General features: G+C 39.3%; 5 protein-coding genes, 1 long non-coding RNA gene and 1 other non-coding gene across 12 annotated transcripts; 4 read left to right on the top strand and 3 right to left on the bottom strand.

Moving 5' to 3' along the window:
- Window positions 1-15,076: 15,076 nt before the first annotated feature.
- On the top strand, window positions 15,077-17,469 carry ciao2b (cytosolic iron-sulfur assembly component 2B). The gene is made up of 5 exons (XM_018693812.2): window positions 15,077-15,324; window positions 15,859-15,938; window positions 16,284-16,409; window positions 16,576-16,621; window positions 16,857-17,469. Exons 1-5 carry the CDS (start codon window positions 15,198-15,200, stop codon window positions 16,955-16,957), a joined length of 480 nt encoding a protein of 159 aa, XP_018549328.1. The 5' UTR covers window positions 15,077-15,197; the 3' UTR covers window positions 16,958-17,469.
- A 2,778-nt stretch (window positions 17,470-20,247) lies between these two features.
- Window positions 20,248-39,614, top strand: wipf1b (WAS/WASL interacting protein family, member 1b). 4 transcript variants are annotated; one of them, XM_018693807.2, is made up of 10 exons: window positions 20,249-20,421; window positions 27,159-27,266; window positions 34,285-34,387; window positions 34,594-34,723; window positions 34,887-35,057; window positions 35,166-35,889; window positions 36,504-36,604; window positions 36,763-36,987; window positions 37,465-37,578; window positions 38,028-39,614. In XM_018693807.2, exons 3-10 carry the CDS (start codon window positions 34,328-34,330, stop codon window positions 38,078-38,080), a joined length of 1,578 nt encoding a protein of 525 aa, XP_018549323.1. In that variant the 5' UTR covers window positions 20,249-20,421; window positions 27,159-27,266; window positions 34,285-34,327; the 3' UTR covers window positions 38,081-39,614. The 4 variants fall into 4 exon arrangements, with proteins under 4 accessions (XP_018549326.1, XP_018549323.1, XP_018549324.1 ...); XM_018693808.2 differs by lacking the exon at window positions 20,249-20,421 and adding an exon at window positions 27,039-27,057; XM_018693810.2 differs by lacking the exon at window positions 27,159-27,266 and having other exon boundaries at window positions 20,248-20,421.
- A 1,316-nt stretch (window positions 39,615-40,930) lies between these two features.
- Window positions 40,931-41,012, top strand: trnas-cga (transfer RNA serine (anticodon CGA)). The gene has a single exon. It is a non-coding gene; the product is annotated as a tRNA-Ser (tRNA).
- A 261-nt stretch (window positions 41,013-41,273) lies between these two features.
- On the top strand, window positions 41,274-51,173 carry gpr155b (G protein-coupled receptor 155b). Of its 2 annotated transcripts, none has more exons than XM_018693806.2 (20): window positions 41,274-41,461; window positions 42,004-42,188; window positions 42,469-42,616; window positions 42,840-42,969; window positions 43,081-43,259; window positions 43,487-43,639; window positions 43,738-43,805; window positions 43,970-44,141; window positions 44,287-44,442; window positions 44,564-44,647; window positions 45,066-45,190; window positions 45,309-45,392; window positions 45,566-45,653; window positions 45,887-46,112; window positions 46,344-46,421; window positions 46,536-46,690; window positions 46,857-46,952; window positions 47,041-47,105; window positions 47,271-47,408; window positions 48,216-48,416. In XM_018693806.2, exons 2-20 carry the CDS (start codon window positions 42,031-42,033, stop codon window positions 48,262-48,264), a joined length of 2,352 nt encoding a protein of 783 aa, XP_018549322.1. In that variant the 5' UTR covers window positions 41,274-41,461; window positions 42,004-42,030; the 3' UTR covers window positions 48,265-48,416. The 2 variants fall into 2 exon arrangements, with proteins under 2 accessions (XP_018549322.1, XP_018549321.1); XM_018693805.2 differs by having other exon boundaries at window positions 41,280-41,461; window positions 48,274-51,173.
- A 393-nt stretch (window positions 51,174-51,566) lies between these two features.
- Window positions 51,567-59,436, bottom strand: LOC108895174 (transmembrane protein 41A-B). 2 transcript variants are annotated; one of them, XM_018693811.2, is made up of 7 exons: window positions 59,313-59,428; window positions 59,140-59,230; window positions 58,847-59,024; window positions 54,779-54,929; window positions 54,254-54,415; window positions 53,872-54,010; window positions 51,567-53,782 (listed from the first exon to the last, which is right to left on the bottom strand). In XM_018693811.2, exons 2-7 carry the CDS (start codon window positions 59,168-59,170, stop codon window positions 53,547-53,549), a joined length of 897 nt encoding a protein of 298 aa, XP_018549327.1. In that variant the 5' UTR covers window positions 59,171-59,230; window positions 59,313-59,428; the 3' UTR covers window positions 51,567-53,546. The 2 variants fall into 2 exon arrangements, with proteins under 2 accessions (XP_018549327.1, XP_050932862.1); XM_051076905.1 differs by having other exon boundaries at window positions 59,140-59,436.
- A 747-nt stretch (window positions 59,437-60,183) lies between these two features.
- LOC108895158 (uncharacterized) lies at window positions 60,184-61,283 on the bottom strand. Its single transcript, XR_001962914.2, has 4 exons — window positions 61,145-61,283; window positions 60,950-61,037; window positions 60,737-60,823; window positions 60,184-60,285 (listed from the first exon to the last, which is right to left on the bottom strand). It is a non-coding gene; the product is annotated as an uncharacterized LOC108895158 (long non-coding RNA).
- Window positions 61,284-64,815: 3,532 nt separating this feature from the next.
- Window positions 64,816-102,806, bottom strand: bean1 (brain expressed, associated with NEDD4, 1). The gene is made up of 5 exons (XM_018693793.2): window positions 102,256-102,806; window positions 95,843-95,962; window positions 74,645-74,848; window positions 73,802-73,943; window positions 64,816-66,499 (listed from the first exon to the last, which is right to left on the bottom strand). The coding sequence occupies exons 2-5, from the start codon at window positions 95,865-95,867 to the stop codon at window positions 66,109-66,111; spliced, it is 762 nt and encodes a 253-aa protein (XP_018549309.1). The 5' UTR covers window positions 95,868-95,962; window positions 102,256-102,806; the 3' UTR covers window positions 64,816-66,108.
- Between the last annotated feature and the right edge of the window lie 6,819 nt (window positions 102,807-109,625).

A 109,625-nucleotide genomic window follows, 5' to 3' on the forward strand; every position in this document is an offset into this window, starting at 1 on the left:
AAACACAGCAGCAGATCTATTTTCATGTTCAGCTGAAAGGTACGTTTTCTCAAACATGTCACACACATGTATTCACAACATTGGGTCACATCCTCATAATAGGACAGATACTGACAGGGAGGAGACTCTGCTGAGGATATTTTCAGAGGAGGTTGTAGAGGAAAATAACACAGGCAGTAAGCCATTTTGCAGTTTGTTGTATTCAAAATTTGTGATAAAAGAAGAAAGACACAAAACCAGCATAACTGGCTGATATGTAGTCAAGAGTATGGAAGCTTTGTGTTGATCTTTTCCTTTTACGCTTGAAAGCGAGTCTTCAGAGCCTTTACCTTCAGGGAGGGAATGAAAGCTTCAAAGATAAAAAATCATGCAAAAGCTTTAAAACATTTCCAGAACAAGAGCTAACATGAGCTAACACAGATGCTTTGAAAGCATCTGGGATAGCAGGGAAAAAAAGGGTGCAGCTGCAAAAACCTATAAAAGAGCTATGCTTTATTGGGCCTGCAAATAATGGCAGCTCAAACAGAGATGACAATCCCGACATTGTCATCTCTGTGGTCTACTGGATTTGCTTTAGGGATGGATGCAGTATCAGAAAAAGAGTCTGCCAACACCACTCACACAACAAAAATGCAGGCTCACTGCCTCTTCACAGGTGGTTCAGATGAGATCATTGACATATTCACTGACCACATGTTACACACTGCTATTACAGACACAACATTTCCCCACAGTCTGTCACGTGACTGCTGTGACATTTCCAAGCAAATGTCATTTTAGTGTGAAATGCCCACTCAGAGAAAGGGGAGAAGGAAATCTACAGGTCATTTATGGAATTTAAGCTGAGATAGCTGAGATGGGAGCAAATACATCCTCAGGCAATGGGACTGATATTGTAGAGTGCAAATGTCAGGGGTATTACTGTGGAGTAAGGGTGACTGAGAGTCAAAAAGGGCTGGATCAGAGCAAAATCCAACAGTAATTTACTGTTTTCCTCCTATACCTTAAATTGTGGCTGGATTATGAATGCATACTCTGTTTCTGAATAATGAGACTAACATTTTTAAGCCCTTTTTCACTGCAGTTGTCAAGAATCTGACCTGATCAGCCTTTTACTGCTATTTTGTTCCCCATATTCCAGGATCACAAGAGATACAGTGGGCTGCTGAAGAGAGAATCATCATCTTCTAGTTCCTCACCACTTGATTAATGCTGTGGTCGCAAACTCAGATCACAGAAAGTACAACTTTTCTGTCTCAGTTTTCTCAGAGATTACTGCAATATTGCAAGTTGTGCACAAGTTTGCGATGAGTTTCTGTCTCAGGAACCTGGGAGGATGCATGTCTGACTCATTAGATGTGGATTGCTGCTATAAGCTTGGTGTACCACTCTGCTTCCTTCAGCACTCCTGTCTGGTCTTCAAAATGTCTGTCTGTAACAGAGTGAGACAATTGGCTATGTAAAATGCATGCTTGCAGACTGGCTGAGTATAACAATTTGTTAATACTTAACACCCAGGTCTTTGTCTGTGTATTCCAGTAAACCTTAGTTGCTGCTACCTGAGATATACAACACATTACAGTACTTTCTGTGTGCGACACATTTTCTAGGAAAATCTTAAAGAGCACTGTAAATGTGTTTGAGAAAAGGCCAAGATTATTACTAACTAACATTCTCATTATCTTCTGTGCACTGTGGGATTCCCTCCTGCTGAAGAGCCTGAAAGTAAAGTGAGGCACTGCTGAAGAGTGGGGTACATGTACAGCACACTTTCCCTGTAAACACAGGTGAAATAAATAAAACAAAATGGCCAGCCCCTTTGTTCTAATAGAGTCTGTAAATAGGACAAAAGAGTCCATAAATACAGAATGGCCCTCTGTGAGGCAGAACAGCTTCCCATGGGTTTTGTTCAGCTGGTGCTGTGCTTGTCTTCTTCCCAGTCCTGTTTCAGCCTGGTTTGAACTGTTCCCCATTACAGGCTGGAGAGAGGCTGCTCAGCTCTTAAAGTCTGCAGTCACTCAGGCCTATCTTAATAGAGATCTCCCTCTTAGACTGAACAGTCTATTGAATCTCATCACTTTGGCAGTGAATGCAGCCTGAAAACAAGGGATGGCTAAGAGTTAATACCTGTACTGTGAGGGGGGGACGTCATGTGGCGTTGGAAAGACGTGCAAATAAAGATTCAGTTTTACAGAATGAATTCAAGATCCATAGATTTCAAGTTGCATTTAAAGCAAGGTTTTCTGTTAAACACATCCAGTCACTTAAGAAATTCAGTAGTTTTGATCATTCAAATTTGCCTGAAAATATAAAACTTTAAAGTAAAAAAATAAATAAATAATTCAAACATGAGAATCAAAATTAAATCCCAAACATATCTTGGATTATCAGTGTTATTGATTGGAACACATACTGTATATCCTCAAGTGTGATTTGAAAGTAAATTAATGTAAATTAATGGCAGAGGTGTCCACCAACAAGGTTGTTTTATGTTACTGATTTGAAATTTGCTACACCAAAGGCTGAGTAATGAAATGACTTTTGGAACAGTTAATTAGATTAACTTGATTGAACAAGGAGGACTGAGTGAGGCTAATCACTATAATCATTGGTGTGTAAGAGAGAGGAGATGTCAATTGAAGACCTTAGTCAAATTATTTTACATTTCATTATTGATAATTCACATTAACATTTAACAATGCAAATTAAAAAAAAAAAAAAGTCAATGTCATTCTGGGTTAGTCTAGCCTCATTATTCAACCTCTCAAAGAGAGAGTTTTCTGAGTGTACTTCTATTTTGTGAGAACCAATAGACCAAAACCCAGTACATAGTGTGTGTCTTCACAAAATCAATCAGCTCTGTGAGCTTGTCTCCAAAATGTCAATGTCATGAAAATAAAAATAAAAATTTCATATCTAACCGTAACACCTTTTTAAGGACTATCAAGTTCTGAAGAGTGCCCAGTATCTAAAGTTGAACTCTTATTTATCCTTTGTTCGATTCCTTGGTCAGATATTTATTTGATCAATGTGAGTTAGCAAAGTTTAGACTATAGTTTCTTTTGGTAAGGTTCTTTATTTAACACTGACACACTCAACAAATTTTGTTTAATAAAAGCATTAAAACATGTTTATTCTCTACTGGAGAAACTCATCTGGGACTGACATCAAAAACCACTAACAGCATGTTTGCCACTTTCACTCTGATATACTTTTATTGATCTGGTGAAGATCAAAACTGTTCACTATAATGAAGTCTGTCCCTAATGTCTGATTCTTAGGTAATAAGGTGTATGATGTATACGTTTTTTTCCTCTTCACATACCTGAGTCATTAATATATACAGAAGTGTAAGGTACTGCACATGACTTGCAGTTTTTAACGGCAAAGGTTTTCAGCACAAACCAAGATCACCATTCATGGAATATTAATGTGACACTTTATTGATCACAAATTCCAGCTGAGTTGTCCTCATTTGAAATGCCAACAGGCTCTAAATTAACTGGAAATCCAAAAAGCATTGTGTATGACTAAAATATGTGAATAGATCTATAAAGACAAGCTCTTTCCCATTATTTTCCTACCAGCTACTGTCCTTTCAAATTTTTCATCATTTGTTTTGCTTTTACTCTGAGAAATGTCTGATATTTTGTTTTGGAGCCCAAATCCTCAGTTACCATTAGAGAAAGAGGAAAGTAATGGATCAGGCGAAGGTGATTTTCCTCTAAAACCCCATGTGCTGCCCTGTTCCTTCTCTCCTCTGCCTCTCCTTTACCAGGCATCAGGGCTCTAAACCCTGAAACCCCTCATAGATCACAGTGCGACATCAGTGCTATCCTTAAAAACGGCTTCCTCTTAACAGCATCTCATTTTAAAGTAAAACAGGTCAGCGCTCAGCTGGAAGTTTCTGTTGTCCTGGAAAACTGTGGATAGATAGATAGATAGATAGATAGATAGATAGAAAGAAAGAACAGTCTTGATTAAAACGCCCATCACTGCAGACTTAATTCAGCGGTCAGTTGGTTTCTCCAGTAGAGCCAAATATGAATTAGACTGAGAGCAGCAGACAGGCTAAACTGACAGAACATAATTACAGTAAAAGGTCAACAGAGACCCAATCTGCTCTAATGACAGGATGGGAAATGTTGGCCGAGCCCAGGAGTGTTAGACACTGGCAGAGACAGAGACACAGCTGCTGGTCATTACCAACCTGTTTAAACCAGAGCGTTTACACTTCAAAACCTGTTTGTTGTTTCACAGAAGAGCAGCTGAACTTGCATTAATATAACGATGATATACTGTTACACTGGATATAGGCTAATCATTTTTGGTGCTATGTGATCATAAATATTTCCTGCACTACTGTGTTTCCTTACATCCCTGTTGATGAATTCTGAGCTTCTGTAGGTGGTGCTGTTTTCCTCAGCAATTTCCCTGTTCCATACTACTTTCTTATACTATACAGTGCTAACACAGTAGTGTTGTATATTTGAATAGATTACATTTTTGTCCATTAATCTACATTCAGTAGGCTGTAATGACAAAATGGAAACATGTTTTCAGAATTTTTTTTATTAAAGATCATAGACTGAAATCTCTTATCAGTTTCATTATTCAGACCCTTTACTGTGGCACTGTAAATTGTGGTCTGGTGCATTATCTTTGTTTTAATACTCCCTGAGATGTGTCAAGAACCGGAATTAAACCCATTTGTGGCAAACCAAACCAAACAGCTAAAACAACACTGGAGTGGCTTTGTTCTCTGATGGTCCTTGAGCAGCTCAGCCAAAGCCCAGACTTAAACCCCATTGAACAATGTGGAGAGCACAGGAGATGGCAGTTAACAGATGCTTCCCATCCTATCTGATGGAGCTTGAGGGGATCGGCCAGGAAGAATGAGATAAACTGCCCAAATCCAGGTGTGCACAGACTGGTAGAGATTTATCCAAGAAGACTCAAAGGCGTAATTGCTGTCAAAGGGTCCTCTGCAACGCAATGAATTATTATCAGTTTTCATCATGCAATTACTATACATGTATTTTGTATTATGTGTACCAATTTCACATGTTCACAATATTGTATTGTCTCACTGTCTTATTATTGTTTTTTTTGTTTTTTTTTTTTAAGTTGCCTTACTGCAAATTTCCACTTAACTGTATTGTGGAACCACAGTGGATATCAACAGCAAACTCAAATAGGAAATTGATTTACTGTTCATATTATCCTTAAGTATACTTAATTTAGCACTTTTCCAAGATAAATGTATTATATTTTCAAAACCTGTTTAGAGTAAGTACTGTAACACAGTCTCTATTTGGTTAACCACAGTGGATATTACAGCTAACTATCCTGTTCTTGTGTTTATCCTTAGCACCCTACTTTTACTGCTGCTACAGGAAATATAAAATGCATTAGCTCTTTTTTTTTTTCTGTAAAGCCACACCTTGGGCATGAGAGACAGTACTTATATAGGTGAGAGCAGGTGGAACTGAGACCAGTGATAACTATTAGGTGATAACTACTCACAGCTGAGAATGTGCCATAAAAAAGCTTTAACATTAAGAGAAGATGAGACCAAGATATAATAGCTTCAGGCTGTGAAGATAGGTAGAATAAAACATACATGACCTGACACCATGAGATCCACCTGTATATATGTACAAATATGCTATATACACAATATACATCAAAACACACACATACCATGTAGCATCAATGTTTTATTTGCCAAGGATGTTGTTTTCTCTTGTTGAAATCCACCTCAGCTAGAAGCTTCAAAACAACAAAGTGATGCTGTGTCTTGGTGTAAGACTGCCCATAATAAATTCATTTGAACAAAGCTTGAGTGCCCTTGTATTTCTTGACATAAGAGGACAAACAAGGTAGTTTAGCAGATTATTGGTTGAGTAACCTAAAACAAGTACAGCATTTTTTTTCAAAAAGCTCTGCTCATAATTGAGATAAACAATAAACCACTAAAAAGTATGATGTTTTGGAGTCAAGTAAAGATTCATTTAAAGTACATGATCACTTTAAAATGTCTCACATTTACAGTGAAGTGGTCCTGATAAATAGATCTTTTGAAGTGTTCTCTGTCAATGAATTTCTTTTCCTTGTCCAGTATTACTTACAAGAGAAGCTCTTTCCAACAGTCCTTACCAGCACCTCTAAAGGTTACTAATTAGCAGACTGCATTATATCTCATCAAAAACAAAGCCTTAAAAATAACAACTGTTCAGTTGTATGTTGGACCTTTTATTGACCAAACACACTAGCTTCCTTTTCTTTCTTTCTTTTTAAACATATTTGAGCCAACCTAGTTGTTTCCAGTCTTTATGCTAAGCGGAACATTAGCATTAAGCTTCCGCTGTTTACTTACCTGTTTAAAAAAATGTTCAACATCAAACTTCATTCCTTTACTCACCAAGAGCTGTCTCCAGCAGTGAAAAGCAATGGGAATGTTAACTCTTGTTTGGCTCCTATTTCTACTATTTATTTTCTTCTACTGAAGTTAGCATGCTAACCAGCAAGATCCAGCCCATCAGGTCCATCCCGTCTTGTAATACCATTTTGCAATAGTGAGTTACTGCAGCATCCAGTCTGCCCTCAGTCCAACATGAGAGGATGTATATGTAGCACTGCTCAGGGTGTATTCTAACCTCTCGACTTGTAAAAGCAGCAATGGGTGAAGCTCTTTGTAAGAGACCAATGTGGCAATAGCAAAACATACATAGAGCACCTTTGAGGCTGGGCTACTAAAACTACTTGTTTAAGGCGAAGGACAAAAAAAAAAAAAAAAAAAAAAAATCAGTGCTGACTGTTGGGAAATATTAAATGTGGTCTCTGATGTCAACATCAAAAAATCGACTTCAGCTGCCTCCCTGTTGTAGTTTTGCAACACTACAACAACATCTGGCCAACACTGCTTTTGTTTTATTGTATGCACATCCACAAGAGGTCAGTAATTGTTTTTCTGTTGTTTTTCTCATGAAGATAGTCTCAGAATTTAGGCACTGTCAAAGTACACCATGATTAAGTTGGACCTTGGGTGGCTCTGGAGACAGTGTAATAACAAGCTGTGATCTGCAGTATTGATGGAGCAATAGGAGGGAGGAGGAGTGGTTTGAGTCATCGATAATGAAAAGATCACTGATCACCCCAGCTGGGGTGGTTTATAACATAATTCAGCCTGAAATCTGAAAACTCTTCTTTTTTTTAAATGATGGTCCTTCAAGCAAATACAGGATGAGGTCACTATTAAACTGATGGGTCATGGGTGAGTCATATGGGATGAGGAAAATGAAAAGTGAATTTAAACACATCAAGGTTTGATTCTGGTCCTGACTCACTCGGTGAGTTTGCGTGTTTATTTCTGTTTGTGCGTGAGGTTGAATCAATGTGAAACCATTTCTACCTCTACACGCCCATGTGTCACTGTCTGCACCTACTCTACCACAATCTTAAGATCCTTTAATACTGAGCTCTGCCTGTGAAAACCCTCTCTCTGCCTGTGTGTTTCTCCCTCATCTCTCCACAAACAGCAGGTACATTCATCATAGTCTTTCTTACATAAATTTGATTGAAATAGAAAAAAACAACCAGAACCCTCATATCAAGCTGTCCTGAGGTTCACTGGCTGGCTGCTGAGTAGGCCACTCTGTCTGTCTGGTTGCCTGTCAGAATGTTTTTATAATCTATCTCTGCTATGTCTCTGCTTTTAGAAAATCATTAGAATTCTAGAAACTGTTTTCCCAGTCAGAACATGGTTTTATTTTTATTTTTTTCATAAAACCTTTTACCCTTTTTACAAATAAAAGCATGAAAGAAATGATATCTGGGGTTGCTATAATCATATAAAAATTCTACACACAGTGGCTTTTAATCTCAAATGCTTGCTGGAGTTTGAACTGAGGTCCTCACAATGTAATGTCTGTCTTAGAACCAGGCAGTTTGTTTTTACTTACTTCCCTCACACTGGTGGATCTGACAGGAGGTGACTGTTCAAAGGTTCTACAGTTATGCCTTTTAAAAGATAATTCCTCAGAGCCATGGCTGTTTTAAGGGGTCTTTTTAAGGGGGTTTACAGTATAAAACTGGCCAAAATGCCCAACTGAGATAAATCAAAAGACCAGCCAAAGCAAAGGGCTCTGAAATGTTACTGCACAAAGAATACAAGACATCAAAAAGTGTCCATTTTGAAATCTTCCAAAAGCAGATATTTTCTGTTTTGTGAATCCCACACACAAGAGCAGCTGAGATGTTTAGTGGTCAATCTGAGAAAACACAGGGGAAGAGAGCAACTGGGTAAAAGTCAAAGCATCGATCTATCTCACCAACATCTGAAATATTTCCACTAAAAAATAAAACCAACTCAGCCTCTGTTCTTGCCAGCATGAATCTGGGCATTAACTGACACAGCTATATCTGAAAATGCATGACCTCCAAGGGCTCAGCCCACACCAAACTTCAAAACTGTGATCAAACTAAGCTTTGCAGATCGTGTAGGGAATTTAATGAGCTAGGATCTGGACTACGTTGGGCAGACCACAGAGGATAGTCTCCTCTCTCTGGATCTTTATTCTTATTCCAAGCATTTCATGTGCAGGATATTGTTAAGATAGTTTTTTTTTCCAACCTCTATACATTTCTCTTGGATCAAATCACAGTTTAAACAGTTTATATTTTCCATTTAAAGAAAAATACAATTCTGGGCTATCAAAACCAGAATCCCCAAAAATTTAAAGCCTGGATTGGAAAAGAGGATGTAAACTTTGTAATGATAAGGACCATATATTGTGAAACTGCAAATTTTCCTTATTCAGGTATTTCCATTTGATGCTACTTCATACTTCTAATTCAGCACAGAGAAATGTTGTACTGTTGTACCTTACATTATTCCACTAAATTCCTCTGACATCTATAGTTCCTCTGAAGAGTACATTTTTATATACAACACATATAATCAGCGAATAAAATGTGGTACTTACATAGAACTGCAGCTAATAAATATTTTCATTAGAAGTTACAGATCAATTAAGTGATTATTTAGTCTGTGAAATAAAAGCTTAAAATATCATTGTCATTCCATTTGTGATTTAGAGTGACTTACAACAGACAAAGGCAGCAAATCATCATGTTTGAGAAGGGTTCATTCAGCAAAATGAGAACCGTTGTAACATGGTCTTACAGTAAATTAGAGTGATAAATGTGACACTACAAAAACTCTAAAATCTGAAAAAGAGAAACATAAATACCTAAACATGAATGTAGATGAATATATGCTCAGTACATTTATATATATAATGGCAGGCAACATGATAGTGTTAGAGTTCATTCACAACCTCCCTCACAACTCTCTCCTCTCTCCTGATGGACAACACATGATGCTGTCATCAGGATAAATGAGTGTGTTTCTCTCTGTGTGTGTGTGTGTGTGCATATGTGCATGTGTGATTGATGCATAATGTTGCCAGTGCTGGAGAGCAGAGATCTGTGGCAACAAACTATTACATGTTGCTATCAGGGAGCTGTCATGCTGCTCACCCCTTTGTGAAGGCTCATTTCCCCTCAGTGTCACCCAGAAGCCAACGAACAGCCAGAAAACACTGCTCTGCAGATAGGAACTCATATGTAGAGGTAGCCTGGGGCCAGAGTCATTAGATAAACTGAGAGTGTAGCAGTTGAGGAGGGAGACCACCAGTCAGCTGAAAGAACTGTATTTGAGCACCATGAGTTGGTAAATGTCAAGCTCAATGCCACCTCTGGTGTCTGTGGAGATAAACGACACTAAAATATCCACAAGCAGACTGTAACGGCCTGTAACAGGAATGATAGCTTTATAAAGCTGCTTGTCATTAACATCCAGGAGGTTTCAGATTATAAATTCAAATATAATCTGCTGATAGTTCCAGGTGTATCCAAAAAAAAAAAGCTGTAAAAAAGTTCAATGTTTCCAAGGTGAAGATGTCTCCGTTATACAGAGCTGTGACAGAAAGCACGCTCACCATCTCAGCACCAGCATGAGATGTCAGCAGACTATATACCCTCAGAGAATGGCAGAAATTCTAAATGACTGAGAACTCCCATTGAACATGTAATTAAACAGGAAATGTAAGTTAACAGTGTTGTGTTTCCCTGGCTACACATCCGGTTGGCTTTGGGTTTCCAGGACATTTAATGATATTCTTAATTATATTTCTGGACACTGCAGAGCTGAACTAAATGTATAAATCTCACTCTGTCTTTGCAACCCTTCTGTTTATATCCTCTGCAGCTGACAACAAATACATCAAATTATAAAATATAATCACTGGCTGGATAATCTTCAGAGGCAACTGTGTTTTTTTGAACGGATAAAACGCTGCACATAGAAGCAGTAGATTTACTAGTAGGTGGTTGGGGTAGATTGCTGGTACAGAGACTGGGTTGCTCATCATAGTCCTGTCTTGGTTAAATGTAAATAAACATGTTGAGTCTGAGGTCACTGTCAACGTTTTCTGTATTTAACTATACATTTAGCCATGAAAAAGTTGGCTAATGCTGCAGTCACTTCAAGTGGATACTGTAGGCCTGATACATGACTGAATATTATGCTGGAAAACAAATACAGTCTCTGAACATTTGACTGATGCATTCAGTGAACTGTGTATTTGCCAAGTATGTCAATTAACAACATATCCTCATTATGTTAACAAAAAACAGTAACCCAGCAGAAATTATGTTTCCTGCAAAACATATTTGCTATTGCAGTTTAGATGTAAACAAAAAAACAAACAAAAAAATTTAGGAGACAGGGTTGGTGTTTCTGAACATGAGTTTAGTATTTCTGTGTATTTCTGAACTGAAGCTGATTTTCTCAGTGTCTGAACTGAATGAAGTGGATCTCATTCAGCTGTCTTGACATTCAGCTCTGCCAGGAGCAGAGTGACTGATGACAACCTCAACCGTCATGTGAGATAACAAATGTCTAAACAAGCAACCTGTTTAATTTCCCTCTGTTTTCACCTCTGTTACTCTGTGTCTCCTTCCAGACTCTGCTGTTCCTCTCCTGAAGAAAAATGATATTACTAATTAACACTCACCCAGGGAGGAAACTCCATCCCACTGCAGAGTCCAGTCAAACCCACACTGGAAAGCTGAGCTCACATCACCAAAAGCACTACATGAAAAACAGTTATGTAAATGGTGTTTTGTCTCTGAGCAATATAAATGCTGAATGAAGTTAAGTGAGGCAATCAAACTGCTGGAGTTACAGTAACAAATAGGCAGCAAATTCATTCCTCTGAAACACTTTTAGGCAATTAATGATCATAGATAATCCTTTATCTGATTATTTATTTGAGAAAATCTGACTGAGCTGTGCACATTAATGAAACAATGAACAAACTCCTCAAATGGAAAATGTGAAGGTTTCTGATATGCTGCAATTATGCAAAACACAGTTTTTCAACTGCAACAATACCTTGCCTTTATTGACTGAGTACTAAATTGTCATTTCGCAGCGAATATTTTCATACATTCCTCATCATGGGAAAATGTGACCTGACATTTCACTGTGTATTTTTCAGTATTTATTTTTGGTAACTTTGCCTCACAGGCAAAAGGGGGTCCAATCCAGTGCTAGCAAGGTGCACCTAATAATGTGGCTGTTGAGTGTATACAGACAATGATGTATATTCTAAACTTCACTGTGACTGTACAGCTGGTATTCCTTGTAGTTTGTATTTCTCTTCCCTCAGTTTAACTTTGACCTCACGATTATATATTAAATTCAGTAGATCATAAATGATTGAGAGCATCTCACCATCTGAGAAGCTCTCTATGGATCCACAAACCCCCTAACAAAATATAGTATGTATAATACATTCTATGTACGTCTCCACTAGCCAAAAGATATATAGTATAAAACGCTGGGGTCCCTGTGGGCTTAATTATACACCCTCTAACAAATCTTAAACAATCTAAACCTGTCAGATTGAAATATCTGACTTTATGAATAATTGGTTGGCTGTCAGCCTGCAGGAGTGTCACTTCAGAACACTGAAAAACAGTAAAGTTGCTGTCATGCTAAAAATCAAGTCATTCGTTTCAGTACTGTGGACTTAGAGCTATATATACAGACACGTGCAGCAGTGTGTTTATGTGCCCATTTTTTTTGCCTTTGGCTTGTTTCTCTTGAGCTTCTGTTTAAATTTAGAAGAAGCTTGACAACTCTTCTCTTGAATGACCAACAAGGATTCAGAGGACATACTGTATTTCACACTGAGTAAATACAATCAGACCTGAGAGCTTACCAGAGGTCACCATGGATGAACAGAGGAGAATTTGGGACAGTCAGAAAAGCCTTTTGCTGATCAGAGTTACAATAAGAGGAAGCAAACGATCTGCTGGAGCCAGGCATCTTTTGGACATTCCTACATCAAGCAGAAGTGCTTGGGCTCTGGGGTGACTTTTTAGGCTTTGCATGCATTTGATGTATTTCCTCAAAGGTATTAATGGTGTACTAGTTTTACATACAAAAAGTGATGAATGTAGTTGTGTGAAGATTGAAAAAAGAGCTTGAGAGCAAATTTCAAACCCTGCTTACTTTCTCACCACCAAACACCTGGCCTGTTGTCTCATGAAACCAGTCCACTTCTCTGATACGCTGTTTCAGAAAGCTACACGTATTGTTGCATTGGAAAGATGTGGGAGGGAGGTTCAGATGCTGTTCAGCAATTCAAAAGGTTGTGTTTGAATGTTGACCCTATGAGGAAAAAATTAAAACTGTCTTGATTCTATAGACCAGTCTGATTTTTGTGAATAAATCCAAATGATGGAGATTCAAATTGTCACAGTTAAAATATTCTGATGATGTTTCTCTGTTTTGCTGCCCTTTTGCATGCTATTTATATTACCAGTTGTGTACTGGTTGTCAACAGCTTTGTGGTCTCATCATATGCACATCAAACTGCTCTGGCCCCATCAGCAGCAATGTTAGTTTAAGATTAAGATCTGGTTCAATATAAATATGAGACCCAGTGTGTACTGAAACACCAAGAATAAACTAGAATTAATCATCTAATACACGCAGTGCAAGACAAGCTGCAGTGACACATGCAGTCAGCCCCACTGATTTATTCATATTGCTAAGAAGGTTTAAATACGGAGGCAGAAGTAATACCACTCTGACTGTTAACTAGCCACAAACATTGTTCATTGGTCACAAATATTTTCTCTAAGCAGGACATAGAATTGTTTTTTTCCACACAGCATGAAATTTCATACCACGAAATGCTATCAGGACTATCGGCAGTCTTCAGCAAACTCCTGTTTGTCATTCTGGTTGTGCGCAGCATTAATGTGAGGTATTTAACTCCTGCGTTTGTGTCCCATTTCTGAGTTGTAGGCACATCCTGCGTCACACTGATGAGTTTTCATCTCAAAATACTCACGCTTTTAGGATCAGGTTTAACTTCTGTAGTACCACATAATGTGATTCATAGATTTTTTTTTTAAGTAATGAAGCTCCTGAAGAAATAAATTTGAAAGATATGTGTGATGTGAACCACACACCATTCCTACTCAAAACAATTTGATTTGGGTTAACAAAAGAGAATGTAATCCTATTTTACAGAAGCTGTTTTCAGTTTGCCACCTTAAAGGTGGCAATCTTGAGACTGTTGGTCCACATTTTCACAATTAGGGAAAATATTTTTTTGCCCTTTTCCTCTGCTGCTACCCTTCTGCGTGACATATATATTACAAAGTGTCATGTAGGTGTCAGCAGTCAAATGCAGCCTCATTATATGCTCATTTTTTCAAAAGGTGAACATATCATGTTAAAATGAAGCTTTTCATATCGACCGGTCTCCTGCATTTCCACTGACTTCAGCAGCTCATTAAGATTCTGTCTTGATGACATCAGCATCTCAGATGTGGCCACAGGCGCTGTTGGTGACGATCTCATCACTACACAAGTGAGGAATGTATAAGAATGTAATATTGTTCCATATTTCCATATTTTTTAAATGTGACACTTGGCTTTTCTGTCCATATTTTCAGCTGAATTGGTATCTGTTACAGTAAAATATCAGCTCCTTTGCTCCTAAATTTAACCAAGATAATTATTATAATAATTATGTGGGAACTAGATGTGTTGGGTGGCTTTGAATATGGACAGAAAATTCCAGTATCATGATTCAGTTTTTTAGAAAGATGGATCAATTAATTGTCTGTTGGGAAATATACTGAGAATCAAAAGCAAGTGGAGTAACCGAGAGGTACTGTATATCTAATCCCCCTTTGTTCAGTTACCCTAATTTCATCATGATGCTCTTTCCTTCGATTCATTACCCACAGATGGAGAGCAGAGTCCATATCACTTTAGGTAATAGGTACAATGGCAATGTGTTCAAAAGAATTAGTTGTAAGTTATGTCTGATTGAATTTGTTGCACAGAATTAAACAAAATATTCTATTTCTTTCAAATCACACTGAACATGTTAATCACAAACTGATATGATGTTGAGGCAGCTAAATCAATCACAGCATGACCCTTATCTGTTATTTAGACACATGAATTTATACCAGAACTTGTGTCCTCTGGAGGTTAATTTTGCCCTTTGCCAGTGTAGACTAGGTCAACTTCTAAAGGTGTTGGTGTTTAGGACAAAAATGGCCAGTGCCTGCCATCTGGTGGACAGACAGAGAGTCACAGCCAGCCAGTAAATTTTTAGAGATTTTATATAAAAAGTTATTATAAGAAATTACATTTTTGAAACTTAAGCACATGAGGAAAATGCCAAGGCAAGCCAAGATTAAAAAGGGAATAACAAAAAAAAAAACTGTGTTTTAAAGACAGAGCACACACACACTTAAATAAATATACCTTCAATATTTAAATGTACTTAGCTACTTTCCCCCCCTAGAGTCAAGCTCCTGTTTGAAAAAGTAGATGAGCAAGTCACTCTTTTTTTACACAGTGATTTACCTTGTTAGGAGCAGTTTTATTAAAATTTTCTTCCGCCTCCTGTATATATGCATGACAAGCTTTGGGTGTAATGTCCCTTTAAGACTCTTTTCGCTCTCTCGCTAGTCTTTTCTGGACCCTGTCGCTTTCCGTTATTCTAGGAAGTGCTGGTACAGTGTTTAGCATAGCACTACTGGTTCAAATTAAGATATTTACTGTTTAACGTGGACTAAAATAAGGTCTAAAAATGTCTGGGGGAACCCGTTTGGAGAACGCAAACCCTGTGATTTTCCAGCGGTCGGGGGAGAGGCTGTTGACAGCGTCAGAGGAGGATGAAGACGTTCATGACCCCATCGACGACAGAGAAATATTCGATATCCTGTTGATAACTTTAACTTGCTCTTCTCTGGTTTAATCTGGTTTTTCGCCTAACACATGTGTTTGAAAATGTTAAACTACATTTAAGTAATAGGCTATTCTCGACACAAGCCTCATGTTTTTGTCTTTCACGTTGCTGGCTGTTGCATCATGTCTGAGGTAACGTTACGTTTTGTTTGTTTTGTTAAGTTTTGGAAAAATGTGTTAGACTGCAGATTGTGTAACTGACATGCAAGAATACCAGGTTGATTAAATTAACTTATACTGAGAGTAAATATCAGGTAATATATATTGAAGTCATATTTTTCAGGGTATTTTGTTACATTTCAAGCTTTGTACCTGGGGGATGTTTGGGTTGTTTTATTAGCTGTTAATTTAAGGCTGTCCATTTACATAACTTGGGTTTTTTAAAGCATTATATTGTTATTAGAATCTCCCATACTACATAATAATGAAAACATACTGACTGCATTGTAGCAGGACTTGTGTTGTTTTTATTATCTTGTCTTGAATTCTTTAACTTAAGTTACATCTGATCAGATCCATTAACGACCCAGAGCATCCTCTGTCTCTGGAGGAACTCAATGTGGTGGAGCAAGTCAGAGTCAAGGTATGTTCCTGTAATGGTGTGTTTTGTTTACTAAATCAAACTAGGTCAAAAAAGGTTTGAACTTGGCAAACATTTATCCTTTCACTCTACCAGTCTGTCCCTCAGGAACCTGTCTTTACAGAGTTTTAAAAAGATATTAGATAGGTGAACTAATGTGCATAAACCAGCCTTTGTCAGCAAAGTAGGCATTATTTACATGACTATTTGTTGTCTTTGAAGAATACTTGGGTCCTGACAATATTATCTCACTGCAAAAAAATACTTGATCCTGAACAAGTTAAGGGAATTTTACAAGTACATTGCATTCAATATAATATAATATATATCTTTTTGTCTTCTTCACAGGTTAATGATGCAGAGAGCACTGTGGGCGTTGAGTTCACACCCACCATCCCCCACTGCAGCATGGCAACACTCATCGGTCTGTCAATCAAAGTCAAGCTGCTTCGCTCCCTGCCAGACAGGTTCAAAGTATGTTTGTGTGTGTTGGCTGTAGAGATGCATGTTTAGCTTAACCTCCTTTGATTTGATCCTTAATTTATATGAACAAAATGTTACACATGTGGCATTTTTGTGTAGAACTGTTTTGTTTCTCTGTTCTGGTCTAAATGCAGTGTGTTTTTCTGTTTCCACTCAGATTGATGTCCACATCACTCCTGGCACTCATGCCTCAGAGGAAGCAGGTAAAAAAAATCAGGACATTAGATAATATTTTCCATTCTCTGTAATATTTACTGCAGATATCTCCTGTTTGATTCCCTTTTTTCCTGATTATATCCTGGTCACAAAGAGCTACATTGTTATGATAGAAATAGTGTTCTAGTGATAATAATTGGCAAATGTGAGGAATTTTTGAAATGTTTTGTTTATGTGTTATGTGATTTCTTTCTTGTGTGGTTTTTGTTGTTGTATGTGCAGTGAACAAACAGCTGGCAGACAAAGAGAGAGTGGCTGCAGCTCTGGAGAACTCCTCGCTGCTAGAGGTGGTCAACCAGTGTCTGTCCACCAGGAACATCTGAGAAGCCAGTCAGCTTTGTTTTTCTGTATTTTTCTCTCAGCCTCTGATTTTTGCAGCAGAACTCCCTGAACTCTCTGCCCTCTGAACAGTCAGGCATGCTTGGCTCTTTCTTTGACAACTGAGATGCATCTGCCGAGCTGTCTTGTCTGTCCACCTGTCACCAATCTTGGCATAAATAGCTGCAACTAGTGCACACTGATGCAGCAAAACAAAGTTAGGATCGTACAGATCCAGTGTTTCCTGGATACAAGCGCAGGGAAACCCTTTCTCGGCTGTGTCTACCGAAAGAGAATAATATATAATGGTCTGAACAAAGCAGAGAAGCTATTCCATTTGTGATTTTACGGGTTCCAATGTGGAAAAGTCGGAGAAATTCAAATTCTTCATACAGGTTAATGCCTGTGTTGTATTATGCCATCTGCTCAGAGTCTGCAGAAACAATTGTTATTTGTACATAATATTATTTCTTTTGAAATTTTATTAAAAGTTTACACAGTAGTAATGAAAAAATCATGAAGATACTTGTGGAGTTTTTTCTCACTCTCGGGTATGTTTTGTACAAGAAACAAAAAAATATCATCAAATGCTAAGTCATCTTGAGTGTACCTTGTCAAGACAATATATGTATGACAATACACTTGTCTGCTGGAGATGCATATAAATTGGAAATCTGAAATGCAGACAGTCTAAAACAAAATCTTTGATTCATCTTTGCACAGGCCCAGAGCTGTTTTGAGGGAAACTGGGTTTAGGGGGAATTTAATTGAGTCATAGATCACAAAATTATTCATAAAAGTCATAATTTGAATTGTAATATTTTACCAGGTAGTGATTTTAGGCACATACTTTCCCTGCATAAGTGCACACTTGTATAGTCTAATACAATACAAGCACTATAATGAAGCTTTTTTTTTTTTTTTTTTTTTTTTTTTTACGCTATCAATTGATTCAACTGTATGGTGATTTTTTTTGGGCTCACTTTTCAGTCACAAATGTCAAGTAGCATACTTTTATATTGTACTGTTAAGGCTGTCTGTTTACTCTTCTCAATATGTGTATACATGACTGAAGTTAACAACAGGTTCAAAAGATTCTACCTATTTGTAGTTAAATGTTGTCTCAAAAATCAGACTTCCCCATCCAGTTAATGTTGTTGTTTAACACCTGTTCTGAAGATTATAACCATTTAGAAAATAAGCAGAATTGACTGCCATGATCCATCCTCATAGTAAAACTGTTTGTTATGTTTGCATCTGACCACCAGAAGGTGCCCTTGTCCTATCTCTGCAAATTCAACTGTCTCCAGCTGAGGAGAGTGATAATGTGAAGTTTCTCCATCAGATCAGAGGAGGCAATCTGGCAGAAGGAACCACAGCACAGAGTTGTCCAACATGTTTGTCCACCCACTCCCGCCTCACTGAACTGACTAAACAGCTATGCTTTTCTTTGAGTCTTATTCAACCGGACAAGCTTGTCAAGATCTTATCCATATAAGGAAACTAGACTGCCACAAATGGCAGGTTGTGTCAAAGTGATGTAAGCTATACAGATACAAGGAGAGAGCATAAATAACAGCATTCTTTATCTCAACTTTTTTCATAATGTTTACTCAGATGGTTGACTTAGAGAGGCCTAATTGTAGAATTGCAGAACACTACACAAATAGCAGAGACTATCTTGATAAATATGAAAGCTTTGGAAAGAGGTATCTGCCAAATTAATGTCATTCAAAAAACTCTCAAAGCCTGAGAAGTTCACAATGAACACACTATTGTACAACCTATACCAAAATAATACAAGCATAACAATGTGATTATGCAATCCCACTGTTTGCAGTCTTGACACTGATATGTTAAGTGGTGCCACTTTTGTCAAAAAGCACCAGTTTAGTTATTCTGTGGAACTGACATCAGATACATTAAGATGATCCTATTTTCAGTTCTGTGATAAAATCTGATTAAATATAGAAAAGAGTAAAAACACTTCAGTAAATCTTTTCCTAATATTGACAACACCATAGGACATCAACATACAGTAGAGTAACACCATAGACACACCACATCACTAAACCTCCACATTAGTATCATAGACACACACACATATTTGTTGGGTGGGAAATAATTGTTGTGCCTCAGGCTAGACTAATACTGATTTTTTTTTCCTCCTCTTGTTCCACATCTGGAAACATTGCATCACTACTAAAACCCCGGAAAAGAGCCCCAGCCAGCACAGCTGCATTAGCTGAAGCCAGAGTCATTCATACACAGAGTTAAGTCAACCAAAACTGTCATCAGAGGAAGAAGAGGGACAAGAAGCCAGTTTATGAGAGCAAGAGAGTGTCACTTATAGAAATGTTTCATCGCTCAGCGAAAAGCAATGATCTACTGTTTATAATAGTAGTTTCTTTAACTACCTGGAGTGGGAGGTGGCCATAATTCAGGGCCAGACAGGGCAAGTGAGGCTCTCTACATAATGTGATGATAAATGGAAAATTTATCATAAATCTGCACCCCTGAAGTACAGTATGAGCTATGACAAGTCCCTCCTCCATCTTCTGGGCCTGGTCCTGAAGAGTGACCCTCACTCAAAATCATGATTTTAAGATTGTCGTAGTTTTAAGTCGTATTGTGATCAGTTGTCATACAGTTGTATTTTATCAAATTCTTTTCTGTGTAAAATAATTATCACAACAGAAACTTTGGAAGGTACTGTTATTTCATAACAGCAGAGCTGTAAGGCTGCAGCCAACAATCATTTCCATTATTAATACGGATAATATTATTTTCCTCACTAGGTAATCTAACTTAATTTAACTAACTTTAATTTGATAATGACTTAAATGTATAATCAATCATAAAAAAAAAATGCCATCATTTTTCTGTCAACTAATTGGTTTATCATCCAATCATTTCAGCTCTAGAGTGCTGGTTGTTATCTTTGTTCCTGAGCAAATAATGAAATGCATGTAATGTGGAAGTCAATAGGGCATACACAGAGGTAAGGCTTGCTGCTGGACACAGTGTTAGATAAAGCAGATTGCTGTAAACAATAAACCTATATAGTGAATAAGTGACTAGTCTGCAAGCTTTGGTAGGTGTGGCCAACTTTATAAAACAGTGTAATAAAGGGCTTCATTCGATTAACACCATACTTTCTAACCACCTTGACTAAATTGTCCTTTCCACTGAGCTTTATGTTATTTCTCATTTAGCGTCACTTAGAGTATCCTCCCCCTCTTCCTGAAGATAGTGTTTCTCACATCAAGTTCTGTAGGAGAGATTTACTCAACCCACACTGTGTGAGGCTCTGGGTGAGGCCAGTTCAGCTAGCCTGCCTGCTCTGCCTGCCAGTCCTCTCCTCTGCAGACTCGAGGATTGGTTGCACAGCGATCCTCCACACCAACTGCAGTATCCTGACGGTCGATGGAAGATTATTAACTGTGCACAGCACCTTATATCTACAGAGGTAGGTTGAGCAAACATTATCTTAAGTTTGGTTTAAGTTTTGTGTGTTGTATGCGGGTGTGGAAAATAGCTGAAGTGAAGCGGAAACCATGAGACCCGAGTCCGGTTTACAAGCAAAAAGAAGTTGTCAGCTTCCAGAAAGCAGCTGGGACCGATTCCCGCATTGATGGCGAATGAACTGAGGCGAATTGTTTATCACACCGTCCAAAGAAGTATTTAGTCGGTTACAAACGTCTTGAAAAGTGGTACAGGGCTCTGGCAGGGGCTTTGGCGACTGGCCAAGGTTTGTGCTTTCTTCCTCCCACAAATGATGGTCTATGTGTGTGTTGTATTAACTATTTTTCTTCTAAAACTCCCAGTGTTCTCACAGACTGGTCTGCTGTGAGGATGTAGCTGGTCACATACAGTCAGGCTGAACATAAGGCATGTGTTTTGAGTTGTGTAATTGTCAAGAGGAGCTACAGAGTGAGGAGAGGCAGAGTTGAGGGAATCGGACTGCAGTGTTTTCACATATTTGGGTTTTATTTTCAAAGAGCTTTGAAGGGAGTAGGGAACAAACACACACACATGTGCAGGAAAGGAGAAAATTCCCTTCAGCTGGACATATCATCCACACCATTAGCTGGTCTGAAGTCAGAACGCTAAGGAAGAGGAATTTGCACGCGTGTGTGTGTGTTTGTTCACAACCTGTTTGACAGAATGCCATTTGGCAGTAAGCAGTCATTCTGCATGCACTTACACTTCACACACACACACACACACCACACACACACACCACACACACACTAAGGCTGAGCTAGCTTCTGTAAACATTTAGTTTATAAAGAACTGCTTCCTTTGAATGGAGGAATTCAGAATAAACACATGTCAATATGACACTAATCTGACGGGCAACAGAATTATGTAACCGCTTTCCTCCTCTCCTCTGCTCTGAGGTCTGTCCAGTCACCCTCTTATCCATACTGTAGCTGGCCTTTCTTAGCTCTGGTTAGACTGTTAAGTTGAAGGTAAAATGAATTGATTGACTTTATTTGTATTGGATGTTGAAATCATCCAACATGCTAATCTAGGGCATAAAAAAATCTTGCTATTATTTTTCTGTCAACTAATTGATTTATCATCCAATCATTTCAGCTCTATAGTGCTGCTTGGTTTCTTCACGCCTGAGCAGATAATGAAATTGTCATGTAATGTGGCAGTCAATAGGGGCCAATTCATAGACAATTTGCACCATGTGGTAAACACAAATATCACAGTATAAATATTGAGTGCCTACAATTATTTTTAATACATGCTTGCATTTCATTGATATACATTACATTTGATATTGATTTATTGTCTAATTTGATCTTATAACTTATTTGATTTTAACTTTATTGTATGGATTTATACACCCAGCATGGGGGACTCCTTTAAGCATCTAGTTATTTTCAGTGATTTTCCCCCCCCAAATAAACACAGTACTAAGATTTGCTCTAGTAATTTACATAGTTCAGGAAATTAATGTACACAAGTGAATTCTCTCTGTTTCTGCAATCATACATGCATGAGGTTTATGACTGATGAGGGTGTGACTGTACTGCTGCACTGACTTTTGTGTGAACTGTCACTGTTGGTTGTCAGTGTGTTTCAAGACCAGACCCACATACATGCAAATCTGGTTCCTCCGAAAAAAAGGGAAAAAAATTTGTTCTTCAAATAAAAAGATGTACCCATTTAGAATAAACAAAGAATGAACCCACTGACATAAATCTCACAGAGCTTTGTACAAACAGCATCCACAGTAAGATGCTATTTTTATTTGCTGCTCAGTGCTGGCACCTAAAAACTGTCTTGGAGTCAGTCATGTATTCTTAAATGGGGAAATGGACAGCACTTACATGATGCCTTTTACCTGAGAGCAGTTAAGAGCACTTTACAATGCCTCTCATTCACACACACACACACACACACACACACACACACACACACACTGATGGCTGCTGTGTGAGGTTCTTTTGGGGTTCAGTGTCTTGCTTAAAGGCCACCCCTGCCTGTACATGGCCTCTTCATTTTTTATCCACAAGAAGTCAGAAGTGGTACATTATTTTCTGTATGTCTTGGTGAACGTTTTGAAGCTTAATGTAAGTTGATCTTAAAGGTAAAGAAGGGCATGTTTCGGCCTTGAATTGACTGGTGACTCAGGATCATAAACAAACACGGTGGTTGTCATTTGTTCTGCCCACATCAGTTCCCCAAAGTTGTATTTTTGTGGTCCAAACTAACAAAGATGGCAGCTATTTAAACTTTTACCTCAGACCACAGAGCAGTCCCTTTTGTAACATATTGGTGACACCAGTGCTGCCATGTTGATTTTTCTCTGCAGACTCTGGGTTTTATGACATACATTGTGAATTGACTTCATCTAGCTCTTTATGTTAGATGCAGAAATAAGGAACCTATAGATTTACTTGCAATGTGTGTGTGCTTCTTCATATTTTGGACTGAACTCCTCCTCTGCTGGCCGTCACCCAGGAGGAGCAGAAGCTGTTCAGTAACTCTTGGATCCCATCAGTTTATATTACGGTTTCTTCAAAGCTAAGAATGTGTTGAGGTTTTGGTCATAGTGCAGCAGAGAGGAGCCTTGTTTATGCGCTCGTGTTGCCTCGGGTTGTATTCTCATTCATGTGCTTTGTCACAGAACTAGTTTTAGCTCATTGTAACTCTTGAGTTCTTGGCATTCCTAAGGAGCGCAGTGGGATGAACCCAGCGTTGGTTAGGAAGTGAGGGGCTGGGTGAAACTCAGCCGTGACTCCCAGCTCCCCCATTTTTACAAATTTAACCAGAGTTGTCTTTTGAAATGAAGCCAGAAGTTCTAATGGACCTCTCATCATTTCCTACTCTGTCTTCAGAGATGAACACATCTGATGTGAAAAGAATTGCGGCATTGTTTAGCAGTGTAACTCATGTTTTGCGGTGATGTTTTGAGGATAGCATGAGCATTTGTTTAGCATGTGTGGGTAGTAGTAGAAACATAATGCAATACTATGCTCTCTTTGTCCTCAACTCTGTTTCCTGTGTAAAGCATGTGATCCTGGCAGCTCTCTGTCCATCCAGCACTGAAACCCATGACCATATGCCTCATGTGTTGACACTGCTACAGGTCAAAGTCATCAACATCCACAGTCAGAATTTAAACACATATTATCAATGTGGTCAGGAAATGCCAGAATGGTAATGATGATACAATTAGTATCAGATTAAAAAAAGAAAAGATGTAAAAGAAAAATGATGGCGGCTGTTGCTCAATTTTGCTCACTCCACCACCACCACATTGTCATAAACCATATAATATATCATTAGTCAGCACACTGGCTCAGTGTCCAGTGTTGTCCTACAATCCAAGTTGTGTGTGTGTGTGTATTAGCTCTGTGATGGCGACCTGTCGAGGGGGCGCTTGGCACTTGAATTAAACTCTGTCTGTTGCATATTTCAGAGTCTGTTTTCACACAGCTGAAGCATTTGAATGACATCCTGTGGCATCTCTGCTTGGCCTACAGTACATGAGTCATAAGTGGTGTGATATGCAATCACAAAGCATCTAAAGTGACTGAGCAGCCTGCAGGCGAGCTGTACTAATGTTCATGTGACTGTGAGATACAGGGTGGGTGGGTGGGGGGTGTCAGTTCTCCTCTCCTTTCTGCTCTCTTCATTCTCCTGTCTTAGTTGTTGAATTTAATGACTGTGTTTTCCTTTTGGGTATAAGCTACTGCGTTTACAGGTTATGTGGTGAGATGAGAAAACACCAAGAAACACTTGAACCTGAAGACGTTACTTTGCAGAGTCTGGTGAGAACACAGGGCCTGTGCAGAGCTAGTACTGATGTCAATGCGTGACAAAAGAGGAAATATTGAAAATATTGAGACACAGCCCAGCGTCTGTTGCCACACCAAGCTGCTTTGATATGGCTGAAACTGGGAAAAAAAAATAAGAGGCCTGAGATTCAGTGATAATATAATGGTTCTGAGGAATGCACAGGGTGTGTGTAACAAACACAAAACAATGCTGAAATACCAGACATGGTGTTAGATTAGAGAATCGATATCACTACGATATCTGCTCATAACTGAAGCTACGGCCAGCGGCCGGTTAGCTTAGGTTAGCACAAAGGCTGGAAACAGCGAACCAGGTCAAAAAATGCCTATCTGCATGTCTAAAGCTTATTGTTTAACATGTTCTGTATTGTTTGCTTTTTGTTAAACAGTATTAAAACAACAATTTGCTGTTTTATTGTGGGATAGGAGAGAGGTATCAGTTTTCTTATCTAAGTATCCTCCAGAAAGTAAATAAGCGTCTTTCCCAAAATGATGAATTATTCATTGATATTTAGCTAAGTATCACTTACAAGTGTTGTATAAATTGGTATTTGGATATACTGTATTTGCAGCCTGAATTGCTGATACTGCAGACGCTAAACACTGCAACATGATGTAATGTGTTAGGGGGAAAATGAGATGAGAGTGCTTACTAAAAAAAGAAAAGTGCACATCAGCAAAAAGGAAAAACGTCACAGACAAGTGAATAATTGCACCGCATGTCTGCTTCATCAAAACCTGAACATTATGATCGTAATGTAAAGTGTCTCTGTTACTTTGTCAAACCAACAATATTAAAGAGCGTTAAAAAAATAACATGATATCAACGGCTGTCTTGTTCTCTTTTTTTAAAATAATGAGGTACTGTAAGTGATCCAATCCAGATTTCAGATAAATCTTTAGCCTTTATAGGAGGATGTGGAGTTATGTTTAGCTTTTGGTAGTTTGTTTCATTCTCAGTCATTTACCAGTCATTTCCAGTATCTGCAGTGATGAAAAGGCTCTTTGTAGCTTTACATGTGGACTCACTAAGTTCCTGCCGTACATTTGTTTTGTGGAAAGGCTACATGCTGATTTAGCATCAGCCAACTGCAGTGGATTCTATGGGGAACACTAGCCTTTTTTATGGTTAAGCTCAGACATGTTTTTCCCCTCACTGTAGACTGGAGCCTGGTAAAGAAAAACAGCTGAGCACAGGGGTGAAAGCCAAGGTGTCTCTTTAAAGGCGCAGCTCTTGTGCTGTAGCTGGCTGGAAAAAGGAGAAGAGGGGGAGAGTATTGAAGTGCAGCCCATGGTGGGTTGGCAGACTGCCTCCTGACTGTGTTGCGAGGCAGGAAGTGTGACACTGAGAGCACAGGAAGTTGCAGCTGTGGAGCTATGCTAACCCTTTTGTCCAGCAGCATCATGGGCTGGGATCAATTCACTTTCAGTTAAATTGAAGCTATACTTCATTTTCTTTGGGTAAAAACATAGGATAAGGTTTTCATGTAATGTTTGTTTTTCTTCATGCAAATGATGCACGAAAGCCTTCTCATGTCTCTGAAAGCATTTTGAAGAAAATCTATCTGAGGTGAATCAATTCTGAGTCCAGTCTTGGTGAACATACAACAGCTCCAGACAGCAAAAAGCTACATAAAAATGAGTATTTTAGGCTCAATTTACTGAGACGTAACTTCAGAAAATTGCAAAAGACAAAGAAATTTATGCAGAAGTGCACATCTCAAAAACAAAACTGTAGAACTGCAGTATACAGCTGTTTTGTCCTCGGTGATATTTGCCTGATTTGCCTAATTTCTCCACGTTTTGTCCCATTACTTGTCCTCGCTTCTCTTTCAGCATTTGCGTATACTTCTTCCTAGTCGATTTTTACTTCTCCATTGTGTTCGTCAGTGTGCGCATATTTTCACATTTATTACTATTACAACCAAATTAGTCACTGTTTGTCATGCAAATTAGGTGTAAACCAAGTGTGTGTGTGTGTGTGTGTGTGTGTGTGTGTGTGTGTGAGAACAATCACTCTTTTGGCCTCATGTCTCATTCATTTGACATCGTGGGCTTTTCTTTCTTCCCCTCTCACAGGATAGTCAGAGGAGTCATCAACCACGTCTTTTTGTAACAAACATGATCTTTGACATCACAGACTTTTGGCTAGATGATGCAATTTTCACATTGAGGTCCTCTGATACAAAACATTTACTGATTAAATGTGGTATGGTACAATTATCACATTTTTTCGAAAAGTTAATCGATATAAATACATCATAAAACCATGCATGCACATGACAGTACTGGTGCACTACTGTGTTTACGTTAGAAAAATAAAGTGTAATATTTAACGCAAATGCATTTTTAAAAAAAATTGTATTCCATTTTATTTATTTCCCACTAATCAGACCATTTTAGATCAGAGATACGTGCTGTGTCACTTAACAAAATAAAAGAACAATATAAAACAAAAGTAAAAGTCTAAACATTTTTTGTTATTGAATTACATTTAGAGGGTTGTGCAGCCTTGGAGGATGAAGGCACTCTCTCTATACTAATATATATTTTGTTGGACTTCTACCTAGAGGGCTGAAATGATCTCCTCATATATCAGGAATATGCTTGATTTATATGTCTCCAGCTTGTAAAACCTTGTTGCAGACTTCATTTTAATCCGGAGCCCCACTGGGAATCCCTCCCCCAGGTGTGGAACTGAAAAAGAGGAAGTGGCGCGTGTCGTATATAAGCCCAGTGTGTGTGTGTGGAAGTGGGACTTCTCTGAATGTGCAATGTGAGACGTGAGTTTAGAGGAAGAGGAATCAAGAAGTTCTACACGGTGCAGAATGTTTTTTTAAACATTTTTAGATGCTGCTAATCTTCCGCTTTTTTCTGTTTTCAGCTGTATGTGGCTGCTGTTCAAATTTTGCATTTTTATGAGGAATGAACTAAGGTGCTTCTTCTACTGTCTTCTGAACATACTGCTGATTCTTCTATGGACACAGATTGAGTAAGTGATTTTTTTCCATTGTCAGATTTTTATGTTGCAGCAGTAAAAAGAAAACAACAAGGTGTCTTTTGGTGACAAGTTGACAGAAGAGTTGAATAGGCCTAAAGCCTGTCTCTAGTTTACTGACTTTTGCAGTTATTATTATTATTATTATTTTGCCTGTTGTAGTAATGAATCTGTTTAAAAGAACTGCTGATATGAACTGTATATCTGCTGTTTATTGGAAGACTACAGCTCAGCCTTGTTTCCTGTGTGTAGAGCGGAAATGATGAGGCAATTAATCATTTAATCAACTTACACAAAAGTATTTTTCATCTATCTTGATTATCAATTAATTGTTTAAGTAATTTATTCATTAAGGCCTGATGCACTACACTAGCTTTGAAGTCCAACACTTATCGTGTCTACTTTTCATTACAGAGCAGTGTTTCCTTGCTCTTGTGAGTGTTTTTTAGGAGCAAGGCTCCACAGGAAGGACAGAGGTCAAGGTCAGCTAACTGAACTGTGCCTTTCAGGAGGAAATGATGTATGTCACTGATTTTAGCTCTCTTTTTGTCATCAGCAGCATCCACTGTTCTTTATGGTAGAATTTTGGGCTGCCACTAAGTTATTTTCATCATTAGTCAGTCTGTCTTATTTACTCAATTTAATTGAGTTTCTCTGAATCCAAGGTTAAAAGTTGCTAAGTGCTTTTTGACTGTCCAGAAATTCAAACTTCAGCTCTAAGTTCAAAATCACATAAGACTTAAGAAATTCAGCTAATTTGCAAAGTGGCATAAAGTCAAGGTGATGGTACTGTTATGTTTGTAGGAAGTGGTTTATGCCATTTAGGAAAGCCAAAAATAAACAGTAATGGTGGTTATATAGTATGTGGCTCAGTAAGTTGATCTGCCAGGGTTTGAGGTTTGATATTTTTAGAAACATCTGTATTATGTATGTGTGCATGAACCTCATCTAGGCTGCTAAAACATTATCAAAGTCCATATTTAAATGTCCGTAAGTCACATCTATCACAGCACATATATCTAGAGAGGAAACACAAACCCCAGACTTACAGAAATCCCTCAATTGATAAGACAAATACCCACTGGGCTTTCTAGAGAAGACATTCATCTGTTTCCATCATGAATTGTACTCAGCATTTAATTCTTTATTTGAAGAATGAGTAGAGGTAAAATTACCCTGCTGAGGCGAAGTCTAAATCAACAGCAACAGAACCACATCTGTTGCCAGATACAGCTGGTGTGTGTAGTATGTGTGTGAGCAAATGCATGTGAACACACCACAGGATGTTAGCTTAGCCACTCAGCACTGTTCCTGCGCAGCCGACACATTTATTACTACCCTGGTCTGCATTCGAAATGTCTGAAATTACCTTTTCCCCGAGGCCATGTTGAAAATCAACTCAGGTTTTGATCTTTTTTATGACCAGCAGCACTTTACATTTTTCCTGATGATCTCCAGTGGAGACAGGTTTATAAATATATTATATTTGAATGTTGTCAAGTGTTGAATTTCCCAAGGTGTGTTTGATTGTCTTATTTCTTCTGAAACCTTAACATCTACTGCTGAGCCATATGAGCATTTGGGCGGAGTTGAGTGAAAAGTGATGGGAGGTTTCCACTTAATTATATAGCCACTTCTACCCACCATCACCCCTGCAAAAACCACAACATTTCTCTATATTGAACCACAGTCTTTTTTTAGTTTCCCCACACAAATTGTTTATTTATTTAAAATAATTTGATATGATTAAGCTTCAGGTGCTGAATTTGATCTGATTTTTTTTACATTTTAATTTTTTTATCTCTAAATCAAACAATTTTACTTGTGTTTTTTTTTTTTATTTCCATTCCTGAAAGTCAGACAGGTTTAAATATCTCTTTACCCTAGTTTGCACAGCAGTGCAAAGCCAGGTGTTCTCTAACCTGGTGGAGGCATGGTCTGAAAAAGGCTTTGTCACTGCCCACTGTAGCAGTTGAAGGTAATTTTGATAAATGGTCTTGGTCATAAAATGAGACTTGTGCCACCGATACCACTATCTGCCCTCCCTCAGTAAGCAACAGTAGAACAATTAAGTAACAACAATGATCTGGAGACACATGGAAGTTTCTGTTTTGTCATCATAGTACTCACAATATGTATCACAGTATCACAATAATTCATTCATTCAATTTATCAATGTTTAATACTCAAGTTAAACATTTTTGCTGTTAAGATTCTAAATTTAGTGTTTGTATGTGTGTGTGTGTGTGTGTGTGTGTGTGTGTGTGTGTGTGTGTGTGTGAGAGAGAGAGAGAGAGAGAGAGTGAGTGAGTGCAAAAACTCTAATGAGGTCATGCAGCACAGGAGGTTCAGTGGCAGGATGAAGAAGCCTTTTTATTGCCATTTGTAAACTGAAACATATGTGAGCTATATTCACTGTGTATGTGTGTGTGTGTGTGTCTTGACAGTGTCTCTTCAAAGGATCCACACCCTCCAATCCCTCATATCTCCCTCTCTACTTCTCTCCCTTCGTCAAAGCAGTCATTGTGAATGCTTCAGCTTCTGACTTTATCCAGAGAAAGAAAGAAGTTGCATACTGCACTTTAAATTTCAACACACAGGCCTGTTTCCTATAGCGGAAGTTGATGTGTTTCTGCATTCACTCGCAGCTACTTCAGTATTATTTGCAAATCATGCACTAACTGATCAATTTATACTGTAAATGAGTTCAGTTTGCGTGTTTCAAGTCATTACATTTTGGTGGATTTTGAAGTACATTGTACAAATTGCATTTCCAAAGGTGACTGTGGCAGCTGTCAGCCACACAAAACCAAGGAGGGGTTTTCCATCACAGCCTCCTTCCCTTGAAACACATAATAAGAAACTCAGTCTCATTGGCTCCCGTCTTTCTGCTGTGTTTTTTCTGCTGGTCTGCCGTTGTGTCCATGTCATTTCATCACTGCCACAGGAAATGAGTCGATGTGTTAGTCTCTATATTCTGATTAAGACTGTGAAATTGTCTCAGTCATATTCACAGACTAAGGTAAGACTTGACAGTGTTCACTCTCAGCCCTTTCTTGAGCACCAGCGTACCTTTTAAGCTCAGCGTGGTCTGCTGAAATTTCAGCAATTCAGCTTAATTTAAAATGCAAATCAGTAGCCTCAGCTCAGAGTGATAGAAATACTTTTCCCTGCCACTGAGAGTTCTGTCATGGTGGAGGCTGAATAGAAACATCTGTAGTTGTTAGGACAGTGGAAACGTGCAGATGGGAATTTGGCTTTAAATCTTGAGATCTGCCAGCACAGCTTCTCCAGACAGTTTTTGCTGAGAAGTTCTCTTCAGTGAGTTTTTTCAAGCCAAAATCAAAAAGTGTCATTTGCCTCAATGAAGTATGACTAAATTCTGATGCAATTAGTCTTGTAATGCATCATTTGATTAAATTATCAACAGAAAATTACATGATTTCAAGATCATTTTGATGAATTTACCTCACCAATTGTCTTTCATGAAGTCGAAATGTCAAATATTTGCTGGTTGGTTGCTTGATTTGTGATTATAGACTCTTGGACTGTAGGTCACATTAAGTAAGCAAATATCAGACTGTTGACTTGTAATGAGCATTTATCTTGATTTTACATTTACCAGGTGACAAATAAGTGAGGCATGTGTACTGTCCCCTGCACAAGCTGTGAACCCACATCTATTTATGATACTGTACTGTAATCCTCACATTCATGTTCATAATGTGTAGCCTGTGTTACAGAGGTTGTGCTAATTGCACACCTTTGCCCACTTTCTGTCACCTTAAGACCTCTCCTCCTGATCTGTACAAGCATTAGTACTAATGATGGGTAACCCACAATGTTTGACAAACAGAGTTGTGTGTGGCACTGCCTGGTATGAATGGTCTGTATTAGTGGTTGCTCTGCATATAGCAGAGTGCCTATTTAAACATCCATTTGTTTGTGTACTCAGACTAAAACTCGACTCATCTGTCTTCAACCTGCTCCAACTCTGCTGTTATAGCTTTGAATCCTCACTGAGTTTTTAAATGTGACTCTCCAAAATGTGTGATGTAGGAAACACAGACTTAATTTTCCATGTACTCCAGCTTCCCCTTAATATTATTTGGCGTCTTAAATATTCATATTTAGTGTTGCCACATGCAGACATCACACACATTCACAGTTTCCATGAAAAGCATGGCAGGTTTAAGCTCTTGATGCTGAAGCATGTGTACTGTACATGTTGTCCTGTTTATGCTTGGCTCTCACTCAGTGTTTAGGCTTATTTTCTGTGGCGTTTTAAGGGCTTTTTCCCCCCATCATGGTCCATATTGGGGAAATTAGTGACAGTCATATAAAAGATAAGCTGAAGCAGCTTATCTTTAATAAGACCTTAACTGGCCCATGAATTATCATGTCAGAGATTCTGTATTAGGGTTCGGTCAGTTTATTGATACTTTCAGTAAACATTACACATTAGTCTATGAGGGCCAAAATTAATATAATAGAGGTATGGTTGTTTATACTTCTGCAAACAGACAGTTTGTGCTGCTCGTTGCTGTCTCCTCTCAGATGGTCATCAGTCTGGGTTTCACTAGGAGAATTTTATTCTGTCATGATGCTCTAAATGTTTCTCTGTGTATAGAATACATTTCAAAGGGAGACACTCAATCCTTGTGTTTTATTAGTTTTTTACCAAAATTTCATGACAAAGAGTAACCAATGCGAAGCTGCCACAGGTCTTATTTTGAGGCAGAACAGCAGTGTCTATTTACAGTGTGAAACACAGAAAGTGACAGACCATGCTGGAACAAGTGAGATTAAATGGTGAAGAAAGCTAAGTGACACTGGTGGACTGAGAAAAGAAGGCTGGTAGGGTATACGTGAGTGTCAAGACTGTGCAAACACATGAAGAAAGCAGGAAGAAGGAAGAGAAAGAAAGGTGATAAACTAATGCAGTGTGGGAGTGATGCACCGTTGAGAGAAAGAAAGCGAGAAGGAGGAGGAGAATGTCAAAATGATACGTAGCTGAGATGAAGAGGTATCATCATCCTGGCAACCGGATGGCTGCGGTGCTGGAGCCGTGTGGTGACTTCCTGTTTGTTAGCAGCATACAGGAAGTAAGAGGCCCCAAGAGAATGGTCTAACTGAGTGTGTAACTTAAAATGAAGTGAGAGGCCGAGCTATGTGAGTATTTATGTGAGGGGAAACAGGATGATTTTGGTGTGAATTTGAATGTGCAAGCATGCATGTGAGGGAGTGAGTTTTATACTTGTTCCTCATCTTACCTCTTGTTCAACTGCCTTTTTAGGTCATGGCATTTTACCTAACCGAACTCTGTGATCTCAGTGGTTAGTTCTTGTCATCAGAGATCATTCAAACTAGTTTCTGATTGACAGGTTAGAACTCTTTACAAATGAAAGTTTGGCTTGAACAGAAAGCATGACATCAAATATATACGTGTGTCTTTACCTGTTAATATTATTGTAAGTGTGTCATTGCCTGTAAGGGCACTTTCTTTAATGCCTTCAAAGGTTTTGATCTAAACCCATTTATAAAAGGGCTAATAGGGGACAATAGAAGTTTACCGCTGGCTTTGTGTGTGCAGCAGACCATGCCATTTAGATGGGGAAGTGACTCTTCTCATGTCAGTAATTTGATTTGGCAGACTATTAACTAATATAGATGAGTTTCAGGGCTGTGAAAAGTAGGTAGTGTTATTAGGATTGATGTCATATATTATGCCTGCAGCACTCTTTTGCAGGAGAGACCCTAAAAAGTAAGTCCTTTTTGAGTTTTGCACTTTAAAGCAGCTCCAGAGTAAAATCATATATTGCCCTAAATAGTAAGTGCATAGAATTAAAGGATAAGGTAAAGTTTTAAAGTGGACTTTGACGGTGAATCAGAATGACCAGAAAGCTGCTGCTGCATTGTTCTCTGTGAAATTAAACTTTCATGCATGTTACACCTCAGGCTACGCAAGTCTGCAACTGTTTTTTTACATCGACTGTGTTCAGTTACTTTTAAAGCTCGTCTGAAATGTGTTCCTGGCTTGTGTTATTTGGTTGATAAAATACAAGATTAAAGGTGCACTTAAAGTGAATTTTAAGCTCAAGCACCAGCAGCATTAATACAGGAGGGAAACTAGCTTCTTTCCTATGCATTGTGTAATGCTAGGTATGAAAGTTATATCTCTCCTTGCCAAAATCAAACTCTAGATATACAGCATGTTTTGAAGTCATATTTTAGAGAACTTAAACCCAAGTTCCTGCTAGATGAAATATTTATTGTAAGTCTGTAACTGCACTATCAGCTCATTGGAGAACTGTTTTACTGACATATTTTAAGCTTATAAATCTTTTTTATGTGTATCTGAACTTTGAGTCTTCCCCAGATTTCATCATACTGTGAATACTTCCTACCTATTTTAGGCGCAAGAAAGTCCTAATTTGTTGAACAGGATAAAACATGGGTGGAGCTTAGGTATGGTGAACACCCCAAAATAGCAGTCTGTTTTCTTTAAATGTCAATATTCAATTCTCAAACTTTTCACCGAGATACATTTAAGGAAGTGAAAGTAAGTATCATCGCTGCTGCTTCTTGTGGACAAAGCTTACCTCTAGAGAATAGTCAAGGGTCTTCAGTCCTTAGCTGTGGGTGTAACCGCTTGCTGTAAGCCATTAGTGCATTGAACTAAATGAGGTTCACACTAAACTGCGTGAGAAGCGCTACTTGTGAAGTTTTTTTCTCAAGAAATGTCCACCTAAGAACTTCTTATTATATGTCTGGACTGTAGGTGGAAACATGGCAGTGAAAAATAAAAGAATTCTCATTACACATTCTGAATAAGGAAATGCTGAATTGCATTCATTTTTGAGTTACAAGGACCTATTTGTTTTTGCCTCAGGGACCCCAGTCTCCAGTTTAGGGAGCAATACAACTGCTAAAACATCTTGCAGTATCAGTGTGTTTGATTTCTTTTTCTCTTGTTCCATTTTCTAAAATGTTTTTCTGACCTGTCCCTCAGAGTGCAGCGTCCAGTGCAAATAGAGTAAAGTGGAGAGAGGAAGATGCCAGCCCCACCTCCCCCACCACCCCCTGGGCCTCCCCCTCCTCCCACCTTAGCGCTTGTAAGTCATTCTGTCTACCTGTCTGTCCATCCGTCCCTCAAGTTCTGCTGCCCTGTCGTCTTGATCGTGCTCAGCAGAGACGTCTTGTGGATACATAATGTCGTGACATATTTTTTCCTGTTTGGTCTGCATGATCGTGATTTCTGACAGCTCACTGCCTGTTATCTATTCACAGTTTTAACATTCTGTCATTCTTTGTGTTTCAGGCCAACACAGAAAAACCGAATCTAAACCGCTCAGAACAGCAGAACAGGAATGCTCTGTTGTCCGATATTTCTAAAGGCACCAGATTAAAGAAAGCGGTTACCAATGACCGCAGTGGGCCCATTCTGGACAGTAAGTCAAGACCTCTATGATAGCACAAGTTAGTTTGTAGCCAGGTTAGTCACACTAACTGAGTCAAAACAAAAACTGTGCAGCAAAGCACATTGCAGTATATTAGTATATATTTATCCTGTGAATGAACAATTAATTTTATATTTTTTGGTAATCCTCTCAGAACCCAAAGGAGGAGGAGGTGGTGGAGGAGGAGGTGGAGGAGGAGGAGGAGGTGGAGGAGGTGGAGGAGGTGGTGGAGGAGGTTTTGGTGGCGGGGCTCCTGCTGGTTTAGGAGGCCTGTTTGCAGGAGGGATGCCAAAACTGAGATCTGCCACAAACAGAGACACCACTGGTAAAAAAATAAACAACAACTGCAATAATGATGATAATGAACAACAGAGGAAGCACTTGGTCTAGTAACACTTCTGACATAGTTAATTTTGCCTTTTCACCCCTCCAGACTCAGGACCCAGCCGAGGACCTGTGCTTCCCCCAGGAGGTCGCTCAAGTGGCCCCAGCCCCTTTGGTGGCAGCTCTGCTGGCCCACCTAAACTCCCTGGAGCCCCTGGTGGTGCCCGTAGCAATGTCCCTGATCTTCCCAAGGGCCGCCCAAATTTTTCATCCAGACAAGACACTCCAGGAGGTCCCCCTCCTCCCGTACCCAACACACCTCGACCAACCCAGTCCTTCCCATCTCGTGGGGGCCCACCTCCACCATCACTCCCCTCAGGACCCCGACCCAGCCCGGCTTCTGGGCCTCCTCCTCCCAGTGTTCCACCAGGGAGACACGGAGCTCTCCCTCCCCCACCAGGAGGCTCCTCACCCGGGCCGAGACCGGGCTTCTCCGCGCCTCCTCATCCACCCCCAAACAGCGGCCGACCCCCCCTGCCGCCAGCACCCGGAGGGAGACCCCCGCTTCCCGACGACCGACCCCCCCCGCCGCCTGCTCCTCTGGGAGGTCATCGGCCGTCTATGCCCCGTGACATGCCTCCTCCTCCCCCCTCTGTCAACTCCAAACCTCCTCCCTCTGTCTCTTCCTCCTCATCCCCTCGTTCCTCACCCAGTGGTGGGGTGCCTCCTCTCCCACCAGGGCGACCGGGCCCTCCCCCTCTCCCACCCACCCCAGCTGGAGGGGATGACCACAGCACACCTCGTCTACCCCAAAGGAACAGCTCACTCAACAGGTACTGTGCAAGGTTCATCTATCATAGCCTGAAATCCACATCTGTTAACTGTTAATGGATGAGAAGTATTGAAGCCAGGTGTGTACACAGCATCTCCTATCAGGTATCAGACACAGAGATAACATTTTTGATAGTTAAATCTTCTTTTGTGGCTGTGTCAAAGTTTGCATAGATTCAAATCTAATAGCTGTTCTATTCTGCTACAGTTCACACATCATGCAAACTTCTTCTTTTTGCTTCCCTCTAAAAAGATCAGTTCCTTTTTAAAAACTTAAGTTGTTTTGCCATGCAGTATGCAAAGTATCTTTTTTTTTTTTTACAGCTCTGTCTGGCTGCACATTCACACACTTATGCGCGTTAAGATGTGGGATCCGCTCAGTCTTATCACCGAGTAATACTCTTTCCACTGAGCACACTCACTGAAGTATTAGGGAATTTCAGTGCTTTGCACATAGGGCTAATAAATGTAGCTGCTGAGGCAGGTGATATATGGCCCGCACATATTTCATTCTTTATTCAGCTTCAAATATACAAACAGTGTGTTCCTCAAAGTTGTAATGACATTTCATAAGCAAAGTGTTTTCATAGATTAAAATTCTGCCTCTCCTCACCAGCCACAGTCCAGCTCCGCCTCATGGCAGGACAGGCCCTCTCCCTCCCCCACCAAACGAGAGACCACCATCTCTTGGGAGGAACCAATCCTCAGCACGCACAGGTAAACAGTTTTGGTCAAATAACTCAACAGTGGATCACTCCTACATACAAACCATATAAAAAGGATGTGTAGGATACAGTGTGCACGTCCTATTTGAAAATACAATTCACCTCTTGAGCCACTCCTCAGCTGCTAACCTTTTATTTTTACCTCCAAAGGGCCTCTTCCTCCCCCTCCTCCCTCAAGTCGTGGCGTGGGTGGGGGCAGCGTGAGGTCATCGCCAGCGCCTTCCCCCATTGGCCGCCCAGGCCCAGATCCCCCTCGTGGCGGACCTGGCGGTAGACCTCCCCTCCCTCCGGACAGGCCAGGGACAGGAGGAGCCCCTCTTCCTCCACCACCCATGGGTAATGGCTTCCAAAACTCTCACCACAACCAGATACAGGGTGAGTAGATCCTCAACGGCATTCGTTTGGTTAATTTGAATATTGATAGAGGAACTTGTGGGGAAAATGGAGAGCAGAAACCAAACACAATGCAGTGTGTGGCCCAAAAAAACTTCAGTGTTTTTCAAAGACTACACTCATAGTGTATGCAAGAGAAACCTGTTGCCCTCAGTGTTGATTTTACCATGAGTTCCATTGTGATCAACCATGGCAGAGAAACCCGCTGACCTCTGATTGTGTTGTTTTTATCCCACTGTGGTGGAGCCAGGTAGTGACGGGGGTCCTAAGTGTCCTGCCCAAGAAAAGACTGTCTGTTTTCAATCACATTTCCTGCAGTTCTACACAAATCCATCTCCCCTCATTCATTTTCTCTTAGATGGCACTAGTCTGTGACTGACTGATGTCTGTGGCTATGTCAGCACTGCTCATGTTTGTGTCACGAGAGAACCACTGAGCTCCATTTTTCTCCATTAACAGATGAGTGGGAGTGTCGGTTCACTTTCCATCCAGTGTCAGACCTTCCTCCACCCGATCCCTACGTGCCCTTCCAGAAGACCTACCCCAGCAAGATTGCTAAGACTGACGGCAAAGGTCAGACACACATCTTGTAAACATAAAATGCTCATGTCAGTGTTGGGTAAAAATATCATGTCTCCAAAATGTTGGCTTTTCAGGGCTTAAGAAAAAAATTCATTCCCAGATTGACCGTTGTGGAGTTTTTAGTTTGTCCAGTGGTCTATCTGAAATTTTCATAAAAACCTATAGTCTCTGACTTTTCTACTTGGTTCGCATCAGAGCACATAACCCTGTACCTCAACTACATTTGATCTTCACCAAATTTCAATCACTTTTTACATTCCTCATAACCAGGCTTTTTATAAAGATACCTTCTTCTTTGATAAGCTATCAAACAGACAGATAAATGAAATACTTCCAGTCCAGCTTGACTGTAACACAGTGCCACCTGGTGGAAATAAATGTAATCTGCTCTGTAACACCAATCAAATCACCAACTTCCCCATGTCTTTCCTTCTTTCCAGGTTCTGGTAAAAAGGAGAGAGGAGCTCCTCCTCTTCCTCCAGTACCAAGGTGAAGAAGAAGTGGCAGCCATCACAACACCTGGAACCCCCCCCCCCCCCCCCTTTTCCTCACTTCCTCTGTTGCGCTCATTCTGCTTTGAACTGTGGCATTCTGTTTGTGTATGGACATGAGACATGTAAAATGGACCTGACGTACAGTTGACCAAGTATAAAAGGACAGACTCACAATGTGGAGTTTACATCAGGTGCCTCTGTAGCAGCAGAATGCCAAAGACCAAAGCTTGTTTCTACTCCGGTACGCTGTGTTCAGATAAAAAGATAAATAGACTTGACAGACCCCTGTAGGTACTAGGAATTTTTTTTCAGGTTTACAACCATGCTGTGGGTGGAAGATGTGTTTTTGGTGGCCTGTGTTGATCTGGTTGCTGTGAATCATAAATTGCTTACAAAATAGTATTTTCAAGAACCCTGATCAACATTGACTTTATTCTATCAACTTCCATTGTTTGCTCACAGTGGTTGATAGATTCCATACATTGCTTGCTAAATATAAAATTTTATCAACCAGCTTCACTTTTATTAAATAATACAAAGCCTTTCTCTGCAAATAGAGTAGCATTTGACAGGTAGCACGTGTGTGTTTACACAGCCCAGGTACACAGCCTAGGTAAAGCTAAATCAGCATCTTATGGCAATATTATTGTCAACATTGGAATCCCAGGGTTATCATGCAGCAACAGTGCAGGGCTTATAATGTAACCAGTCGCCTCTCTCAAGTGTGTTGACAAGCTGTTTCTCTCTTTTTTTGTACCAGTGTTTCCCTTGTGCCTTTCTCTATTCAGGATTGTACTTTCAGGCTGCTTAAACAAGTTAAGGGAATTAGCCTTTTGTGCCTTAAATTATGTATGTATGTTTGTTCAGCTGGGTTTGATGACCTCTGTCAATGATGTAAATGTCAAAACAGAAGCAATACAGCCTCTCAATTGCTACATTGCCTAGAATACTTGGCGCAGCAAAGTGTCTTAATTACAGCATCAATACACAGACAGGCATGGAACCAAACTAAAAATGGCCACAGACTCTTGCCACTGCTGCATAAAAGATCAGGGGAAACGCAGGTGTTTAATTTGCCAAAGCCACACGTGCCTTCATGGTATGTGTATTTACATCTATGTGTTTCTGTTGGAACCACTGAACGGTACTTTTCCTATGATTGTTAAATGTGATGTGAGCATGCATTTAATGTTTATGATTGAGATGTTTTAAAGGACATTGTATGGGTGTGTGGCAGCATTGGTTTACAGTTGAACTGATTATTATTTTGCTTAAAAGCTGCCCTGACTTACTATGAAGGACCTGTGTATGTACCTGTATGATTTAATCAAATGGTATTGAAGGACTGTATTATTTTAAGTTATGTTTCAGAACTGTGCAGTATTACGTTTTGGCTTCACCCAGCACTGCTTTGAATGGTCTTTTGTATACAGGATGTATTATTATCATGTGTTGGTCAAAGAGACATTTTCTTTAAGACAATCATACAGAAGCAAATCTATTTAGATCAATGAATAAAATGCTTTAAGATGCTTTTATGTGCTCTACCTGGGGTGATGTGCTTTTGTTGGAATATACATTGTATGTAATTTCATATTCCTGCACAAAAGACGATCATGTGATTACAAACAAGCACAGTGAATTGCAGTGTCAGCATCCAGATGAAGTGACTGATTTTGTGTTATCAGATAAATAATTTGCACCATTTACATTTTTGTGCAAAAAAAATGGGCAATACATTGATACAAAAAGGTGTCATGACATATACAACATCATCTGGAATCTTGTCTATTATGATATCTATCTATCTATCTGTCTATTTGCAGGCATCAGTCATCATCCCAAACATATTGTGTGATTGGTATATTGGGGTTTTCAAGGTATTAAGCTAGATTTTTTTTTTTAAGGTAAAAATAACGTGATATTTGATTTTATTATTGTCAATCAGCAAAGTTGTGCAATCATAAAGAAGTCCCCAAGGAGCATGTTGGGAGCTCCTGTATGATGCAACTCGCATATTTTCTGGACAAAGTGCCCTAGACGAAGATGTATTTGTTGGAATTATAACTCCATTACCTGCCTATCATTTTTCTCTGTCATACAATAGCTAAATTCTATTTTGGAAATATGTGAGGTTATGAACTAACTGTCTGATTTGGTACTGTTGTCTTGAGTGATGAAGTTGGAGACCCATCCTTAAATAGCTACTATAGTTTTTCAATAGACTGCACTAGGATTTAGTGTTATCAGAGTCCCAAATACACCAATGTGTGCCTATGTACCAACAAAATTAGACACACAGTGCCTTTTAATTAATATTTCAATATGTCATTTAATCTCATTTCTGTAAGTTTCTGTAAGATACTGGTGGACATGATCTTGACATGAAAAAACGTGGATGAATTTTGACTGTCTTTTTTGATGACACATAAAGTTCCTTAAAAAAAAAAAACAATTTCTCATTCAAGGGTGTGTTGTTTTATCATAATGGATGGTAATGTGCTGTTAACAATGTTAAAAAAGGAACAAAACAGAACAAACAGCAAATAGTTTCACCTGTAGAACCTATCCATGTAATGGTGTAAAGTGTTGTCTAGCCTGCGTAAGTCTTTAGACACATTAGTCATTCTTTTATCTGTCAGTTTTGGTGGCCTATCATTGCTGCATCAAAATCCTGTGAAACCTCCCATCCAGCCTTAGAAATGAAGCTTGGTTATATGGCATTATATGGCAGTAAAAGAGAATTACATCCCAGATTTGGTTACAAATAATGGTCTTATACAGTATCTTCAGTAAATTCTGATTTAGGTGTTTTTGAAGGAAGTATTGATTATATAAGGACTTACAGAGCTGTGATGGCCGAGTGGTTAAGGCGTTGGACTCGAAATCCAATGGGGTTTCCCCTCGCAGGTTCAAATCCTGCTCACAGCGTCTCCTTTCCTCAGTATGATCAAGCATCTTACTGTGATGCAGTAACTGGGTTGGTATGTGTGCAACTATGTTATAAGGCTGAAGAGGTATAAAGTATGAAAAGATACTATGAACGTATTTAACCAGTGAATGAGAAAACCACGATCCAATTCCTCTGGTTGTTATGCTGCTGTAAACACTCAGAGCTTTTAGCTCCAAATATTTAATTATTCTCCTCATCACATGAACGCAGCACCACACAGCACGTTTTCATCCAACCACAGTTGGGGTTTGAATTGTATCTTGGCGCTGATTGGCTGAGTCGTCTGTCAGTTATTTTTCAGGGCGTTGCCACTCTCGGCAGCTGTCAGATTCAGAAGCTACTCACCCAAACGACGAAAACACGGGCTTGCTCACCTAGCAAGTCAGATGAATGTCGTGTATTGGAGATGGTCTTTTAAGTAACATTGGTAAGCAATATAATTTCAAGTCAAATCATTTAAAATAATGTATTCGTGCCAGATGTGGCAGATACAGCTTATCCCTCCCTGCAATTTAACTAACGGTATGTATTCTCTGATGTTTTTAGCATGCACCTAGCTTGCGCTAATGGTCAGCTGGCAGCGTCAGTGGTGCTGCCATGGAAAGCAGTTGGCTTCTTAGGCTGTCTAACGTGATATAATATTAGTTTTAGTTTGTTACAGTGTCGTTAGATTGTAGAAATCTCCCGTCATTGAAAGAAGCGGGTTGACTTGACTATAGTAACTTAGCGAACGGTATGTTCATGCACGGAGGCGTAACTAGGGATTCTGGGCACCCTACCAAAAGCCCCCTCCTTTTTTATATATTAGAATAATCCCTCTTCATTTCTTTTGTGTTCCCTCCAGCGGAACGACACAGCTTCTCACTCGTATTCTGTGCTCTGTATCATTAGAATGTATATTTCTATCTTGCCTGTTGTCACTCACTCCGGCCACTGACTGTATGAGTTTCACCTCTTGTCCATCTCCAGAGTGCTGATATTCCCCAGTCCATCACCATGGAGACCGCCAACAACTATGTGCTGATCCATGGGAAGAACATATCCCATAATACTCTTGCAGGCTCTGCTGCTGGGCCCCACATGTCCATCGACAAACTGTTTCCAGCTCTCCTTGAATGCTTTGGCATCATATTGTGTGGCTACATAGCTGGCAGGTAGGTGTGTGTGTGTGTGTGTGTGTGTGTGTGTGTGTGTGTGTGTGCGTGTGTAGGTGTTTTTTTCCTCAGTGTGCCCAAAAACTTTTGATGATGCTTTAATGTGCAGACCCCAACCACAGGTTTGGTCTTCCTCATTTTGCAGGTATACAGCCACCATGTTAAGATTCTGCTGAATGTGAAATGTTAGAGATAGCCTGTGAAAATATGAAAGCAACTGGTGAATAACCACTGTTACTTTGTGTGTGTTCATGGCTATGTCTTCCATTCTTATGTGCAGGGCTGATATCATCACAGAGAGCCAGGCAAAGGGTTTGGGGAACTTTGTGTCTAAGTTTGCACTTCCAGCTCTGCTCTTTAAAAACATGGTGCTGTTGGACTTTGGAGACGTCATCTGGGCGTTTCTGTGGAGCGTTCTGGTCGCTAAGGTTGGTCTCTTTTCCCGTATCTCTGTTTGTGTTCACACTTTTACAATATGTGTATATACTTTCTATTTTATATTATGGTGATCTGAGAGAATTCCAGACAAAGAATGACTGAGTTTGGTCATTTCTCTGTGGAAATTCTTAAGAATTCATGTGGTATGGCACTGCAATAGAAAACCTAATAAATAAACTCAGCCTAACTTCACTGCTCCCAAACTGTTTCTAGGTGACAGTGTTCGTGCTGGTATGTGTGCTGACACTGATGGTGGCCAGTCCAGAAAGCAGGTACAGCAAGGCTGGTCTGTATGCCATCTTTGCTACACAGAGCAATGACTTTGCCTTGGGATACCCCATAGGTGAGGCAGACACAGAGACACTGATGTGCACTACTCATAAAAATTGTCTGTGAAGAACACTGTTTAAGACATAAAGAGTATGTGTCTCTCTCTCTGCCTCTATTATTCCAGTTGATGCTTTGTATCGGAGCACATATCCAGAATACCTCCAGTACATCTACCTAGTTGCCCCAGTCTCCCTGATGCTTCTCAATCCCATCGGCTTCGCTCTTTGTGAGGTGCAGAGGTGGAGGCAGGCCAGCCATCCACAGCACAGCACTCTTGGCATCCTGGCAGTTGTAGTCTTACAGGTATTGTGTGTACAAGTTTTTATGGTGAATTACCAGAGCAAACGTAATGATCCTGTATGCTTTAAGAGGGCCAAGGACTCAAATACTTTTTAAACTGACATGCAATTTGATAAACTTAAAGGCCCAATCGGTGCATTTGTTGTTTTCTACCACAGTGTCTCTTTGATCCCGCCTCTAGGGTTTTCCAAAGTCAGAAATGGCTTTAACACTTTTTGTCACCTCTTCAGGTGATGAAGAACCCAATAGTGTTCATGGTGATAGTGGGAATTATCTCCCATTTTGCCCTGGGCCAGCGCATCCCTGCTGTGTTGTCAGAGTTCATAGACGGCTTGGCCAATTCTTTTGGAGGGGCAGCTTTGTTTTACCTCGGCCTCACTATGGTGAGTTTAATTTAGTTCAGTCTTTTTTGAATAGTTTGAATTTTGGTAAGATAATGTAAGATAATTTAGAAAAAATTATCTCTTCGTTTCTGTGGCAGGTTGGCCAGCTTAGAAAACTAACCAGAGACACTGGAGTTGCCTTGATACTCCTCATCACAGCCAAGCTGTAAGTGGGACTGGGATGGTGTGTGTATGTGACATAACACAGGGGTGGCCTTATTAATTTTTGTGCTTCTAATATTTTTTTCCTGTATTTACTTATATTACAAACATGAAAGGACAGATTGGTATTTCCCATCCTTATCTTCTTTGACTACCTCCTTTCTCCAGTCTGGTGATGCCACTAGTCTGCAAAGACATGGTCGATATTCTGGACATAGGAGTGAACAGCACGAGTGCCAACCACACCAGTTTGTCCAACTTTGCTTTCTTATATGGAGTTTTTCCCACCGCACCTAGTGTGGCCATCTATGCTGGACACTACAACATGGAATTAGAGGTGGTAAGTACCGTGGATGTAGTTATCCCACTTAAAACAGTGTAAGAGCTTGGATTTATATTAAAAAATTCTATTATTGATTCATTAAGTATTTGTTTTTGTTTTTGGTATACATATACTGTAAAGGTGTCTCCATCTTTCTTTCAAGGTAACATCAGGGATGGTAATCAGTACATTTCTGTCTGCGCCAATCATGTATGTGTCTGCCTGGTTGTTAACAATCCCGCTAATGGACCCCACCCCCCTGGTGACAGAGCTTGAAAACGTTAGCTTCAACATCAGCATCGTCAGTCTTGTAGCACTGGTAAGTGTGTTTGCAGACACATCTTGAAAATTGCTCTGCTGTGGGGCAGACGATGATAATAGAGTGATTTTCCAAATAGAGCAATTCAAATTTCTGATCATGTGTCTGTGTCTTCTCTCAGGTGTGGACCATAGCGGTGATGTTGCTCAGCAGGAAATTTAACAGACTTCCTCACCTCTTTGCCTTAAATCTTTTCCTGGCTCAGGTCAGTCTCCAGTCACAGCTCAAGTAATTTAAATCTTAAGAACATCTGATTTATTTAACACGTTCTAAATCATATTCCTCAACAGTCACCAATCCATTAGCTGTACTCCCGTATCCTTTAACGGTCACAGGTGGGCTGGAATCTATCACAGCTAATACTGGGTGAGAGGCAGGGTACACCCTGGACAGGGCACCAGTCAATCGCAGGGCGACACATACAGATAGACAACCATTCAGACTTACATTCACACCTACAGCTAAGCTGCATGTCTATCAGCAGTCATGTTTTGTTATAGTGATATTTTGAGGTCATTTTGGTTTTCTGTTAATATATCAGGGGAAATGTCAGTTGAGCACAGAGGCTACTCACATTCACTTTCCTATTCTGCCATAACTGACTGTAGTCTTCTCTTCTCCAGTTTCTGGTGTGTGTTAGTATGATCCTGTGGAACTTCTTGGTGAAACAAGAGGATAACCTGGTTGGCAAAATTCTCACCTTTGCCTTGCTTTACGGGTCTCTGTACAGCACCTACATTTGGACAGGTAAGGCTGCAAAATTAAAAAATTAAGGACCCATCCATTTTCATCAGTTTGACTACATTTGACTTTTAGTATGTTCTCACTGGTGCTTGCATGTATCTGTTTTGCTCTGTTTTTCAGGCCTTAATCCCTCTCTGTCTGGCTCTGACTAACAGAGATGATCTGCTGAGACTCCGACCAGGACTGTTCATGATTTTGGGTTGGGGGTAAGTCAGTACAAGTTAATGCCACAGGACAATCTCTGAAACCTTTACATTTTTATTGCTTTAATAATCTCTTCATTTTAAAGCAATATGTTTGTATTGGAGATCATTAGAAATATTTTGCTATCATCTAGGCTTTCTTGACATGTTTGTCGTGTGTGTCTGTGTGTGTGTAGAATCCCCTTCCTCATGGTCGGAGGTCTTCTGATAACAGGAGAGAGGACTGACACCATAGACTCTGCCTTCTTCTATGGTAGAGCTCAGGTTAGAAAAATGCCTGCTGTCTCTCCACATTACATTGTTTTTCTCTCTGTACTGTTTATTTGTATTTTTTCCTGTCTTCACTGTAATTTCTGCTGTGCTTGAGTCTATTTATTTCCCATTTAAATATTTCAAGTACACCTCTCCTTGTACTTTAAATATATAATGCTTTATAAATCCCAGAAATCCCAAATAATGTAGTCCAGGAAATTTTATTTTGCTCTTTTCTGCTCCAGATAATCAGCACAGCAGTGGTGCTTGCAGTCAGCCTGGTGCTCGGTGCAATATCTCTGATGGGTCTCAGTCAGGGAGACAGGGAGCAGAGAGGCTACCAGGCCCTGAGCAGAGCTGCTGTAACAGGCATCAACGATGAGCTGAGGACCCCTGGTGGCTTGGAGGATCCACAACAACCACAACAGCAGACACAGATGGCAAATTCACCTGCCCGTAGCATCAGCTCAGGTAGCTGGGCTCTGTGCCAGTAGCTTTGGTTTGTTCTGAGTTAGATTGAAAGCAGTCCTCTCTCTGCCTGAATAAAATAAAAGTCTAGTTGTAACTTGAATGTGTTTAAATGATTACAGAGCTTTAAAGGAGAAAGATAAGCACCATTGAAATGAGTGCATGGTTTTAACCAATGAATACTCACCAGATGATCTACAGTAAATATTTCTACTGTTCCTGTTCAATTGTCAGACCTCCACAGTTTCTCTCCCGTCCAGACCATACCTGATATGATAGCCAGCACACAAAGGGAGCACACAAACAATGCAGGTAACAAACATACATTTTATCATTTTATTTTCCACCCATCAAATAGGAATTGTGTTGAAGGCTGTTTATGAGAAATGTCAAGAAAATATCCAGAATGTGTCCTTTATTCTCCAGGCCAAAGTGGGATGCTGTGTGATGGGCAGCAGCAGAGTTCTTCCTCCTCAGAGCAACCGCTAAACCTGCCGCCACCCGGGCTTCAGCCCACCGATGATAAACAGACAGTCAGACATGTTCTGCTGTGTCTGTTGCTCATTGTCAGCCTGCTTGCGGTGAGGATAAAATACTCAATAGTGTGTATGTGTTTGAATGTGCAGGTGTAATTAGCAAATTAGCAGAAAAATAAAATGTAATCAGATACTATATAATTACTATTTAATTACTGTAAAGATAAATGTTGTGTTGTCTGATTGGTGACTGTCTATGTCTTTTATGTAGAACCTGTCCAGCTGTTTGTGGTGGTTGTTTAACAAAGATCCAGGAAGACTTTACCTCGAACTTCAGTTCTTCTGTGCCGTGGCAAACTATGGACAGGTACCACTGAGTATACTGCGTTTATGTGCATGCATGTGTATACATTAAATGAGCCATTATAGATTTCTCTCTTTTCTCTTTGTCCCAGGGTTTCCTGTCCTTTGGGATCTTTGGTCTGGACAGACACCTCATCATTTTGCCTTTCAAGAAGAGGTGAGATGAGTCTTCAGCAACTTGTTCAGGGTGTTTTCTAGATTCCTTAATAATTCCTTAATAATAATAATAATCACATCAGAAACACAGCACTAGAACAGTGTTTGTCTGTGTCTGTGTGTGTGTGTGTGTGTGTGTGTGTGTGTGTGTGTGTGTGTGTGTTAGGTTGCTCAGCCTGTGGCAGGGTAGGGAGAGTGACGATCTGAGTCCCTCAGGTGTACCAGAGGAGGTCAGGCTCACCTGTACCCAGTTTGTCCGCTACCACAAAGACCAGTGTGTACAAGACATAGTACACACACGCAGGTATGAGAACTAGTTTGTTTGTTTTTCCTGTGTCATACGGAATGTTGTGTCTTGTCTTTTGAAGGCACATGTGAATATGTACAAAAGAACTTAAACTGCTTCAATTTCAAATTACTCCCCAATCTTCTGTTACGGTTATTTTATGTTAATTTCTGTGGTAAAATAAATTCTGGCTTTATTTTTGTTGTTTTGGATCTGAGCTGTGCAGCTGGGTGCCTGTGAGATGAATTCTGACTCCACATCATACATGCTGTGTTATTTTTTGTTTGCCCTTAATTTTTTGATGATTTTTCTCTGCATCCTCTTTGCATGTTATCTACTTTTATCTTTTTCTATCCACCAACCAGTTCTATTTCTTAAAACAAATTTAAGTTGAGCCATTAGACATTTACATTGTCTAATGTCTAACATTTTTAGTTTTACCAAAGTTTGCAATACATGCTCCATTTTACAGATATGAATAATTATATACACAAAGCAATAGCTCTTGCTGCTGCTATTGGAAATTTCTGTTACTGCATCATCTGTGCTTCCTTATTGTGTAAATGTTGATTATGACATTATGCCAGTTAACTACAAAACTCTACAGAAACTACTAACCAAGATACTTTTGCTGGATTTTTTTGGAGTCTTGGGTGCTTTTCTTTACTTTCCTCTAACAAGTACAATTCTTCCCACTATTCTTTTCCCTTTTCTCCCCTCTATTAATCTTCTTCCTTTCCTTTCTTCCCCTTTATTTTATTTATTACCTCCCTGCTTCCCTTTGCCTGCCTCTTTCCCTGTCCTCTCTTCTTCATCACCCCCTAGTGGCTCAGGGGAGAGTATCAGCGCTTCGACAGGTGAATCCTTCCTCTGATAATGACAGGTTTGGTGGAGGAGGAGGAGGACTGGAGGAGGAGAGTGAGGTTTTGAGATACATCCCCTCCCATCAGCCCCAGTACCAACACACGCATCAGGCTCTTCGGGAACAACCAAACCAGGAGGCACAGAATCTGCAGCAGATTCACCAAACTCACAATCTACCTGAATCTCGCAGCCAGTGTTCACTTCCAGTGGAGCCTGAGACTGAACACCATGCTCGCATTTCCAGCTCTGGTACCCCAGAGGAGCAGATTTCCCAGCTCCAGTCTAACCAAGCTCATGACCCCACTAATCCTCAACACCTACACCAGCATGGTCTTGCTTCCAGCCCATCCTACCTCCATCAGCATCCTCAGTCCCATCTTCAAAGTGTGTTTCGGGGCAGTGACTTGGTGGCCTGGCTGGTTGAACGGGGCCTGTGTGTTGGGCGAGCCGAGGCCCAACTGTATGGCATTCGACTTCAGCAGGGAAGAGTGTTAGATCACTTGACAGGTCAGCACAGCTTCAGGGATGACGTTACGCTGCTGTACCACTTCGCACAGGGGAGACGAGAGAGATGGTCCCAGGGTATGTGAGAGGAAGTGAGTGGAAAGGAGGTGGAGAGAGCAAGACGGGGGGGGAGAAAAAAAGGCAATGGGAAAAACATGCTTGGACGTACCAAGCAGCAACCAACATGAGTGCCAAAGAGGAAGTCCCTTACCGTGCAGTCTTTCCTACAAACACTAAATACTGACTCTGGAGATGCAAATGGACTTTTCTGTAGAAATGTCCTTTCCCACCACAACAGTCGAGCTAATGTCTGTGATTGTGGCAATTCTGATACATTTACTCCACAAAGATGATATAGCATGTTTTCCTTGATTGACAGTTGTCTTAGACTATTCATGGTGGTTGCTGCTTGCCTGTCCCCTCAGGCTTCACCCTGTGGCTCAAATATGAAAATTTCTAGCTCCAACTACTGAGAAACTTTGTTTGACATCCCTTCATAAATTTACAGATGTTGTGAGACATAGCACACATAAAAAAGCAAGAACGTGAGACAAGTAAATTGATAGCATTCTGAATTCCTTTTTTTTTCTTTTTTGTTTCAGTTTTTCACTGCTCTAAACTGAGCTGGTTTTGATTATTTCATTTTGATTTTAATTGCCCTGAGATGTGAACAGGATCAAATCACTGTCCAAGAGGTGACAGAAAAGTGATTTTTCATCTTTTTTTGTCTGGATTTCTATGAGGCAATCAATATTTTCAATGTGTGAAGGACAAATAAGCTTTTTTTTTTTTAAAGGACAAGTTGCCATTCATCAGCCTGTTGTCTCAAAAATCATATTATTTATGTGAGTGTCAGTGGTAAGAAGAGGATGAGAGTACGACCAGTAAACTGATCGTACTATATGTTTGCTCTTAGCCAGTGAGAGACTGAGCTGCTCACTGAAAGCCAGTGGTCTTCTTACCTGCTCGTTCTGTTTTATATAGTTATGTTTTCTTTTAGATTACATGAAATCATCCTGAATCTGCCTGTTATTTCAGTATTTGATATTTTGCACGCTGTGTCTCTTAACCACTCTGGTCTATGTTGACTACTTGCATGACTGAGAGCAGTACAAGACTTCTGCTGAGCACTGAAACTTTTGCACTGACTGAATTATAACATTCTTCATGTTTTTAAATTATGCAACTCACTGGATATTTGTCTTGTGATGATGCTGCAGAAGATGATTTTTATCTTTGCATTATGTAATTGTGTTACCACTCTCAATGTAAAACATTTGTTTGGGACCGATTGCAGTTGTGTTGCTAAATAGATTCATTCAGCCAGGGATGGAAGATTAGCACAGATGCCTTTCCAGCCAAATCTGGCACTAGCTTGACCAGAGAGTTCAGCCAAGGCCAAACCTGAACTCAAGTTATTTCTTTTTCCACTAAATTGAACCCACAAGATGTGAGATTACATTTCTTAAACCTCAAACGAAGACAAGCCGTTTATCTATGATGCCTCAATGAATCTTTTTTGTCATGATGCCCTTTTAGAGATCGATTCAGTCAAAAAACAGACATAGCCTCAATTACAGTCCTCATTTTCTGGCATAACATTCTATCCTGTATATTGTACACTAAATCACTACTGAACTGTTTACAAATGATATAGCTCCCACTGAGCGACTGGCAGCACTGACTACACTACAGCTACTATTTGCCTGTTAAGTTGCTGTTGATTTGTGATATTATCACTATGAAATTTACAGTGTTTTGGTAGGGCTGCAGAAGATGGAAGATGGTGATATATGTACATATGAGCAGAAACAAAGACCATATTAATGTCAATCAGATGCTTTAATTATGATATTTTTGTCATGTTTTTTGTAGCGAGACCAGAGGATGGCGAGTATGATATCTACTGGCCAGATTTCCATGGCTGAATGAAACTTAGAATATTCATTTTTCTGTGAGCAAAATTTTGAATCATGTGGTGACCCCTGACTTTTCACCTGCAGCATAGTGTCTAAGAGATGATATTCTTCATCACAAATTAGCCAAAAACTTGTGCGTGTGCATATATTTCCATCTTAGTGTCTTCTGCCAGTTGATACCACATTTAAGTTCATACAATTCACATCAGGTCCTTGTGTTTACTGAGTTGTTACAAATGAGATTTTTGCGTTAAGAGTGCCTGCCTCAGCCAGCGTGAAGGTATGTGTGTTTGTGTGCATGAACAAAAATGTCTGAGTTTCTGTGTGATGTATGTGGAAGACAGCACTGAGAGAGAACAAGAGAGATTTTAAAGTGAAATGTGATGGTGTGTTCTGTCTGTGTAACTGTGGATGTTTTGTTTTAAGTGTGTTGCTGTCAGTCAGTGACTGTGTGACCATATGAAAGGCACAAATAAACTACTGTTTGCATCCAAAACCACTCGTTGCACTTTGTCATTACACAAGCGATTACTATTTCTGAGTGAAAATTAAAAACTGAACAATGTCATAGTAAAAGCAGGAGTAAACAGACATTACATATTATGGTTTTACACAGTCCAAAAAACATGCAATGTGCACAGCATGTTGATTTAAAAAAGATTTTTACAGATTTTGTCTCTCTTGTGCAGATTGGATTTTTTTTTCTTCAACTGTTTTTGGTCAAAGAAGAGGAGAACAAGAATCTCACAAAGCCCTTTAAAACTGAAAGCAACACTGCCCATGACAAAAGCCCTTTTTTAAAAACTTGCTATTTTATAAACCTGCCACTTCATGAAAAACCTCTTGAATGTATTTTAGCTGTCAGAGAGTAAACAACACATACAAACAGTGAATCTGGCACTTTGGGTCTTTTTCACATTTACAAAACAGCAGAATGACCAAGCTCACAGAGTGATGTGACAACACTCCATACCTTTAAATATTGCAAATTCACTACACTGTCTGGATAAAATATAAGATTTTATATCCAAAATTAAACATATCTTGAAATTAGGTTAACAATGATTCATCTAAAATATACAGTTTAGTATACAGTTTTCTGCTGGATTTGCAAGTTAGAGCAGACTAATTAGTTGCTCATGTTCATGTTTTTGATAAGAAGCTATAACTTAAGACTATTTTCTACAGACTTTCTGCTCTGAAAAATAAATAGTACAATTGAGGTTTATCAAAATTAAACAGTAAACCAGTTACACTGAGCAACAGACACAAAGTGCATCACCTGCCTCAGATAAAAGCCTCTCATTCACAGGAGAAACAGATGTGATCTTCTCGTAACTATCTGCAAAATAAATACTATTTCAACGCGGGAATGGGAAGCTGTGCTTTTCTTTCATAAGGTGAAATCATTAAGCCTTTATGTATGCTAACTTCCACTGGCTTAGCACATGCATCCATATTGTATCTACTTATGAATTATTTGCTTCTTCACTGTAAAACCCTGAGTTTAGTGAAGAGGTATGTTACTTAACCTCTCCCACAGGTGATAGTAAGTGCTCTTGAGCAAGGTAATTTGCCTTATCTGGTAGTAGACATGTACAGATGCCTACAGTAAAAAATCCCCATTGTGCTTGACTGCGACAAAGTGATGTGTGTGTGAAAATCAGGCAGGCTGTGAAATCAGTTACCAGCCATGACACTGACATCCTTGAGTTTCTCAGTAGTCTGATTTTGGCACTTTCCCTGTGTCACAGAAACCATCATGAGAAGATCACAACTGCTCTGCACAGAGCTACTGTAAAACTCCTCTGTGAATGCAGTCAGAGCTACGACTTAAGACACAAAAGTAAGTGCTTTGGGAAAAGACAGATAGACACTCAAACTCGACATTTTGAAAATAAATATCCTAAAACATGACAGTTTTTCCAATGACGTTTCTGGAACTGTATGGCTGCAAACTGCATTACTGAGTAAACATATTAAAGGAGAATAAATTATTATTGTCTAGCTAGTTAACTGTCTGGTCTCCATAATCCAGAGCAGAGTGTAAAAATCAACAAAGGACAAAATAAGGGGATGAGGGTATCCAAAGTGTGCAAGCCAGAACTTCTCTACAGCAGGGTCAAGTGGGGCTTCTTGTGCAGCTCTCCAGTGTATATTTATTACAGAGAGCAAATTACTTTTAAAGCCCTATGTGATAACTAACGGTTGCAGCACCCTGGACAGAAGGTCAGAATTCTGTAGAGAAACAACTGTGGAACACTAACACCTTGGTTACTGTCAATTCTGTTCATTATAAGCATAAAAAAATAAGATCACTTTGGGCACAAATGAAAAGGTAATATTTTACGATCAAAGCCATCAGGCAGCACTTTAAGGCACTACTTCCAATCTGACAAAAATCTCATGACGCACAACAGATCACTAGATTACTGCATGATAGGCAGCCTTTGGTCTGCCCTGAGATGGAGACTGACAGTATGACAGCAGTCAACCATCTGTTTCACTCACAATTTCACTGAGATCACAGAGATCATTTCAGTGAGAGAGTTTTCAAGGAGAATCAAGGTAATTTCATTCATTTTAGAGTTGATCCTTTCATCTTAGAGGAAGTCTGCTGTGTGCATTAGCAGTGAGAGATCATAAACTTTAACCTTGAAGTCTGGTGTAACATGACCTGAGGACATTTCTAAACTTTCAGAACAGATCATACCATCACTACTATATGTATGATGAACTTCTGGTGTGACCTTACAGAAATCTCAAGGCTGGAGTGGACAAAAGGTCACATGCCTACCAATGGAGAGCTTTTCCTCACCTTAATTCTTCTGACACCAAGTTGCATTTAGGGTCCTCCTTTAACCCAGAATCACCGTCTCTTCCGGTCCTGCTTAATTTCAGCCTGACTGGTTCCGTTGCTGTCCATGCCATCCATCTTGAGGTGATTTTTGCTGTAGCGTTTGATCAGCGCTCCAGGGACGAGAGCCATGAGGGCGATGGCCAGGAGCTGTGCCAGTGTGCTCCAGGAGAAGATGTCGTCCAGAGAGGAGATCTCGGAGAGTATGGAGCCCGTACGAACGCAGATGAAGTTGTAGGGAATCAAACCTGACGGCGAAAGCAGCAACTGATTGATTTACATTTACAGATCTTTGTGTTGTACATGGTACTTTTTTTTAACGCATGTGTAGTCTCACCTATGAGTACAGAGAAGAAGAAAATAGGTATAGGGATGTTGAGGACGGGACAGGTGATGTTAAGGAACCAGTTAGGAGTCATAGGGAAGAAACGAAGGAAAAGTAGAAAGAAAAATAAACTGCTGCGATTTTGCTCCACCTGACAGAGGGACGAAAGAAAGGGGAAGATAAGAGTAAAGGACAAAGAGATGGTGAGAGAAAATGGAAAAGGGAAAAGCAGAAAAATGGAAAAAGAAAAGAGATAAGCAGGTAATTGAAAGTCTCCGGGTTCTTTCTTATCTATATTTGTATCTAGTTTGTGACAGTAATTGTTTCTTATGCCTTCATAATGACCTCTACTATAAAGTTAGTTTTGATTATAGTACTGAACAGACGGGCTTACCTTCATCTGCAGCAGGGCCACCTTCTCAGGGAAGAGCTGAACCACGTGCTGCTTTCCAAACGTAGAGGAGAGCAGGAAGCAGAATGTGGAGCCTGTGGTGGCGAGCAGGCAGGCCAAAACCAGACCCTCCCAGGGCCCGAATATCGCACCGGCTAGCATGTTCTGAGGGAGGGAGGGATGGATGGATAAATAGATCAATACAACCAAATACTGTGTTACAGCACATTATTCCTCTGTTTGAAATGAGAGTCAGTATCTGAAAACAAGACAGAAAAAGGCACTAGGCACTATGATGCACTAGGATCAAGACAGTGCAATATTCTAGAAATTATGGAATCATGACTAAATCAGATGAAAGAAACTTTCTTTTTTAAATAAACATTTTCTTCTTAAATCAGTTGTAAGCAAAATGACTTGTTAAGACAAACAAAGACGAATGAACTCCATCAAACCAAACTGGACACTGAGCTCATCAACTTTTCAAGTTCAGTCAAAATCATTTAAATGTGTGTGTACGTGTCTCACCAGAAAGGAGGAGCCAGGTATGGCGAAAGACTGTTTGTACAGGTAGGCACTACAGAACAGCAGCAGAACGTAGCCATGATGTTCTCTTTTATAAAATTTGAGCATCTCTGCGAGGTCCCGCAGCTCATCTAGGTCAGAAGGGAACTTCAGCCTGGATGGAAACATAAAATAGAACACAGCTGGGTTTTTACTGATCTGAAATAACTAATCAATCTTTTAGAAGTCCTCACATGTCCATCTGTGACGTGTAATGTCTGTTAAATTATGGGAAGTAAAAATAATGTACTTTTTTGCTCTGTCCTCTTTCCTACAACCCACTTCTTGTACTTCTCTTTCAGTTACTGATTTCCTACATTTCCCAGAATGCCCGTTATCATGTTACATGTCCCAGACCTCACCGTGGACAGTTTTCATATGGATTATTCCTTTCATGTAAAGTAATTCCAAAGATGAGTTCTGTGGATTATCCAGATTTACATGGACATTTTTGTCTGGAAAAGCAAATTAAGAAAACCATTCTCTTCCACTGTATTGGACTATGTATACAACTATGGATTATCTATAAAATAAAATACATCTTTTTAATTTGAGTGAAACAACTCTCTGAACAGGACATAAACATACAACAAAACAACTGATTTTTTAACAGAAAGAAAGGTTGTGAAACATTATATTAGAAAGAAGAGAGTTGGCAGTGGTGTGTATGTGCGCGTGAATGTGCATGTGAGAGGGCGAGTGAGAGGGTAACAGGATCCATTTGATTGAGGGACAGAAATAGCGTCGTTGCCTGTAGACCTGAGCAGAGGGTAGGAAGACACTTCTCAAAACACACATACACACACGCCAAAATCCCCCCCTTGAAACTCAAGATGTCGGCTTCCTCCGCCACCTGCTCTGAGACTCAGCATTCCTTGTTCCTACTGGTCAGTGGACAAATATTCTGTTCTGTCACTGGTCAGCAGGTTGATGATGTGTAAGTGCAGAGATACATGAAACTGCATGAATGTATGTACAGTATTTAAGGAGGGAAATGTGTCATCGTGGGCACTTTCCATTTTGCTCACATATAACCCCATGAGAAACACACACACACTTATACATATCCATATATGAGGGCAGACTAAGTACTGTAGACTTCTTGTAGTCATTATCTCAATTAAGCATTGATAAGAAGCTGGGTCATGAGGGTTAGTGTCAGCTTTAGAGTAGGTCTGGGATTCAGTATTTTGGTATCTGTTAAAAGCTTACAAAGACCCCAACTAACCTGACTAATTAATCTGTTTATTTTATTTTTCTATTAATCATTAAGACTATAAAATGTCAGAAAATTTTCCAAATTAGCTCATAATAATTTCACAGTGTCCAAGGTGATGTCTGAAAATGTTATTTAGTACACCCAACAGTCCAAAACCCCCCAAAACATCTGAGATCCTAAAACCATCATCTGAGTATTAGTTCTGGTTTATATTCTTAAATATGATGATGATTATTATTATTTTTGTCACAGATTAGCAGTTTGATCATCACACTCCTAGTTTAACTGTGACTGACAACTGACGCATCACAACAGATTACTGAGCTAATCTGCTAATTATAAATCCACTATCAGATCACTGTCATCTAACCAAATGTTACCATCTGTCTCATTTACCGGCCTAAAGTGATGCAGTGTGTTAACAGTGATGTCTAGCCCATCTCAGGGTGTTGTCATTTTTCCTCCCACCTTGCTCTCAATCCCTCAGCCCTCTTAGACACAATGAATGCTAGATGTCTGGACATATCTATAGAAGCTTGTCAGTGATGGACCTTCTGCAAAAAGATTCTTTGTTTTAAGGTGAATTGAAGAGACGGCATTAGATGATATGGATAAGAACTTGTGGCCAAATGCATGTGCACCATGAACAGTGAATATGTATAGTTTTGCATTACGTTACTGGAATTGCTTTGGTTTCATGTTGTGCACTTACTACTCCACTCTAAAAATGGCAAAATATAAATAGCCCATTGAGGCATATTGCAGCTTTTCTGATTCATTTCTGTGACACATACTGTGAAGTATGTGTACTTTTAATTTACTTTTTTAATGTAAGTTAATATTATACCTGTTGTTTAATCTGTTAGCTCCTTTCTTTGTTGTCCTTTGTTGTCCTAGCACACGTGCACACACATGCACACAGACAGACACACAGAGGGGTCTTGCTCTTGGCCTCAGAGTGTCTTGGTCGGCGTTATTCTATCATCCCTAGACAACCTCACAGATGACTGCTTGGAACATTGCAAAATACTGATTACAAGACACACACACACACACACACACACACACACACACACTGAGGAGTAATGTGATCAGTCTGTACTGAGAGAGTAGGAGAGAGGCAGAAACAGGAGAACTGAATTTCAAACATATTTAATATTTTACTGCTATACTGACATTACTATTATTATTATCATCATTATCATTCTCATTTGTGACTCAGATCTGATTACCACTATGAGTAGAAAAGCACTGGTAGAAAAAGTGGAGTCTAATCATTTAATTCAAATATATGATTATTAATATGACAGGCCTACTGACAACTAGTGTTAAAATGCTGAAATCAATTCTGCATGTCAGAAATATACATTAACAGATAAAACATCAATACAGCAGACTTGACTGGTATATGTAGAAGTTACTAAATTTAGTCAAAATTCAAATAACAAAAAGGGGATGTAAAGAAATCAATTTTGTCATTTATTACTTCTATTCACCCTCAGACAGAATGCCTATCCCAGCATGCATTGGGAAGGAGAAAGGTAAACACTGTTGGTGGGTCACTACTAGTCTCAATAGTTTCCAAACTGGATGTCAGGGAAGCCCCAAGGGATCTTAAAATAGATAAATGGGAAAACAGAATGATTGAATGATGAAAGGGATGAACAACAAAAGCATTAAGCTCTAGCTATATAAAGTTAAGTTTACTGTTCTGGATTTTCCTGTTATTTTTCATATTCTCTTCTATGTCTTCCAGGGTTTTAAATGCTTTAAATGAAACAGTCTGAGGGGGTAAAATGACTCTGTGTGGTTGAACTCCATGCAATTAAAATCTACACCAAGGTCAGTGATGACAGGTCATAAGCAGATATAGATTCATTATAGGACGTCACAAGCAATGACTGCTCAACTGATTAATTCATCTAGAGAAAATGAATCACCAACTATTTTAACTGGTTAAACGTCTCAGTCATATTTCAAGTTAAAAACAACAAACAAGTTGCTTCCTGCTTCTGAAATGTGAGGATTGGCTGTTTGTCTTTGTCAAAATAAACACAACACTTTGGGCTCTGGGAAACTGTGATGATGATGATGATGATGATGATGATGATGATATTATTATTATTATTATTATTATATTTCATGAAACCAAACAATTAAGCAGATTAATCAAAAAGAAATAATCATTATTAGCAGCCAAGAGCCAAAATGGTTAGGGCCCATATGACTGGAAAAAGTTTCATCAGGGCTGCAAGCAAAATAATGTTCGTGTTCATGTGGGGAAAAGCCAACACAGCAGAACAAGCAAACTCTAGACAGAAACCCTGCTGAGGTGACAGTGTCTGCATTAGGGCTTAAACTAACAGTTATTTTCTTTTTCTCAGTTAACTGTGCTGCCCACAAAAAAATTGAGGAATAAGTAAAAAATATCCAAAACAATCCACAGGTGTACCGAAGGTGACATAACCAAATGTCTTGCTTTATCCTATCAACAGTCCAATACCCAGAGCTGTCCAGTTTATTATCACGTTTGGCTAAGAAAAGCATCAAATCTTAACCCATGATAGTTCAAATAAAGCGCTGATTTATTAAATTACTATGACTCTCATGTCAGTTGAATGTTACCTATATGTGTAAAAAAAATAAAATAACAGTGCAGAACTGTGCACTTTGTGTGAGCATTTTTATCTCTAACTTTTTTCACAGAGAGTAACGTTGTTAAATTGTGGTTACAATATTTTCATTTCTTCGTTCTTTTATTGAGACTATATGGAGTCTGAATTTAAATTTGAGTTCTGGCTCGGTGTTCTTACCTGAACTCCTGGACCCCCTCGTCCTCCCCCTCGGAGTCCGGCTGAGGCTGTTTCGGTCCCGGGGGAAGATGAGTCGACAGCAGGTAGAGGTAGACACTTGCTGCCGCCACAATGATAGCTAGTCCCGCTAAGGAGCGCATGGTGTTCCCCGCTGTAACTGCCTGCTCACCGGCTAACTCTGTAAACAACTCAGGCTGAATTTAAACAGGAGGGGAAGACCACCAGGGCGATAAGAGTCGACGTGTTATGGTTCAGTTGGACGGCACTGAGGAGAGAAAGGGGGTGTCGCTTACCGAGAAACAGGCTACAAATGACGGCTGACATTCTGGCTGGGGTTCGGCAGACGGATCACATGGCAGCCGGCGACCAACAACTTTCTTCTGACTGAGGAAGAAGACACTGTTGACAAATGTGCAGCACTATCACACAGCAGCTGAAACACGTGGCTTTATGTTTCGTTTCCTACTCGTTTTCTCTCCTGAAACTGTCACATTTCAGATTACATCGTCCACAGCTGCACCTTTAAAAGAAGAATTTACACACTTGGTTACTTTGACTAAACTTTCTCTGTGGAAACAGCTGTGTGCAATCTCCATATGTACTTACATGAATCAACCACTAGAGGGCGACGTGGTAAAGTCCATGTGGTGTTCAAAGGAGTACATGCGCGAAGTTGGTGATACATCAAATAAAGAGTAACATGTAAATCCTTGCACGTAGTAGTGTATTTAAGTAGTGTAATTAATATCTTCGTGTCTTCTCTCTGTAGAAGTTCACCTTTTTGTTTCCAAATGTGTCTAGGGTTTTAATTACAAGTTTCTATATATTTATTTCTATTTTATATTCATGTGAAGTGAATTTCCAAAAACCATAATACCATATCATACCATCTATAGAAACATGTACACCCTGTGCAAGTTTTAGGCACTCCAAAGAAAGGATGCTTTCAAAAATAATGTCATGAATATTTCTTTTTATCAATTAGCTTAATCCAAAGTGTAGTAAACAGAAAAAAAAAAATTAAATCAAATCAATATTGACCAACCTTTGCCTTTCATACAGCACCAATTCTCCTTGCTACACTTGCACACACTTTTTCAAAGTACTTCACAGATAGGTTGTTGCAAGCATACTGGAGAACTTGCCACCGTTCTTCTGAGGATTCAGACTTCTGTCTCTTCATGTAATCCCAGACTGACTCCATGGTGGTGAGATCAGGGCTCTGTAGGGGCCAGACCATCTGTTGCACAACTCCTTCTTCTTGCCATCATCACCATATATATAGTTAATATATTAGTACCCTGCCTCTTAAAACCAAATCACCACAGGGACCCATATTTATTTATTGTCTTTATTTATTCTTTTGGCTGAAACAGTTTGGAGGAAGGTTTTCAAAGCTGCTTCTTTTTCCCCTCATGAGCTGTCTATCACATGCTCTCCTGCAAAGGAAATGTTGAAAATTTAATAACAAATCATATTAACAAGTAAACACAACACAAACAAACAAACATAGTATTTGGTGCTGAGGAGATACAGAGCAGATAATGTAAACAACATCAATATACATCAAGAAATAACTTGTTTTGTGGCTCCTCTGCTGTCAGAATGTAGTTGTATGAAACAGCCTCTGTGCTGTTTGTGCATTTTTCACCACACAAAATTAGTTGTGTCCAGATCAGAATCACCAATTCACAAGCATTAAACTTTGGTTGGAAAATATTCTCACATCAAACTGGTGGATAAAGAACCTCAAAGCATTATACACAATGGTGAGAGAAAAATGGGTTGTGTGTCTTTTACAAAGTAATGTGAAAGTGAAACAATTCGCTCAAGGAGTAGTCAAAATATCACAATTATGTGAGAGTGGTAAAAACACACACAAAGTCTCACCTTCAAAATCTGTATCTGTTGTATCTGACCATGAGACAGTCGTATGACCCTTGAAAAATCCTGCTAGGGCCACATCCTCTGGAATAACTGCAGGATGGAACACAGTGGCTGTCAGTAACAAATTACAGATTTTGATCAGTGCTACTTGAGTATGTTAGATACGATTCAAGTATGTGATTAAAGCATTCTCACAGGTACACACACAGGACATACCTTCACTGTCATCAGTGGAATCAGTGGGTGTCCCCTCAAGCAAGACCACAAGAGCAAAGAGCAGGATCAGGAACTGTGCTTTCATTTTCTACAAGAGAACACACAGGCTTAGCACAGTTCTATGTCTTTTATTCTATGATAGAAATTAATGTTCCTTTTTTAATTGTCAGCATGAGCTTTTAAATAATAACTCACCTCTGCTATTAAACTTAGCAGCAGTAGTCTGTATGTGTTGGTCTCTTACAGTGAAGTTACTGTTTATGATGTCTCTTTTGTGAGTCTGACTTATATATCAGACTGACAGGCTGGGTGTGTCTGTGTGTCTTAAACATCTCAACAATCCACCCAGTTCAGTTTTAGGAAAGGTACGTTCCAAAAATAAATCACTCACTCGTCATATTCAAAAGACCGTGGATAATAACTCCTGACTGATCATGCTAATATGTGGGTTAACTGAACTGATTGCCTTAGAGATACAAAGCAGTCAGAAAGGATTAATATAATGACACATTTCTCATTGTATCATACAGCGCATTGAGTCCGAACACTGGAACAATGACTGTGAGGTTAAGGTGCTTACCTGCGCAGTAATTATACTACACAACATAATAGGATTTATTCTTCTTCTCCCCCACTCTGTGCTCTCTCTCTCTCTCTCTCTCTCTCTCTCTCTCTCTGTGTGTGTGTGTATGTCCCATTTGTTCAGAATCAGTCACTCAGATTGATATAAGAGCTCAGATTTATTCACTCTTCTCTACAGAAGAAAATATTTAACAAAATCTCTAATACAGAACATGAAGAAACATTATTAATCACTGTTTCTAATATATACATGAAGTTTGTTGTCTCGAGAGACAAAGAAAGAGCAAGGAAGAAATATGGTGAGTGGTACACATGTAAGGTGATTTTCACTTACAGAGAATGCACCTACAAAGCAGTGCTATCCTAGCTGGAAAAAATAATAGTATGTGAACAAATGGGCTAGGAGCAATCTGAAAACTATTTAGTTGGACTACAAGAGGAGTCACACTCCTCTTTAACAAATGCCATAAAAATACTGACAACTCTGATGATCTTTATATTTCTAACATGGCAAAGTAGATCCAGTGAATCTTACTGTCTTATCAGCATCCAGGTTACCACTTATAAACTTTGTAGTATTGTTCTGCAGCACCCCCTGGTGGATGAAAACAAAAAAAAAAAAAAAAAAAGTGTGATCTTTCAATCTTTCTTCTGATGTAGACATAGAACATACATGGGACTTTGCGCAGCTAAATACAACACATAAACTTATATCACTGTATGGTGAATACTGACTACAAGAGAGCAATGTGGGAGTTTTAGAAATAGGTGATTATTTTATCATTTTTAGACTGTCTGTATAACTCTGCCTTTTGTATGCTGTCTCATACAGTCAGCATCCCATAAAAACCAACCAAACTCTTTCTTTTAATATTTTTTACCGTGTCTGGCAATGCATTTTTTTTCCTCAAAAACAACCTACTGTTTCCAGTGAAAATGGAATCATTTGCTGTGTCTAAATTGTAGTGGGTGCAGTCTGGATATAATTTTATCTTCTTTTTTCCCCCCAAAGAACTACTAGTACACCAAGTACTTAAAAAATAACCCACTGTGAATACAATAGTAGACTTACTAAATAACCTCAATAGAACAGAAGTATTGTTGCAGCAAGGTTTTGGTTGTACCTGAAAAAAACATTATAAGGAGTAAGTTTAAAGTACAATCAGAAAGCTTGATATGGCAATAATTGCTCTGCATTTTTTGAGAATAACTATAACAAAGATGTTTAGCAATCATCTCTCCTGGCTACTCCAATTAAAGACATTAGATTTGTTGGTCAGCAGTTAAAACCTACTTGGTTGATAAGATACGATAATCCTTTATTAATCCCCCAATGGGGAAATTTACAAAATACTAATCTATTTACACAAGTTTTACAGGCCATCAACACTGACAGAATTATCATCAAATCACTAATTAGCCTAGCTCTCAACTAAATTTACTTTCAATCAATCCTTAAATAATCCTTTATATGTTAAAAAAAAGGTTGCAGTGGGAGAAACTGAAAATGAATGATGCATTAATAGAAGGTGAAATAAAATTTGTCTTTGTTTTGAACTAACTGTACTAAAGTAAATGGCTCTGGAAATTACATTAGCAAATTTTAAAGATTCCTTGAATCCTGCAGGGAAACAGGGGGAAAGAATTAGAGAGGAGGTACAAAGAGAGAAATAGACAAAGAAAAAAGAAAAAGAGTAAAAGGCAGATAAAGGCAAAAAAGTTTTTTTTTTTTTTTTTTAAAAAGAGAGTACAATTGTAAGTGCTTAAAGAGTGACTCTAAAGATGGTTAATGCATCATGATATTGTCAAAAGAGTTGTTCACTTTTATACTGAATCCAACAACGTCATGACTCTAAATAGTCAACAAACTAAACCAAAACTGAGCTAAACTGAACCAAACAATAAAATGAAGCTGATTGCTGGAACAAGATGAAAAAACAGTCAAGATGTGTCATTTTTTCCTCTCAATAAAATCTGTCATCAAAACTTATCGATCAGGAATTCAAATAGTGAGAAAATCTTCCATACTACATCAGTAAACCAATGACATAACCAAACATTTAACAGTGCAAAGCACTGAATTAATTGCATTGAGATTACCATATTATGGCTACAGTGTTCAAGCTAACAGTCTGAGGGCTATTAGGCACATCTTTTAACACAAAAAAATGTCACATTAGCACAATTTTCATTTTCTAAATTGAGGAACAAAAGTTACAAAACAAACAAATGTGGACAAATTATTCTAGAATTATAAACAAGCATTTGCATTGTTATTGAAGCTTAGTCTCAAATGACTTCCTGCTTCAGTAACTGGTGATAAATGGTGGTGTGTTGTCTACAGGTCTTAGTGTCTCCAGAATTACCCAGGTTTTCCCTCCACACACCTTATTCTAACAGTACACTCCTGCTTCTGTCTTTGTCAGACTATGGTAAACACTGTAAAATGCAGAGACATCTGAAGTGGTGTGGCAGGATCTCTGGTGGCTATAGTGGAGGTATTCAGCTCCTGGGCACAGACAGCAGTGAATAATTGGTTACATTTTAATGTACTCCCGAGATGCCACCGAGATTATGTGTGTCAGATATAACATTAATTTGTACATAGCTATGCTATAGTTCAGGTTAGACAACTGAAACCTCCTGGTAAAGGGCAAGAAACGCTTGTAGTTACAGCTAATTTAAAATCTGATTGTTGACTAAGACGGTACTAGAAACTAGAAGGGTAAAAGACAAACACATAAATGCCTATGTACCACCACACTAAACCTTTATTGACACAAGAAGTTTTTATGAACTGTTTTTCAATTTACCTTGTAAAATGTAATTTCCAATGCAATTTTTTGCATTTGAACAGTAACTTTGTATAGGTCTGTGTTGGTTTCCATGTATGGCTCAAGATGTCCACTACAAAAAAGAATTCCAACATTCATACCTTCTAGGAAATCATACATCAGTGGTGATACATCTAATACATTTTTGTTTTTATGTCAATTTGTTTACAATAGAATTGAAATGATTTGTCAATCATTCAATTAGTACATTGACCAAAAATAAAAATTGACAACTACATTGATAGTTGGATTAATTTTTCAAGCCTTTTTTCAAGCAAAAATGCCAAACTTTCCCTGCCTTTCATTGGTTTGGCTCATCTGAAGTAACTGAATCTTGGCAACAGCATTTCAGACATTACTCTGCTTAGGACACGTGATGGCCATTTCTCACTCAATATTTTATCGACCAAACAAATAATCAGTTAATCAAGAAAATGTTCAGAGGATTCATTGATATTGAAAATAACAACATCTTTATTCCTGTCATGCAGTTCAAATCTCTGCATCTGATTAATTAATTTAGCTAACACAAACCAGTTGTAGCTTATGCAGGTTAATAACTGCAAAGATGTTTGGAAAGCTACACATTTGTTAAAGGGGGTGTGGAATCTGTGACAGCTCAGGCCAAGATTATTCTTTCATGAGGGTGAAACGGACAGAAAAAGACAGAAGCATCCATTTCTTCAGTGAACAGTGCATTAAGGTCTACAGTTTAATATGTAATTTCTCTGTTGCATTAGCCCAACCTTGTCAGGAGGAGGGCTCCAAGCTACATTTTGCTGCTGGGGTCCGGTTATAGCACTGATATTACAACCAGAGCCCTTGACAGAAATAGTTATGACGATTTGTACAACAGACTAGATGAAACCCCCTCTCTGATGATGGCAGATGTATGTTGCAAATATTTAACAATGACTTTTTAATCTTAGTGCCTTGCTCAAGGGGAAGAAAGATACAAGTGGAAAGGAGGGAGTTATGATAAGTCATTGTTCCTGACCATTCTGAATTAGTCTGAATTTTATATCATCACAAAGTCATTCTTCTAACCACTAGGATACTACCACCTCTAAATGTTCACACACTAAAGAGACTGGAATGTGTGCTGGTAGTTAACAAGGCTGCACTTATACAACACCAGAGCTAAGTATAATTTCATTCAGAACATCATGAAAATATTGATAGGTGAGGACCATACCAAAATAAATGGAAGAGGGGGAACTCTATGTGCTTGTGTATACCTTAAACTACTCTACTAAAATCCACATTAATTCTCAGTCCTTCTCCTACACACACCCTACAAAGTCAGCTTGCTGTTGCCTACATGATGAATAAATGTTAGTATTTTGTAGCAGTAATTCAGACTAAATCCCATACATGACACATGACTCTTCATGACTCTTGTCCTAATTTAAAAAAGAGATTAACAGTCAAAACATGACAAAAACTGAAGAAGACAATAGTGTTATTACCAGACGGCATTGTCCAAAGGAGCATCATTGGAATGACAAACCCTTTTTTTTATTTTGAGTTTTTATTTTGTCCAGAAACAAACGATAGGTTGAAAACTTGAGTCCTGGCTGCATATCAGTCCACTGAGATGCTGATGTTCAGCCTTATTAGGTGTTGGCAACTGTGTGGAAGATGTGAACATCTTATTAGTGTCCATTGTTTGCTGTCACACATGTTGTTTCATTTAGCTGGAGACAACCGAACAGCGCAGGTGAAAGAAACAAATCAACTGTCCTACAAGATCTGGCTTGCCCCTGGTTGCTGGGAGCTGCCATCATCTCCCCTGTCTGACTGGTGTTTATAAAGGTCACATGGCATGAGAGGGAGGGGATGTCCCTGCTCAGCCAGCACTGACTCATAAGGCGGTGCCGCCTCCAGCGGGAAGGAGATGGATGCGATGTGTTGATGTTCCTGCTCCTGCAGTCCCAGCGGGTAGTGGGAGGGGGAGAACCAGCCGGCACTGGCTGAGGTCTCTCCACAGTATGGAGAAGGATCCGGACTGGTGTAGCTAGGCTGCTCCTCCTGCTCTGGCCCTCTCTGACAGGGGTCCAACAGGGAGTAAGGAGGTGGGTCATCTGTAGGTATGTAGATCTGAGTCGAACCAGGGCCAACACACTCATCATAACTGAAGATGAAAACAAAAATGAAACAGTTACTTATATAGTAGCAATTTAAGAGGAGATATTCATTATTTATTGTTTTTTCAGGCATCTAGGGCTGTGAAAGTGACAGTTCCGTCAGTGTATATTGTGTATATTGTGTAGTATAAGCTTATAGTATCATGAAATATCCTGGAAACTCCTGTGTTTTTGTTTTAAGGAACATTCAGAAGATAATTTCCATCCATCCTTTATCTATACTGCTTATCCTTTAAGGGTCATGGGGAGGCTGGAGCCTAGAAGATAATTAAAAAACTATAAAATGTACATTTAGTTTTGTAAAAATTCTTCCAAAACAAGTAGTAGGTCTGTTATGTAGGTCTCTGAATCGAATCCCATTGCCCCTATTCAGATGTGTGTGTGCTATATCACAGTTAATTTGCTAACTGATATGGACACAAAGAGGAAGAAAAATGACCTTCAGTGAAAAACTGTACAATATCATGGTCACTATGGGAATATACAACACTGAATGTAAATTGATGTGAAAATACTGTATGTTTCACCATCAACAAAGATTCTCACTGGCATGAACTGAGGAAAGCAGCAGTCTCTGTCAAACACACACACACACACACACACACACACACACACATACACACACACACACACAGCCTTCCTCCTTGCTACTGTTTTGGCAGAGTCCCAAAGCGCTTCCCTGATGAACTCCTGCAGCAGCCCCAGAGGTTAGGTTTCTACCAACCTCCTCCCCCAGCCGCAGAGAGGAGAGAGAAAATAGACTGTAACATAAAATAGAATAGAACTAAATAGAAAACAGAATTATAAAATTGTAGTGTGCATGCATGTGTGTGCAGAGCTAATGGTAGATGATGATGGGGGCAAAGGAAGCAGTAAATCAGACTAACTCAATCAGCACAGTCGTTAACTACATCAGTGTGGTACCCCAGTGGTGCAAGTGTGTGTGTGGCTATGATGAGTTAAGGTTTTGCCTCTCCCTCAACTATATCTTTCTTGTTTTTATTCATGTTCACCTTCTCTCACTTTTCAGTGTTTATCAGTGGTCTCTTGTTAAATGTGTAACACAGAGAGAGAGAGATAAGGATGGGGGATCTATTTTAGCCTTATTGTGGGAGGACAAGGTTCAGTCAGAAAGACCTAATGTCCATTGCAGCCACTGCCCATCATACACACACACACACACACACACACACACACACACACAATTAGAGTACTGCTAAAAGGAAACAGAATAGTTCTTGTAATGTCACCCAGTAAGTCTGTACAGTGATCTAAAGACCTTTTACAAAGTCATCATAGCAGTGTAAACCAGTGTGTGTTCTTTATCATGCTAATTTAATTACACATTTTAATTAGTTAATCAGTAGTTAGTAGTAGTTAGTAGTCATTTATTTAAACAAATCTGACAGAACAAACATTTCTGAATAAAAACCTCAGCACCTGGTTCAGAGAACTGCCACCTTTTTAATTCCAGATCAAGCTGTGAACAAACCAGTGGGGACATGAGGACACACAGGGGACTGATAGCTGCCGCTAAAGGCAATGGAAACTGATGTGACTCACCTGCAGATTTACTTACTTCACTGTCTTCCTTTAAGAAGTGTTTACACTGTTAACTCATTTTAAATTCAGTATTTCTATAATGTTGATGGTTATTCAAGTTTCATTAATGTGCTGTGATTTATTTTGTTTCATTTTAAACTGTAGTGGCTTTTTTTGTATAAGATGTTTTTTTTAGAAATGATAATAGCAGTCTTTTTCTAATCTGAATTTTACATAATGTCTCTCCTTTACACCCTCACACACCTCCACACATGCACACAAACCAAAAGATTGGGGGCAGCTGCATGTTTTTTAAAAGTTTTTTCTTGCTGATTATTTTTCTTTTGCTTTGGGAAACTGACCTCAAGCTTTTGTGCCAATAAGGCATGTTGAGGTGAAAATTAGAGACAGGGAAACTGCAGGCAAGACGAGGGTGTTTTCAGAGGTGTTGTAATATGCTGTAAATCCCTGTGTCTTTGGTCTCTCAGGAGTTATAAGCTCCTCCACTCCCCTGCGGCCTTCTGCTGTATGTGTCTGTGTTTCTGCAAAATCCTCACACTAGATAATGAATGTGGTGATTTACACTTTTGTGTGTTCTGCTAATGCACATGTGTGTTAGCTAGGTGTGGCTGAGTGAAAATAATTTGTCCCCTCTGAGACACATGCTGGGAGTTACACAACTGCTTCTGTTAATCTGTCTGTTTTTTGTCTGCTGCCTGTTTCTGTTAAAGATCACATATCACATAAATAATCCTTAAAATAAAATGTGTTAAATGGTTAGTCATTTAAGGATGTTATTACTAAGTGTCAAAATAAGAAATCGCTGCTGTTGTCCTTGGAAATCTTTTTTTCAACAAAGTTAAGTATATTTCTGCTTAGATGTGTTGGATTATTTGAGAGCAGGCTCTTTTTTTCAACAAAGTTCTTTCCTCTTTCTCTCTCTTCTTTATTTACCTCCTTTCTTTGTCTCAGCTCTGGACATGTGTCTCGCTTGACTCTACTTGATGAATTGATTAGTCCATATATTTTTTTATACACCCAGTGGTGAGGAGATTATTAATTCTTGAATGTCCTGACAAAGGTTGGACTGACAACCAACTTTTCTTCCAGTAGTGCATTTAACTGATTTACTTATTGATTTATTTTTTTCTGGAAACAGCTTATGCTTTCCCCTACTACTCCAGCAACAAAAACAAGAAATGACAATGAATCAATGCATCAAATGACTACATGACTATGACATCAAATGACTGTGACTTTCTGATGATCCTACGGGAAATTATTCCACAACTGTGCAGCTGTTTGCATTCCCTTTCCTACCAATAATCAGTAGTGGTTTCTTTCAACAATGACCAAGTTTTTGTGCCTAAACCTAAACAGATTTTCTCATATAGAGAAGGAAGTTTAAGTCACATACACACAGGTCAGTAGAAAAGGAGGACCTCTGGCATGTATTCATGCACTGGTTGTGACGCTCTACAGAGCTGGACACCGGACAGCTCTAGCTACAGCATACAGCATATGGTCCTGTGTGTGAGTGTGAGTGGGTGTATGTCTGTGTGTATGAGAGCAAAACTGGCATGTCCCTGCTCTGTGCCACTGTGAGAGGTACTTGCCTATGGAGTAAGAAAACCATATAGATGCTGTATACACGTGTGTGTGTGTGTACTGTGTGGCTTGTGTTGATTTGATTCCTCAGGATGAAACAGCTCACAGCATAAAGTCTTCAGCTAGACATAACCATTTAAAGAGAGTTTTAAATGAAATTTCATCAGATTGAGGTTTCATCAGATCCCATTACTGTAGGTTCTAAAAAGAGGAGGTCCATGAGACTCCTGTTTTCCTATTTGTGTTCATTTTCTTGCTCTCCATCTCTCTACACCGCCTGTCTGTGTGTGACTTTCATTCTATAAGATGACAGGGCAACATGGTAGATTTGAAATGGACAGGAGGGATCAGTGCTATTCTCGAGGTTGGATTATTGAGCTTCCATCACTGCTCTCACCTTCTCTCTCACTATGTCTGTCTTTCACTTTCCCTGTCACTTGTTTGCCTGCGAGCCATCCTGACCTGAGCACACTCTTCCTGTCTTTGTCAGTGACACTGAAATATAGTCATTCAGTCATATATTATGACACAGCCACAAGCAAATTATTCTCACATGTCTCTCTGTCTGCTGAACAGGTGATTTATTTGCATGAATCTTTTTGTTAATATTATGTCAATTTTTTTTACATGTTTCACAGCAGTGTTTGTTTATTAACACACATGAATACCTGAGGGTAAAAAAAAAATTCGGATCAAATCCCACATAAAGTCTTTGCTCTTTTGGTTCATTCTCCCTTCTCTTATCATTGTCTCCAGCAGCAGTCAGCTGTTTGCAGCAAACATGCATTCATAAAATCACTGTAAGGCACCTGTGCAGCAAAAGACAGCAGACAAACAGAGGTGGTGAGCAGTTGGTGGAGGTGCTAAAGACAAAAACAGACCAAAACAGCTTTAAGAAAGTAAAGAGTAAATATTTACCACACACATCAAGTGCCTGGTAACTAGGGGGCCATCTCCTCTTTCCAAAATTTTCAAGCGAAAGAGAAAAATTCAACTGATTAATAATTAATTAGTCATGAGGAAAGTTTTAAATGACATCTGTTTGTTGTAACATGACAGAGTAAATTTTAATGTTGCTCCATGTCACAGGTATCCATTAAAACTTTATAGGGTGATAATATATCTATGCTCAACAGCTTTTTGTACTGCCACAACATGGCCACAAAATCAACAAAATCAATTAATGCTACTTAAGATGATCTTAGTCATTGAAAAGACTGTCAGCAACATCAGTGCTGAAAAACCACTAGCTGTCACACACATCTTTCTTAACTCATATTCTAATGCAACACAAATCAGAGAGGAAGCTGTGTGTGTGTGTGTGTGTGTGTGTGTGTGTGTGTGTCTGCCAAAGCTTGCCCAGCTTCTCCCTGAGAGGAAGCAGAAGCTTTCAGTCTCCACAGGTGAGCTGCTGATCCGTGAGTGTGAGTTCTTCTGAAGGGAGAGAGAGAGAGATAGTCTGTGTGTACGTGTGTGTGAGTGTGTGTGTGTGTGTCTGTGTGTGTGTGTGTGTGTGCTTGTGTCGGAAGTGTAACGTTCACAGTCTCAGTAGGTAAGCTGTTGATCTGAGTTCTCTGAGTTTCCCTCAACCATCTGTGGCCCCCACACACACACGTACACACAAATACACATGCACACACTCTGCGCGGCCATCACATGACTGCAACTACCTGCTTGCTGACAGGGTACCAAACAACCACTTGCCAGCCTTATGGTAAACAAAATATGCGTTTTGTATCAATGTACGTGTGTTTGACTGTGTGTTTGTGTGTGTATTGGCTGCCGTCCCATCATCCGGGCCAAAAAGTCCGGCTATCACACAGGCTGTCCAGAACGCTCTGGGTTCCTGCCAGAGCACTGACGTAGCTCACTAGCTCCCCTTCCTCTCTTTTTTCCTTTTCTTTCCCTTGTCGTGACACTGGGATGTTATTTACTGTTACACTTGCTCATGTTTCTACTGCTTAAGCTGAAGTGAGAATAAACAATGTGTTACGATGTCTGTCCTGCCAATCAGCATGTTCAGGATTTTTCATAAACATTGAATGGATTCATCACAAGTCAGGTGGTAGCTGTAATTCCAGATGGGAACATCTCCTTGGCCCACATTAGGTCCTGCAGCACCAAGCATCATTTAAACACCACAGCAGACCTAACACCCGCTGCTGACCAGGTGTGTCCCTTCCCAGATGATTTTTTTTTTTTTTTTTCCAGCAGGATAATGCATTTTATCTGTGTTGCAAGGTAGCACCAAGAACATGACAGGAGCTTTGGTTTAGTCCCCAGATCACAACCACAACACAGACCCTCGACCTCACATTCAACATGATAAATGTTTGGCCCACAACCTGCAAGGTCTGTGCAATATTCTTGTATCAGCATGAATCAAGATTCATATGGAGCATTTCCAACACTCTGTTGAGTCCATTGAGACCCTCTAACCAAATGAGCTCTGTACTTATAACAACATGGCTGCAGTGTGAAGAAAAGAAAATCAATCGCACTGTTAGGTGACTGGCATTTGGTGCCTTGGATAGAGGCTTGGATGATCATTAGATTGGCATGAATAATCACTGAGATCATGATTAAAAAAAAAAAAATCCATCATGTTTTCTAAGTGGCAGTGGTTTAATGAATGAATTACCTACTGTTTATCTCAATTAACCATCTCATAAATTGTAGCAAATCAGTAGTGGAAGGAAACAACCATTAATTCATATTGTCTATGGGTGATTTTCTGAAAATTTGCTTAAAATTAATTCAATTTGTCAACTATGCCACAGTAGTGAGTGGAGCAATGCCAAATTGTAAATTTGCTACTGCTTGTGATTTGCACCTCTGACTAGCTTCTTGTCCATGGCAGTGACAACTGAGGCTCATAGGAATCACAGCAGTTAGAGCCATTTGCCATACCAAACTGGTGGGAAAAAAAAATGTAATTTCAGAGAAACTAAGTTGAAATAATCAAAACTGATGGCCAGAATCAACAGATCCTCCCAGTTCACCATAATCCTTCATGTTGATGCTGAAAGTTTGAAGTGTAGCTGGTGACCAGGGGCTTCAGAGACAATCCTCTAAGTAAGTAATGAACTCTCTCTTTAATGAAGGAATGAATAAGTAAAATGGAAAAAAAGTCAAACCTCAGATCAATCAATCTGGGTTAAGTGAGTGTTTCTAAGGCAGAACAAGGAACTAAAGACTAAAGCACACAGACACACACACACACACAACACACACACACACAAAGAGACACTCACACACACACACACACACACACACACACACTGCAGGGGAGGGATGTATGTGAATTATTAAAGTTGCCAATTAGAGTAGCTGACATTTAGATCAAAAACACCATGACATTGGCCTTTAGCAAGCTCTTTCTTTCTCTCATTCTCTCTTGCACTCTCTCTCTCACACACAGAGTGCACAGCGTACAAACACTCATTCCTGCACCCTCACAAAGGGCACCAAAGGTAGCAGTGCTCTCTAATAAATGAATTACCACAGAAGGAGGGTCAAACCAAGTGGACAGAGAACAGTGGGGGACATGGGCTGTCAGTTATATTTAATATTTGACATTTGACATAATTGGCAAGAGGAGAATTGGTCCTCTTTCTTATTTTACCAATATACTGTAGCTTGTGGTAGATGAGAAAAGGCTTAAGAATTGATTTTAGCAATTGTTAAATACCAACACTGTCTGCTCAGAGGCTCATTTCCATTTTGACCATAAAGTAAAAAATATACCTGCAAGGAAAATATAAGCCTTGCCAATAGTCAGAGTAGATTGACACCTGTCTCAGGTTTGTACGCTGAAGCTACTACAAGCAGACAGCTAACTTAGCTTAGCACAAAGACTGGATAAAGCTCAGTAATAAATATGTCATATCTCATTTGTTTAATCTGTACAAAAACCAAAGTTAATTTTTCTGTTAATCTTACTTAATCAGCTGTTGGTGGTTATGTCATATATCGAAACATTAAAAAATTCGGAACAGTGTCAAGAAAGTGAATAGACGTTGGTCTTAACTTACTTTAAAAACAAATAAAATAAACAAATAATTTTGCACCTGAATACTGAATACCTCATTGTCTTTTATCCGGTTACATAGTAACCTTAGATTGATAGAGGAACCTACCGTGGAGGTGAGTCAGGGTACAGGTTGCTGACTTGTGATAGAGTCTCTCTGTATGAGTCAAAGTCTAAACCAGGAGGAAAGTCTTCTAAGCAGGTAGACCTCAGTTCTCCCACTGAACCTCCATAGGAAAAACCATCTGGTCCTGCAGAGACAGAGACATGTTTGAATGAGACTTTTATCATCTGGGGGCATCCAGTAGCATTACAATAACTGGGGTGATGGACTGCATTTTTTATCATGTACAAATCTTTCATGCATTTATGTAATTTGTTTCTGGAGCAAATAGCACTCCAGCCAACGCAACTTAGATGACTGATAAAAAAGAAGCAGCAAAATAACAACAGAGCTTCAAAGGACAATGAAATTAGGTAATTTATTTTTTACTTTCCATCCATTTAAAGTCCTGGCAGCAACCACAGTATTTGCTTTGTGCCTTGAAATATTTTACATTCTCTTGGGAAACTGAAATTCTGCCAAAGACTTTGGATGCAAGTTTTGTGCATGAGAGTGTGGGTGTAGTGAATTCCAGAATAACCTACGCAACAAAAATGTGTGGTGGTATTTCATTAGTTAACATCCTGTATATAGATATCCTGTATAAAGAATGGATAAATGAGCTTGATAGTGATAATGCAGCTATTATCATGTGCTTCTTTCGTAAAAATGCCACAATCCTTGAGGGGGAAGATGCATCAGATGTCATGTTTTACCTGTTAGTCAATCACCTTATTACTAATTAATTAATTAATGTATTTGGCTGGTGGGTTTGTCAGCCAGTTATTAAAAAAGCTATATGTTGGATCTGTCAGAAAGTCAGAGTGTTACGGACAGTTGTAGACTGACCATAGCTAGCTCGGAGGTGTGGGTTTCGGAGTCGACTGTCTTTGCGCAGGCTGCCGACGATGATGGTAATGCAGGAGAGGAAGAGGACCAAACCTATAACGATCCCCGCCACCACCAACGGAGACACCAGGAGAGACGCCTCCCCTCCCGACTCCCTCTCACTGCGGCAGTCTGGGTACTCTCCATGGCTCTGGTTGGAGCTCACTGCAGGGTGATGGAGAGAGAGAGAGGAGGTCAGGTTTGAGAGTGTGTGTCAGGGTGGGTAACTATATATATTCATATTGGAAAAGCAGTTTTGGGATAGGTTTAAATGTACTGATGTACATAAGACTACACATTTTACATATGAAATGTTTGGTTTCCACCAACTCCAGAGGCAAATATCAGGCTCTTTAGCTGCTGTTTATAATACATCACATACTTTATAATACTGTTCATCAGCTAGTTATTACTGATGCTTTGAAGGAAATGAACAGTGGGGGCAAAAAAAAAAAACAAAAAAACCCCTAGCAATGAAATATCAAGACCTTTGTATATTGCTTAAATGAAATATTGCCATGATCACATTTATTGAGTTAATTATCCATAAATAAATCAATAAAAATCAAACAAATCAAATGACCAGAATCTTTAATTAAACATAGAAACAGTCTATCTATCTATCTATCTATCTATCTATCATCAGGCCTTACAGTGACAGTGCACCAGGGGGTCGTGTTACATAACTGCTGTCTTACCCTGCACACATCGTACTCCCTCCTTATACTATCTCCTTCTTCTCCTCTCTCCCCATCTTTCCAACTCTCTCTCCCTGAGGACTTATTCCATTTCAGTGTGTGACAGATAATTAGAGCTAGAGTCTACACAATCTCTCGCTCTCTCTACTCAGTCATCATCATCATTAGATTACAGGACGATCCTGTTCGTCTCCTCTTCTGTTTAATGTCTCATCTGTCTGTTTGCTCTGCCTGTCCACCCTCTGCCTGTTTGTCTGTCTACCCCTTTATCTGCCTTAGTGCCAGTCACTCTGAATCTATCTTTCTACGTTCACAACACGTGAGCTGAGAGAGGAGAGAGGATGAGACTTCGGTTTATTCTTCCTCTTTCTTTTGCTTTGTTCATGCTGCAGCCAAAAATATTCTGATGCTGTCATTCAGGCGCTCTACATAGTGTGTGACACCATTCAGATGTAATGAATACACAGAGCATTGAGCTGTGTGTAACTTGCTTGAAGTTTAAATATAGGCCTGCTCAAATCAGGGGGTGCATCGTTGGCAATGGCAAAAATTCAATCATGCTTTTTTCAGTCATGTTCATAATATTTGGATCACAAATTTGAGACATTGGAGACAGTTTGTTTCCCATTTCCTACCAACAGTCAGTGCTGCTTTATTGTGCAGAGAAACTGCCATGTACATTGGAAACTTGTTTCCCTCAGATTTTATAAATGTATTTGTTTACCATGAATGGTAAGACATGGAGGCACAATATCCATTCATCCATCCCTTATCTATACCACTTAGAAGTCGCAGGGGGGCTGAAACCAATCCCAGCTGACACTGGGTCTGACCGATCACCGTCTATCACAAGACGAGGGTACAATAAGTAAATGTCTTTAATATTCATCAAATTTATGCATTTGTTTCTTGTTCTTCTTGATAACTTGCCCAGTTTAGAGAAATTATGCATCTCTGTGGAATTTCAAGAGTACACCGATGTAACAACATGGGGTGCAACAACATTGCTGCAGGGCAAAATGTGTCATTTTTGCCACTGATTGATCCAGGAGACTGCTTCCTTTGCACTGAAACATATGTTTCCTGTTGCTTTTCTCTCTTTTTCTGTCTATCATTGCACCAAATATAAAGCAGGAGAAACAATCAAAATCTCTGAATGATTTACACTCACAATATCTTTTTCATTTCAGTCTCTATGCTTCTCTATTGCTCATTTCTCATCTCTTTTCCCCCTGAATGTCTGCGTCTGTAATTCTGTTGTCTACAGTAATTTGGTTTCACACAGATTCCCGAGAAGAGGAGAATGTTCTCTCACCCCAAACGATTCCCAGCAGAGCTCTCTCCTCTCTCAGTAACGTCTCCCCACTCACACACTTCTTTGTCTGCTCTTTCTCCCTCTTCTAACATGATTTTCTCTTCATTTTGCTTCTCATCTCTTCCTCATAAACTCCATTTTCCTCTCGTCCTCTCCAGAGAGAACTCAAATGGAAATCTATAATTATATAGATTTAAATTCACATAAACCTCGCTCCCTTTGTAATGTTAGACACACACACACACACATACAGGGCAGGATTTGTGTCCACCCAAATGTGGCACAAATTTAAAGTTAAATTTGGAAAAATTGTATACTAAAATATTTAGAAATGGGTACAACATAATGACATATTCAAAACAGCAGCATCAGAAGATATAGAAGAACATTTACATGAACTTGTCATTTATGTCACTTTCACAGCTTAATTTGTCTCTTCTGGTAACAGCAATTTCTCTTAATTTTGAGGCCTATGGTAAAACAGGCTACTTATGTTTCATCTACAATACTGGATATAGCAGTAGAATATTATAGAAGCTTCAGCAATATAGTGATAAATTCATGAAAGAGTTATTACTGTTATCGTCTGCTGCAGTTACAACTATAACACACACAAAAACTACAATATATTCAGATTTAACTGCGTAGTCCTATTGTAATTAAATAATGCTCCATCTCTTCCTGCACATGTAGTCAGGAGTAATTTCTGATCTGTGTTAAGTCACAGTGATGATTGCTTTTGTTTCTACTGCAACAACGAAAGGTTTTGTTACTGACAGTAAACTGTGAAAAGTGCACACATAGGATGTGAAATTCAGAGTCTATATGTTTGACATTCCATCTGGTCTGCATTATGCAGATGATGGTAAACTCAGTGTGTCTTTGATTAAACATCATTTATGCTAATGTATCTGGTATACTTTGTGGTTGTTGAAATGTTTTAAGACAACTTGTAAAGACAAAGTGATACTTAAAAGAGATGTCATCAAACTGCTAGAATGTATTTAAGCTTTTTCAGCTTTTCTCATTGGGGTTGGTTAATGCCACCACTTCTCTCACCATGTCACATTAAAAAGATGTTTCACCTCTTATGAAGAAAGACATAATTTGCTTTTTCTATGAACGCAATGTCCACCCAGGAAATGTCTTTTTTTTCTCTCCACATCAGCAGGATTGAACACAGAGGAGGAGGAGTGGAGTAACAATATAGAGAGAAGGCAACCACACAATAATTTTGATAGAGCAAAGAAGCGAGGAAGACAGAGAGGGGGAAAGATTGTAATAAATGGTGGTAGTGTTATATTTCAAAACCCTGGGGGGACTGAACCCAGCTGCAGAGAGAAAACAGAAAAAGAGGAGAGAAAATTCTGTCTCATGCTGTGGATAGTATGAGTCTCAGATTGTAAAAATATTAGTCCTACACATTCATCCCATGAAATAAATCACTGTAAATGAACAGAGGGAGGCAGGTTAACAAGAAGCCTATATATTTCGAGAAATCCAGCAGTAGAAATGGTCATAAATCTTCTGTGTCATGCTTTATTTGCCTCAATAAAATTGTCTTTTGTGAACATTCATTATGTAACAAAGGTAAACCCAACACAGTGAGTGACAGAACAGCACCTCTGAAGCTGGAAGAGATCATAATTTATAGAAAACATGCCTCAATGCACATTTTCTGACAACAAACTAGCAACTGCCAGAGAGAGTGAGATGACTTAGATGCCAAAGCACCCAAAACACACACATTAAGTTAAACTTGTTATTGAAACCCTAACTTCTGTGGGGATGGACATCAGCACAGAAAACCTTTGGAGCCAACATTAAGCAGCTGATTGTGATACTGCATCGTAAGACATTTCTGCATTGGCTTCTTGTTAAAGATTAAGCATCCTGCTCAAAGGCACTTCAGCAGAGCTCATGCTTGCAGGCCTTCTGCATGAGAAGTGACCTCTACACACTTAATTACTGCTGTGTGTGAGAGCATATATGGTATACTGTATGTTTATATATAATGAAACAGCAACAGAGGTAATTCACTTTGACAGTTTGTCACTAAAGCTTACTGCTGAACATGCACCCATCTTCTACACTATATACTATAGTAGGATGCAAAGGGCCAGTTCATAATCCTGATGCTGACACAAGCCCTAAGATGAGTGTTGACCTAAGACTTATTCACTTTCTTTTAATGTGCATGAGACTCAAGTTGTCTTTATTTTCTGGGCCTGTTTTTCAAATTGTCTGCAGGCAGAACTACAGCTGCACCTATCTCCTGCTTTCTTCTGCTGATAGATGTAACAGCGAATGATCTGGTAACATGGTTGGAGTTTTGTATGGCAACAATAGACATCAAACTGTTAGGAGAGCTGTTGCAGGAGAGATGCACAACAGAGAACTTTTGGCTGTCCCTCAAAGAGCAAGGCCTTCTTTCATGTTCATGTTACAGCAACATTCAACAACCTCAGGGTGAAGAAAACATTGTAGAAGTAGAATAGATCAGTTTTACTCCACTAAAAAGCAAGGGGCTGCACTGGTGTGATCATGTTGCTACAGGTACCCATGAGCAGATAAAATCATATCCAGAATCTGTGAATGTGAGTAATACATCCATGAGTCTGATGGCTTATCAGATGCCAAAATTCTGCACAATGGTACATAATGATCTGAAAACTGAAAAGGTATCAAAGTAACAATCATTTCATCCCCTGTCTCAGCGACTGAAAGGTAAACAGAAGGATTACACCATTACATTGCAAAGTATAGTATTATGGAGGTGCCTGTGCTCATATATATTATCCAGCAGTGCGTAGTGGCAAAGGTTTTGCTGGCCAAAAACCTCAGTGGCACTCTTGCTGTGCCAAAGCAAAGCCACCTCATTTATCAAAATGAATGGAGAGCCTGCATTTTTTTTTGATGCAGTGCGATGGTGGCAGGCAGCTTTTTGAGACGTACAGTAGCTAATCGAAATAGCTAACTTATATCTTACATTTGTAGCCAAAGGACATTGAAGAAAAAATTGTCTAGCAAAGATATAAATTACATTGTCTCACTAAATAGTTCCTGGAGAACAGGGTAGACTGGGGATAACTAATAATCTGGTGGATTTCTCTTTAGCCTGAAGTCAAATTAAGGAGTGTAACCACAGTATAAATATAAATATGTAGTGTACTGTATCTATCCAGTTCAAAAATAAATCTGTAGGTTAAATTACTTGGTATTAAAGGTCAATATATAGGTAATGCGTGTGTGTGTGTGTGTGTGTGTGTGTGTGTGTGTGTGTGTGTTTGTGTCAATCCAGATTGGGGAGTCACAAGCAGTCATTTATTTTTGGGTGTCACAAGCTATAAAGGTTAAGAGCCTGTGATATTGACTGCTGCTGCGTACACTGCATCACTTTGTACATTAGCTGCATACATTATACAGGAGCATCAAGCAGCCACTCAGATTCGATCTGACAGCTTGTCATTATGAGTTACCACCACCTTCTCTTCAATATGAAATATACCATAGCACCGGCTGACTGTACATCCACAGACATCGAGGCAGAAAGAGTTCCTCGTGGCAGGATGTTTGATAAGGGACAACAACACACTCAACTCAAGCCAACAGCACCATTGACGTCAATTTTCAGCAAGTGTTAAGGAGGAAGTAACTGGAGTCTTGAAGGACTGTACCACCTTTACCCAAATCTTATTTACCACAAATTATATACATTTTGCATTTTACCAACTATTTTCTAAAACATGTTATGGTGTGCATACATTTTGAATGCATCAGTTTCTTTTAACTTCAGTAGTTTATGAAAATTAATGTAGACACACTTATGACTGTATGATGATGACTCATGATTGATTTCATAACAACCACACCTGGGCTTGTATTTGTTTTAGAACATAACTCATTGACAACAACACCATACACAACAGACAGGGACATCTTGAAAACCTTTAGCTGTCATTCATCTATCCATCTTTCCTGTCATTCTCTCTCCTTAAACCACTTTCTTGACCTTTCATCCCTCCATCTTTCCATCCCACTTCAGTAGTTGCCGACTCAGAGTAGCAATAGTAATAACTATTACAGACTTTTCTCTTTTGATGGCTGAACTGCTAGCCTGCTACACACACACACACAACACACACACACACACACACACACACACACACACACACACACCAGTGTGAGTGAAAGAGTGAAAGAAAGAACTAAAATGCAACATTTAATAAAGACTGATCAAAATAAGAACAAAATAGAAAATGTAAATGACTAGCAGAACACACCTTCATTGTTAGCAACAATCACATTCAGATTTATGCTACATTAAATCTGCAGTTTTAAACAACAATCATCCATTTAGATTAAACTGAATTGAATTTACCAAAGCTAAGTAACCAACTAGAAAGTTAGAAATAAAAATACTGTGGATCCTCACTTTACAGAAAGCACCAAGTCTAACTCTCACTAACCATAATGAGCATATCTGCTTTCACACATGCCCTGCAAACCTGAACTTTTCTGGACATTACACAACAGAGCTGTACATGTGAACGCAAATTAAAGGGACTTTATCCTGCCAACTACTGCCTAGGAAGTCTGTGCCCAGTTGAACCGATGTGTGAACAGAGCAGGTAATTGTCCAGAGAATTCACAGCGAGCGAGTGGGTGTGTTGATGACGTTCTCTCCTGCAGCTCTGGTCTCCTCATCCACCCCTCATCTAAACCAAACTGAATATTTCCAGTAGGTGAAAACATGTCTCACTCTGACTGCGTGCTCCATGTGTGAAATGACCACACTGGAGAATGTGTGGACCTCATTCTCTGTACATTGCCCCGAGTTCATATGTGAAAAAGGCCTATGTGTGCATCGAAGAAAAATGTTTACTGTATGCAAATTAATGTAATTCTGCACAGATATGAGTACTGTGCTTAAACCTTAACTAGTATGTGTAAAAGCACAAACTTGGGAGGATAAAATAAAAGAATAAAGAGATAAAAGGTTGCTTATTTCAATATGTACTTTCCAAAGAGAAGACACAATAATGACACAGTATTGATATTGATAGTATGACTGTATGAGAGGCTGAGAGGACTTTAACTAAAATTTTACACTAAAATCTCCACATACAGTAGAGCATGTAGCAACATACAACATTTTGACCATTAAGACGTGTGTATTTCTTAGCTGATGTATTTCAGCTTACAAGCCACAAGGCAACGTGTGTGTAGGCTGGGGAGCTGAGTTGGATCTGATTATATTCCTTGAACTTCAGTAACCTAGCATTCACTATCTAAGGATTTGAAGCAGGGGTTTATTGCCAATACTGTGTGTGTTTTTTTTTTCTTATATGGATCCAAGAAAAAGTTGTTGTTGCCATGATAACAACTCATCATCCAAAAATAAATAAATAAAAATCTCTCCAACCACATCTCTGTATTTTCCTCAGTAACAAACAAAACACTGTGAATAAAGATAGTTGTTTAAAAGGTACAAAGTTACAAACAAAAACAATATATAGTACCAGATAATGAAAATGTTGTGCATACAGTAAACCCACTCCAATCCTAAAAACACTAATTTGTTAATGGACAACATTTATCAAATTTGACGCTGAAGGCTAATTAAATCGGTTGCATATAACAATCGGTATCAATGCAGTTAGAACATGATGCTCATTAGGATGCATTAACCACACAGCTGGATTTTTAACCCAATCAACCTAAGTGATATTGAAAACATCTCCACCACAGCATGCAGTCCGAATAATAAACATTTTGTTTTCCCGTTCCTGAAAAGGGAAGGAAAATTATGTTGTTGTTAATATTTTTAAAAAACCAACAGTGCTATGACTATATATGTCTTCATCTTATCTAACCACAGAACATGTTTGTATGTTTAATTTCTAGTCTCTTTCTCTTGTTTGGACCTCTGAGGATCGCAATTATTTGTTGTTATTTGTTATTTGTTTCTTTCTTCTTGGCACATCATACTTGTCTCCACTCAGCCTCTTACTTTAGCTCTGTAATCAGTTGACTGCTCTAACTACTGGCACCAAATGAAAAATGATGTTAATAAAAGAACAGCAGGATCCCATTAAATGTATTTGCTACAGGTATTTGTCCACAGATATTTAAGCAATTTTTAAAACAGGCCCCAGGTCTCAGTACCGGCCTGTAGGCCCAGTTGACTGGTTTGTTTTGACTGACACGAGTCCAATGAATCAAAAAAACTGCTGTCAGGAGCATCTTTTTTGTCTACATTCAAGTATGGAAAGCTGCCACGTTAGTTTCTCCAAATTTTGTTCATTGTTTAGTAGACTTAAGATGATGTACTGTTTTCATTTCCAGAATTATAAGGGCACTGCTGGGACCTGGCTCTTCTCTCTCCTGAGTCACAACTGTAGTTTCTCCCTGTTTTTCACCACAGGCTGAAAACCCTTCAGACTGTGACTGAACTCGACCTGAGCTGGATTTGCATCCACTAGAACAGGCCCTAATTAACCTCTCAGCTGGTGTTGTTATTGTTCCATTACAACACTATACTTAGTTGTTTAACATTACAACTTAGTGGATTTACTTTAGATTATTTTTTGACAGGTTGTAAGTGATGATGAAGGAGAGAAGGTTTACTTTACTTCTTAAAATACTGTGGCCCTCTCTTATTTTTACTACAGCACTTTTGTAAGTTGATCTAATTAAGAGCATCTACTAAGTGCTTAAGTTGCCACTTAATGATCAGCTTCAGTGATCAGATCATTCATTTCTTAATCATTCATCAGTCCTATAAGTGTGTTGTTGAGAATATACCCTGTGTTTCCTCCGTGCACCTGTTTTTTTTAGTGTGTGTTCAGCATCAGAAGCAGCAGGATGACCTCCACTCTCTGAACCTCTCGGGATACCGGAGATATTCCACTGCTTGCAGAAACAATGTTGTTCCTCCTTTTCTGACACGTGACCACTCTCAACACTAAAAATATCCCTTTCAGAAAGACTCAAGTAAAACATGACTGTTTCCATTGAATATGCAGGGGTAAGGAAAACCAAGCATACCTGTAAGTATAAGGAGGCACACTGCACGTCACGGTTTACGCAGAAGTGAAGATAATAATTTGAGTTTCTACTGCCTTCACTTAATAAGCCAAGTACCAGAGAGGTTGTGCTGCTTATAACATTAACTAAGAGGTTTTAGTATCAGCACTAAAGCTTGGGTATTGTATTGGCACTGATTTCAACAGAATATTTTGTCTCACCCAAACCCTTAAAAAACTGCCAAAATGAATAACTTTACATGTATTGACAAATCCCTAAAGTGTTTGTCAATAGCAGGCCTTTCAGTGAAAGATAATGTATCTTTACTTGCAGAAGATGTCATTGTGGCTGTGACATAACGTGATGTTGTCTCTTCACTTGTGCAGTGTGCTGGAAAAGCTTCAACCTTCCTACAGCCTGGTCAGAGGACAGCAGGCCCAAAGAGAACATCTCTCTGACACGCACATCCTCCTGACTCTCTTTCCCTCTTTCTTTCATCACTGTCTTGCTGTTCTCCTTCCTTTGCACTCTCTGATCCTTCCTGTTGTGGTATTGAATAGATGCCAGGGGGGCTTTGGTGCTACAGGAGGAAGGACATTGGCCATTAAACAATCAGGTTGAATTACCACTGAAGCAGGGGAGGGGGGAGAAGAAAAAGAGGAGACCCTGAACTCAGTAGTAAAATCCCTCACACCTATGAGGCTGAAATACCCTTCCCTTCTTTAAAGAGTTACTTCACTCCAGGCTAAAAAGCAATTTTGTCTGACTGAAAGTCTTAAAGCTAGTTTCACATCAGACATATGCTCAGCTGCACCTGCAACCGCGCCCACCAGTGATGTCACCGGGTGTACACCAATAAATCACTGCAGATATTCAGTCCCAAGAGTTAAAGCTTAATACCACAGCGTGTCAGCATATAGGAATTAAACAAATTTAACCTCTTCTTGGTGCATACTTGTGCACAGTCAAACTTTCTAAAATTCAAATACAATAGAAAAGGTTTCTGATAAATTATGTCATTGATGAGAGAATTTATTGTATTCATTGTTAGAAGCAGGAACAAACATCCCTCATGTTCACAATGTTTCAAGGGTAAAATAAGTATGTAGCCTGTGAGTTGACAGAAGACATTCTTGTTCCATCATAGCAATACTTTTCAACTCAGTGTCCTATCATGTCTAAATAAAGCCATAAGGAACATTTATGTTATAACTCCTATACCTAAATGACAAAATAGCCACTACTTTAACTGCAATGTGGGGTTTCCCTTGACATCAGCTACACAGTAGTTCCTGCTGCCAATGTATGCTTACTAGTGAAGTACAGATGATTTTAGGGTGTAACCAAAAAGTAGTGCATGAGGATAGTATTCAGTTACAGTTTATATTAAGATACTATCCCATGTGTATAGGCTCAATTACTGTGGCCAGGCCAGTGAGATGGTTTTGGCTGTATCCAGATGAGGCCAGTGCCAACACAGGAGAGTTGGAGAAACAATAATACTGTAAAACAAAAGCAAAACAAAAGTATGCCTTTGGCAAAGTGAGCTTATGAACAGATAATTCACATAAATTATATAATTATTGAAATACAGATGTGTTCACTGTTTCTTTCTGCAAGGCCTGTGGAAGTTCCACACACACTGGTTCCCTCCACCTCAGGCCTGCTGCTGTTTCAAGGTTGACAACACGTCAAGATGACTGACAGGTGCAGTGGTATGAACCAACTATGAGGAGGGTGAGATGAGCCATGCACTTTGCTGACTCTGAGCAAAAAACTGTGTGCTGCTTATTTAAATGATAGGCAGTATTTGATGTTGGCAGACAGCAGTTACAATGCAAACATGGTAAATGTGAACAAATCCTGACCCTCCTACAACTGCAAACAGAGTTCCCCATCCATCTTTATTTTCCCTGTCTTAATCATTTCATACATGATACAAGTATTCTGCTGTTGGATGTTCAATGTTCTGTTTTATTGGAGAGGGGACGTCCTTCAATAAAGACTATACTGTGTTTTAACCAGGGGCTTAGCCCACCCCCCACCCCACCCCACCTCCCGGAATCATGCCCCCTACCATGGTCAGAAGGTGATAGGTAATTAGTTTATTAGCATCATGGATGGAATACTGAACAGGCCTACTGGGCACAGGCCCAAAGCCACCGGACTACAGCCTATGTATGAAGTAACTGTTTTCTTGTTGCATAGTCAAACAAATGACTACAAAGAGACATTAAACTGACTAGAAAGAGACATAAAAAGACCACAAAAAGACTTAAACTGACAAGGAAGGGACACAAAATGACCAAAAAGACGAAAACCCCTCTTTACACTATGATCCAGTAGGCCCTACACATTCAAATTTTCCTAAACCCACCCCTGATTTTAACTGCACACACACTAAAAAAACAAAAAACAAAAAACAAATGAAGTAAAGCTCATTCCACTGAGCTGCCGGGATTATCTGACAGCATATCTACTATACAGATTACATTATCACATTATCAGATTGCAGTGGTATTCTAAGTACAACAGGGCATTCATTCTTAATGTAATACACTCAGACACATGCACTCAGTCACAACCATATCAGTATTAAATTAGGATGCGTATTTAGATGAGGTAGTATGTGGGTCACAAAACATTGCTGTGTATGTGAATATGGGTCAGAATACATCATACATCCCCTTAATCTCTCTCTCTCTCTCTCTCTCTCTCTCTCTCTCTCCCATGTGGGATAGATGGCAGAGAGACAGATTATCACACCCTGCTGGCCCACATTCCTGACTTCTTCTCGTTTAATCATCCACCTCTTTCCTCACTTGTTCAGCTCCTACCATCCCTTGTTGTTATTGTTGTGGTCGGTCGTTTGGATCGTTTATCTCCATAAACAGCTTCTGACCCACCAATCAGATCTAATCCTGATTACAACGCTGTTTGTGAATTAAGGGGGTTATGATTCAGAGGAATTTTAGTGCACTGTGGTCACACTTTATAACGTGACATTATCCTATTTTGTTCCAATAGTTTCTTCTATGTATATCTGCTGTGTCAGCCAGTACAATGAAGACAGATGGACACATACTGTGGGAAGAGACAGAGTGATAAACAAGTGTGGCAGAGTGTGAAACCCTGTTCAGACCTGGTAATTTGTATCCATACCTTTAGTTGAGACAGGTTGAGGTTCACACCTGGCATCAGTGTGTAAAACGGCTAGACAGCTAGAAAAGAGGAAGAAAAGACTTGGAGGCTTTTTTTGGTGCCTTGCCATGGGTAAGTATGTCAAAACAACTGTCCTGAAACCTGTCAACACCTGGACAGGTTTTCAGGCAGTTGTTGTGCTGAATTATTATTATTATTATTATTATTTTTATCTCACATGATAACCAATTGCTAGCTAGTTAGTTCACTGTAAAATGTTCTCGCAGCTGTTGCTGGTGTGCTGGTGTGGCGGTTTGAGAAGAAGAGGGAGGGGAAACATTTTAATGAGCAGGTGCATTGGAGGCCTGGGAGGTTTACTGGATGTCCTGTGGTCTGGTTGTGTCAATGCAGAGAGTTCCAGAAATACCAGCATAAATAAATTATATCTAAAAATGTGTTTTTCTATTTTAATAAATGCAAATATAGATCACACAAACCCAGTGTGACTCTCTCTGGCATCTCTGTGGTGCAAACCAAACTGAATATAAATCCTGGCAAAGACTGCAGTATTATCCCCCTGTGATTGGTCAGTGATCTCGATAAATCCTGCTTTGATTGATCTATAAACACTGCAGATCGAGTTATGATTGGTCAATGCCCCTGAAACGTTAGTTCTGATTGGTGAATGAGCCTCAAAGATTCAACTCTAAATGATCAGGTAGCACTTTAAATCCAGCTATGATTGGTCAATCAAGACTTCAGCACTGCAGAAAATGCCATTTTTGATCCATCTACTGACACACACACACACACCACACACACACACACACATACTCAAAACGCTGTATAGTGGGCTGTGTGTACCCATATGTGTACACACTTGACTATTTCCACTGAGGCCATTTGGTGAAATTCAGGAAATAAGCTGTGATTACTTTTTTCACTAGAGAGTGTGTGGCTCAGATGTGTTTGGGGACAATGTGACTAATTTCCTGCCATCTCACCTCACAACAAGTCACAACACAACACCTGCCCTCGCTTGCTCTTCTTCCACTTCTCGCCTCACAGAGAACAGGGCAGATGGATATTAGTATTACTCTTTTACGTCTAACAAAACAGCTAATTTCATTGATATTATCATTGATATTATTAATTTTTCAGAAACTGTCAGACAATGAACCATTTTCCTGCATCTGCCCGAAATAAAATTAACAGTAATTATAAACTTAACTGTAACTAAGGCTAACTGCAATATTCAGTTTTATGGATTTTTGTCATTTCACAGCACAGGTCACACTGCCACCTCAGAGGTACAGTCACCCCTGTTTGCCTTTTCTGTTGGCCACAAATTTTTTTACCTGACTGACAGGTGTCACATTCGGCCGAAGTGGTCCTGACTTCCTCGTCCCTTGAGGCTCACGTGTTGCTCCTTGTTTTCTTGCCCCAAACAACTGACAACATTGACAACACTGCCTGCAAAAAGCAGTAACCTCAAACTTCATACTTGAGAGCATACACCCAGATATGCTGCTACTGTACATCTGTTTTTATCCATTCCTGCTCAGCCTCTCTGCGTGAAAAGAAAGCATTGCTGCTAAATAAATCCTGGGATAAACACCAGCAAGAGGACAAAGTGAAAAGACTTTAGCTGATTCCCACATCCATACAGTATGTACTACACACTAATCATCAGAGTATACTGTTGTAATTATTAATATAAAAAAGATAGCAACATACTTCACCACTTTACACTAGCAGGAAATTATACAATATGTGTGACTTTGGTTGTCAATCAAACTGTGACTTAGGGAAAACTACTGCAAATCAAACTTCACAAACTCTTAGAGTTTAAGGAGTTTATGGAGCTGTTTCATCACCTCCGACAAAGGATTTAAGTTTTATAAATTTCTTACTTCAACAGCACACTAAAAAAGAGCATATTTAGTATGTATACTGTCTGTTTTGAGCATACTTTAAGTTGTCACTTTTCTAGTGTGAACCCGCTAAATGGTAAAACCTGCTTAGAATCAGACTGGATTTGGGAGACAGTGCAAGTGTTTCCAGTATGGTAGAAAGTCAAACCATGGACTGTCTCTATAGCAAGCACCACACTAATACAAGCAATATGTAATGCTTATAGGACATACACAGTCCTAAAAAATAAATATCATCTAGTCAGTTGTCCTCACTTATGGAACTGGCTTTGTGATTTGCATGTATTAAAGACAGAAAGACAGACTGAGCAGCACTGTGCTTTAAAAAACACTTATTTCAAAAAACAAGACCCATGATGACTTTCCTATTACACAATACTCTCATGACATTATCACCTTTCTGTCCTGGCTAGACAGTTAAAACCTGTGAAATTGTTCTGACATTTAACTAAAGGGAAAGAAGTAGAGGCAGACATGTCCACTGAGAGTTTGACAGGCAGCCACATGATCAGCTGGGCAAGCTTAACCTCGGCAAACCGACACCACAGTTTTACATAAAACACTCTGCTATGGTGAAAATTCAACCTGGGGCAGCTTTGGGAATAGTTTTGATTGATATCAAAATGCATTGCTATGTTTTCTTTCTGTCACAGAATCACACTGTATATCTTGGTGCGTTGAACTTTGTCAGACCATCAATCTGTCCAGTAACAAAAAATCAAAAAGATCAGCCACATACAGTATCTTAGACAGATTTGTTGGAAATCTGTCTCTGTCTCCTAACCTATCAGACAATCTGGATGAAAGTGTTTCCATCTGTTTTTCCAATCCAGAAAGTGTCAATGGCTCAGTGCAACTGGAACAGTCAGATAGATAAAAGCCAAAATATTTGTAACATCATATCACAGAAGTCCATTTCAGACAGACCCCTCTGTTTTGAATTATACGACTGTGATCTCTTTCTTTCCCTGACCCTTCTTGCCTCACACTTCAAGTCTCTGTCTTTCTCTGTGTGATTCCCTCTTTGGCTCTTGGCCTTTTTCTTATCCATCTCTCTCTCTCTTGTGCTTGCTTTCTTTCTCTCTTTCTCCCTCCCAATTTCTCAGAAGTGCTGTGTAGGGGCTAACGACAGGTGAGGGTGGAGGAGAGGCAGAAGAGATGATGAAATAGAGGAATGAGAGAGTGGAAGAGGTGATCTTTAATCATGTTAAAACAGCTCCCTGTGCACACCCCTCTGTGCAGCCTTTTCCCCTCTGGACACAGATACACACATGCATGCACCAGTACACACACTTTTATGGATCACATGTTGTATAACATGATGTAGATGGTATGTCATGAAGTCAGTGAGATTGCGGTATTGTAAACAGCTAAACCCTCTGTCTTTTCATTTAGATTCATTTACCTGACTCATCTGTTTACTCTTCAACTTCCATCTGTTGATTTACCATAAAAAATATTTATTTTAAAAATTATTTTCTAATCCATTATTCAAAGCATGACTGTTTTTGGCTTGATACCGCCAGGCAGTAACTTGGTATGAAATTCAGCTTTCTAAAACTTTAAACTTGCTTGACATAATCCATCACAGTGATAACATAATTAACTACTTTTTTACAATTACTTTGGAATTGGGGAAATTAACTCATTATCACCTTGAAGAGGAGAAGTATTCAGGGATTTCCTCCCTGCCCATGTACAAGGTGCCACACCTGTCCCAAATCAGGCCAATTGGTCGGGGACTGGTTACAGCTCTCACATGCACACAGAATGAAGTAGTGTCAGCCAATCAGCCTTTCTCAGAACAGGTGTGCCAACTGGCACAATAGGATGGAAACACATCCCTTCTCTGCCTACCCTCATCTCCAGATAGGAACATCCACATTGAATGGATCTGCAAAAGCTCTGGGTTACATTCAGTGTCAGGTGCAAATGTTTTTAAAGTTCTTACTCTCTGCAATTTCTGCACATGCATCTATGGCATCTATGGTTACAGTCAGAGAAAGCTCATAGTTATGGAAACAAACACAGTACACAGTTTGGGTAATGCTTGGAAATGCTTGGTTCAGGTCAGGGAAAGTCAAAGATGCTGTGTGCCTATCAATCACCTGACCACCACCCAACCACAATTACTGCCTCAGTACATACTGAGTAAAACTCAGGCATCTAACACTCAAGAGTCACCTTATAACAGCAAAGATTTTCATGCAAGATAAAAAATCTTAAAATTATTCCTCCTCACAGTGTCCACTGTTTGCTTACTGGCCTCCACATTGGATCTCATTACAATGTAGGAGGTTGCTGTGCTTATTGGCAGCAGACCTCAAGCCTCAGAATTAACAGCTTCCCACCAGCAGTTACATGTCCCACAGACTTTCAGCTGCACTACTACACAACGATTATGTGACTTTAACAAGGTAAGACAAGGTAAAACAAAGTAAGAAAAGGCTAAAATCTAAATAGTCGTTGTTTCAATTCTTTGCAGGTCGATTTTCAAAACAAACTGACTTTAATTAAAACATAGGTGCTGCCTGGAAGAAATGGAAAAGAAAACCTTCAACAATCAATAAAACAACTGCAGCATGCTTTGGAAATTGTCAGATCAATATGTAAGTATAATGGTTTTGTGGTAAATAAGCTAAAAACCACAGCGGTATGGTCCTTTAATGTTTGGTACTCTGCATATCCATCCATCTAGCCATCCATTCATTCAGTGTGGTGACATTGAACAGCTGAGCCAATACGTCCATTTCCAAATGACAGAGCTAATGAACTGAAGAGGAGGATGCAGCAAGTGCACTGAAGTCAAAGGGAGCCGGCGTTAGTCAATATTGGCACCAAGACATTAGCAAAGACATTTACCCTTCACTTCTCCTTCCTCCCCCCTCCCTTTCTTATTCTTTCAGCCGTTCCAAGCCACCTCCCTCAATTTCTCTCTCTGCTCTTCTCCTTTTCCCCCACTTCCCCTTGAGAGTGATTTTCCCCCAACACCCATTTCACTCCCTATACCGCACCTTGCTCCTGTCCACTGCTTTCCTTGTTTCATTTATATCTCATCCTTCCTTTCTTTTTATTTCACCCATGCCTCATCACCTCTCTCCCTTGCTTTATTATAGATAGATAGATAGATAGAGAGAGAGAGAGAGAGAGAGAGAGAGAGAGACATCCTCACTTCTTTCTTCTGATACTTGTTTTTCCTCTTAAAAAACACACACACACTCACACAAACTTGACCACCTGTGGTGTGTATTAATTGTCTATGGGCCCTGATGGTGGGTTAGTGAGGTGGAACAGCTTTGGTATTTGCTGACCTGCCGGGCCGTGAAATCTCCCTGCATATGCACACGCCTCATATCCATTTAAATAGATTTAAATAAACGACCTTACACTGCGACTAGATGGGACCAAGCGCTGGCAGACGGATGGATGGACGGATGGGTGGACACAGAAGAGATAGGTGGATGAGATAGAAGGTAAAATGCCGTTAAATGCAGTTTTTCCTTCCATTTCCATAAAGCATGGGAATGTGATGATTGATGGCTCTGCGGTGGGAAGGCGAGGCGTTGTGGCGCTGCGCTGATAGATGGATAGATGATGTGTGCAGCAAGGGGGAACAGAAGGAGATTCCATTTCAGATCTGCCCTCATCTGATGCACGCTCATGCCAGTGCTCTAATATGTAGATTGTGTTTAGCCTTTATCTTTTGTAGTGATATGAGGGGGTGGGGGCATGAGAGTGCACATGAACACACACACACAAAGGCCCTTTCAGTTTACACTTTTTGAGCACATGGCATACACACAAATACTTTGTTTAAATGATCAGTAAATTTTTTATCACATGGTCACATCTGTATTATTCAAGGTTGTCCCTGGGTTTTGATGCACCAGGTACAATAATGATTGTGTTTGTTTGTTTAGTTTGGATATTAATCTTTCTGGTTCTTAACAACAATTTGTGTGATAGCCTTTTCATTTTCTTAATCGTAACATGCACAAGAAAATATCTGAAGTACATATTGAAAAAACTTGGTTTACTTATAAGTCAGATGTTTACTCTGCAAATGTTTACTGACTAACTTTCCATCTCCTCCTAATGTGAAGACAGATATGGATGTTTATGCTGGCAGTTGGGGACTGAATGCCCTTCTCTGGGGCACAGCAGCAGCAACCCTCGGGTAAACAGCTGGCATGTGGTACATGTCAGCCTTCTTTGCACATTACGAAAGCACCCAAAGGTGGGTCAGAGTAAACATATATATATGTGTGTGTGTGTGTGTGTGTGTGTGTGTGTATGTACGAGAGGTGGAAAGAGGTGGTTCACAACCAAAACCTGGATAGTGAATGCTCAATCAGCAAGACTATCCTCATGCTGACTCAGTTTTTTTCTCTTGCTTTTCCTGCTTCCAGCTCATTCCACCAACTGAAGATCTTCCATTTTGCCATGATCTCTATGAGCCAGTTGTCTAATTACTGAAACCTCTACCTTTTTAGTAACTTAATTCAGTTTCTCTTTAAGCCTCTCTCTTGATTGAAATAGTACTACTATCACTATTCACTCCTGCAGATTCATTGTACACCTAAATACCAGCATGAACATCATGTTAAAAACGAAGCAGCATCTGGGCAAGCACACACAACATCATAACAACAACCTACCAACACCATAGCAACCATCCTGAACACCCTTGCAACAACTTGACAAATTTAACCAACCACCCAGTCAGTATGTAACATTGGGACAGGTTAGTAAAATATCAAATTAACAGTTAGATTACTACTACTATACTACTTTTCTGAACTTTTCTTATTGTAATAGCTAGATACCCATTACTAAAGCACATGAAACAACAAGACAAGACAACATCAGCCAAATTTTATTTTCCTTAAGCTTGGAAATAGAACCACGTATTTCAAATCATTTGGTTCAAGTTTAATTGAAATACACCACTGATGTTAAATGTAACCATTTTTGATTCTTTGCGGTCTGATGTTATCAAATCATTTACATCATATGACTTGTTTCTGCTCTTTAAAGGCATTTTGGGGAAGTTTGAAATGCATTAACTAAAATAAAAGCAACTGAAGTAGATATGGGAAAGTAACAATCAAAAAAACCTTTGGAACATCATAATTTCCTGATGTCAAACAGTGTGAGATATCTAAGCTGTTTACTTAGAAAAAACAAGAAAAAGAAAAAATCAACCCATTTAAGTCAGTGATCTGTCAGAGGTGTGTTAAAATACTATATTTTCCACTAATGTCTTGCTCTAGCTGAATCATGCATGGCTGGACTCAGGAACCGGTCTTTTTGTGGGATGACACAGGGTTGTGTAAAATGTCAACCTGTACAATACATCACGCAAAGAAATACCTTGGCATATCTATAGAGCTGCCCATCCCAAAGCTTTTTATCTGTCTCTTTGCTCTGTTCTTTTATTCATCATTCTATTTCTTTTCCTAGGAGGGAAGCACTGTTGGTGGAGGTCTAAACGCCCTGGAGCAGACGGAGGGATTTCAGGTGTCAAGGGGGAGAGAGGAAGAGTCAGAGAGGGATGTGAATAATAGATCAGAGAGGGGAAAGGGAAAGTGGGAAAAAGTCGGGAGAAGAGAATGAAAGAGATATAAAAGGTGGGAAATGGAGAGAAGTGAATAGAGAGAAAGAGAAACAGATATAAAGGGGGTGTCAAAAGGACAGTCAGTCAGATAGGGAGGTAGCGGAGAGATGCAGAAGGAAGGAAATAGGATCAGTAGGTTTTCTTGGAGGGCAACCTGTGACATGAAAACACACATCTGTAAAAATCATCCATCTATCCATCCATCAGTCCATCTGTTCATGCATTCATCCATCCATCTGTTCCTCCTTCCCTCCATCTCTTCCCTGCCTCCAGTGTGGTCAGGAGTTGTTGCATAAGACAGCGATTCATCTTTTATTGAGATAGGAAGCTTCTATAAATATGTCCACCTTGTTCTCTGGAGTTTAAAAGCTCAACCTGTAATCCAGCTAAAAATAAACAGAGGATACCCACAACAACAACAAATCAAATTATATTGTGAAGCACAGATGACACAACTTCTCTTCTTTCTCATATTATTTCAGAGGGACAAGTATCTTCTGGAGTGTTTTTCTCTTGACAATAATTCTTTTTAATGTTTCCCTTAACACACTTTGCTTGTCTGCTGACAGAGGTCTATTTCTTACTGCTATGTAGAAATCAAATGCTAAATGCTAATATATTTATAATGGAGCTGCCAGCCGCTCCAACTGTGCCAATATTCATTATCTTTAAATGTGATGACCTGAATAACATGTGTGTGTTTTGCCTCAGAAGTTATTGGAAATTTTCAGACCATCAGGGACATCCAATATGACACAGACTGATCAATATTAACTGGAGGTTTCATACACGTCTCAATACTTGACTGATCAACATTTAACATGTTAATGTGTTATGTAATGCCTAAAATGGGAACATTTTTGTTTTCACTGGTTTTCTGTATTAATGTGCATCTAGTCAGACTTTACTTTCTTCAAATTAAAGTATTTTTGAAACTTTCTAGAAAAAAAGTTAGGAGTTTATTAGGATAGTAAATATATAAGTTTATCACTACAGGGTATTTGGTCTAAATGTATTTAAATCTAAACATAGGCATATCAGAGTTTTGATGTGTATTCCCCTGTTTATAACCCTGTATGCTGTCACCATTTAATTAAGATGACAACTGTTTAAAAAAAAACAGTAAGAAGCAATTCAATAAATCTAGATTTTTTAGAGAAATCTTTCATTTTAAAGATTAGGTTCCATTTGATATTAAATTTTAATATAACATTTTTTTTTTGCTGTCTTGTATTTTTGTTTTTCACATTCCCTCGCTTCCCTGGTGAAGTCTTTTCTCATCACATTACCCACATTACAATGTAAGAATCACACTTTGTGTCTCTCAAGAAAAATGTACAATAACAAATATCACTTAATACCAAGAGTCTAAATAAAGCACAAAAAACAAAGTGAAGGAGGAAGAGAAATGTCCGTGTTCCTTACCTGAGCAGATCAATTTCATCAGCATGAACCCCTGTTCACAGTGTTTCCTATTGGCACATCTCAACAGGCAGGAAGCCAACTTCAACTGGTCTCTACCACACAGAGCTGCTATATATGTAACTACAAAGGCAGAGAAGAACAGAGAGAGAGAGGAAGATCAGTGCATGAAATTGTGGGGCGCAGGCTTAAAGAGAGCAGGGGAAGAAAACAAACAGCGGGCAGGTAGATGGAGAATGAGAGAAATAAATGAAGAGAGGGAGAGATGCTGTGTTGAGACAAAGAGAGGGAGGGAACAGAGACTGATGTGCGAGTCACAACCTCCAAGCCCGGCTGTTTATAAAGCCCCAGGCAGTGTGTGTGTGTGTGTGTGTGTGTGTGTGGTGTGTGTGAGTGCGCGTGCATGTAAGGCAGTCAAGTGGCCACCCACACCACCCTGTGTGTAAATATGTGTGTGTGTTCATTGCGCTTTCCGGTACATGGCCACAGGGTTCAAATGTTCCAATCAATACCTGAACCACACACACACACACACACACATATATATATATATATATATATATATACAAACATGCAAATACTACTGCTTCACTACAGGAGAGTAATACTAACTCCAACTGCTCCTACTACTGCTAATAATAATATCCATATTACATTTTATTATTATGAAAAGCAAATTACATAGAACACATCAGAATCACACCTTATGAGAAATAACACGAGAGCTACATATGTAAATAAACTACTGCTTGTTGTTATAAATTTTATAGTAACTTTCCTATGGACATGCTTTCTCATTTTAACAAAAATTAAGTCTAAGAAAAGAGACACATCTCCTACCTCTCCCTCTTTCTCCGGAACAAACTGCCAGATGTTGTTAAATTCTTTTCTTATTTTAACCACAAACATGCTTGTAGTTTCTGTGATGCAGGTAAACAGTAGTGCCATTTAGGCTGAGTTTAACTCCTAAATTTAGCAATTGCTGGGCCTCTCCCAACTTTGAAGCTGCCATGCCCTTTCACTCTACAGAACATCAAGCTGTCTGCCCTGACATCGTTGACAACACTTCCTCCGCTGCCCTGTCCTCTGATCTTTCTCCCCATACCCCCACCTAAGCTACAGGCACATGTCATCAGTGCTCATAAATGGTACTGGACATCTTTGGATGTATGTGGTTGGACCTCTATCCTGAACTTTTTATAAAAATCTTTTTGTTACATTAATATTGGATAATCATATTGTTGGTTTATAATCCCATTTGTGTGTTTTATAGACTTATTTAATCTGGGAGGTTTAACTTAGAGCCACACTCTCTTCTGTTGGATGATTTTGTTTTTTTGAGTTTATGACTTCCTGTTTGTGTTTTTGTAATCTGCCATTCTTCACATACAGCTCTTGTTGCACCAAAAGAAGGGTAAGGTTTATTTTATTTTCTCCTCATGCACAAGTAGTTTTTCTTGTCTTTGTGAGCTTCTTTATCTTCTTAAGGATCATTACCAATGGTATAGAGGTGGTATTGTAGATGTGGGCCTGTAAAGCCCACTGAGACCCTGCATACAGTAATGGTCGTTACAGATAGATCTGAGTTGGGTAAACACATCCAAAGTTGTCAAACATATTGTCGCCGTCAAGTCAAAGCGATGAGATGTCACATTACACTTCTTGTAATTCTGATAAATCATGCACATTGTGTTTGATTTAATCCCCCACATCCTGTCTACAGACAGAGTGTGTACAGGAGCACTGATGCTTGTGTGAGAGTGTGTGTGTGCCTGTGTGCGTGTATGTGACTCATGTAAACCTACGATGCATTCTGCTTTGTTGTTACATAACTGTCCCTGCTCACACAGACAGATATTACAGACAACACACTCTGGCAGCTAGGCTGAACTATCTCTTCTCTCCCTTACACACACACACACACACACACAACACATACAGTGGGTTGTTCTCACTCCGGTCTTGTACTGTTGTGTGTGAGCGAGAGAAAGAACAGAACTCGCAGGATTTGTGTCAACTCCAGCCCGGCTGCACAATGCAGGCGAGCTACAGAGGAACCGCTACAGTAAGAGGAGTGAGCGAGAAGGAAACATAACCTCACTTAACCTCTTCAAAATAACAGTAAATGAAAGTTAAAGTAACATCAAAATCTAATCAAATCAAATAACATTATTTTTGTATTGTCTAGTAATTAGCTACAATGCAGGGTCTTAAATTACTAACACGCATTAACATGTTGTTGGTCTTTAATTCGTATGAAGAATATGAGATACTTGAATTCTCAGATTTAAAACATACATCTGTAATTTGTATTCATTTTGGATTTGACAGCAGTTTTTAAAAAAAATTTTTTATATCAACGTGTATGGGCATTTTGGTTTGTTTGTTTTTTCATTTTGATTACATTCATTTATTTTAGCAAAAATAAAAACACTTTAAACCATGCAATGCTTCTTTTGTACAACTTGTTGTTGGTAGGAAAGGCAGAATGTGCTTGTATTTGATAACATAATAAACATTCTTACATGTAAATATAATGTAACTAGTTATGTTTCAAGGTGAGCAATAAGTGTAGTCAGTTGTTTTACTGATATTTTAAGAAGTGCTGCCTTTGCTCCACACTGCAGGAAGATCTTTGCAGGAGGAGCTTTTATAGGCAAATTTCAGGAATTTCAACTGCTGCATTAAAGTATCTTCATAAGCTGATTACTGTCACCACAAACTGAGCCTCATTTTAAAGGAGAGGTTGAAGTTTTACATGATTTAACAAGGAGAGCCTCTTCAACTCTTGTTTCTGAGACATTATAGCTGGGTTTTTAAGAAAGGAAAGGAAAATAAACATCACCAAGCAAACTGAACAGCACACAATAGCTACAAAGACACAAATATAACCTCAAACATGCAGCACTCAAATAAAAGTTTCTATTGGAGGGAAATGAATGCATATTATTCTATTTTAATGAAGAATAAGTGAAAGGATTTTCAGAGGGATTTAGATTTTTATAGACTTGAATGCAATTTCAAAATGGAAATGATGTCATTTCTCCACAGACTTGCATTGCTTATAGTTGCCAACAGGAGTTTACTGCCAATTTCTCAAAATCGCGTATAAATGTCCTTAGAGAGAGTTTGGTTGGAGATGAAAGGCTTCTGCAAATCCTAACTGGACTAGCAGAGCAGAGTAAATACTAATAATAATAAAATACACTTCAGATTTCACAATCACAGAAATTCTGCTGCAGGACAAAGTGTTCCTGGAGATGAGATTGTTTAGGTAAAGCACAACACTTGATGACAAACATATGAGAGTAATTTCTCTTCTCTGTACAAAGCAACAAAGGCAGAAATGGTGTGACATCGCTATACTGTCACACAATCACACAGTGTCCTGAGGAGGAGGTTGGAGTTTCCACCCTGCTATGTTCCAGCAGTCAGAGCTGGTTACTCTTAACCTTGTAAATTTCCCCATTGTGGGACTAATAAAGGATTATCTTATCTTAAACCAAATAAGTTTAGTTGCCTAAGCTTAAACAAATCTTAATCATAGATGTTAGCAGATCACACTCATGAATTGTTTTTAGAACAATTTCAGGAATACTTCAAAGCATCCTCTTATGTTATGGTGACTTTTTTGATGAAATATGAAAGAGTGCTGTAAAAAGGCATTTATTGTGAAAGTAACTTGTCAAGTTGCCACAAAAGACTACCTGTTAACACATACGCCACTGTGCAGCGCTTGTAATACTCCAAAGATTACACAAAAGCAGGCAATGATTGGGGGAGAAAAGAAGGAGGGAGTGAGGGACGGGGCCAGTCAGACAAAAAGAAGCCAAGGGAATCAGGTATTGCCTGTAGCCACAACAGCACTCCATCATTTCTTCATTTCTCTCTCTGGTATTCCCTCTCTGTGATGCTCTCTCTCTGTCCCTCTCTCCCCCCTCTCATCCATCTCCTCCCAGCTCTCTCTGACAGTCTATTTGGCCCACACAGCCCTGTCATCCATTCAACCTGTCAGTCCTGGCAACGGCACCTATCTCCTACTGACTCGCGTTTGTAGCTGGGCAGGCAGGACCTGCGGTTAGAGCGTCTGTGCCATCACTGAACACCCGTGGGCGTAATTCCTGTGACGGTTCGGTCACAGAGTCGACCCCACAGTGAGAAGGTCAGAGGTTCAGTCCTTGTGGAATAAAGAGTTCATTCCTTGCTACAAGGTTTTCATGGAATCAACATTCACCCCTGTTATTGTATTTAACTTACTTTTTTGTGCTTAAACTTTATTTATTTATACTAGTAATTTCACATAGTTTTTGGTGCCATTGCTGTCAGTCTTAACAATACTTTACAGAGCTGAGCTCCAGTGACATGTGGGGGCATGACTTCACAGCAGAGTGGACAAGGCTCCAGGTTTAACAAAAAGTGGCTTTTCCTTCTCAAATAGTTTAGATGATTGAAATTTGTGCAAGATACTGGTGGCCATTTCATTTTCACTTTTGTTCCTGTTAAATATCATGCGTCATCCTAACTATTTGTTATTTGTATGCAAACAGAACAAACAAATTAGATGAACATGTTCTCTATTTCATTTATCTGCACCAAGCCACAAGCTTTAGACACTACTTACATTATATTAATTACTATAATATGCATCTATTTTAAACTGAGGCCTTATGAACTGTGGCAATTATATCTGAGAATTATACATCCATGAGCTAATTTCAATTTACTGAATCTGTCAAAGGGCTTTTCGTAGTGTTGACCTTCACAGCTGTGCAGAGTGCAGAGCAAAAGCCACAATAACGCAGTAGGGCTCTGATATCTTCTGGGGAGCCCAGCACTGAGACTGTATGCTGTCCTGAAACTCTGAGGCTTTTAGATCAAACTGTCACCCACTGTCACTGAAAAAGTCACACGTAATAAAACTGGAACTATGGCTTTTTACCACAGATAGCCACAGTTTTGCTGTGTCAAGGGAATTACTTTCTTTGTTGTAATGCACTTTATTTTTATCATCTATTTCCTCTCATCCAGTCTATATATTCTGCTTTTGTCTTGACCCATATGGTTATTATTGCGTCACCTGCACCTGTTTGGATTTCCTCTCTTTTACAGGACTTTAGGACTAGTTACGTGCAAGGTAATCTGAGCGATAAAGTAACCTATGAGAACATTTGGCCTGCATTCCTCTCTGCACTGTTACTGTAAGGTTACTGTACTTCACTGTTGAAACAAGAGAGTGAAAGTGTGTGGGAGGAAAGCTGAGCAAGAGAGAGATGAGCCTTTCCAAAAATCACTATAACACGCCTACAGTAGTCCTATAGGAACCTACAGTGTGATTGTTGTACTCAATAGTAAATTTGCTTAAACAAAATCATTTGTTTTAAGTAAATAACATGCATGTGGGGACTTGTTGTTGGATTGTAACTCATTAACAAGTGTATTTTTTGATTTACATTGCCTTTGTCCTTTGGTTTTGGAGAAGCAAACTGTCTGTAGGTGATCATATGGGTTGAGACTAATGACTACAAAAGACATCTCATACTTATCAAACCATCAATTGATCTCTTGTACATGTAAACTTCTGCATTCAAAATTTTTCCACAATTATTTATCAGGTTGTTTGTCCTATTCCAACATATATTTAGAGCAGAGGTGGAAGATGTCCTCAGATTATTTTAAATAAGTAAAAGCAGTGATGTAGAAAAAAGGCTACTCATTTACAAGTAAAAGTGCTGCATTAAAAATGTTTCTTAAGTAAGACTACAAAAGTCAGATCATCAACATGTAATCAGTATTATCAGGCCTATATATCAATTATTGGATCATTATTCTGATGTGTTCATGTGTAAGCAGCATTTTCATGTTATTGCTGACCATGGTGGAGCCAGTTCACATTTACTTTATTTATTACTGGGTGGTTAAATCTGAATGAATGTAGTATATTTTAGGAGCTGACCATGTTTTTTAATGCATTTCCTAATCTAAAAGATAACCAGGGACTATAGCTGTCAGAAACAGTACATTTAGTGAAGTATAACTATAATATTTTCAGAACTTGAGTAAATGCACTAAGTTCTATGTCACCAGTGACTTAGCTAATCCATACTTTATAGTATGTCAGTGTAGTATCCTGTTTGTGTATGTATTGAAATATTACACAATATCACTGTTGTACCAGAGGAGGTAAAATACTATATCATGACGATAATAGCACTGTTAATTAGCCATTGAGTACCAAAGATATTAAATACAATTGTGATTCCCCGTCCTAGTGTCACATTAGTGTAGTATATACATCTCTTATAGTTTTCAGATCACTACAGAGGAAGAGAGAGAGAGAGACTTTAGCTTGGGATGGGAAGAGAGAGACAGATAGAGAGATAGAGGGAGAGACAGAGAGTGCGACATTGGCTGCTTACCTGCAAAAATGTATGAATATGTGTCTTCGCGCTGGCAGGAGTCCTTTCATCAGCTCCTTACTGTCGCTTCACATCACTAACAACAGCAGCAACAACATCCCAGACTGCTACGAGTGCGGAGGTCCTCCCCTTCTCTCTCTCTCTCCCTCTCTCTCTCTTTCTTTCTCTCTCTCTCTCTCGGGACTTGGCCCACCTCCTCAGAATAGCGCTTCGTTAAACTCTCGGTGATACCCGTGATTTACCCGCACGATGATCAACACCGAGCAGAGACGCGCTCCGATCGTCCGAGCATCCCCCTCTTCCGAGCGGTCCCGTCCTCACAACCGAAACATCCTCTCCACCACCATCACCATCACCTTCATCATCACCACTGTCACCAACCCGCAGAGCTCTATGTTTCTTCTTCCTCTGTGCTCATTCCTCTGTCCATAGTATCATCATTATCATCAGATATCAGCGGCTTTTCTCTCCCCGCATCCTCAGCATCCTCGTCTGATTCTGTCCTCTGGATTCCGCGCCGTGTCTCTGTCCCGTGGCTCGGCACTGCAGCCCAGTAAGTGTGTCATGTCTGGGAAGAGAGGTGCATCATCCAGGGCAGGCATATACCGACGGTGGGACAGCCAGCCAGGAAATGCCTCACCAAAAAACTAATAGTGGTGATGCTCTAAAAAATGAGTGAAATTGTTTAATGTGCAGAAATCACCCTGAAGCTACATGTCTCCATTAGAATGTTACTGAACCCCAACATTTATTTTAATATCCTAAACTCCTAAATAGCCCCCACGGGTACTATACATGTATTTGGTTAGGCTACAGTGAAGCCGTACAAACATTGTTAACTGTACCATAAAGTGATATAATGTTGGGTATGCTAAAACAATCAAAGTAGACTATCTGGGCAAAAGTATGTGGACACCCGAATCCACATCATTCATATTTTAGACAGCAGAGTGCTTTAAACTTTGTGGAAACATTTTGAACAAAGACAAAGTCCAAAGTTTTCCCCAGTTTGGTGTAAAAGAACTTAGACAGAGCCCTGACCTGACCAGAACCCGACCCAGCACCTTTTGGATGAACTGGAACACCAACTGTGACCCAGGCCTTATCACCAAATGTCAGTGCCTGACCTCATCAATGCTGTTGTGCCTGAATGGGAACAAATCTCTGCAGCCAGGTTCTAAAATTGTGTGGAAAGTCTTCCCACAGGGGTGGAGGCTGTTGTAGCAGTATATTAATGCCCATGGTTTTGCAATGAGACATTAAGCAATGATATATACACTCACTTTATTAGGTACACTTCGTTTGTACCAGGTTGCTAGTATCCCATTTTGCCTTCAGAACTGCTGTAATTCTTTGTGGCATAGATGCAACAAGGTGCTGGAAACATTCCTCTGATTCCCTCTGATTCTGGTCCATATTGACGTAAGTATCATGCAGGTGCTGCAGATTCCCGTTAACGAGCAGTTGAACAGGTGTAATGTTCAGATGACCACGTATTTAAGATGTTTTAAGGCTCCACACCTATGCTGTATCCATACAGGTGATTTTAACTATTCTCTAAGTCTTTTTAGGACTGTGTGTAATGACTGTTTGACTGACAAATCCCTGATTTGAGCTTTTTGCACCTGCTAGAACAGGAAAAAATTATACCATTTTGATAGACCTTTTTCATAGCACACATTTTGTCAGTAGAATTAATGACAACTTAATTCCATGTAGCTGCTTTGTGACAGTTGAATAGAACAGAGAAATAATTAAACATTGGTGCTCGTCCTACTATGAAAAGTCAAAATGTCTGCATTGTACACAGAGTCCATGTAATCCCATTGTATTTCCAGCCATCTCCAACCAGAGCAAAGGTCTAATCAGCCAGAACTGAAAACACCTGTTTAGATGAGCAGAGTCTTTAAAAGTAAGTAACCTTTATCTTCAAATCATTCAGTCCTTGTCTATGGTCCTACTGACATACGGCATCAATTTTTCCTTTTTTTTAATGTCAGTTGGGGTTCAAAAAATCCTGTAGAAAAGACATTTCCTCAAATTACTCAAAACGTGCAGGTGTACTACACTGCATCTCCATGATATTTCAGAGGAAAATGTGGGTTTGATTACTATGATTTAAGTTCAGCATTGGATAATATACTGTAAAATGTTTTCAGTACCAAAACATGGTTTCAGCATAAGTACACACAGACCTCTACATATCATCTAAAGAATTTTAAAAGGGGAGAGAGGTTTGGGGAATTTTCCTAATCTCTAATGCCTTAACTACTACTAAACAAGTTTCAGCTTTGCTAATTCTCATCACCAGTAACACCCTCATGGGGACTATTCTTGCTTTTACTTTTGATACTTGAGTTAATTTTACAACCATTAACATTTGTTTCCTTCTGTCTGGAGTGAAATAGGAGATTACCCTAGAAGGGTTCAGTGCTCCCTCCTCTTCTTCTGCACTATAACAACCTGTATCAAGGTGCTCTATTGGAAAAAACAATATGAACACAAAATGAATTGATATTATTCACATTTTTATTTGAATAAACATGAGAAGGCATTTCCTGCTCAGACTTGTTTGACGGGACATCCAGGAATATTCAGTATGGCTGCCTTGGCATGGCCGATTGATTTAATGATTCCCATTTTATAATATTTAAAATCATTACATAAAGCAGAGTACTTTAAAGAGTCCTTTCAGACTGCCAAATGCATGTGATAGGGGGTGTATTTTGTGTTTTAGACCACAGTGTGGCGACAGAGCACTGCCATTTTTTTTACAGCCAGTTGTCAGTTTGGCTTTTTTGGGTTGTGCTGTTTTCTCCCTTTGTTGGTTAATAAATTATAAACTATCTCATTTCACATGCACATAAAGCAAATCAGAGATGGTAATTAACCAGAGTCAAACCCACAAACAGGCAAAATGTTCGTTTTTGGCCTGGAAACTGTTCTGCAGTGATATTTTTCCTTCTGTTTTGTTAAAATTGTCCTAAAACATTTTCTGACATTTTCATCAAATTGGATTTATGATTTCAAAAAGACATTTGAACTTATTCAATCATCTGTATGCACATGTTAATACAGAATCGTCCAAAGGTGCTAAGAGGTAAAAACATACCACTATAAATTCTCAGCAGACCAAAGAAATGATTCATATTTAGGTAGCTCAGTTGCAAGTGTAAATACATAGTTTTGCATTATTGTGACTTTATTTAAAATCCATGTGGGTCCAGGTCAGCTGTTTTTACTGGATATGGATAAAATTCCTTTGTTTTCCAAAACAAAAAGGGGCAAACAATAAGAATGAGAGGATGGGGAAAGGGGATATCCTCCTCTTCACATTGTTGTGACGTGTTTACTGTTTACAGACAGACAGGACAAACAGTTACACTGGTAGTCATTGTTGAAATCATCCTCTGTGTACATGTTTCACTTCATATTACTTCAACAGATAATTCAGCCATGTAGCTCTCCAAGATGGGGTGTACCAGAATGTTCCTTGTAATGTGTCTTTTTTTCCAAAACAGGGAACCACAGCGTTTCTGGTTCCCTGTTTTGTTTCCCCTGGGTCTAGTTCCAGCAAACACCAGTGAGATGTCGGACCTCGGTGATGTCTACATCTGCAACAGCTCCTGCTTTTATAGCGGTTGTTTTGAACTGAGGTTTGTTTAGTGTGTCAGTGGGATGTTTGATGCAGATTTGCCTTTGTGATGGTTGACTGCAGTGCTTTTCAAACCAGGAATGAGGACCAGGCCTGTTTCCATTGGGCCATCCATATGGGAGGGGTGCTAGTATATTTGAGTAATCCTGCTCTACCGTGACTTACAAATAGGGAATTGGACCCCTAAATCTGGCGATGCCATGTCGTACCTACTTAGCTACATGCCACAGCTTTACTTCTGCCTCTGACAGGAACAAAACCACATCTGCCTTACAGACCAACAGAGGACATGAAACAAAAGACACCCAGACACAAATCCTGACACACATCATGAGGCCAAAACCTGTGTGTGCCTGCCATAATGTTTAGTCTGTAGATGCTTGTGTTACACCACAGTGAAATATTTGCACAGACAACCAAAAGAAAACAGAATTTCTCCTCCTGCAATAACAATGGAGACAGACTTTATATTTCTAAGATTTTATCAAAAGATGTGGGCAAGGAGACAAGTTGGCAGGTTTTACAAATAACATCAGTTTATCTCTGACAATGGAAGACATTCCTCATGTTGAATTGAATGCAGAGACTATTTCATTCAATTGAATTTAGTCTTTAAACTTCACAAACCATTTTAGAAGCCTGGTCTCTTCTTTAAACCCACTGGAAATTATTCTGACTTCTTGTTAAGATTCCAACCATTCCACAGACCCCAAATTATGCAAGACAAGACATCTAGATTTCTGTATTTAATAAAAGGCCCACAAAACAGCAATGTCATAGGTTTTATTTTTCACTGAATTTCTGTGATTTCTCTACAGCGTGCAAAATGATTGTTTTCCCTTCATCTTTATTTGTTTTGAAGTTTTTTCAGCCTTTATCATAAACTTAAGATCCCATTTATGTGACTGCAGCATCACATTAAGTAGAAATCTCATCTGAGTAACCATTATTTTTTTTCTTTAATTTGAAAGAGTTTGGAGGGTTTGTACACTGCTTGGGTGCTTAAGTTACATTTGTAATGAATCTCCAAAGGATCTGTGAGGTTTGAAATGATAACAGTGTGAGAACAGCTGTGTATTACTGCCCTCCAGGGTTGTTTTGTAGAAGTACATCTGTTAACTGAAATATTTTACAGGTGAATGGTTTGTTCCTCCATACACTAACAGTATACAGAGTATAAATTTCTCACATATTTTGAGAGATGACTGTAAACTATTACAATAAAAAAGAAAATAAATTGGTGATGTGTGACAAAGTAAGGTATCTTAACAGTGGATTTCCATTGGATTATATGAGCTGCCAAAGGCAAATTTCAGTACAAAGTCATGTTCAAACCAGGTAATGATGCAATAAATGAGAATACCATGATGAACCACCACCCGCCCACCCCAAAAAAACCTACATATATCAAATACATCTACATAAAATCATGTGATGTGATGTAATACAGAAAATGTCTGTTATTGCAATTTGTACAGGTAGCTGGGCCACTCTCTCACATTCATTTGTGCTGTTTTTCATGCTAACAGAAGCAAACATAACTGCTTCAGACAAGACGGAGAGTATTCTCTAACTGGATTACATGCTGTAGTCATGTAAATAGCTACCCGTATCCACTCCTTTTGCATGTAAACACATAACCACAGCCCACTTCAAAATTCAGACTTTCTTTGATCAGGCTTCAAAGGATTAGCCATTCACAGTCTCCATGTAATCTTATTCAAGGATAAAGCATGCTTCGGTTTAATAGTCTGAATTTGTCATTTGACCGTAACACAATGTTTAGCATGTTTGCCGCTAGCTGGTCTTGTCCCATCATCACCACAAGTAGACCAAAGTTGAGTTGAAGTTGAGGGAGGAGTAAAGATGAGGTGGAAGTATGCCTTTCTCCTCTCTTGATCATCATCTCTCTTTCCTCTCAGTCTCTCTCCTTCCTGTAGACATCCGTCACAACTCCCAGCTATCCTCCTCGCCTGAATAACTGATGACAGAGTGAATTTGGTGACTGTGCAGCCCACAAGACTCAGTGAAAGCTTTTTAAAAGCAGCCCTATTCCTTATCAGGTGGTATAAGAGGGGGTTATCACGAAGAAATATGAGAAAGTATCGAGTTGCGTGGTGGAAAAATTGGTTACATGGTGAACTGGACAGTTGTGTAGTTGTACTGTCCATATAGGTTTGATGATGAGCCAGAATCTGCTAGGAACGATGAATCATGGCTTAGAAATATATAAAGTTTCTGTTGATATGGATGTTGACACCCTTTTTTCGAGTGCCAACTAAATGCATTAAAATGTGCAGGAGGATGTCAGTATGAACCATGTGTCCGAGTTTCGACTGTAAGCAATGTATTTAGCTGCTGATGTTTTTTTACAGTGTTCAGAAGGGTAAGGCATGTCTTTAAGTCACATCCTGAGAACTGAGTACACTGAAAATGCTCATCCAGGTTGGATTAATTTGATGTAACTGCCCATCTTTCTGTCTATATGTGTTGCACCTGTTCTTCCTCTTTGTATTGTCTCAGTGAGTCATCAAGGTAACTGGTTGCACCTGAGCGATGGGAGTGGCTTTGGCTATTTAAACCCAAAATTACTCCAAGTTTCTCTCTCTTTTCCTGGGCACTCTCCATATTGTATCCTCCATGTTCTCAAAGCCTCGTACTTAACTTAAAACAACACTCATGTATTAACCTGAAAATACACTAAAATACAAAGTCACAGCTGAATTGACAGTGATCTACGCAATGTATCAGTAAGTCAGTGGTCTTGTTGAAATATGGCCTGAAATCGAGAGAATGTCCTCACCAGAGAATTGACATTCATTATCTGATTATTAGTAATTTGTTTAAATGCCCAGAACAAAACTTATATTGACTTTCCTCTGTCAGTCTTATATGTCTGAGTCTTATATGCACATGCTATTTTAACATTTAAGTATTAGTACCTGTTGGAAATTTAGCTTCCTGACAACATATATAGCCAGCAGGGGAGGTGTCACTGGGAGACTCTGCGTCACTTTGGCATTTTCCTCTTCTCTCTCCTTCTCTCTCTTTCTGTCTCCCTCCCTCTCAGTTTTTTACCCCTGTGATCTTGTACACTCACTTGTGTCTCATATGGACATGATCACATATATGTAGGTCTGACCCCTCAATCCACCAGCCCCTACAATAATAAAACTGCATGAGCCTGTGGTGAATTTACACTGGAGTTAAAAAAGAGAGAAACAGAGGATATCACATCTGATCATATGTCAAAGATCAAGGCAGTGGAGATCAGAGCTTTCCTCACACCACCTCACAATGTGTAACATTTGACATATTGGATCATCTTACACAGAGGAACAGAGCTAATCTTCACCACATGGAATCTGATGTATAAAACACAGACTGTATAAAAAATGGTTGGTTATGTATACATTTTTTCAGATACATGTCAACGCTCAAACTTTATATTTATATTTTCTTAGTGAAAATCTGCTACAAATCAAGTGCCTGACCTGACCCATTGCTGGGCTTTATCAGGAAATTCCACCTTCTCCTTTTTATAGGCCTGAGGGATGATTTTGTTATTAAAAACACATGATGTCAGTGTTTCTCAACTGACTTTAAAACCCAAATGCCCAGAAATGGATTTGTGATCATGTCTCTCATATATGTTTTTGTAAATTAATACCATTACTTGCACTTTTTTTCATTTGCTCTTATTCACTTTTTTCAT

Source organism: Lates calcarifer, linkage group LG16_LG22, assembly GCF_001640805.2.
Source record: "Lates calcarifer isolate ASB-BC8 linkage group LG16_LG22, TLL_Latcal_v3, whole genome shotgun sequence".
Lineage (NCBI taxonomy): Eukaryota > Metazoa > Chordata > Actinopteri > Centropomidae > Lates > Lates calcarifer.

Bases quoted from the DNA above. Each gene is read 5' to 3' on its own strand.
- gpr155b (XM_018693805.2), top strand. From the start codon at position 42,031: ATGGAGACCGCCAACAACTATGTGCTGATCCATGGGAAGAACATATCC. The intron at 47,106-47,270 runs GTGAGATGAGTC...TGTGTGTGTTAG, and splicing joins ATTTTGCCTTTCAAGAAGAG to GTTGCTCAGCCTGTGGCAGG. The intron at 47,409-48,273 runs GTATGAGAACTA...TGATAATGACAG, and splicing joins GACATAGTACACACACGCAG to GTTTGGTGGAGGAGGAGGAG.
- bean1 (XM_018693793.2), bottom strand. From the start codon at position 95,867: ATGCTGATGAAATTGATCTGCTCAG. The intron at 73,944-74,644 runs GTCAGTCTACAA...CTGTCTCTGCAG, and splicing joins ACACCTCCGAGCTAGCTATG to GACCAGATGGTTTTTCCTAT. The intron at 66,500-73,801 runs GTAGGTTCCTCT...TTTCATCTTCAG, and splicing joins TACCCTGACTCACCTCCACG to TTATGATGAGTGTGTTGGCC.
- wipf1b (XM_018693810.2), top strand. From the start codon at position 34,328: ATGCCAGCCCCACCTCCCCCACCACCCCCTGGGCCTCCCCCTCCTCCC. The intron at 34,724-34,886 runs GTAAGTCAAGAC...TAATCCTCTCAG, and splicing joins CAGTGGGCCCATTCTGGACA to AACCCAAAGGAGGAGGAGGT. The intron at 35,058-35,165 runs GTAAAAAAATAA...TCACCCCTCCAG, and splicing joins CACAAACAGAGACACCACTG to ACTCAGGACCCAGCCGAGGA.
- ciao2b (XM_018693812.2), top strand. From the start codon at position 15,198: ATGTCTGGGGGAACCCGTTTGGAGAACGCAAACCCTGTGATTTTCCAG. The intron at 15,939-16,283 runs GTATGTTCCTGT...TCTTCTTCACAG, and splicing joins TGGAGCAAGTCAGAGTCAAG to GTTAATGATGCAGAGAGCAC. The intron at 16,410-16,575 runs GTATGTTTGTGT...GTTTCCACTCAG, and splicing joins CCCTGCCAGACAGGTTCAAA to ATTGATGTCCACATCACTCC.
- LOC108895174 (XM_051076905.1), bottom strand. From the start codon at position 59,170: ATGTCAGCCGTCATTTGTAGCCTGTTTCTCG. The intron at 59,025-59,139 runs GTAAGCGACACC...AGTTGTTTACAG, and splicing joins CATTTGTAGCCTGTTTCTCG to AGTTAGCCGGTGAGCAGGCA. The intron at 54,930-58,846 runs GTAAGAACACCG...GTTTCCATCCAG, and splicing joins GAGGGGGTCCAGGAGTTCAG to GCTGAAGTTCCCTTCTGACC.